This window comes from Delphinus delphis, chromosome 8 (assembly GCF_949987515.2).
Source record: "Delphinus delphis chromosome 8, mDelDel1.2, whole genome shotgun sequence".
Classification (NCBI taxonomy): Eukaryota; Metazoa; Chordata; class Mammalia; order Artiodactyla; family Delphinidae; genus Delphinus; species Delphinus delphis.
In genome coordinates this window covers 50,153,316-50,275,308 of record NC_082690.1, presented here as the reverse complement: position 1 = coordinate 50,275,308, position 121,993 = coordinate 50,153,316, and the positions used below count along the sequence as shown (strand labels likewise).

Below are 121,993 nucleotides of genomic sequence, written 5' to 3'. Positions count from 1 at the left end.
GGACCTAATTATTATATATATTAAAAATTTAATAAGTACTGTGTGATATCACTATATGTGGAATCTAAAAAATAAACTAGTGAATATAACAAAAAAGAAAACGACTCACAAATACAGAGAACTAGCAGTTACCAGAGTGAAGGGGGAGGGGCAAGATAGGAGTAGGGGATCAAGAGGTACAAACTGCTATGTAGAAAATAAATAAGCTACAAGGATATATTGTACAGCACAGGGAATCTAGCCCATATTTTATAATAACTATAAATGGATTATAGCCCTTAAAAATTGTGAATCACTGTGGTACACCTGAGACTTACATATATTTCACTATATTTCAATATTAAAAAAAGAAAAAAAAGATTCTCACAGAATAGTTTAACCTAAAATAAACAATTTTAGATTCTAGTTATATTTTCCTGGCTGTCTTTCTTTACAGCCTATTTAACATCTAACGAATGCTTCGAGGGGTTTATACAAAACATTCAGGAAGATATAAGGAGGCATCTAAGCATGTCTACAAATGGAAAGGTTTAGCTGACTAAAGAGGTAATCTGGAGGTAGAAATGGAAAATCAGACTAGTGTCAAGAAAGGCCTGAACTTCTACTGTAGGAGTAGGAAGTTTCCTCCTACTCTTATATGGGGTCAGCTCTCTGAAATAATGAACACTTTGCTGGGCAGGTGGGGAAGAGCAAGTTAAAGAATAAGAGCAAAAATGCACCCATGGGGTGCCCCAGTGAGGGATTAGAGGTGAGCACCAAAGGGAAAGAAAGAATGCTTGGGAAGTAAGAGGGTCTATAGGCAGAAAAGAGTAGAGACGGTTACCAAAATCCACTTAATTCTTGTCCTGGAGTTGGTCCTACTCCCTCCTCTAGAACTAGATGAAAGAGCTGGTTTACAGGGGATTAGAGGAACAACCTGACTTATCACCCCACTTTGGAAAAATTGAGGTAGAGATGGAGGACTAGCCAATTTTACTCATTGTAACCATAAGCTTCCTACTTAAAAGGGTTTTGAGTCTCTGGAATGCTGAGATGCCCACTTCAGTGTGTTCTGAAACCTGTTTCACTTGAGAAACTTCCTTCATAGTCAGTCCCTCACTTACCTTGAAATCCTGTGCAATCTGGTTTTTACATCTTGCCTATTTCATTAAAATTGCTCTCCTGAATATTATCAATGACTCCTTGCCAAAACCAGTGTGCTTTTCTTAGCCTCTTAATCGCTATTGGCCCACATAATTCTTTTTTTTTAATTGAATTTTTTTTTAATTTTATTTATTTATTTTTGGCTGGTTGGGTCTTTGTTGCTGCTCACGGGCTTTCTCTAGTTGCGGCGAGTGGGGGCTACTCTTCATTGTGGTGCACGAGCTTCTCATTGTGGCTTCTCTCATTGCGGAGCACGGGCTATAGGCGTGCAGGCTTCAGTAGTTGTGGCACACGGGCTCAGTAGTTGTGGCTCACAGGCTCTAGAGCACAGGATCAGTAGTTGTGATGCACGGGCTTAGTTGCTCCACGGCATGTGGGATCTTCGTGGCCCAGGGCTCAAACCCGTGTCCCCTGCATTGGCAGGTGGACTCTCAACCACTGCGCCACCAGGGAAGCCCGGCAGGCAGATTCTTAACCACTGCACCACCAGGGAAGCCCAGGCATTCTTTTATAATTATCAGTTTATTAACGTTTTCTAACTCTTCAGCCAATTTTTAAAAAATTTATATTTTCCTAAAAATTGTCCAAGTCTGGGCTTCCCTGGTGGCGCAGTGGTTGAGAGTCCGCCTGCCAATGCAGGGGACACGGGTTCGTGTCCTGGTCCGGGAGGATCCCACATGCCACAGAGCGGCTGGGCCTGTGAGCCATGGCCGCTGAGCCTGCGCGTCTGGAGCCTGTGCTCCGCAACGGGAGAGGCCACAGCAGTGAGAGGCCCGCGTACCGCAAAAAAAAAAAAAAAATGTCCAAGTCAATTTTTAAGATTATAAGGTTACACTAAATAATTCACTTGTTTTCAAAGTCCCTAATATCTGTAATGTGTTCCCTTTGCTTCTGATATTGTTTTCTCTCTTCTTCTTCCTCAGATTTGCTGTCTGTTTATTGTTCTTTTTGAACATCAGCTACTATTATGATCAATTTTATTTTCTATTTCTTTAACTTCTGCTTTTATTTTTAATTCCTTTCAAGTTTATTTTGGGAGATTTTACTTTTTCCGCTTCTCTATGTTTCTGTTTCCTTTTCTGATCCTTTCCACCAAGTGTGTATCCTTTAAGAGTGTGCTGCCTTATTCCCTCAGCCTCAGTGTGTTTATCCATACAACAGAGCAAAAAAGTAATGCCTTTACCATTATTATATAAGTGGCTACAAACACTGTATTAATTTGGAGTTCAGTCATAGTGGGTTCCAACTCCCCACCACCTAGTTATGGGATCTTGGCCAAATCTTGATTTCTTCACCTGTAAAAATAGAAATAATAATACAGATTAAGACTATTTGCAAATCATTTAGCATAAAAACTGGCCCATATTAATAACTCAATAGATGTCTGGTAAGACAATAGGCCTCAGTTGCCCCATTTCCAAAAATGAGGGCATTGGGCTGACTAATCCCAAATTCCTTTCCAACTGAAAAATTTTACTTTTCTTACTTTTCTTTTGGCCACGCCAAGCAGCATGCAGCATCTCAGTTCCCCAACCAGGGATCAAACCCATGCCCCCTGCAGTGGAAGTGCAGAGTCTTAACCATTGGACCACCAGCAAAGTCCCTGAAAAATTTTACTTTCAATCTATCAGTTCATCCACCAGACAATCAACCAACCATCAACCCACTTACCCACACAACAGTTAGTAATTCCTTCCCTTCAACTAAGTATTCTAAATGTTAGGAATGCCATGATGAATAATGATACAGTTTCCACCTTCCAGAAGGTCAGAGTCCCTGGGGGGTAGGGGTGAGAACCACCTGTTAAACAGGTAATTGTAATACAGTATGATAAGTGGTCTAATAAAGGATGTGGGAATTCAAGAGATTTCGAGGAGTATGCACAGCAAAATCAAAGATCTAGGTTGGAAACCTAATGCGAGGACTTAATACTTACTAGCTGTGTACCCTCAGGCAATTAACTTTGGTGCTGTACTTCTCTAACTGTAGAAAGGAACAGTAATACTATCCTGGTAGGTTAGGTGAAGGATTAAACAGAAAAACTAATATAAAGCGCTTAGTACAGTGCCAGATTCATCATAAGAACTCAACAAATGGAAGTTATTAATGTTACAAGAGGCCATGGAAGTTAAAGAAAGGCATTTACTGTATTTCAAGAGAGGAAAGGTAGGGTCGGGGGAATTTGCCAGCTGTGTTCACTAAACAAAACCTGTGGCAAAAGGATAGGAAAAAACAGGGTAAAAGGAGAATCAAGGTGGGTGATGCCCTTGGAGGGCAGAGAATTCTAATTTCTGTATTTTCAGCTGCTAGCACAAGACCTGACCCATATATTTGCTATAAATATGAATGGAAGAATACACGTTATGCAGTAGGCTTGCAGAAAAAGATCTGGGCCAAAATGTTGAAAGTAAACATTTTACAGTGAAAGGAACCTTGGAGTCAGGAGACCTGGTGCAGCCTTTTGACTGATGACCTGTTTTTATACTGGCTTCACAACTTACCTGCTGTTGGATCTTAGCAAATTACTGATACCTTGAATCTCCTCACCTGTAAAATGGGGATAACACCTACCTTACAAAATTAGTGTGAGAATTAGTACCAAGCGATTATCAAAGAGCCTGGCAGTAGTAACACGCAACAATGATAGCGCTGCAGCTGCTAACTCCTCCGTTAGGTCTTTTGTCCATACTTATGAAATGATAGGGTAAGAGTATATTTTCTCCAATGCTCCAACCAGCACTGAAAAATGACACTCGGTTTGCCGAGGATAAAAGGCCCTGCCCGGCCCGAGGCACACACGCAGGTCACCTACATCGACTGCAGTCCTGGAGTCTCCACGTGCGTCGCCGAGCCACGGCGGGCGCGACCTATGCCAGGCCGTTATAGAGGCGGGGCCTAGACAGGCTGAATGTGAGACCGAGCGGAACTTCATCGAAAACCGGTCCATTCCACAATCTCTAGAGGAGAAGCTTAGAGGTTAAAAAACAAAAAACAAAAAACAAACAAACAAAAATTTGCAGGGAAGCCGGAAGTGACGCACGACCGCGAGGGAGCGGAAATGACCGCAGCACGCCGGAAGTTTACTCATTTCCAAGGCGACGGCTCCACCATCGCTGCAACGGCTGGAGTCGGGACGCTGGAAAGCGACTTAGAGGAGAGGGTACTCGCCGACGGCGGCCGCCGCCACAGTGAATCGCGGGGAGTAGCAACCGAAGACGGCGGCCGCCGCACCAGCCATCGCGTGTGGAGGATAAACGGCCTGCACGGCCATCGCGGCGACCAATCCAGGGAAAGAGTTAGCGAAGGCCAGGGCTTTAGTCGTAGCGAAGACAGGGAAGGAATCCGTGAAGGCAGCGACCACCGCTGCAGGGTACCGACGGGAAGAGCAAGTGAAGACGTCCGCTTCTCCCGCAATGACTCAAGAAGGGTCAGTGAAGACCTGGGCCACCGTCGCAGTGTCTCTCAGGAGAGAGTCAGGGGAGACCGTGGCCACCGTCCCAGCAACTCTTGGGAGAGAGTAAGGGGAGACCGCAGCAGCGACGTGAGTTTAAGTGAAGTCGGAAGCCACCCCACTAGTGACTCCGGGGGAACGGTCAGAGAAGACCGCGGCCTCCATCTCAGTGGGACTTGGGAGGGAGTCAGGGAGCTCCGGGGTCCCCGAACCAGCGACTCTGGGGAGAGAGGCAGTGACGACCACAGCCGCCGCCTCAGTGGCTCTTGGGAGGGCGGAAGTGTGGATGGCGGCCGCAGCCTCAGCAGTTCCTGGGAGGAGGGGGTGAGTGAAGACCGCGGCTACGTGGCCAGCGACTCCTCCGTCGTGAGCGTCAGCGAAGACGCCAGCCGCCGCCGCTTCTGGGAGAGAGAAAGCGAAGACGAAGGTTCCCGCTGCCGGGGCTCCTGGGAGAGAACGACGGAGGACGGCGTCCCCGGGCCTAGCGACGACGAGGAAGACAGCCGCTGCTGCACTGGCTCGTGGGTGACAGCGAGCGAAGACCGCCGCAGCAGCAGGGGCCTGGACTCGACTCCTCCCCGGAGTCCGAGGGGTCGCACCATGCCCGGGGTGTCCGGTTCAGGCCCCTTCACCTTCTGCACGGAGACTGCGACCCCGTGTGAGTCAGATTACTTCACTGGCCCTCATCTCTGCCACACTCCTTTTCTCACTTCAGCTCACAGGAGCTTCGCCCCTTCTGGCAGTTCCCTTTCTCACCTGTCACTCCTCATTTCCCTTAATTGATCTGTTTTCAGTAGGTCACAGAGCTGCTCACCTGGCCCCCATCCTTCCTCATTTCAGCTTTACTTCCTTTTTTATTTTTCTATCTGCGCGCATTCCTGAGACTTCGTTCCCAGCTGACATCAACTCTTGTTAAAATGTATGGACCCTTTTAAGTTCTACCGTCTCTGCAGTATTTGACTCTGGAGATAATGTTAGACTTATCTCATTTTCTTCCTTCCACTCTGCTGACTCTATCTATCTATCTATCTACCTACCTACCTATCTATCTACTTATCTACCCTGAATTTTCTTCTATCCTCTTTTTAAAACGTTGCTTTTTCCCTTGGATAGTGCCATCATTAGTGCTTTTTTCCTTGTCATGTACTATGGCTTCAACCCTAGTGACGACCCCGGAATCTGTTATTCATTCAGTCATCCAGTAAATATTTATTGAGTGCCTATTATGTGCTTTGTCTTAAGGATACGTAAGCAAAGAAGACAGGCACATTCCTTCCTTCTAGTGGGGAAGATGAATACTCAACAAGTAATTACTGGTGTGATGAATGCTATAAAGAAGAATAGAGAGCCGTTGGCTCCAGTATAGGGTGAGGTTGGGGATCAGAAAAAGCTGCCTAATACTGAGACACAGCTAACACTGAGAACTCAACTCCAGGCCTCTCACTGGAGCTGTAGACTCATATGTACAACTCCTTTCTGGAACTCTTCCATGGGCACCTCAAGATCAACACATTCAGAATATAATTTTGTATTCATATGCCCTCTCTGTCCTTTCGTGTTCGCTGTCTCAGTGGCAGTACACCATTTATGTAACTAAGCCAGACACCTTCGAGTTGTCCCGTTACTTTTCCCTTATTTCACCCACTATATCCATCCAAGTTCAATTCATCCTGCTTCCTTAATACATGTTGAATCTGTCTCCTTTTCTGTTCCTACTGCCATTCACTTGGTTGAGGGTCTCAACCTCTCTGGTGTAGACTACTGTAGATATCTTCCTACATGGTCTCCTTGAGTCTATACTCTTGCGCTTTGCTCAATGAATTCGCCTTACTGCAGCCAGCCATATACAAAGCATTACAAATCTGATCATTCTTATTCTTCTGCTTAAAATCCCTCAATGACTCCCCACTCTGCTCAAGTTCAGCAAGTTCCAGCACAGCCTGCCTCTTGTCTAATTCTAGCCTCTTTTCCTTCCACTTTATGCTTCAACAATAGGGTGGGTATTTTTATAGTTTCTTGACCTGTCCAGGATGCCTTTCCCCACATCCATTTCACCTGGCAAATTCCTGCTAATCCTTGAAGATTCATCTTAGGTGTTACCTTCTCTAGGAATCTTTTTCTGCTCTCCTTCCCTCCTACCCTAGCTAAGTTAGAAGTCTTCTGTGCTTTCATAACTTCTTATGAATATTTCTGTCATTGCTCTTACTACATTGTTTTGTAATTGTGTTTGTATATCTCTGTGAGTCCCTTGAGGATAGAGATCATGTCTTATCTTTTTATCCTTATGGTAGATACCAGATTAATGTTGAGTGGATAGATGGGTGGATGAATGAATAAATTGGAACGGAATGTGGTGAGAAAAAAGGCTGTCAAATTAGATGGAGCCAAATTATGGGAGGGCATAGACTGTCATACTGAGGGCTTGGATTTGGTTCTCTAGACTAGCAGTGGATAACCAGAAGCAGTTCAGAGTGGAGGAATGAAGTGATCAGAATAGTGTCCTTGTATACGATGGATTGGAGCGTCCCTGTATAAAATGTATTAGGGTGGGTAGAACGTCATTTGCAGTACTAATTTAAAGGAGAATAATGGAAGGCCCTGGAGGTCCAGTGGTTAAGACTCCGTGCTTCCACTGCATGGGGCACGGGTTCGATCCCTGGTCGAGGAGCTAAGACCCCACATGCCTTACGGCATGGCCAAAATATAAAAAAACAAACATAAAGGAGAGTAATGAAGGTCTGACCTAGGGGATTAACATCATTAAACATTTACCAAGTGGTTTGGTTTTCTCGGGGTGCTTCCTTACTCTCTTTCCAGTATGCATAGATCTTAATTGTCCTTCAAAGACTTGCTCGAGTGTTTCCTCCTCCACCTTTATTTTACCTGTAATCTCTTAGGATGTTACTGTCAGGTTTTCGATTTCATCGAATTTATCCCAATAGATTTTAAAGTGTCAGTGGAAAGAAAATGTCTTAAATCCATGTCTATTCATTGTGTTATCATAGCGCCTGGCATATGGTACATGCTCAAAGGACTTTTGAGTAAAATGCATAGCATTTTGCTAAGGGTTGGTATAAGAAATGATTTCAGCTGTCAAGAAATTAACATGCTAATTGTGGAGAGAGGACATATACATAGATATAAATAGTAATACAAGGCTGCATAGATTATCTGCCAGAGGTGTTGGTGAGTTCTTTTCAAAACAATTTGAGTTCAGGAATTGTGCCTGTTTGTTTGGTTTAGGAAATGCTTTGATTGAACTATTTACTTCTTCCTTCTCCAACAACTGTCTGTTCGTGCTTAGATACTTTTATTACTTCTGGTTCACAATGCACATTAAAATATTTCACGGTACAGTAAGGCTGACAATCCAGTCTTGATGTTTGGAACATTATATTATAAAATATAAGACGCTAGAACGTATGAAGTAAAAATTGTGACCTGCCATTCCTTTCTTAGTGTAGGACATATGAGGAAGATATGAAAAATATTAGTAAAATATATCTGCCTATGTGAGATAAGGTTCTGGTAAAGTCTTTTTCACTGGAGAGTAGGCCTTTGTTACAGAGAATAGCTGGGCAGATTTCAAAATGGTTACCTCTCTCCCCCTTTACCAAAGACATGAAGTGATTTTTCTTGGTTTTTCACAGTGATAACCTGGTGGCGTTTTGAAGGTAAAATCTATGAAAATGAGGGGACCTCCTAAGACTATGGCCCCGAGGAGTTTCTCACTGTTAGGCTACTACATACCCAGTCCCCAGCAATTTGTCAAAATTACTATTTAAGTGCTTTTAGAAGCTTATGGTTCTAGTGACTTCTGCTCCAGGTAAGCTGAACTTGACTGTGTTTCTCTGTATTTGCCTGTCTCTCCAAATTCAGGGTGGCCGTTTGCCCCGAGACCTCAATTCTTTGATGAGTGCAAGAAAAGTTGTTGACTTTGTTTGTTCTGCTTTTTTCCTGTATGGATGGGGGTGACAACGTCCGTGCTCTTTACATATTAGAGCTGAAATTGAAGTCATATTAAGATGTTAATCACAAACATCTTTGTAGTAAATTATTTGGAAAGCCAAAGTGATTTTGTACTATCAGTTCAGTCGTTGCTTTAGTCTTTTTTTAGTTTTGTAATATATTTTAAGCAATTTTGTTTTTCAGTGGGTGCCAGGAAGAAAGTGCATTTTGGTAGCATACATGATGCAGTACGCGCTGGAGATGTAAAGCAGCTTTCAAAAATAGTAGAACGTGGTACCAGCATTAATGAAGTTGACGTTCTCCATAAACTTACCCCTTTACATTGGGCAGCACATTCTGGCAGTTTGGAGGTAAGAAACTATATAAGTTATTAAACTGAGGTAAGTTTAGCGCTGTTGACAGTTTTGTAAATTTAGCAAACAGGACTGAGGCCTTATGCTAGGCACTGAAAATATTTTTCTTTTCTTTTTTTAAAAAAATTTATTTTATTGAAGTATAGTTGATTTACAATGTTGTGTTAATTTCTGCTGTACAGCAGAGTGATTCAGTTATACATTTATATACAAATATTTTTCTTTTCAGTTCAGTCTAACATTTGGGTGTTCTGGTTACCTTAGTAATAAGTTATCCTAAAACTTGGTGGTATAAAATAACTATTTATTTATGCTCAGGAGTGAACCAGGAATTTGGATTTCAGGGACAGCTTGTCTCTACTCCATGATGTTTGGGGCTCCACCTAGAAGATTTAAAAGCCAGGGCTGGAATCTTCTGAAGGCTTGTTCATGCAGACATCTGGTAGTAGATGCTGGTTGTAGACTGTGCCCCTTGATCCCTCTCCACGGGGGTCTTTTTGTGAGGTCCCCACATGTGGGTTAGTCTGTGCTTCCTCACAGGGTGGCAGCTGGGTTCCTAAGGCAAGCATACAGGGTAACTTGCAGAGGATAACGTAATGCATACCTGGCTGTATGAAATCCTAATATTTTTGCTGTAGTTGCTTCAGATTTTTGGAAAAGAAATGGAGTATCACAGATACATTTGAAGTCCCTGAGCACCCCTCCCAGGTGTCATTTCTCTCCTTCCAACTCCAGAGATAACTATTACCCTGAATTTGGTGTTTATTATTACCATATATGTTTTATGCTGTTATTACATATGATTATATCACTGTTTTAAAGAACATGTTTTATATAAATGTCATCATATTATTTGTATCATTCTGCAGCTTGCTTTTTTTGTTCAACAATGTGTTTTTGAATTTTAACGACGTGGTTACATATATATACTCTAGTTCATTCCTTTCAGCCATGTTGTAATAGTCTATTCTTAGATGAATATCAGAATTTATCGATTTTTTTGATTGATGGATATTTCATTGGTTTCAATTTTTCACTAGTACAAGCAGTGTTTAGTGAATATTGTTATGCACAACTTCTTTTTTTATTAATTTATTTTATTGAAATATAGTTGATTTACAGTGTTGTCTTAATTTCCGCTGTATGGCAAAGTGATTCAGTTATACGTATGTATATATATTATTTTTCATATTCTTTTCCATTATAGTGTATCACAGGATATTGAATATAGTTCCCTGTGCTGTACAGTAGGACCTTGTTGTTTATCCATTCTGTATATAATAGTTTGCACCTGCTAATCCCAAACTCCCAGTCCACCCTCTCCCACCCCCCTCCCCCTTGGCAACCACAAGTCTGTTCTCTATGTCTGTGAGTCTGTTTGTGTTTCATAGATAAGTTCATTTGTATGCACAACTTCTTATCCTTGGGCTGTGTGCAAAGCCAACTGGAATTTTTCTCACAATTCATGGTTGTGTGTGGGGAGCTTATTTTAGCTATTACATTTCTCCAGTCTGTAGGCTGCAGTAGGTCTATTCACTATGCAACTCTCTTTTTTCCCTGCCACACAAACAGAGTCTGCTTTCCATGAATATGGCTCCTCTGTGTGATTTCTTTGTTTGGGCTTTTCTGCTTTTTGGAACCAAATCTGGTCCAAAGAATCTCTCTGCACCAGTTTGTGTGCCCCACTTGAACTGTAGGGGTTTTTGCTTTGGCCTTTTAGTGGCTTCCTCTCACCTGGGAGAAATGTGCCTTGACGGGTCTTTCTGTGCTTGCAGCCCTGCATGGGGATTTTCTCTGGTGTTTGCTCCCACATTCCTGTTTGATCTATATTTTGGCAGCTTTCCCATCTGTTTTGTGGTTTCAGATATCTCCTAGCTTCATCAAAGATGGAGTTTTCTTGCTCTTTTTTAAATTTTTTAAATGATTTTGAAGAGAGGAGGAAATACTGATTTTACTCTGCCATATTTGAAATAAGATAGGACTTGTTGCTATACCATTTATTTCATCTCTTTCCTGGGATCTTTTCAGCTTCTCTGATTAACCTACCCTGCCTTCTCTAAAATTAGTGGTTTTCTTTATGCTCTTGCCAATGGGTGTCTCTCTTCAACTTTACACTCTCTCTCCAGGCCATTTTTAGACTTCCTTGGCTTAATCACTTCTACATAATAATTCATTGATTCGCTTTCTCTCCAGAATTTGAATTCTGGTTTCTGCATCCGGCGCTTATCAACAGCTCATACATATCTGACTGGCATCTTAAATTTAGTTGGTCTAAAACTAAACTGTTATTCTTTTCCCTCCCTTTCTTAGTTTTCCAGGCTAATGTCCTTTGCATCATATTGAGTTGTGTCAGGATTTTACAGAAGCAAAACACAGTATCAGCATTTGTCTAGGTCAAGTGCTTCATGATGCACATTGATGTAGTGAGAACTGATCCCTAAGTCAGTTGATTCTGTTCCATCTTTGTCTCTCAAATTTGTCCTTTACACCTTCGTAGCCACTGCCTTAGAGCTACTTGATTTCCTTCTTTCCTCTCTTGTCTACTTCTAGTTCATAACGGGCATACAAAATTATTGCTCTAAAACAAAAATCTGCCATTACTTAAAACCTTCCTTAAGTCCCTGTAGTGACTCTCTATACCCTGTAGGATGAAGTTTAAGCTATTTAATATGGTAGACTTACCTCTCCAACCTCATCTCCCATCAGACTTGTTTCATGTTGCAGTACTGGTGACTACTCTCATTTCCCAAACTAGTCCACTGTTTCATATTATCATAGACTGTGTACATGCCGTTTCATCTGGCTGGTCTCACCTCTTCCCAGTGGTTAGCTTGTTGAAATCCAGGTCAGGTAGCACCCACTTGGCAGGGCCTTCTGTGTTTCCCCCCTCAGTATCCTCCAACTAGCAACTTTTCCCTCAATTTTATACACATTTAAAAAATTGTATTTATCACATTGAATTGCATTCTCTGTTAGATATTTTTTAATATTCTTTTATAAAAAAAATAGTTATTTATTTGTTTTTTATTTATTTGTCTGTGCCGGGTCTTAGTTGCAGCATGCGGGATATAGTTCCCTGACCAGGGATCGAACCCGGGCCCCCTGAATTGGGAGCACGGAGTCTTAACCACAGGACCACCAGGGCAGTCCCTCTCTGTTAGATTTTGAGCTCTTTGGGGCCTCCCTGGTGGCGCAGTGGTTGAGAGTCCGCCTGCCGATGCAGGGGACACGGGTTCGTGCCCCGGTCCGGGAGGATCCCACATGCTGCGGAGCGGCTCGTCCCGTGAGCCATGGCCGCTGAGTCTGCGCGTCCGGAGCCTGTGCTCCGCAACAGGAGAGGCCACAACAGTGAGAGGCCCGCGTACCGCAAAAAAACAAAAATAAAAACAATAGATTTTGAGCTCTTTGAAGGTACCGTTTGGATTTTATTTATCTTTTTCCCCACAGCATCTAGCATAGTGTCTGGCATATTAGAGTCACATTGCGGGTTCCCAATAAATGTTTGTTGTATTGATGAATTTGTTGAATTAAATTTATATTTTTACTGTATAGCATAGTGCATAGCAGCTGTTCAAGAAATGTTTGTTAAATTTTAACAAAAATAAATCTAAATCAAAAGGTTTTGGCGACTTTCTACTTTCCCATTTGAGGATCATCTCCTAATTCTCTACTTGAGTACTGCATTAATACCTTTACATTTTGTTATCCTTTCTGAAATTTCTTACGACTCATGGTACTATGTTGGTAGTATAAAATGATCACTAAATTAACAGCTGGTGAAAATTGTGCTTTGTTAGACTTCATTTTTTTTCTCCTGTCAGATGAAATCAGCTTTTGAGCCCCTGTAGTAAACTTTTATTTCAGATATACTTTGCACCTTCAGAATTTTCTTTTTTTTAAAATTCTGTCTCTTTATTTTCTATTTGATGAATCATTGTCATCATATTTTTGTTTGATTCATTAAACATAAATTTTAAAAAATTAATTTATTTGGCTGCATTGGGTCTTCATTGCTGCATGCGGGCTTTCTCTAGTTGCAGCGAGCGGGAGCTACTCTTTGTTGCAGTGCGCAGGCTTTTCATTGTGGTGGCTTCTCTTGTTGCGGAGCCCAGGCTCTAGGTGTGCGGGCTTCAGTAGTTGTGGCACGTGGGCTCAGTAGTTGTGGTGCACAGGCTTAGTTGCTCCACAGCATGTGGGATCTTCCTGGACCAGGGCTCCAACCGGTGCCCCCTGCATTGGCAGGGGGGTTTTTAACCACTGTGCTAACAGGGAAGTCCCAACATAAATTCTTTAAAAAATAATTTCTTTTAGTTCTCTAAAGCTATATGTAATAGCTGCTTTGAAGTCTTTCTGAGCTGAGCATCTGGGCCCTCTCAGAGATGGTTTCCTTTTTTTTTCTTTTTTGTCCACACCTCATGGCATGTGGGATCTTTGTTCCCTGACCAGGGATGGGACCTGTGCCCACTGCATTGGAAGTGTGGAGTCTTAACCACTGGACCGCCAGGGAAGTACCTCAGAGATGGTTTCTATCGATTCCTTTTTATTCCTGTGTATGTGTTATACATTCTTGTTTTCTTTGTATGTCTCATAATTTTTTAGTTTGGACATTTTGAAAACTGGACATTTTATTTTTATTTTTTGCAGTGCTTAGTATTTATTAGGTGCCTTGAGTTTTGGTATGTATTGACAAAGTATATTGTCTATTCCTCACAATAACTTTGATATTAGAATTCTTTTTTAAAAAATTTTATTGAAGTATAGTTGATCTACAATGTTGTGTTAATTTCTGCTGTACAGCAAAGTGACTCAGTTATACATATATATATATCCTTTTTATTTAATATTTATTTATTTATTCTAGGCTGTGTTGGGTCTTTGTTGCTGCGCACGGGCTTTCTCTGGTTGTGGCGAGTGGGGGCTATTCTTCGTTGCGGTGCGTGGGCTTCTCATTGCGGTGGCTTCTCTTGTTGCGGAGCATGGGCTCTAGGCATGGGGGCTTCAGTAGCTGTGGCACAGGGGCTTAGTTGCTCCACGGCATGTGGGATCTTCCCAGACCAGGGATCGAACCCTTGCCCCCTGCAGTGGGAGCGTGGCGTCCTAACCACTGGACTGCCAGGAAATTCCCCTCTTGTTTTTATTTTTAAGCCTGGCTTCATAGGGGTCACCCCTGGGTCAGCATAGCTTAGTGATCAGCCAGTGATTAATCAGAGGTTGTGCCTAAATACCTTGAGCCAGTAAGGAGTCCATCTTTTGCTGATAGATCTGTGTGTGGTTTGGGGAATGTTTCCAAAGTCCAAGCAGTTTACAAGTCAGCCTGGCTTTTTTTTTTTTTTTTTCCCCTGTGTTTTCAAGGCCTTATGTCTAGCCAAGAATGTCTAGCCAACTTGGGACCTCTTCAGTCTTTCCTGAGTATGAGTGACTTTGTACATGTACACAGCTTTTTATATCACAAGGGATAAGTGGAATCTTAGCAAGGCCCACTTTGGCTGTCTCATTTCTTGTATTTTTCTGTCAATTTTCTAGGTGGTTTTTAGTTTTGTTGTTTGCCCCAACAAGTATCATGACTTCAGGCTAGCTCTGATGTTGGCTTTCCTAAATTGTTGTCACTGAGGATTAGAATTGTTTTTGAAAATGTGCCTGGGCATGGACTTTTCAGTCCCTCCAGCAGGGCAGTGGAGCTGTCCACCTGGGTAGAACTTATGCATCATGACGCTACGGGTAAGGATCCTTGTAGTCCCAGGCTACTCTGCCACGGGCTCTCTCTGTTCTAACTGAGAATCAGTAGATTTTTCTTGAATAAATGCTTCTCATTTTGTTGTATGCCTTCCAGAGTCTTTAAATGGTTTTTTTTTGGCCACACCACGTAGCATGTGTGATCTTAGTTCCCCAACCAGGGATCAAACCCGTGCCCCCTGCAGTGGAAGCTTGGAGACCTAACCACTGGACTGCCAAGGAATTCCCTAAATGGTTGTTTTTGACAACTTTGTCTAGCTTTGTCATTGCTTCTTGGGGGAGGATTTACCAACCTCCTCACTTAGTCATTTCTGAAGACCTGCTGATTGGTCAGTTGATTTTTGACAAAGATGCAGAGGCAATCTAATGGAGAACAGATAGTATTTTTATTAAATGGTGCTGGCACAGTTGGACAGTCATACGTAAGAAAATGAGCCTCAACTCATACTTGGTACCATATGTAAAAATGTACTGAAAGCAGATGATAAACAAATGTAAAACTTAACCTTCTAAAACTTCTAGAAGAAAACATTGGAGAGAATCTTTGCAAATCATAAATATGACTAAGAACTTGTAGTCAGAATATATGAGACTCTTACAATTCAGTAGTAAGAAAACAACCCAATTAAAAATGGGCAAATGACTTCATTAGACACTTTCTCAAAGAGGACATGTGGATGATAATGAGCACATGAAAAAAGTGTTCAACATCATTAGCCATTAGGGAAATGCAAATTAAAACCACAATTAGGTGTCACTACACACTGGTTAGTATGGCAAAACAAAAACAAAAACATAACCCAGAGAAATGATAATACCAAGTATTGACAAGGATATGGAGCGACTAGAACTCTCATACACTGCTGGTAGAAATGTAAAATGGTACAGTCACTTTGGAAAACAGTTTGGCAGTTTCTTATAAAGTTAAACAACATATACTTACCTGTGTCCCAGAAATCTCACTTCTGCATATTTACCCCGGAGAGATAAATAACTTGTACACGAATGTTTACAGTGGTTTTATTCTCCAGTACCTGTACAGTGTTAGCATATAGTTGGTTCTCCATAAATATTTGTTGAGTAAATGAATGACTTACTGTGATTATTAGTGAGGTTCAACTCTACCCCTCCCCATATTTTATTGGCCATTAATCTCCATGACAGGCAAATGATACCTAAATGATTAGCCTTTTCAAAAAATGATATCACAATGATTGATGTGACAGTGTATCCCAATGATACAATCAAGTCTTTTATAAAGAAAGAAACTTCTTTAAGGTAGAATCTACAAACTTGAATATATAAAGAGAGTAACACTATATGTGGCACAGACCTCTAGTACTGAATTATATTGAGACTTAAGTTAATTAAAAAAAATCTTAAATGAAGATGTGTTTTACTCCCTCACTTTGTTTAATATGCCACTTATTTTCTTAGAAAGTATCATCAGAATTACAGTGTCTTCTCTGATACAGAAGTTTCTGGACCCATTTAAAGATCTATGGCAGAGATTGTAAATTGGCAGCTGTTGAGTGAATTTGACCACAGATGTGTTTTGTTTGGCTTGCAGAGTATTGGTCAAACGTAAGATATGGACCAGCATTTCACTCACTGCAAAAACTGGCTAGAATTGAGTAGTATTTCACCTTATGGACAGGGAATGTGGTCTCCAGTTTGCCATAGCTCCTACCACTCCATATTGTTTACCCAACAGTAAGGCCAAATGTGGGTTACCATATCATTGTGCTTGTGCTTTTGTTTTTCTTATACCTGGCCCCCTCATTCACTTATGATGCTTCTCAGGCTGTAGTATTTCATGATGATAGACTAACTTTAAAGACATAAAAATGTTAAAAATATCTGCTAACATGGTTAACATGGGTATTTTCTTAACGTAGTGTCTTCATTGGCTCCTCTGGCATGGAGCTGATCTCTCACGAGCAACCATGAGAGGTTGGACAGCAGCTCACATAGCTGCCATCAGGGGACAGGATGCTTGCATGCAGGTAATAATAACTTTGGTTACTTTTTTAAAAAATTCAATAAGTTTAATTACTTTAGCATAGTTCTGTTGGGCTATTGCCTTTATTCTAATAATTTGATCCCATAGACTTAGTAGTTCTGTGTTCTAAACAAAAACTTACTGGATTCCAGGACTCATATTTTGGTACCAACTGTCACTCAGACAGATTGTATAAGATCGGAAATTATATTATCTCTAAAGCAGTTGGCTATCTGTTTGGGTTGTTTTAAGGGATGTCATAGTCATGCCCAGATTATCTTCTTTATAGCTTGCCATGCCTAAAATTCCTCATTTAATGTATTTCCTGGCCAGAGTTATACATTAATATGTGGCAGGATCTAGTTTATTAGAGTAAATAGACTTAATCAATGTTGTGAAATGGACTGGAGCTTCGAGGAATACAAAATCATATAAGCAAACAGTCCCTGCCTATAAGAAACCTGAGATTCTATTGGGAATGACAGTAGCTTTACTCAGTGAGTTACAAAATAGTACAAATCACAGTCTCTGAGTAAGGTTCTCATGAAAAGTATAGATGAGAAAAACTGTAGAACTTAAGAGAAGATAAGGGAATCATAAATGGAGGAAATGAAACTTCAGCTAATCCTAAAAGAATGGGTCGATTTTAAAAAGATAAGTAGTGAAGAAGCATTGTCGGTAGGGACGGTGTCAGGAGCAAATAAAAATAATGATTTTAATTTATTGAGTACTTTTTATGTGTCAATCACCGTCTCCCATGCATCACTTCATTTAATACAATAATCTTATGAGTTTCCCTTCATGTAGATTAGGAAACAGATTCAGAGAGTTAAGTTTGTTGCTTAAGTTAGTGACAAAGCCAGGGTTTGAACCCAGACTTTGTCCCATTAACCTTTATGCCGTAATTCTATGTGAAATCTTTGAATTGGAAAAATGAAGTGTGTTCAAGGAATATACCATTATATGAGTTTGACTGAGTGTAGATGATTTGTTCTGAACTAAGTTTAGATAAAGCCAGACTTGTAAAATGTCTTAGGAATAGAATAAAGATTCATTTGTATAGGAAAGAGAATTTTATATGTATACTATACACATGTATATGTGTGTATATATATGTATATACACACACATACATACATACACACACATGCACATAGACATTAACAGGGGAATGTAGTAATGAAAACAATATTTCAGGAAATTATTCTAGCAAGATGTATCCAGGATTATGTAGGATGAAGAGGGTGTTTGGAAGCAAAATAATCAGAGACTTTTGATATTATCACTAACCATAGAGGGTGAGATTAGTTGGTGGCAGTGGGAAACAAAGAAAATTATTTAAAACATCTTGCATAGCAGGCATTGGCAAAGTGGTGAGACTGTAAGGTTTTGAGTCAGAACGACAGATAATTATGGCACTATAGATAGGGACATCTGAAAGGCAGGGGAGGTTCGGGAGGAAGGATGTTGAGTTCAACTTTGGCCCATGTTGAGTTTAAGGTGCCTATAGGTCATTCGGGTGCCGAAGGACAGGGCAGTTGAAAAGGACACTGGTGACAAAGATTTCAGGAGTAATAAAGCTTAGAGAAGAGTACTGAGGATTGAATGGTGAAAAATGTTACTAGTAGGGATGGGAGGAAGCAGCGAAATGAGTAAGGAGTTCAGAGGAGAAAGAGAGATAGAGAGTCAGGACCCATTAGCGCTGTGCAAATGAAGGAAGAAGTTGAAGTCAGGCAGAGTGTCACTTACAGAATAAAACTAAGGGGAATAGCACTTAAGGAAATGCCATTGAACTAGCGAACTCTCTATAGGGAGAGGTTGGCTATATTTCTATGCAGTGATAGGGACAGCACCCAATTTGCAGGTGGATTTGAAGTCGAGGCATTGAGGTATTTGAAAAGTAGGCAGTGAAAGAAAGGAGCAAATACAATAGTAACTTAAGGGGATATCAGGGTCAAATGAAGCTTTACTTGTTGCTTTCCTTCCTCTAAGCATTAGTTTAACCCACTCCCTCTCCCTTGATTGTCCTTCTGTTCCCCAAAGTGATCTCTTCATTCTTAGAGCTTTTGTGATGCTTTGGGGTACTATACTTTGTAGTTGTTACTTACCAAGGACTGCTTTGTATAGTTGATTGTCTTTGTCTCTACATGTGTCCTAATTCCCTAAGTTGATATATCTTCATATTCTTTGTAGTGACATAGTAAGCACTCAGTATATGGTTTGTGATGATTATTGACTAATTTGTTAATGGGAGTCAGGCAAAATCATGGATACTGTTCTTCCTAAAACTCTTGGTAGGAATTATGACTAAGTAAACTTTTGCTGAGATGCTGGTAAATATAGCCTGGTTAAAAGAAAAAAAGTCTGAGGGAGATAAAACTGAAAAATATTTGCTAATAATTTTTTAAACCAATTACTCTGTATATTATATAAAGGGGTGTGTTGTGTATATGACATAACCCATATACAGAAATTGGGCCAATTGTAAATTCAGATGGAATCTCCTCAGATGCCGTTAGAATTTTGATTTGGAGCTTAGAACTGGTTACTTTAGTAATGAAATCCTTTTATTGTATTCAAAACCCAGTTAATAAAAGATTCTGCTTTTGAAATAGAGGAAGTTTAAATTTCAATTTTATTAGCTTAGCATTAAATTATTTAACTTAGTGGTTGTTAATCTGTGCTCATGAAAAGTTTGTTTTATAAATTGTATGTACATGCTCAAATCAGAATGTGAAATTGGGTATACATGTCTCCTAGGCAATGTTAAAAAGGATCTCAAGCATTTTCTTAGGACTAGCTAAGAATTTCTCACACTTTGTGTGTAGCACACATGTAAGAATTTACATAATAGCTTAGCTATAGGTTAACAAATTCCTTGCCTTTAAATAATCTGCATCTGCATTTATGATTTAACATCTATCTTCATATAAACTCATTCTTATGTCTCTACTTTCAGACTCTTATAATTAATGGAGCTAATCTGGCAGCTCAAGATGATCGTGGATGCACTCCTTTACACCTTGCGACAACACACGGACATTCTTTCACTTTACAAATAATGCTCCGAAGTGGAGTGGTGAGGGATTCCTGTTAATAAGTGAGAATGTATAATGATATGGACTATAGTCCATACAGTCCATATCATATGGACTAACATTTGGTAGTCTGGTTATCTCTTCCTGACTTTGTAAATCCCTTATGTGACTTTGAGGAAGTAATTTGATCTCTCTCTTTAGCTTTTCTATCTTTAAACATGGGAGCAATAATTTAGATAAATCATCAACAACAACAACAAAAACAGCTTAATGGTACAAAATATTTCAGAGGCTATGAATTCTTCATGTTAGTTCAGAGTTTAACAGGGAAGATTCTGAAGCTTCCAGACACATCTTAACCAGGGATTGTAAATCTTTCTGACTTGCTGTGTGTTTACCTGTTTCTTTGGTAACTCTTATTTCATACACTAATTTAGAAAGTGATTTATATCTCCAGAAATTTCATTTATTGTGATATTTATTTTTAATATTACCCAGTGGCTGTAAAAAGTAACTTCTTATAAGAGTTAAATATTTTTTCATTAACTCTTTGGTTATGCTCCCAAGGATAATATTTGATCATTTGAATCCATCTCTTTCATTTTATTGGTCAGGAACTTGTGACCAGTAAAATGACTAGTTAAGTTCCTTTTTAAAAAGAACCGATTTTTATGTGGCTAGTTATGTTCTTTTTTAAAAGACTTTATAATTTCATTTGTATATTATTAGCTCATATGTTCAAATCAGTGGTTGCAGTAAATATTTCTATGATATTTAGTGTTTGCCTTATAGTTTTAAGGACAGCCTCCAATTCTCATTTGCAGAATTAAGCTGCTAGACTTAGTGTTTCCCCTACAAAACGTAAAAGAACTGAGTCCTTGTGAATGTTACCTCTAGGATCCCAGCGTGACTGATAAGAGAGAGTGGAAACCTGTGCATTATGCAGCTTTTCATGGGCGGCTTGGCTGTCTGCAACTTCTCATTAAATGGGGATGTAGCATAGAAGATGTGGACTACAATGGAAACCTTCCAGGTATTTGCAAAAGCAAATATTTTGTTTTTCTATTAATGTAAACTTTAACAATGTTTGATCATGTTTAAGAAATTTGAACTGTCATCATTCTGATATTTCCTAACAAAACTAAAGTAGTAAATATGTTGACATGAACATTTTTTATCTTATATTATGTCTATGTTATGTACCCATCATGTGACTGATTTTTTTTTCTGGAACCATATTAGCAAAAGAGAAATATCCAAAATTAAACTTGGATTTACTCTTCCCACCAGCTGTTTCCCTCATCTACTCTCTAGTGTTATTGTTTTTTAACTTCATATGTCTCTTCCCCACAGATTACTTAAAAAAGTAATAGTACAGATAGTGGGCACTAGTGTATTTGAGTTAATTTGCTAATTGCAGTTGTCTAGCCTGCGGTCAACTAGCCAGCTGAGACCTATACTCTTAAGTACCCTGTCTTCTTCTAAGAGGTGCTGTAGAAGTTCAGAAGAGAGTTAGACCACAGTGAGATTGGTTACTGAAACAATACTTGAACTATGTCTTAAAGGAATCTTAGGTAGCAAACAAATGAAGGGGAAGTCCAGGCAAAATAATCACTTTGATTATTAAAAACTCCCTAGATCCCAGTGGATCTCTGATTACTTAGCTTGGCATGCTGGGCCTTCATAATTTGGCTCTGACTTTCCTCCCTGCCCTCATCTTCCATCCCTTGACACTGCTATCTTGGATCATTTTGCTTCTTTCTGAAGGACATCCTTTAGTGTTCATTTAGTGAAGGTTTGTTGGTATGACCCTCTCGATTTTTGTATATCTGGAAGTAACTCTTTTACTCTCAGTCTTTTTAAAAAAAATTTTATTTTTGACATATACATACAGAAAAACGCCCAATTCAGATGCACAGCTCACTAAATTTTCACAAGTGAACACTTCTCTGTGACCATCAGCTAAATCAAGAAACGGGGTAGTCTCCTTTGTGTCCTCTTTCTAGTTACTGCCAACTTCCAAAGTTAATCACTACCTTGACTTCCAACATAAAAATTAGTATTGTTTTTTTTCTGAACTCCATGGAATAAAATAATACACTGGTGTCCGTTTGTGTGTGGCTTCTTTTGACTTTCCAAAGTGGTTGTTATCAATTTATACACCCACAGGCAGTGTTTAAGGCTTTCAGTTACTCCACTTTCTCATCAGCACTTGACACTATCAGTTTTTTTAGTTTTCGTCATTCTTTTGAGTGTATAGTAATATCTCATTGTGGTTGTAATTTGAATTTTCTCTGATGACTAGAGATGTAGAACATCATTTCATATGATTAATGGCTGTTTAGTTATTTTCTTCTGTGAAATACCAGTTTGAAGCTTCTGCACTTTTTTTTTTTTTTAACTATACGCGGGCCTGTCACTGTTGTGGCCTCTTCTGCTGTGGAGCACAGGCTCCGGACGCGCAGGCTCAGCGGCCATGGCTCATGGGCCCAGCCGCTCCGCGGCATGTGGGATCTTCCCTGACCAGGGCACGAACCCATGTCCCCTGCGTCGGCAGGCGGACTCTCAACCACTGCGCCACCAGGGAAGCCCTGCATTTTTTTTTTTTTTTTTTATTGAGTTGTTCCTCTTTTTTTCTAATTGAGTTGTAGGGGTTCTTTATATATTCTAACCACAAGCTCTTTGTCACTTACATGTGTTGCAAATATCTTTTCCTTTTAAGTATCCTTTCCATTCTATTGTCTTGCCTTTTCATTCTTTTAAGATATCTTTTGATGAACAGAAGTTTTCATTTTACTGTAGTCCAGTTTAATAAGCTCTTCCTTTATGGTTAGTACTTTCTGAATCCTGTGAAAAAAAAGTAAGGAAAGACTTTTTTTAACAGGATTCAGAAAGTCTTCATTTCATGAAGACATTCTTTTATATTATCTTCTAGGAATTTTATTTTCACATTTCCACCTGGAATTGACTTTTCTTCAATACAAGGTAGGGGGGAATTTCATTTTTATTTAGTTCTTTATTGAATTTGCCTGATCACTTTGTTAGTCTCTTGTTGCCCGCTCATTGAAAAAAAAATCAACTTTTATTTCCTTAAACATGTATAATTATTTTATAACTATGTGTAGTATATTTTTTAATAGTATAAGGTAGAGGTTAAGAATGTGGCCTCAGGACTAGACTGCTTATATTCAGACCTCTCTGTTAAAAACTATTAATTCAAAATTTATTAAGCATCTGTGTGTCAGTCCCTAGGTGCTGGGGATATCACTGCAAATAAAACAGACAAAAGTCTCTGCCTTTGTGTGTGGTGAGGTGGGAGACAGACAATAATAAAAATGAATTAACAGAATATATATTGTATTAAATAGGGATATGTGTTTAGATTAAATAGCAAAGGGGAGTAGAGTGTTACAGGGGATGAAGTTTGAAATAGGGTAGTCAGGGAAGCCTTCACTGAAGAGGTGACATTTGGGTGAAGACTTGGAGTTGAGGGAGCAAGTCTTGATATCCTGGGGGACGAACATTTTAGGAAGATGTAACAGCAATGTGTAAAGCTCCTGAGGCAGGGTCATGCCTTGCGTATTTGAGTAACAGCAAGTCAGTGTGGTTGGAACAGAAGTGAGGGTGTAATAGATGATGAGGTCAGAGAGGTAACAAGAGCCATTGAAGCATTTTGAGCGTGGGAGTGACATGATCTATGTTTAAAACCATCATTTTGGCTATTGTGTTTATAATACTAGATTGTAGTGAGGGTGTGGGCGTGAGTGGTTAGGAGCTTGATGCAATAATTTAGGTTACTGTTTGGTTGGACTAGATAATGAGAAGTAATTGGGGTCTGTGTATCTTTTACAGATAGAGCCAGTAAGATTTGCTGATTGATTAGATGTGGGGAGTGACAGAAATGGGAGTCAAGGATGGCTCCAGGGTTTTTGGCTTGACCTTCATGGAAAGGAGAGCATTTCCATTAACTGAGATGGAGAAAGCTGTGTAAGGAGTATGTATGCAAAAAGGATAAGGAGTTCAGTTTTTGACCTGTTAAGTTTGAAATGCCTATGATACATTTCATGTATATGATGAGTAAGCAGTTAGAGGAGTCTGAACTTTCAGAGGGAGTTTTTTAGTGGAAGGTTCAGCTGAGAAAGTGTACACTGTCATGTGCTAACTACTTGTGGACATTGTTACTTAATTGATTCTCCTGAGTTTTACTGGTGACTTGGGCACTGCCCTACTTCTCCAGAGCCAAGATTTGTATACAAATTGGAGTCTTTCCCAAATAGTCACTTCTCAAGAGGTGTAAAGGCTCTCTTGTTCTTTGTGATCATTGCCTCTAAGCTTGTAATACCCCAGAACCATTCCTGTTTTTTGCAGCTTTTGGGTTATGGCTGTCCCTCAATCTGATTCATTATATTGATATATTCTTTCAGGGATTCCTTAACATTTCTTGTCTGTTCGTGGTGTTCTTGTCTGTTTTTCTTGTCCTTTATGGCTTTAAAAAATATCTTTCTATTATTTTCAAGAATTTAAGAGAAGAAATGGTGAGATAGTGTGTGTGCTTAGTCTGCAGTTTTGATCTAGTCTTCTTGTTTATAATAAAAATAATGTTTATGAAAAAGTGACAAAATACATAGTGATAAAAATAACATCACCCCTATTTGCATAGTGACTATTTTGGTTTATTTCTTCCACTTTTTTCCAAAATATTAAGATAAATTTATCTATCTAGCACCTATATTACATAGAAGGCATTTTTTTCATATAATTATAAGCTGCGCAGTTGGGATTTCACTTTCCAAGAGAATTGTCTGAGACCTGCTCTTTGGTGACCCTCACTTGGCCTCTCTACATTCACAGTAAGTGTAGCTATTCAACCATTTAATCTACTGCTGTGGCTTGACTAGAAGGCTGACTGAGTAAGGACATGTAAGCTGGAAAAATGGTCTGTTATCCTTGCATCCAGAGTACATCTCTGTTATATAGGATAGGGATAGTTGTCTCCCTAGGAGGTTTAGAGTTAATGTGTTGTTTCTTTTCTCAAGATATTTTATTGTCAATTTAAAATTAAATTATTATTATTTTTTCTCTCACCTATAGTTCACTTAGCAGCCATGGAAGGCCACCTTCACTGTTTTAAATTCCTACTCAGTAGAATGAGCAGTGCCTCCCAAGCTTTGAAAGCCTTCAATGATAATGGAGAAAATGTATTGGACCTAGCCCAGAGGTTCTTTAAGCAGAACATTTTACAGTTTATCCAGGGGGCTGAGTATGAAGGAAATGATCCAAAAGATCAAGAAAGTAAGTAATAAACCTGAAGTGTTTTAACATTTAATAAGTAGAATAAATGGAGGAGGAAAAGAAAGGAGTTATAAGACATGTTATATTAAAATATGTTATGTATCATTGTCCACACATTCATCCAGATTCTCTTCTTTATATGAAATATTTTAAGCAGAAATATAGAGAGATTAATGTAATATAATGAACACTTCTTTTTTTTTAACATCTTTATTGGAGTATAATTGCTTTACAATGGTGTGTTAGTTTCTGCATTATAACAAATTGAATCAGCTATACATATACATATATCCCCATATCCCCTCCCTTTTGCGTCTCCCTCCCACCCTCCCTATCCCACCCCTGTAGGTGGACACAAAGCAGCGAGCTGATCTCCCTGTGCTATGCGGCTGATTCCCACTAGCTATCTGTTTTACATTTGGTAGTGTATATATGTCCATGCCACTCTCTTACTTCGTCCCAGCTTACCCTTACCCCTCCCCGTGTCCTCAAGGCTGTTCTCTATGTCTGTGTCTTTATTCCTGTCCTGCCCCTAGATTCTTCAGAACCATTTTTTTTTTTAGGTTACATATATATGTGTTAGCATACGCTATTTGTTTTTCTCTTTCTGACTTACTTCACTCTGTATGACAGTCTCTAGGTCCATCCACCTCACTACAAATAACTCAATTTCATTTCTTTTTATGGCTGAGTAATATTCCATTGTATATATGTGCCACATCTTCTTTATCCATTCATCTGTCGACGGGCACTTAGGTTGCTTCCATGTCCTGGCTATTGTAAATAGTGCTGCAATGAACATTGTGGTACATGACACATTTTGAATTACGGTTTTCTCAGGGTATATGCCCAGTAGTGGGATTGCTGGGTCGTGTGGTAGTTCTATTTTTCGTTTTATAAGGAACCTCCATACTGTTCTCCATAGTGGCTGTATCAATTTACATTCCCACCAGCAGTGCAAGAGGGTTCCCTTTTCTCCACACCCTCTCCAGCATTTATTGTTTGTAGATTTTTTGATGATGGCCATTCTGACTGGTGTGAGGTGATACCTCATTGCAGTTTTGATTTGCATTTCTCTAATGATTAGTGATGTTGAGCATCCTTTCATGTGTTCGTTGGCAATCTGTATATCTTCTTTGGAGAAATGTCTATTTAGGTCTTCTGCCCATTTTTGGATTGGGTTGTTTGGTTTTTTGATATTGAGCTGCATGAGCTGCTTATAAATTTTGGAGATTAATCCTTTGTCAGTTGCTTTGTTTGCAAATATTTTCTCCCACTCTGAGGGTTGTCTTTCGTCTTGTTTATGGTTTCCTTTGCTGTGCAAAAGCTTTTAAGTTTCATTAGGTCCCATTTGTTTAGTTTTGTTTTTATTTCCATTTCTCTAGGAGGTGAGTCAAAAAGGATCTTGCTGTGATTTACGTCATAGAGTATTCTGCCTATGTTTTCCTCTAAGAATTGTATAGTATCTGGCCTTACATTTAGGTCTTTAATCCATTTTGAGTTTATTTTTGTGTATGGTGTTAGGGAGTGTTCTAATATCATTCTTTTGCATGTAGCTGTTGAGTTTTCCCAGCACTACTTATTGAAGAGGCTGTCTTTTCTCCATTGTATATTCTTGCCGCCTTTATCAAAGATAAGGTGCCCATATGTGCGTGGGTTTATCTCTGGGCTTTCTATCCTGTTCCACTGATACATAGTTTTCTTTTTGTGCCAGTACCATGCTGTCTTGATTACTGTAGCTTTGTAGTATAGTCTGAAGTCCGGGAGCCTGATTCCTTCAGCTCCATTTTTCTTTCTCAAGATTGCTTTGGCTCTTTGGGGTCTTTTGTGTTTCCATACAAATTGTGAGATTTTTTGTTCTAGTTCTGTGAAAAATGCCATTGGTAGTTTGATAGGGATTGCATTGAATCTGTAGATTGCTTTGGGTAGTATAGTCATTTGACAATGTTGATTCTTCCAATCCAAGAACATGGTATATCTCTCCATCTGTTTGTGCCATCTTTAATTTCTTTCATCATTGCCTTATAGTTTTCTGCATACAGGTCTTTTATCTCGTTAGGTAGGTTTATTCCTAGGTATTTCATTCTTTTTGTTGTGGTAAATGGGAGTGTTTCCTTAGTTTCTCTTTAAGATTTTTTGTCATTACTGTATAGGAATGCAAGAGATTTCTGTGGTTTAATTTTGTATCCTGCTACTTTACCAAATTCATTGATTAGCTCTAGTAGTTTTCTGGTAGCATCTTTAGGATTCTCTACGTATAGTATCATGTCATCTGCAAACAGTGACAGTTTTACTTCTTTTCCAATTTGGATTCCTTTTATTTCTTTTTCTTCTCTGATTGCTGTGGCTAAAACTTCCAAAACTATGTTGAATAATAGTGGTGTGAGTGGGCAACCTTTTCTTGTTCCTGATCTTAGTGGAAATGTTTTCAGTTTTTCACCATTGAGGATGATGTTGGCTGTGGGTTTGTCATATATGACCTTTATTATGTTGAGGTAAGTTCTGTCTGTGCCTACTTTCTGGAGGGTTTTTATCATAAATGGGTGTTGAATTTTGTCGAAAGCTTTCTCTGCATCTACTGAGATGATCATATGGTTTATATCCTTCAGTTTGTTAATATGGTTTATCACATTGATTGATTTGCATATATTGAAGAATCCTGGCATTTCTGGGATAAACCCCACTTGATCATGGTGTATGATCCTTTTAATGTGTTGTTGGATTCTGTTGGCTAGTATTTTGTTGAGGATTTTTCCATCTATGTTCATCAGTGATATTGGCCTGTAGTTTTCTTTCTTTGTGACATCTTTGTCTGGTTTTGGTATGAGGGTGATGGTGGTCTCGTAGAATGAGTTTGGGAGTGTACCTCCCTGTGGTATATTTTGGAAGAGTTTGAGAAGGATAGGTGTTAGCTCTTCTCTAAATGTTTGATAGAATTCGCCTGTGAAGCCATCTGGTCCTGGGCTTTTGTTTGTTGGGAGATTTTTTTTTTTTTTTGGAGGTACGCAGGCCTCTCACTGTTGTGGCCTCTCCCATTGCGGAGCACAGGCTCCAGACGTGCAGGCTTAGCAGCCATGGCTCACGGGCCCAGCCACTCCGCGGCATGTGGGATCTTCCTGGACTGGGGCACGAACCCATGTCCCCTGCATCGGCAGGCGGACTCTCAACCACTGCGCCACCAGGGAAGCCCTGTTGGAAGATTTTTTATCATAGTTTCGATTTTAGTGCTTATGATTGGTCTGTTTGTTTTCTGTTTCTTCCTGGTTCAGTGTCAGAGGGTTGAGCTTTTCTTAGAATTTGTCCATTTCTTCCAGGTTGTCGATTTTACTGGCTTATAGTTGCTTGTAGTAATCTCTTATGGTCCTTTGTATTTCTGCAGTGTCAGTTGTTATTTCTCCTTTTCATTTCTAAGTATATTGATTTGAGTCTTCTCCCTATTTTTCTTTATGAGTCTGGCTAATGGTTTATCTATTTTGTTTATCTTCTCTAAGAACCAGCTTTTAATTTTATTGATCTTTGCTTTTGTTTCCTTCATTTCTTTTTCATTTATTTCTGATCTGATCTTTATGATTTCTTTCCTTCTGCTAACTGTGGGGTTTTTTTGTTCTTCTTTCTCTAATTGCTTTAGGTGTAAGGTTAGGTTGTTTATTTGAGATTTTTCTTGTTTCTTGAGGTAGGATTGTATTGCATAAACTTCCCTCTTAGAACTGCTTTTGCTACACCCCATAGGTTTTGGGTCATCATGTTTTCATTGTCATTTGTTTCTAAGTGTTTTTTGATTTCTTCTTTGATTTCTTCAGTGATCTCTTCGTTTTTAAGTAGTGTATTGTTTAGCCTCCATGTGTTTGTATTTTTTACAGATCTTTTCCTGTAATTGATATTTAGTCTCATAGCATTGTGGTTGGAAAAGATACTTGTTACAATTTCCGTTTACTTATATTTACCAAGGCTTGATTTGTGACCCAAGATATGACTTATCCTGGAGAATGTGCCATGAGCACTTGAGAAGAAAGTGTATTCTGTTATTTTTGGATGGAATGTCCTATAAATATCAATTAAGTCCATCTTGTTTAATGTATCATTTAAAGCTTGTGTTTCCTTATTTATTTTCATTTTGGTTGATCTGTCCATTGGTGAAAGTGGGGTGTTAAAGTCCCCTATTATGATTGTGTTACTGTCAATTTCCCCTTTTATGGCTGGTAGCATTTCCCTTATGTATTGAGGTGCCCCTATGGGTGCATAAATATTTACAGTTGTTATACCTTCTTGGATTGATTCCTTGATCATTATGAAGTGTCCTTCTTTGTCTCTTGTAATAGTCTTTATCTTAAAGTCTATTTTGTCTGATATGAGAGTTGCTACTCCAGCTTTCTTTTGATTTCCATTTGCATGGAATATCTTTTTACATCCCCTCACTTTCAGTCTGTATGTGTCCCTAGGTCTGAAGTGGGTCTCTTGTAGACACCATATATATGGGTCTTGTTTTTGTATCCATTCAGCCAGTCTATGTCTTTTGGTTGGAACATTTAATCCATTTACATTTATGGTAGTTATTGATATGTATGTTCCTGTTACCATTTTCTTAATTGTTTTGGGTTTGTTATTGTAAGTCTTTTCCTTCTTTTGTGTTTCCTGCCTAGAGAAGTTTCTTTAGCATTTGTTGTAAAGCTGGTTTGGTGGTACTGAATTCTTAGATTTTGCTTGTCTGTAAAGGTTTTAATTTCTCCGTTGAATCTGAATGAGATCCTTGCTGCGTATTTTTCCCTTTCATCACTTCAAGTATGTCCTGCCACTCCCTTCTGGCTTGCAGAGTGGCTGCTGAAAGATCAGCTGTTAACCTTCTGGGGATTCCCTTGTATGTTATTTGTTGCTTTTGCCTTGCTGCTTTTAATATTTTTTCTTTGTATTTAATTTCTGATAGTTTGATTAATATGTGTCTTGGGCATATGTGTCTTGGCATGTTTCTCCTTGGATTTATCCTGTATGGGACTCTGTGCTTCCTGGACTCCATTCACTCTTTCCTTTCCCATATTAGGGAAGTTTTCAACTATACAACTATAATCTCCTCAAATATTTTCGCAGTCCCTTTTTTTTTCTCTTCTTCTTCTGGGACCCCTGTAATTTGAATGTTGATGCGTTTAATGTTGTCCCGGAGGTCTCTGAGACTGTCCTCAATTCTTTTCATTCTTTTTTCTTTATTCTGCTCTGCGGTAGTCATTTCCACTATTTTATCTTCCAGGTCACTTATCTGTTCTTGTGCCTCAGTTATTCTGCTATTGATTCCTTCTAGAGAATTTTTAATTTCATTTATTGTGTTGTTCATCATTGTTTGTTTGCTCTTTAGTTCTTCTAGGTCCTTGTTAAACGTTTCTCATATTTTCTCCATTCTATTTCCAAGATTTTACATCATCTTTACTGTCATTACTCTGAATTCTTTTTCAGGTAGGCTACCTATTTCCTCTTCATTTGTTTGGTTTGGTGGGTTTTTACCTTGTTCCTTCATCTGCTGCATATTTCTCTGTCTTCTCATTTTATTTAGCTTACTGTGTTTGGGGTCTCCTTTTCACAGGCTGCAGGTTCGTAGTTCCTGTTGTTTTTGGTGTCTGCCCCTAGTGGGTGAGGTTGGTTCAGTGGGTTATGTAGGCTTCCTGGTGGAGGGGTCTGGTGCCTGTGTTCTAGTGGGTCGGACTGGATCTTGTCTTTCTGGTGGGCAGGACTGCTTCTGGTGGTGTGTTTTGGGGTGTCTATGACCTTATTATGATTTTAGGCAGCCTCTCTGCTAATGGGTGGGGTTGTGTTCCTGTCTTGCTAGTTTTTTGGCATAAGATGTCCACCACTGTAGCTTGCTGGTTGTTGAGTGGAGCTGGGTCTTAGCGTTGAGATGGAGATCTCTGGGAGAGCTTTTGCTGTTTGATATTACTTGGGGCCGGGAGGTCTCTGGTGGACCAGTGTCCTGAACTTGGCTCTCCCACCTCAGAGGCTCAGGCCTGACACCTGGCTGGAGCACCAAGACCCTGTGAACCACACAGCTCAGAAGAAAAGGGAGAAAAAGAAAGAAAAAAAAGAAAATAAATAAATTTATTTTAAAAAATATAAAATATTATTATTAATAAAAAATTAAGAAGTAAAATAAATAAATAAAAAGGAAAGGAAGAATGGAAAACAAAAAACGAAAGAAACGAAAAAACAAATCCACCAATGATAAGAAGCGCTAAAAACTATACCAAAAAAAAAAGGGACAGACAGAACCCTAGGACTAATGGCAGAAAGCTATACAGACAAAATCACATGAAGAAGCATACACATACACACTCACAAAAAGAGAAAAAGGGAAAATAAAATATATATATATATTAAAAAAAGAGAGCAATCAAATCAGTAAACAAATCTACCAGTAATAATAAGCTCTAAATACTAAACTAAGATAAACATAAAACCAGAAAGAAATTAGTTGCAGAAAGCACACCCCAAGTCTACAGTTGTTCCCAAAGTCCACCATCTCAATTTTGGGATAATTCGTTGTTTATTCAGGTATTCCACAGATGCAGGGTACATGACGTTGATTGTGGAGATTTAATCCACTGCTCCTGAGGCTGCTGGGAGAAATTTCGCTTTCTCTTTGTTGGCACAGCTCCTGGGGTTCAGCTTTGGATTTGGCCCTGCCTCTGTGTATAGGTCGCCTGAGGGCGTCTGTTCCCCACCCAGACAGGAGGGGGTTAAAGGTGCCACTGATTAGGGGGCTCTGGCTCACTCAGGCCAGGGAGAGGGAGGGGAATGCAGGGCGAGTCTGCTGCTGCAGAGGCTGGCGTGACGTTGCAGTGTGTTATCCCAGGGAAGTTGTCCCTGGATCAGAGGACCCTGGCAGTAGCGGGCTGCACAGGCTCCCGGGAGGGAAGCTGTGGATAGTGACCTGTGCTTGCACGCAGGCATCTTGGTGGCTGCAGCAGCAGCCTTAGCGTTTTATGCCCATCTCTGGTGTCTGCTCTGATAGACACGGCTTGCGCCCGTCTCTGGAGCTCGTTTTGGTGGTGCTCTGAATCCCCTCTCCTCGCGCACCCCAAAACAATGGTCTCTTGCCTCTTAGGCAAGTCCAGGCTTTTTCCTGGACTCCCTCCTGGCTAGCTGTGGAGCACTAGCCCCCTTCAGGCAGTGTTTACGCAGCCAACCCCAGTCCTCTCCCTGGGATCTGACCAAAGCCGGAGCCTCAGCTCCCAGCCCCCACCTGCCCCGGCGGGTGAGCAGACAAGCCTCTCGGGCTGGTGAGTGCTGGTCAGCACCGATCCTCTGTGCAGGAATCTCTCCACTTTGCCCTCCACACCCCTGTTGCTGTGCTCTCCTCCGTGGCTCCGAAGCTTCCTCCCCACCCACCCCCCGTCTCCGCCAGTGAAGGGGCCTCCTGGTGTGTGGAAACTTTTCCTCCTTCACAGCTCCCTCCCACTGGTGCAGGTCCCGTCCCTATTCTTTTGTCTCTGTTTTTTCTTTTACCCTACCCACGTACGTGGGGAGTGTCTTGCCTTTTAGGAAGTCTGAGGTCTTCTGCCAGAGTTCAGTAGGTGTTCTGTAGGAGCTGTTCCACATGTAGATGTATTTTTGATGTATTTGTGGGGAGGAAGGTGATCTCCACATCTTACTCCTCTGCCATCTTGAGAGTCTTCAGTGAACACTCTTTATACCACTAGATTTAAGAATAAAATATCATAGATAAGATACACTTGAAGCTTCCTGGTTCTCTCTCCCTAATACCATTCATTTCCTTTTCTCCCTCAGAGGTAACCATTATTTTGGATTTATAATTCCATTCTATGGTTTTATATTTAGTATATATATACTCACAAAAATTTGCAGTATCATTTTGTGTATTTTTAGTTTAACAGACTAAACTGTTGTATCTAATAAGAAATCCTAAAATTCAGCAGCTTAAATTATATAGAAGTTTATTTCTTTTATATAATAGCCCTGGTTGGAGAGTGCATCTGTTCTATGTAGTCATTCAGGGACCTGTTATCTTCCTAACTAGCTCTCTCTAGTTGTTGCTAATCCAGCAGGAGGTGGGGAGAGAACAAGAGTATAAGCTAGGATTTTTTTTTTTTTTTTTTTTGCGGTACGCAGGCCTCTCACTGTTGCGGCCTCTCCCCTTGCGGAGCACAGACTCCGGACGCGCAGGCTCAGCAGCCATGGCTCACGGGCCCAGCCACTCCGTGGCATGTGGGATCTTCCCGGACCGGGGCATGAACCTGTGTCCCCTGCATCGGCAGGTCTATTCTCAACCACTTCGCCACCAGGGAAGCCCTAAGCTAGGATTTTTAAGGTCTAATTTGCAGTCATCACTTTTGCTAACATTCTATTGGCAAGAGTTTAGTCACATGGCCACACCCAGCTGCAAGGAAGCCTGGATAATTTAGTACCCAGCTGAGAGGCCTCAGCTCAGATGCAGCTCTTGTTACTGTGGAAGGAAGGGGATTTTAGTGGACAACTAGAAGTCTTTGAAACTTCTTTTAAAACTTTATAAAAATGGCATGAAATAGTAATGTATACTTCTCTCTAACTTTCTTTTTTCACAAAATGTTATGATTTTTGAGGTTTATTAGACAGATAGATGTATTCTAGTTTATTCTTTTAAATTGTTTGTGGTATTGCATTTAATAAAACACTGTTTATCCATTCTCCGATTTGACGTTTAGATTGTTTACAGTTTTCAGAATTACAATCACGGTGGTAATTGATATTCTTGTGTGTGTCCTTGTTTACATGCACAGGATTTTTTTTTGTTTGTGTTTTTTTTGTTTTTTTTTGTGGTGCGTGGGCCTCACTATTGTGGCCTCTCCTGTTGCGGAGCACAGGCTCCAGACGCGCAGGCTCAGTGGCCATGGCTCACGGGCCCAGCCGCTCTGCGGCATGTGGGATCTTCCTGGACCGAGGCACGAACCCATGTCCCCTACATCGGCAGGCAGACTCTCAACCACTGCGCCACCAGGGAAGCCCCAGGATGTTCTTTAGAGAAGTGCTTCCCTACCCTTTTCACACTTTGCCCACATAGAAAATGATATTTGTGTGGCATACTGGTACTGTTGGATGAGGCTTCTTGAGGTACTGCCTATCTTCTCTGAAGATTGAGAGTTAAGAGCACTGCCTTGGTAAATAGTTGGGAAACTCTACTTTAGGTTTTGCTTGTTGGGATATGCCCATTTTCAGTATAAATAGTTATAAATGCTGCATTCTTTATCAGAGTGGTTGTAGTAATTTACACTCTCATCAGCAATGTTTGGTGAGAATTTAGAGAAACAATATTCAGTATTGTCAGACGTAAAAATTTTTGCCACTTAGTTGGGTATGAAGAGGTTTAACTTGTGTTTTTATTTGCATTTTTTTGATTACTAATGAGGCTGAACATTGTTTAGTAAAGTTATTGGCTACTCTAGTTTTCTATTGAATTGCCTGTAAAATTGTGTTCTTTGTCCTTTTCTAAATAATTTGAGCTGTTTTATATAGTTCTGATACCAATCATTTATTAATTTTATCTGATATAGATATTTTCTCTCACACTGTGGCTTGTTTTTTCACAAATGATACCCTTGTTTAAAAAAAGCAACTTTATTAAAGTATGATTTACATAAAATAAACTGTATTTATTTAAAGTATGCAGTTCATCTCAAATGTTTTTTCATACCCCCTTGTAGTTCATCCCTCTTTTCACCCTGGCCGCACACAGCCACTGATTTGTTTTCTGTCACTATAGATTAGTTTGGGTTTTCTAATGGAAATGGATTTCTAATGGGTTTCTCTAATCTTTTGAGATTCATTTGTGTTGTGTATATTAGAAGTTCGTTACTCTTTATTGCTGAATAGTATTCCATTGTATGGATGCATATTTTGTTTATGCATTCTGTCTTATTGGTAGGTCTCTTTGCCAGTACTACAAAGTGTTTTTTTTTTTTTGAAAGAGAGGAAGCAAGCTCTCGTGTCTCTCTTTTTTTTTTTAAATAAATTTATTTATTTTATTTTTGGTTGCATTGGGTCTTCGTTGCTGCACGGGGGCTTTCTCTGGTTGCGGTGAGTGGGGGCTACCCTACTGTTCGTTGCGGTGCGCGGGCTTCTCATTGCAGTGGCTTCTCTTGTTGCGGAGCACAGGCTCTAGGTGCACAGGCTTCAGTAGTTGTGGTTCGTGGGTTCTAGAGTACAGGCTCAGTAGTTGTGGTGCACTGGCTTAGTTGCTCTGCGGCGTGTGGAATCTTCCCAGACCAGGGCTCGAGCCCATGTCCCCTGCATTGGCAGGCAGATTCTTAACCACTGCACCACCAGGGAAGCCCAGTACTACACAGTTTTGATTACTGTAGCTTTATAGTAAGACTTACAGTCAGGTATTATAAGTCTCCAACTTTGTCCTTTTTAAAATACTCCTTGGGTATTCTAGGTTGTTTCCTTTCCATATGTAGAAATGAGAATAGCTACCTCAGGGTTGTTGAGGGGGTTAAATGAGGCAATCCTTACAAGTGCGTACTACCATGCTTAGCATTCAGTAAGGGCTCAGTATATCTCGTTGTTATCATTAAAAACATTTTATTAAGTATTTACTATGTGCTAGGCACTAGGTCAGGTGTATTCACACCTGTCTGTGTCTATGTTTATGTATAGATACACACATATACTTTATCTCCTTCCAGTTTCTTTTGCTTTCTTCACTTGTAAACGGGGAGGGAGTGGTCTATGCAAATGTAGGACTTGAGACCAAGTATGTCTTTATACAAAGGGTTGAAAATGACCATCTCCTTGTGTTTTGTGGTGGCCTGAGAGAAACAGGGAAGATGGCAAGAATAGTTCTGGTACCATATATTCCTGGCATGTTTGAGATCCTGAGGGATGGAAAGGCTACACAGTTAATAATAATCTTATTTTATGATTCTCTTTTTATTACTTGTCATTGCATCAACTGAACTAATTCCAATGTAACATTCTCATAGTTGAGTTAATACTGAAACCTGAAATGTGTGACTGATTAAGGCAGGGAAAAGGAACGAATTCCTATGTTTCCTGAAATGCTGAATTTTTAATTCATAGCTTTAGCATTTCCAGGTCATGTGGCTGCCTTTAAGGGTGATTTGGCAATGCTTAAGAAATTAATAGAAGATGGAGTAATCAATATTAATGAACGTGATAATAATGGATCAACTCTTATGCATAAAGGTAAGTTATGATTCCTGCTTCATCTTCAGTTCTGACACAATTGCTGTTGAGTTATTTAGCTTTTATTTTTTATTTATTTTTTTAAAAAATTATTTATTATTTATTTTTGGCTGTGTTGGGTCTTTGCTGCTGCGCACTGGCTTTCTCTAGTTGGGGCGAGCAGGGGCTACTCTTTGTTATGGTGCGCGGGCTTCTCATTGCAGTGGCTTCTCTTGTTGCGGAGCACAGGCTCTAAGCACACGGGCTTCAGTAGTTGTGGCACATGGGCTTAGTTGCTCCACGGCATGTGGGATCTTCCCGGACCAGGGCTCGGACCCATGTCCCCTGCATTGGCAGGCGGATTCTTAACCACTGCGCCACCAGGGAAGTCCCCCCTCAGGTTTCTTGACTGAGGTTACACAGCTAGTAAGAGCAAAGCTGAGGTTTCATTCATTTCTTTCCATTCATTTATTCATCAACTCTATAGACGTTTATTGAGTGTCTTTATATGCCAGCCACTTGCTAAGTTCTGTCCTGTCCTGCAATCTGTTGTTTAGTGGACCTAAACTCAGATCTTTTTAGACTGAGTTTCCCCCCAACAGTTTCCCTGCATTTTGAGATGGACCTAGAAGGAGGGGAGAAATTAGATGATCATATGATTGAGTGATGGGCACTAGGTGAGAAGACACATAAGCAGAGTTGTGGAGGTGAAAATTAATATTGAGTGCATGTGTTTTAAGGAAAGGTGGTGAACAGTTTAGGTAATCAATGGGGGCCCTGAACATTTTGAGTTACGAGGGTCAGAGGAATAAGCTACTTATACAAGATGGCAAAAGATTTTCAAAGTCTTTCACATTCACACAGATTGCACTTACATTTGGCCTGGTACAAGATTGGTCAGGAGCTATGAATACAGTAGATGAGCACTGGATAAGGATTAGAAAAAACCTAGATTATAGTTTCAAATCCATTACTTACTGGCTGTATGATGTTAAATAGCCTCTTTGAGCTTCAACATCTATATCTGTATGTAAAGCTCTCTGTATAGGGGCTGAGTACAGCAGATACTTTATTAAATATTTGTCTAATGAATGAATAAATGAACTAAAGAAAATAACATCTGGCCAACCTACTTCTGCTGGTTATTGTAAGGATTAGTATTTACAAAAATACTCTGCAGTGGTACTGTCCAAAATTTTAGAAAATTGTTCTAATAACAGTAACTTTTTTGTGTGTACATTTTGTTTTGTTTTTACAGCTGCTGGGCAAGGCCACATAGAGTGTTTGCAGTGGCTAATTAAAATGGGAGCAGACAGTAATATTACCAACAAAGCAAGGGAGAAACCCAGTGATGTGGCTAAGAGGTATCCCTATCTGCTTTGCTTCTTTCTTTTGTTTTTAAAGTTTTGTATTTACTCTTCTATACTCAGAAATCTCTGAAGATTTCTGGATTATAGGACTCGTCAAATGCTGATGGAATGATAATTTTCAAGCTGAATTGACATTTGACAACATATCAGCTCTTCTCTCTAAAGCAGTGATTCTCAGCTGGGAGGTAGTAGTCCCCCTTCTTGGGGGGTGTGCATTTGGAAATGTGGGGAGGGGTTGTCACAGTGATGGAGACCATCACTAATGTTTCATGAGGTCAGGTCCAGGAATGCCAGACATTCTACAGTGCTCAGAACAGTAGTGTACAACAAAGAATTGTCCCACCCAAATGCTGGTACCTGTTGAGAAATGCTGTGTGATAAAAAGGAGTAACCAAAAGGAGTCACATGGATTTTGAAACAAATTTTAATATTTATATTTGAATTAAATGTAACACCTATTATAGAACACCTCTAGCTCATTCAGGTCAGGCCCTCACAGAATATTTAGTTCATCCATTTGTTCATTTGATTGTTTTTTCATTCAACTTCCTGTATACTTACCATGCTCCACGTGCTATGGTTAGCATTAAGTTTACCAAGATGACAAAAAATAGTCCTTGCCCTCAAGAAACTTACAGTCTTGTGGAGAGACAAATGTACAAACATAACTTTTATTGATTATAATCAGTATGTCGTATTACATGTCATGTATAAGGTGCAGTAAGAGCACAGAAGAAAAAGTGCCCAAGTATTCCTGTTCTAAAGTTGTGGGGGAGAAATGTTAATACAGATGATGGTAAGAGTTATGAAGGCAACTGCGGGGGACAGAATTTATATAGAAGTCTGGGAAAACTTTTTTTTGGAGAAAGCAACATTTATGCTGACACTTGAAGGAGGAAGAGTTTTAAGATAACACCTTGTTTGTCTGAGGAACGCATGTGGTTCAGAACTGCTTGAATCTAAACTAGGAGTGTGGGCTAAAAGTTACACATGAGGCTTGACGGGATGCAAGGGCCTAATTATTCATTAAATTGCCATGCAATTTTTGTTTGTGAGTTCATGTTCCTTAAAATTTTGTCTGTGGGATCTCTTTGAAGCCATGGAATATGGTTTTGTTTTACCACATAGTAGCATCATTATCAACTCAGGCCCACTATTTTTTATTTTTTAAAATAGCTTTATCAAGGTATAATTGGCATATAGTAAAGTACACATATTTGTACAGCACAAACTGATGAATTCTGATATATGTATATACCTGTGAAATCATCACCACAATCAAGATAGTGAACATATCCATCACCTCCTAAAATCTCCTTGTGCACCTTTGTAATCTCTCCCTCCTACTGCTTTCCACTGCCCCATCCCCAAACAGACACTAATTTGCTTTCTGTCACTATAGATTAGTTTGCATTTGCTAGAATTTTATATAAATGGAATCATACGGTATGTACTCTTATATATTTGGCTTTTTCCACTCAGCATAATTATTTTGAAAATCATTCATGTGTATTAGTGGTTCATCTCTTATTGCTGAGTAGTATTCCATTGACTGTGGAATTCCATAGTATTCCATAGTTTGCTTATCCCCTAATCTGTTGAAGGATATCTTGTTTGTATCTACTTTTTGGTGATTATGAATAAAGCTGCTATAAACATTCAGATACAGATTTTTGTGTGAACATAAGTTTTCAGTTCACTTGAGTAATACGTAGGAGTAGGATTGCTGAGTCAGATGCTAAGAGGGTGTGTTTATCTTTATAAGAAACTGCCACAGTGCCTTCCAAAGTGACCACACCAATTTGCATTCCGTCAGCAGTGGATGAGTGTTTCTGTTGCTTCTTACCTTGCCAGCATTTGATATTGTCAGAGTTTTTGATTTTCGTAATTCCAGTAGGTGTGTAGTGGTGTCTCATTGTGTTTTTTGTTTTTTCCTAATGGAAAATAATTTGGGGCATCTTTTCATATACATATTTGCCATTTGTATGTTTTCCTTTGGTGAAGTGACTGTTCAGATCTTTTATCCACTTTTAAAACTTGGGTGGTTTTCTTATTGTTGAGTTTTAAGAACTCTTTCTATATTCTGGATACTAGTTCTTTCTCAGATTTTTGTTTTGTGAAGATTTTCTCCCAGTTGTGGTTTGTTTTTTCATTCTCTTAACAATGAAGAGCAAAATTTTTTTATCAATTTGCTCTTTTATGGGTTATGCTTTTGGTATCACATCTAAGAAATCTTTGATTTACACCAAGTCACAAAGATTTTCTTTTATGTTTTCTTTTAGACATTGTTATATATACAGTTTTAGGTTTTACATTAAGGTCTGTGATCCATTTTGAGTTAATTTTTGTATGTGGTATGAGGTATGTATCCAAGTTCTTTTTTTTGCATATGGATATCTAATTGTTCTAGCACCATTTGTTGAAAAAGCTGTCCTTTTTCTTCTATTGCCTTTGTGTCTTTGTCCACGTCAGGTGTCCATGTATGCGTGGGCTTATTTCCGTAGTCTGTATTTTATCCATTGATCTATTTGTCTGTCTTTATATCAGTATTACATGGGTGATTTAGTACTGTATCTGAATATATTCATAATTTCTGACCCACATTTCTTTGTCATTCATGCACCAAAGTGCTAGTGTGAGTGTAGTGTTATAGAAACAACCTTGAATCTGGCATAAAGCAAGTACTCAGTAAATGATAGCTGTGAAGTGACAATCTAGTAATAGAGATAACGAATTCTATTAACCGTACAACTTCCTATGTTTATTACTATATTGTTAATGATTTGCAGTACCTGGTGAAAGGTAAAGATATATGTGTGCATGTGCACATGGTTATGGAAGTGTGTGAACAAAATAAAATTTGAGGTTTTTATGTTTAGCGAGTAATTCTCCATGTCCTAAGAGAAAGCATTGAACATTTTTTTAAAAAAAATTAATTTATTTATTTTTGCTTAGGTTGGGTTTTTGTTGCTGTGCGCGGGCTTTCTCTAGTTGCAGTACGTGGGCTTCTCATTGCGGTGGCTTATTTTGCTGCAGAGCACGGCCTCTATGCGCACAGGCTTCAGCGGTTGTGGCACACGGGCTCAGTAGTTATGCCTTGCGGGCTCTAGAGCGCAGGCTCAGTTGCTGTGGCGCACAGACTTAGTTGCTCCGCGGCATGTGGGATCTTCCCAGACCGGGGCTCAAATCCGTGTCCCCTGCATTGGCAGGCGGACTCTCAACCACTGCACCACCAGGGAAGTCCCAGCATTGAACATTTTAATTAGCAAAACTGTGGGAAAAATAATGCAGATTACATACAATCACAACAACAACTTGAAAACCAAGGGTATATTATTAGAAGCTTCATAGAGATGTGGGAAAGATCAAAGAAAATAAGAAATGTGGATATGAAAGTCATTATTTTTCCATTAAATTTCAAAGCCATGCTCAGTGCTTTGAGGGTTGAGGAAGGATGAAGATTAAGGGGGCTAGAGCTATAGTTTTCCCTAAAACTGGAACCAGAACTAATTCTATGATCTAAATTAGGCCATCAGGAAAAGGTAGTAAATACAGGTAAATCAAGTAGGGTGGTTCCGGGCTTTCTACTCAGTTGAGCAGTTCCGTTTGGGGACACACCAAATATTCTTTTGATATTGGGTCACTTCTTTCAGTTGGATTTTTGCCACTAAAAAATGGAATCTGGGAATTCCCAGGCGGTCCAGTAGTTAGGACTCCTCGCTTTCACTGCCGAGGGCCCGGGTTCAGTCCCTGGTCGGGCAGCTAAGATCCCACAAGCCCCGCGGCGTGGCCAAAAAAAAAAATTCTGGAATCATTCTTTAATATGACTGCTTGTCCTTAGTTTCCACTAACTGTTTGAATTCCCCACATTGCTGGATATGCATCAAATTGTCACTGACCTTCAGACACAGTTTTCGTTCTTCATTGGTGCGTGAGTTGGTGGGATAATGTAGAGTGTAATTCCCTAAATTAAATGCAAACTGCTATTTCAATTTGAAAAAGATTGTGGATCTTGTAATTACTAATTCTTTTCTACAGGTTTGCCCATTTAGCAGCAGTAAAGCTATTGGAAGGACTACAGAAATATGATACAGATGATGAGAGTGAAATTGATGAAAATGATATTAAGTTTTTCATAAGACATGGTGTTGAGGGAAGCACTGATGCCAAAGATGATATAGGTCTCAGTGAGTCGGATAAAACAGATGCCAGAGGTAAGTGTGCCAACTCTTCCATGATTTTTCCTTTAAAAAATACCACAGATTTGAGAATTATTTTAAAGACAACTACCATCTACAAGGTAAAATACTTTGATATTTTTTGGGGAACCAGAACTAGTACAGATTTTTGTACTAGGGGTTGTTGAACATATAAAGAATGTGAGACATGATCTTTGTCCCTCAAAGAGGAAAGGGGTATTTTCCTGCCATATAACCCTGATTTCACTTCTCATGGTATTTGTCAGAGAGCCATGGTTCATATGAATGGATGAGAAGAACTGTTTCAATGGCACTCTTTCATAGAAGAAAGGTGAGAAGGATCTTTTTGAACGGAGGCTAACCAAAGCAAAGGCAGCTGTAGTAAAGTGAGCAGAGCTTGGCACTGGATTCAGACATCAGAGCTTCACCTCTTTCTAGCTGTGTTACTTTCTGAACCTTGGTTTCCTCATCTGTAAAAATGAGAATATTAACGTAATGTCATCCCACAGACTGCACTAGAGAATGGGAAGTGCCTAGAGGCTTAGTAAATGTCAATTCCCTTCCTCGTGATCTCTGGAAAGTATTTTCAGTTATTCTGGCAGGAAAAACTAGTACCAAAACTGTATTGTCTGAGAAAAACTTCTAATTCAGGTCTAAATTTAAAAAAAAAATTTTTTTTTAAGAGCTCCCAGAACATCGTCAGGCAGAACCTCACTCTCCAGGTGATGGTAGAAGCCTCTTTCCTGGTGAATGCAACCTAAAAGATGCTGATATTAGGGGCTCCCAACAAGCAGCCCACCACAGTGAGGCTCAGAGTCAGTGATCCCTTCAGAATTTCCTGACAGCTTTATTTTAAATAGCTTCACTGAGATATAATTCACATACCATTCAATTTACCCATTTAAGGTGTACAATTTAATGGTTTTTAGTATATTCAGATTTGTGCAACCATTATTACAATAAAATTTGTAACATTTCCATCACCCCCCAAAAGAAACCTCATACCCATTAGTAGTCAATCCCCCTAACCTCTACCTTCTTCTCCCTTCCCCTCAAACCACCCCCCAATTAGGCAACTGCTAATCTACTGTCTGTCTCTATAGGTTTGCCTATTTGGGGCATTTCATATGAATGGGATGATACCATATATGGTTTTTTGTGACTGGTTTCTTTCACTTAGCACAATGTCTTCAAGGTTTATGCACATTGTAACGTGGATCATTACTTCATACTTTATTCCTTTTTATTGCCAAATAATATTTTTGTATGGATATACCACATTTTATTTTATTTTTAATTTTTAATTTATTTTTTCCTAAATTTATTTGGCTGCACTGGGTCTTAGTTGTGGCATGCAGGATCTTTGTAGCGGCATGCAAGCTCTTAGTTGCAGCATGTGGGATCTAGTTCCCTGACCAGAGATCACACCCGGCCCCCCTGCATTGGGAATATGGAGTCTTAGCCACTGGACCACCAGGGAAGTCCCTATACCACATTTTATATATCTACTCATCAGTTGTTGGACATTTGAGTTGTTTCCACATTTTGGCTATTAAGAATAATGCTGCTGGGACTTCCCTGGTGGTCCAGTGGGTAAGAGTCCACGCTCCCAGTACAGGGGGCCCGGGTTCGATCCCTGGTTGGGGAACTAGATCCTGCATGCCGCAACTAAGAAGTCCGCATGTTACAACTAAAGATCCTGCATGCCTCAACGAAGATCCCACGTGCCACAGCTAAGACCCGGCACAGCCTAAATAAATAAATAAATAAATATGAAAAAAATAATGCTGCATGAACATTTGTATACATTCCTTTTTGAAAATGGAAATGTATTTTCATTGCTCTTGGATATACACCTAGCAGCTGGAATTGCTGCATCATCTGGTAAAAATATGTCTGACATTTTGAGGAACTTTCAAGCTGTTATGCAAAATAGCTGCACCATTTTATATTTCCACCAACAATGCCTGAGGGTTCCAGTTTCTCCCCTTCCTTGCCAATGCTCGTTATTGTTTGTCTTGTTAATAACTAAAACTGTTATAGTGAGTGTGTAGTGGTATCTCAGTGTAGATTTGATTGGTGTTTCCCTAATGAATAATGATGTTGAGTATCTTTTCATGTGCCCATTGATCATTTGTATATCTTTTGGAGAAATGTCTATTCAAATCCTTTGCCTATTTTTCAACTGAGTTGTTTATCTTTTTACTATTGAGTTTTAAGAGTACTTGCAGATATAAGTCCCTTATATCAGCAAGTATAAGTATTTGCAGATACTTTCTCCTATTCTGTGGGTTGTCTTTTAACTTTTTTTTTTTAACATCTTTATTGGAGTATAATTGCTTTACTATGGTGTGTTAGTTTATGCTTTATAACAAAGTGAATCAGTTATACATATACATATGTCCCCATATATCTTCCCTCTTGCGTCTCCCTCCCACCCTCCCTATCCCACCCCTCTAGGTGGTCACAAACCACCGAGCTGATCTCCCTGTGCTATGCGGCTGCTTCCCACTAGCTATCTATTTTACGTTTGGTAGCGTATATATGTCCATGCCACTCTCTCACTTTGTCACAGCTTACCCTTCCCCCTCCCCATATCCTCAATTCCATTCTCTAGTAGGTCTGTGTGTTTATTCCTGTCTTACCCCTAGGTTCTTCATGACCTTGTTTTTTTTTTTTCCTTAGATTCCATATATATGTGTTAGCATACGGTATTTGTTTTTCTCTTTCTGACTTACATCACTCTGTAAAACAGACTCTAGGTCCATCCACCTCACTACAAATATCTCAATTTCGTTTCTTTTTATGGCTGAGTAATATTCCATTGTATATATGTGCCACATCTTCTTTATCCATTCATCTGATGATGGACACTTAGGTTGCTTCCATGTCCTGGCTATTGTAAATAGAGCTGCAATGAACATTTTAGTCATGACTCTTTTTGAATTATGGTTTTCTCAGGGTATATGCCCAGTAGTGGGATTGCTGGGTCATACGGTAGTTCTAATTTTAGATTTTTAAGGAACCTCCATACTGTTCTCCATAGTGGCTGTATCAATTTACATTCCCACCAACAGTGCAAGAGGGTTCCCTTTTCTCCACACCCTCTCCAGCATTTATTGTTTCTAGATTTTTTTGATGATGGCCATTCTGACTGGTGTGAGATGATATCTCATTGCAGTTTTGATTTGCATTTCTCTAATGATTAGTGATGTTGAGCATTCTTTCATGTGTTTGTTGGCAATCTGTATATCTTCTTTGGAGAAATGTCTATTTAGGTCTTCTGCCCATTTTTGGATTGGGTTGTTTGTTTTTCTGTTATTGAGCTGCATGAGCTGCTTGTAAATCTTGGAGATTAGTCCTTTGTCAGTTGCTTTGTTTGCAAATATTTTCTCCCACTCTGAGGGTTGTCTTTTCGTCTTGTTTATGGTTTCCTTTGCTGTGCAAAAGCTTTTAAGTTTCATTAGGTCCCATTTGTTTATTTTTGGTTTTATTTCCATTTCTCTAGGAGGTGGGTCAAAAAGGATCTTGCTGTGATTTATGTCATAGAGTGTTCTGCCTATGTTTTCCTCTAAGAGTTTGATAGTGTCTGGCCTTACATTTAGGTCTTTAATCCATTTTGAGTTTATTTTTGTGTATGGTGTTAGGGAGTGTTCTAATTTCATACTTTTACATGTACCTGTCCAGTTTTCCCAGCACCACTTATTGAGGAGGCTGTCTTTTATCCTAACTTTCTTAATGATGTCCTTGCCAGTGCAAGTTTTTAATTTTGATGCAATCCATTTTATCTATTTTAAAATTTTGTTTGTGCTTAAATTTCTTTTTTGTTGATTGTACTGAGAATTAGCAAGGACTTATTAGCACTGCAGAAGATGAACAGTTGATTTGTAGAATTTCAGTGTCTTCTGAAATTAGTTGATTAGGAGATTTTTGTGAAGTGATCATTGTCAGTGAATCACAAAAATTTTAAAAGATGTTTAAGGAAAGACCAAGAACGAAGCTAGAACAGTTTCCTTCTGTGGTGTGTTTGACACAAATGCACTCTTACACCCTTGCCATATAGTGAGGCTCTGGCTGGTGCCCAGCTGGGGTGCTTGCAGCTAGTGAAGGTACTATATATGAAGTCATATGCTATTTGACATAACTATTTAATTTTATTCCAGGGCAAAATCCAAAGGACTGGCCAGTCTCTTGGAATACTAGGTTTTGCCAGAGTGCCTACGGGGGACTGAATGGATTTCTTGTCATCACAGACTTCTTGGAACTGAGCCTCAATTCAGAGCATTCTTTAGTGAATTAGGTTTAGGGTCATGGCATCATAGAACCCCATTTGAGGTTTGATTCCTGGCTCAACATTCCTGTCACATGTCATCCAGCATCCAATCACCTTCAGTGACAAGGCCCCCACTATCACCCATGTGGCCCATTTCTACCTTTTGACAGGGGCAAATGTATAAGGCACTTATCGTAGTGTCCTTCCCATCACAGGCACTCCACAAATACATGATAGCTCTTAACTGTTTTTTTTTTTAACATCTTTATTGGAGTATAATTGCTTTACAGTGGTGTGTTAGTTTCTGCTTTATAACAAAGTGAATCAGTTATATATATACATATGTTCCCATATCTCTTCCCTCTTGCGTCTCCCTCCCTCCCACCCTCTTAACTGTTTTTGTTGAAAAGTTTCGCCTTTGTTAAGATCTTTCTTCCTGGAACTAATCCCTATTAATCCTAGCTCTTACCTCCGATGATCCCATAGAACAGCCCTTTCAAAACATAGCCTTCAAATGTTAAAGAATTAAATAAACCATCACAATTCTTTCCATTTTATGTAACATTAAAAAAAAATCCCCTCTACTTGTTTGCTATTAGTTATGGTGGATCCCAAACCTGTCTGCCCGTCAGAATTGTCTGAGGAGCTTTTACTAACTACTGATACCTGAATTTGTAGGACTGCTATGGGGCTCAAACATATACATTTTTAAAAAGTACCCCAGTTGATTCTGATGTATGTAGTTTGGAACCTGCAGCTCTAACCTATTGAGAGATAAATCAGAGTGGTGAGTGTCAGGGAGAAGAGGCTGTGATTTGCTAACCTGGTTGTAAAGCAGAGTTTCTCAGCTTCTGTGTTATTGACATTTTGGGCCAGATACTTATTTGTTGAGGGGGGCCCACCTGTGCATTTTAAGGTATTTAGTAGCATCCTGAGCCTCTACATGCCAATAGTCTGTTTCCCTCCATGCCCCGAGGTTTAACAAGTAAAAGGTCTCCAGATATTGCCAAGTGTTCCTTGGAGGAGAAGATCACCCCAGGTTGAGAACCTGTACCACAAAGGATAGAAAAAATCATGGTTTTGATAGCTGGAGAATAGCTCAAGGTAGCTCTTAACACACTTCCTTCTCAATATCCTCTTGCCTAGATATTACAAGTGACTAATCATAAAATTGGGGGGCTGAATTAGTTCTGATTTATCATAAATCAATCAAGCATATTTCAGTTTTTCTAATTTTCTGACATAAATAGATTGTGCATGGTCCTGTAATGTACAACTAGTCCTAAAACACTGCTAGCCAGCCTCCCTCCCCTCCCCTCCCCTCCCCTCCCTTCCCTTCCTTTCCCTGGTATTAATAGTCATAACAGTGATATATCCTCCAACAGCAGGAACAGAATCCTCCATTTAGATATTTCACTGCTTGTTCACCCTAATACTCTGCTACTGATATGTGTCCTTCTATATAGACACCACCCTCCCTCCATCTCCTTCCCCGAACCATACAGACACTGACCATGCAGACACTGGCTTTAGAGGAAGAGTATGCTCCAGGACCAGCATCCTGTGAGCTCATGAGCTGTTATCTGTCTAAACTAGGTTCCTGTTCAACTTTGTCTTGCAGTGAGAGCTTATAAGAAAATTGTAGAATTGAGACACCTCCTGGAAATTGCAGAGAGCAACTATAAACACTTGGGAGGCATAACAGAAGAAGATCTAAAGCAGAAGAAAGAACAGCTTGAGTCTGAAAAGTAATGTCCTCAAAACTTTGATGGTTTGTTTTTACTTACCTTTCTAAATGCCACGTGAGGGTTTGTTGATTAACAACTTATTTTTTCATCCCCACCAAAGGGTGTGAGTTTCCAACCTGTTTTCTCCTAAGCCCCCAGATGGAGAAGGTGTTAAGATTTTTAAAAAATTGTGGTACGGGACTTTCCTGGTGGCACAGTGGTTAAGAATCCACCTGCTAGTGCAGGGGACATGGGTTCGAGCCCTGGGATGGGAAGATCCCACATGCCGCGGAGTAACTAAGCCCGTGCACCACAACTGCTGAAGCCCGCGTGCCTAGAGCCTGTGCTCTGCAACAAGAGAAGCCACCGCAGTGAGAAGCCTGTGCTCCGCAACAAAGAGTAGCCTCCACTTGCTGCAACTAGGGAAAGCCTGCGCGCAGCAACAAAGACCCAACACAGGTCTTCGTTGTGGTGCCAAAAACTTGTGCACCAATTTAAAAAAATTTTAATTTTTTAAAAATTAAAAAAAATTTGTGGTAAAATACACATAAGCATAAAATATATCTTAACTACTTTTAAGGCAGAATTCAGTAGTGTTAACTACATTCCACATTTTTGTATAACCATCCTCCAGAACTTTTTGTCTCGCAAAACTAAAACGCTAAGAAGAGTTCCTGTTTTCGTTTTTTTGTCTGTTTTTTTTTTTTTTTTTTGCGGTACACGGGCCTCTCACTGCTGTGGCCTCTCCCGTTACGGAGCACAGGCTCCGGACGCGCAGGCTCAGCTGCCATGGCCCGCGGGCCCAGCTGCACCGCGGCACGTGGGATCCTCCCGGACCGGGGCACGAACCCGTGTCCCCTGCATTGGCAGGCGGACTCCCAACCACTGCGCCACCAGGGAAGACCCTTTGTTTTTTTTTTGCGGTACGCGGGCCTCTCACTGCTGCGGCCCCTCCCGTTGCGGAGCACAGGCTCCAGACGCGCAGACTCAGTGGCCATGGCTCACGGGCCCAGCCGCTCCGCGGCACGTGGGATCTTCCCGGACCGGGGCACGAACCTGCGTCCCCTGCATTGGCAGGCAGACTCTCAACCACTGCGCCACCAGGGAAGGCCGACCCTTTGCTTTTTTGAGACCACAGCTACTTTGAGCTTTTCAATCAACACAGTCTCTAGCCATCCCTATCGAATTGGACTGCTTGCTCACAAGTCACCAACCTAGTCCTATGTTCACGGACAGTGGCACCCCTCAGAACGCTTGCATATTCCCTCACCTTTCACTTCCTGCACCTGAAATTGGCTCTCGGTACATATGGTACCTCTCTAGTTAACTAATGGCTGCTGGGATAGAGGATGCAAAGTGCTTATTTCCTCCCACTGCCTCTTTTCTTGTCTCTGCTTTCCACAGTGGACAGGGAACACAGGGAGACAGGAGGGGAGACTTGTAGTTTAATCAAAACACGGGTCTGTAAAGAGCAGTGCACATGGATTCTCCACTTCCCCTGCCCTTTCCTTTGGTTGGGTCTCTTTCCCTCATACTCCTAGAACCTCCTGTTTCTCTTGCATTCACCCTCTTCTGAATTTAATCTCAGTAAGAGGTCTGGTAAATGTATTCAGAGTAACATCTAAATCTTTGATAAGATGGGTACTTGGGAGTTTGAACAGAAGACAAAATCTTAAGCCAAAATACTCTGTCTCTTAATGGGATTTTAGGCACCAGGAAGTTGTGGTAGACCAAAAAGAAATTTTCTTTTTTTTAATCAGGGGCCTTCTTGGTATCTCATAAATCACATCACATAAGTAGCTGTCCACTGCCTGCCTCTCTCTCTCTCTCTCTCTCTCTCTCTCTCTCTCTCTCTCTCTCTCTCTCTCTCTCTCTCTCTCTCTCTATATATATATATATATATATGTATGTATGTATGTAGGTATGTATATTTTGGCTGCATTGCACAGCATGCAGGATCTTAGTTCCTTGACCAGGGATTGAACCCGTGCCCCCTGCAATGGAAGCGTGGAGTCCTAACCACTGGACCACCAGGGAATTCCTGACTGCCTCTGTATTGATTAAAGTGTTTGAGATGTAGAATATTTTTAGTATTGGCCTCTGCCTAAGAACCTAGCCGAAAGTTCTTAGCTCCCTTGTAGTCTAGAAAAGTACTTCACAGTAGAGCAATTATTTCCTAGATAATGAGCTTTAAATTTTGTTCCCTTTACCTCTCTTCCAAGACATATTACTGTACTACTGCTAGGGATGCTTGTAGTACTTCTGAGCACTACTGTATGGTAGGCACTATATAAGCCTCTTGTATATATTGTTTCATGCAGTCTTCACAGCTCCATTAGCTATTATCTCAGTACGTGGATTAGGAAACCAAGACTGAATTTACAAGTAACTCGCATGAAGTCACAAAGGGAGGACTAAGCGTGGGGGATGGAGCCAGGATTTGTGTCTGAGTCTATATGACTCCAAACCTATTATCCAAGGTCATTACAATTTTAATAATAGTCTTTAATGGAACGTTTAATTCTAATGTTCACATTTCAGTGTGAAATGGTTATTATATTGATGTAAGTCATTTGAGCAGGATTTTTTTTTTTTATAAAAATTGCTTTAGCCTTTGTGCCAGATTGTAGTTTCCTATTAGCTGAGACTGCAGTGTTTCCTCTGAGTAAGCTTTACTTCTTCTCTAGTATGTGTTTCTCACTTTGTGTTGAGTACATCTGAAGACATTTATTCTTTGGGTACAAACTCCTGATCTTATATCTAATTGTAAAGGAAACCTGGATAAGTATTAGTTTGAGAGATGTCCTTTTGCCTTTGTCATTATTGATTGGTTAGATGAAACTCAGAATACAGCAAAACGTGGTTGTGTTATTCTGTCCTGGGGCTGATTTTCTCTTCTCATTTGCTGAATTCTAGGTTTCCACAGTTAATGTTCTTCTTTCCTATCTCTAACCTCAACCCCACTCACTTCCATACCAGGGCTACTACTGTATACTCTTAGATTGCCCTCCTTCAGACCTGACATCCAACTCAACATGCCTTGGGAGTTCTGGTGCCCTCACCATCCAGCAATAAGGCAGAAAGAAACCCTGGTTCCAGTCCTGGCATCGCTTGTCTGGGTATATTCTAACATCTTCCTGATATGTCTCCCAACTTCCTGTCCCTGCTCCCTCACGCCCCACCCTCATCCCCTGCAGTCTGTTCATCATGCTAAAACCTAAGTCAGATAAATCTCACATATTATTGACTGAAAGAATCCAGGCACACAAATGAATATAATGTACAATTTCATTTACAAGCAGAGACAAAACTAATCTAACACGATAGGTATTCAGAAGTGTGGTTACCTCTGCGAAGTGAGGGTTGCCTGGGAAGGGCATGAAGGAACTTTCTGAGATGATGGAAGTATTTTGTGTCTTGGTAGTCATGGTGGATGCATTAGTGGAAACTCATTGAATTGTTTAGTTGATATTTGTGTAATTCACTCAAAGTAAATTTTACATCATTAAAAAAAAACAAAGCTAAACAAAGCAAAAGACATTTAAGTTAGAGCATGCCGTTTCTCTGTTGAGATCCTCTAATGGCTTCCCATTTCACTCAGAGTAAAAGCCGAGTCCTTGTTGCGACTTACCAGGCCCTGCTTGTTCTGGCTCCCTTTTACCTCTCTGACTCTACTCCAGCCACATTGGCTTCTTTCTTCGAGTTCACCAGGTGTTCTTCTGCCTTAGGGCCTTTGCACTTGCTATTCTCTCTGTCTGGGATGCTCGTCCCCCAGATGTCTACTTGATTATCTCTTATTTCCTTTTGGACTTTGCTCACAAGCCCCCTTCTCAGTAAGGCCTTCCCTGGTCATTGTGTATGGGGTATTAACCCCCTCCTCAACAACATTTCTATTATTTTCTTGCTTTATTTTTTTCTCCCTTAACCATTTATCACCTTCCAGCATACTTATATTTACTTACTTATATTGAAATACATATATTTACTTATTTATTTTCTTTACTGTCTTCCACCACTGCTGCCAAGGTAGGCCCCACAAGGGTAGATTTGGCCTGTTTTGTTCACTGCTTTTATCTCCAGTATGTATAGATCAGTGCTGGCTCATAGTACACTCTCAGTATATATTTGTTGAAAAAATGCTTTCTTTGTTTTATTTGCCTTAAATATAATGTATATAATGTATGGATACTTTATTACCAAAAATAATTGCTAGTTGATATTGGAGATTGATTGAAACCAAATTTTTTTGACAGGACTATCAAAGAGCTGCAGGGCCACCTAGAGTATGAACGACTACGCAGAGAAAAATTAGAATGTCAGCTGGATGAGTATCGAGCAGAGGTAGATCAACTCAGGGAGATGCTGGAAAAAACTCAGGTTCCCAACTTTGCGGCTGTGGTTAGTATCCTTCTTAACACATTTATCTTTCTCAAGAAGTAGTATACAAGAGTAGCTAAGAGTACCAGCTTTGGAGGGGGCTATTTGGGTTTGAATCCTGGCTGCAGCCCTTTTTGGTTTGGACAAGTCATTTAACCTCTCTTTGCCTTATTTGTAAATTGGAGTTAATAACATATTTTCTAGGAGTAAGGAGTAAAGGAATATACATATACACATACATATATATATATATATATACACACACATACATTACTCTATAAAACTATATATACATACACATACATATGTGTCTATGTACCTACCTATCTCTCAGTTGGAATAGCAACCTGGTTCATATGTGTGCAGTAAGTTTTATTATTATTGTATCATGTAAGGAAAAAAATTTTATAAGCAGAGTAATCAATAAGAATTCTGAGACAGCTATGGAGTATGTATGTTTTAATTCTAAATATCCAAAATAAACTGCTCTAAAAAACTGACATGAGAAACATAACAAAGAACAAATGAAGAAAAGCAGGTGGAGTATAGAAAATAGAGTGAAAGTGACAGCAAGAAACCCCCAGTGGTGCTTGCCTTTCAGGCCATCCAGTCTCAGTAGAACAGGCAGAAAGCTCACCAGGGAAACTTTGACCCTCACTCTCCCCTGCTCTGAAGATGTGGCCTTTGTGGACAGTTCATGTGACATAGTGTAGGGATTCAGGTATGTTTCATATTTTCTTTCCATAGGGAATTTTTTTCTTCAGTCCTCGTGGGTAAGTTAATTTTGTTCAGATCTACATAACCTCAAATATGATATATAATAAAAACTTCCTGGCTTCTTTTTATTTTGTACAAACTAATCATTAGTCTCTTTAATAACCACTTAAAAAGTATTAATATATGTGCTTATTGTAAAATGTTAAAAACAGGGCAGACTCTCCTCCCCATATCAAGTTCCACTCTCCAGAGGAAGTCGCTATTAATGGTTTGGTCTCATATTAGACAACATTCTGTTCATCTGCATACGTGTGTATTTCTGTATACAAATTCACTTTCTCTGGGTTTTGGTATCCACCAGTGCTTAATTTTCCAAGGGATAGAAATAATCATCATAATCCATTATCTTCATTCTTGCAGTGACCATCTTATACCACGTTTAGCCTCTGGGAACACTTTAGTATGGAGAGGCTGCCTGGGGCAGTCATGTGGTGTTGGCTAGCGGACATACACCTTTTATAAACTACCACTGACACTCCAGATCCGCTCCCTCTCCACCTTGTGGCAGGAACTCTGCCTATTCTAGTCTCCTCAGAGGCAAGAACATACATTGTTCTTCGCTAGCTAGCTGCCTAGATCTTTTGGAGATCACCCGAGCTGCACGCCTTTTGAGTCAATCCAGATTGATGGTCTACATAGAAAATTTTTGGTTTTTAGCTATTTAAAATTATTCTTTTCCTGCCCAGAAATGTCTGTTCCCAGGGTGGTTTGATGTCATACACTAATAGAGCACATCCTTCCTAAGACCTTGCTCTCTACCAACAATGTGTAGCTTTCAGGAGCGCTGACTCGAGGTCCCTGTACTCTGGGCCCATCGTTTTTTGCGGTCCTGCTGTAGGTTACACGAGTTTTTGTAAATGAGCAAATGTCACTGACCTCTAATGGCAGCTGCTTATTTTCTGTTCTGCAAGAGCTTCTGGGTCTCATAACACCTACCTCATGGGATGGTATTGATGTTAGATGAAATACTGTGTAGAACTCCTGAGGTATTTTCTGTCTACTAGTATTCATGGTATTCTCCCTTCCTCATATCCTTTTCTTTTTTTTCCTTTCTTTCAATTTTCTACATTTGAGTTGTATAAACAGTCAGTGGATAAATGTGTGTAGCCCTATGCATCTGAAAGGAGGAGGAATTAGTTTATTGTGGAGTCTAAATATGTAAAGTATAAATAAAATGAACTTTTGATTCAGTGCTCATTTATATAGAGGCTTCAAGAAGCTCTGACTAAATCTCTCCTGCCACCTTCTGGTAAGGACCTATGATTGCATATGACTTTTTCCCCTATAAAAGAATCTGCAAGAGCATAATTTTTAGCCAGAAAAAAATTCCTAGGATAGTCTGACATAATGCACTTAAATAGGTTTTTTATAATAATAATAACTGGTTTTGATAATAATACATTTTTATAGTGCTTTCTCACATATTGTCTCAGCCTGCATTAACCCACTTCACAAGCCTTATTTTCTATTCTCCTACACGTCGCCTACCTTTTCTGAACTTGCCCCACACTTTCCCACCCCCAAGCCTTTGCTCGTTTTGTCCATATACCTTGAAGCCTTTCTGTCAACTCTGCCTCTCAAAATCCTCTTTAGGAACCATCTTGTTCATCAACCTTGTCCTAACCCCCCGGACCACAAATGATCTGTCCTCCTTTCAGCAAGCACTTTGTACTGCTCTGAGGGCCCCTCACCATTTGTATTATAGTTCAATTGGCTACTTTACACACAGCACTGAAAATTTAAATTCTGTGAGATCTAACTTGCCTTGATTAATAGCATCATCAACAGTTACTGAGTACTTGCTATGTGTTGCGCTCAGTGCCAGGAACTTTATATCTGGCAGATGTTATTTCTTCATTTTACAAATAACAAACCAAATCTCAGAGAAAATAAGGAATTCGCGTAAAGTCACACAGCTTGTTAGATGGGCAGCCATGATTTGAACCTAACTGCCTAACCCCCTTTTAGTGACACTTGTTACTGTCACTTGTGTAGCCCCTTTGCCCTTCCAGCTCACTCACTGTGCTTATGAGAAGATTTAGTTTGAAAAATTGGTCTTAAAAAATTTTTTTTAAAGAAGATGTTGGGGGGTAGGAGTTTATTAATTTTATTTATTTTTGCTGTGTTGGGTCTTCATTTCTGTGCGAGGGCTTTCTCCAGTTGTGGCAGGTGGGGGCCACTCTTCATCACAGTGCGCGGGCCTCTCACTATCGCGGCCTCTCTTGTTGCGGAGCACAGGCTCCAGACTCGCAGGCTCAGTAGTTGTGGCTCACGGGCCCAGTCGCTCCGTGGCATGTGGGATCCTCCCAGACCAGGGCTTGAACCCGTGTCCCCTGCATTAGCAGGCAGACTCTCAACCACTGTGCCACCAGGGAAGCCCGGTCTTTAAAATTTTTGATGTTAGGTCTTCAAATAAGTGAATTTATTTATGAAAATTTAAATATAAAATTTATAGTAATTTGATAAAATGTTACTTATACTGGAATTATACACAGTAATTCAAACATTTATTTCAAGATATGTCTTAAATACAAAGTTGAGGTGATGAAGCTTCCAAAAGATAACACAGTGGGATATCTTTGTGACCTTGGGGTAGAAAAAAAATTGATAGATTCGACTTTATTAAAATAAGACTTCACTTTATCAAGGACAACATTAATAAAGGCAAGCCAAAGAGTAGGAAAATATATCTCCTTCCTTATTTTCCTTCCTTCTATCCAAAAGCACAAAGAACTTACACAAACCAGTATGAAAAAGACAGACAACCCAGTAAAAAACTGGGCAAGACAGGATCAGGCGCTTCACAAAATAAGATATACAAGTGGCCAATAAACATGAAAATGTACTCAGAAGTGTTACCAGAATTATTAGTTATCACAAATATAAATTAACACCCAACAAGATGTCAATATACCACCAAAATGGCTAAAACAATACAAAACAGACATTACCAAGTATTGATGGGGATGTGGAGCAAGTGGAACTCTTATTCACCACTGTTGGAGTGTAAATTGATTTTTAATCACTTGGGACAATTGTTTGGCCACATTGAGTACAGCTGAACATATACACATCTGTGACTCAGTTCCCAGTGCAATGAGTACATGTCTCTTGATGTACACAGATGGGCATCAAAAGACATGAACAAGAATATTCATATTAGCATTATTATAAATATCCCCCAAACTGGATAAAAAATTCTACCAACAGTAAGAATAAATACATTTTAGTATAATCATACAATGGAATATTATAAAGCAATGGAAATGTATGAATTACTGCTCTACACATCACTATGGGTCAATTTCACAAACATAATGCTGAGCAAAAGAAAACTACAGTATGATACCATGCAGTCCCAAAATATGTAAAATAAATCAAGTTAATAGTGCCTGGGAGGAGGCAAATGGATGATTCTGGGATACAGGTAATGTTCAGTTTCTTGTTCAATTTCTTGATTTCAGTTGTGGTCACATTGGGTGTTTTCACTTTGTAAAAATTCATCACACTGTACACTTTTTGGGGTGCTCTTTGATAGGTGTATTGTACTTAAAAATGTTTACTTAAAAAACGTAAACTAGATGGGAACTATAATAGCTTTGGTAGAGATGTCTGTCTACAGATTGATGCAGGACTGAACTCGCTTCCATCTCCAAAACCAGTATCATTCGAGAAGGCGCTGGTCTAAAGCTTTGGGCCATGCTTGCTAATCAAGAACAGCCAACCTGGAACTGGTAATATTCTATGAATACTTCTGTGTTTAACTTACCCTTGTTTTCTATCTCTGCTGGGCTTCTCCCTGTCCTCTGACATCCTAGCCTGTGAGCCTGTAAGGGTCCTTGGAGCAATCTGAGGGCTTAAGTGAGTTTATCCAATCTGAGCTGTTAGTCTAAGGAAGTTCTAGAAATTTGTGATTTCTCTCTATTGGTTACTGCTTTGACACTCTGATAAGAGACTGTTCTGGTAATCAAAGTGGGATTTATCTCCCTTTAGTTGTGTATGCTTCCCAAAACTTATCAGAGTGCATGAAATTGTTTTAAAAACAAGAATTCCATATACCCAGGCAATAATTTGTAGACACATAACCTGTCAACAGTTTCACGCAGTATTATTAATCTCTTCAACAAACCTGTAAATTCTTTCAGATGGAAACCGGTTAATATTTAAAATATATACATTTTCACATAGGGGTGGTGGTTTAATTTACACTTAGAATTGCTTTAGGTGTCTAAGCACCATGAATCATGTGTTTAATATCTCAGTATTGCAGTTCTCTTTTCCTGAGTTTGCGAGAAAACACATATTAGGGAGAAATATGTTTCTGTCTATAATTTATGATGAGGAAATGACTAATCTTGGTGAAGAATGTTCCCCAAATGCAGAAACTTCTGGAATTTGGAAGTTTGGAACTTTCAACGAACACTTACTGGAGGCCTATTGAGTGCCAAGCACATATTTTCTTTTGAACTAGTTTACAGTAAGGCTTGCTTGGTTTGATAGAACAACATACATATTTGATGTTAGTAGATGCTTTGGTATTTGACCACTATTTCTAGAGTATTTGGGATTGTTTAAACTCCTTCAGGAGTTAGCATATATGAAAAGTAAAGGAAAATAAATATTAACTGTTTCTGAAAGTCTGGTAACTATTAAGCACTAGAAAATTGGCTACCTCTGACAAGTAGCTTCCTCTCTTTTCCTACATTTTCTATATTCTTTCTCTAATTCTATCTAGTTGGATGAGGTTAATAAACTCCTGCCCTACCTCAGTGTTCTTTCATAGACATTTTTGCATTCATCCCCTAATGATCTTGAGGACCTCTTGAAAGCTGGGGAGTGAACTGAGCACCTCTTTTATATCTGCTATTCCACCACAGACTCCTGAGTGGGAACCAGATCTCATTCCTTTTTGTATACCTGTAGCATAGTATACACAGTATACAGTGTAGTTTTAGGAACTGAATGAGCAAATTTTTTGCTGGAAGACAGGATGGAGGAATGGTTACAACATGAACTTTGGTGTTGGACAAAATTTGGATTTGAATCCTGCCATTTACTTAGTTTTGTGACCTTGGGAAAAGTTGATTAATGTCTTTGACTTCTGTCCTTGTATCTATAAAATGTTGTTAATACAACCTATTTCACCTTGTTATATATGTAAAGTATGAAATACAGTGGGTACCATATGCTAAGCCCCAGTAAAAGGTTTGTTGTTACTGGTCTTCAGACTGGTTGGTAAGCTTTTTCAAGAGAAGGGACCATCATGTTGCCCTGTGCTTACCAGTGCCTGGCCACTATATGGGAGGGCCAGCAAATTCCCCATCTATTCCTCTCTCAAGGGGTAGGGAACGTGTGTGGTTCTGTTTTCCTGGGTGGTGTTGGAAAAACAGCAGTTTGCTTCTATGTTCACACACTTCTATGAGTTAAGCTGACTGACCTCATTAGCAAAGGTGTAGGTGGGAACACCTTGGGGAATCCTACCTCCAGCCAGGGGCTCTCCTGATGGACATGTGGCCTTGTGATGTTCCTGAAACTCCTGCATTCAGATCTGTCCTGCCCAACTGGGTGCAGAGCACTTTTCTGACTAGAAGAATTATTCAAAGATGACTGACATCTAGTGAGTATCCACTGTGTTTCTAGTCCTCTCTTACTCCTTCCCAGAGCATGTATTAAGAATCTTCTGTGCTAGGTACTGAGAGTACCACAACGGATGAGAAATATTCAGAAACGGTGTGTGGCAGGGCAAAGTGAAAGAGACAAGAGCAGTTGAGGGATGTTTTGTGAACAGAGAAGGAAATACAGGATCCAGGAAATGTGATTCCTAACAGAATGGGGCTTGCACAGAATCCAGAGGATGCCATGCTAATGCTTTGTGTTATTTTGTTTAGTAATATGTTGTAAAATGTTGGTCTAAAATAGAAACAGAAACAACAAGGTGTTCTGTGTGGGGGATGTATGAAGTAAAGGTAGGACTGGATGATTTCTCAAGGTGCCTCCCAGTCTGATGAATCAGCACAATATGAACTGGTGCTTCTGATGTAAGTATTTACACAAAATTCTAAAAGAAATGTAAATCAGAGTTGAAAATGTTGTCATTGTTAAATTTTTTCTTTTGGAACAGTAACGTAGAAAGACAAAAATGTGTCTAGCATAGAAATCTTATTTGGCTCTCTTTTCCTTTGTAGGAAGATGACCCTTCTTGTGAGTCAAGCAAAGAGAAGAGGCGAGTGAAGAAAAAGGTGTCTTCTGGGGGAGTTTTTGTGAAAAGGTACTAATCAGTGAAATAACTTTAAATAAACCTGCTTGATTTTTCTTTTCTTTTTAAATTGATATAAATGTAAATCTATAAATTCTTCTCAGAATTACTCAGACATGCTGTTATTCCAATTCTGAAGGCAGAAATGTATAATGTCAAACGGATTAAAATTACATGGACTCAGTTGTATTCCCCCTCCCAATATACTTTTTATATATTTATGTAGGCAAGTCAAAACTCTAGATTTATGAGCAGTTAATTTTGCAAGTATTGACATAAACTTTACAATATAAGATAACACAGTAATCAAAAGGTCTAGTTATAAAGATTATTAGAAGTTCTATTATGGCTTCATAATAGAATTATATTTCTTTTACTTTCTGTAGAGAGTACCCTTTTACTAGTGTAGGTATAGCTTTTCTCCCAACTTTTCAAATGACTTGATTTTTTTAAAAAAATTTATTTTATTGAAGTATAGATATATAATGTTAATTTCTGCTGTACAGCAAAGTGATTCAGCTATACACACACACACATTCTTCTCCATTATGGTTTATCACAGGATATTGAATATAGTTCCCTGTGCTATACACTAGTATCTTATTTGTTTATCCATTCTATATTTAATAGTTTGCATCCCAATCCATCCCTCCTCCACCTTTCTCCTCCCTTGGCAACCACAAGTTTGTTCTGTGTTAGTGAGTCTGTATTTGTTTGGTAAATAAGTTCATTTGTGTCATATTTTAGATACCACATATAAGTGGTATCATATATGTCTTTCTCTGATTTACTTCATTTAGTATGAAGTAAATGTTGCTGCGAATGGCATTATTTCATTCTTTTTATAGCTGAGTAGTATTCCATTGTGTATTTATACCACATCTTCTTTATCCATTAAGTTTTTTTTTTAACGGTATGCAGGCCTCTCACTGTTGTGGCCTCTCCTGTTGCAGAGCACAGGCTCCAGACGTGCAGGCTCAGCAGCCATGGCTCACGAGCCCAGCCGCTCTGCGGCATATGGGATCCTCACAAACCGGGGCACGAACCCGTGTCCCCTGCATCGGCAGGCAAACTCCCAACCACTGCGCCACCAGGGAAGCCCTATCCATTCAGTTCTTGATGGACACTTAGGTTGTTTCCATGTCTTGGCTATTGTGAATAGTGCTATGAACATAGGGGTACATGTATCTTTTTGAATTATAGTTTTGTCTGGGAATATGCCCAGGAGTGGGACTGCTGGATCATATGGTAGCTTTATTGGTAGTTTTTTGAAGGCACCTCCATACTGTTTACCACAGTGGCTGCACCAATTTACATTCCAACTAACAGTGTAGGACAGTTCACTTTTCTCCAGACCCTCTCCAGCATTTGTTATTTGTAGATTTTTTTTTATTTTGTCTACATTTTTTTAACATCTTTATTGGCGTATAATTGCTTTACAGTGAGTGTTGTGTTAGTTTCTGCTGTATAACAAAGTGAATCAGCTTTACATATACATACATCCCCATATCTCCTCCCTCTTGGGTCTCCCTCCCACCCTCCCTATCCCACCCTCCCACCCTCCCTATCCCACCCTCCCACCCTCCCTATCCCACCCCTCTAGGTGGTCACAAAGCACCGAGCTGATCTCCCTGTGCTATGTGGCTGCTTCCCACTAGCTATCTATTTTACATTTGGTAGCGTATATATGTCCATGCCACTCTCTCACTTTGTCACAGCTTACCCTTCCACCTCCCCGTGTCCTCAAGTCCCTTCTCTAGTAGGTCTGCGTCTTTATTCCTGTCCTGCCCCTAGGTTCTTCATGACCATTTTTTTTTTTTAGATTCCATATATATGTGTTAGCATATGGTTATTTGTTTTTCTCTTTCTGACTTACTTTACTCTATGACAGTCTCTAGGTGCATCCACCTCACTACAAATGTTGCCATTCTGACGGGTGTGAGGTGGTACCTCATTGCAGTGTTGATTTGCATTTCTCTAATGATTAGCGATGTTGAGCATCTTTTCATGTGCCTATTGGCCATGTGTATGTCAAATGACTTGAGTTTTAAAAAATCTGAACTTAGGAGACAAAGACAAGTAAGTTTTAGAAAAGGACAACTTTTTACAATAACAACCAAATATCTCCAGGGAAGTTTTCATAAAATGAAAATCAGCTTTCATAAAAAGAAAAAAAATCGTAACGCATGTTTGCCAAAAATATACATTTAAATAATCTGCTTTAGAATTCAACCAACCATTGTTTTGTCTTGCAAGCCTTATAAGAAAGGAATAACAGAGATGAGGTTGACTGGACAGGATGAAAAATATGTGGCTTTATTATTCTTTCTTCTCTTTTTTCTCTTTTCCCTTGACTTTGCTGACCAAAGAACCACCATGGCATTTCATTTCAGTTCTGACTTCAATTCCCTCACTTTTCCTACTCCACCCTTTTCTTCCTTGAGCTAGCAAAGACGTGTGACTCTCTTGGGGCACTTGTGTAGTTTCTGCCTCCCTCTGAAGATCTGATTGCTGGCTTTGAGCTTGCTTCACTGGCATCAGCCTTCCTACCATACCCCAGACTGCCCATCTCTAGGCCCTGGCAAGTACCTTACATGGACAGGCCATTTTGGCCCAGTATCATCAGGACCAGTTTGCCCTGACACAAGTGCATTTGATTGCTAAGACCAGTTTAGGCTGGTCAAAGGCCTGTAAGGAAGTGTTCAAAAATGGTTTACCTATCCTTTTCATAACCTTTATAGTCATTATTGTTAGTTTCTCTGTGGTTTCCAGTAGGCTTTCAATCTGTAGTAAAAACATTTGTCATCATTTATTGGGCACTTACTATGTGTGTGATCTGTACCAAGTCCTTTACATGTATTACTGCTTAATTCTCACCACAGCTGTATGAAAAGAGGTACAGCATTTCATACATGGAGATTAAGAAAGTCACCCAGTCACACAGCAATGTGAAGCTGGGATTCTAACCTTAGGAGGGGAATTTCAGAGTCTGCATTCTGGAATTCCCAAAGCCAACATTTCTCTCACTTTCTGGGACTACACACAGCCTTACCTTTTCCTTCTAGCCTGATGACTCTAAAGTAATCCCAACCCTGGAAATAGTTTGTTACACTTCCTCCTGTTTTCTCAAGGCCACATCTCTAGTCTCTGTACAAGTGAGGTAGGAAATACCAGAAGAGTGTTGTAATAGAAGCATGCACCCTTGTGGCAGAGGTTCCCTGGATGTCTCCCAATACCTCTTTCTCCCCTTTTTCTATAGTATTTATTAGGGTTTACCTGGGCTTGTGGCTGCTCAGGATAAGGACTGACTTCCCAGTCGTCTTTGCAGCTAAGATACCAAGTGTGGCCAATAGAGTGTGAGCGAAAATGGTGTGTAAAACCCTAGGGGTCATGTCCCTAAAGGGAAACGGCTTTCCCACACCTTCCCCTTTCTTCTTCTGGAATGTGGGGTGGTAGCGAGTCACTGAACTTTGCAAATGAGAGCACTACCAGGGGTGATGGAGCATAAGACAAAAAGGAGCCAGGACACATGGAAAGAAGAGCCTGGACAGTATTGCTAAGTATTAGCAAAATGCAAATCACAACTACAGTGAGTTCTCAGAGAACTCAACTTGGAGATTACTCTTACTATCGAGTAAGAACATAAAATCTTGAGTTAAAGTCTTGTGACTTATCTGCCATGTGATATTGGCAACTTCACCTGTGTGAAGTTACAACTGTGTGACCTTAACTTCACTTACCTGGTTTCTTTAGCTGTAAAATGAGGATAATACCACCTACCTAAGAGAACTGTGATGAAAAACAGGTGAGTTGATATATATCATTTAGTATATTCACTGTTATATATATAGTCAATGTAGCTATTCTACAAAATGACAATCACTAATTTTAGTGTTGGTGATGACCACAGTGCTTTCCACTGCCTCATTTTTTCCCCCTTTATAAGTAGAGGGATGTGGAGCTCACCTCCTCCCACAAATACATCAAAAAATCCAGCCACGTGTGGAATAGTTCTCACAGAACACCACTGAATGCTTTCAGATCTCATACAACCAACGCTTCAAGAAAGATCCCCATGTAACTGGGTAGGATGAAGGGAAAAGGGAGAAGAGGAGGAATTGGAATGGGACCTGCACCCCTGGGAGGGAGCTGTGAAGGAAGAATGCTAACCTCACCGTGGGAACCTCCTTCACCAGCTGGGAGGTATGCCAGGACAGATAGGGAACTTCAGAGGCTGAAGAGGAGGGTATGAGAGTTGGCCTGAGGCACTGCAGGGTATGGAGAGACCAACACAGAAGGTCCTGACCACATCATCACGCTTCCCAGCCCAAGATGTACGCCTGCTGGTGTGCAGAGCGACTGGGTGCTGAAACTCAGGCTTCAGCAGACAGACCCAAGGAGAGGACTCTGGTTGGTTGCATGGAGACAGACCAAAGGGTCTGGAGCATGGTCCAGACCATAACTGGGGGCGTGTGCATGTGGAGGTGGGGCTGAAAGCTGAACTGATAGCTGGCCATCCCACTGTGGTTGCTGGGATGCAGCTCTGGCAGGTTCCTGCTCTGGCGGACTTTTCATTGGAACCACACATGCGTGCCTGAGGGCACCCTGGGCTGACTGCGGGTTCAGGGAATGCAGCTCCAGTGGGTTTATGCGCTGGTGGCTTGGTGAGCGCGTATGCTCTGAACTTATTACCAGGAGGTGGGCCCAAAGGGCAGTGCCAGCAACACTGATCTTTGTGGGTGCACACACCAGGTGGCAGGCGGCATCACAGAATCCCACATCCTGGCAGGCAGCTCCTGGGGAGGAACATGCAGTGGCTCCTCTCCCAGAGGGAGCGCTCCAGTCCTGCCTACTTCACACCACAGCTGAGAACCAGATCTGGGGATCTGCACTACAACAACTGGGGAGCAGACCCTGCCCCTGACAGGGCTGTGACACCCAGAGAGCAAAGAGGAGGACTTGCTCAACATCCATTATGGGCTCTGGTCACCATGACACTAATCACACTTCCCTATCAAGGGGATAATGGCTGGCGCACACACAGGAAAGACGTGGCAAGCATCGATACCAAAAACAGCTCTTGCACCAAAGATATTGGACTCAGGCAGGCTACACTGGGATGCTCCCACATAAAAATAGCCCTTCCAGACCACAGTAGATAACTGCTTCTCCTAAATTCATAGAGAAAATATAAGAAAAAAGAAGCAAAGGAATTACTCCCAATTAAAAGAACAAGAGAAATCCCCTGAAAGGACAAACAGTGAAACAAACCTCTATAGTCTCGCAGACCCTGAGTTCAAAAAGGAGGTAATAAAAATGCTGAAGGAATTAAGAAATGCTATTGATAGAAATGTAGATCACTGTAACAAGGAACTAGAAACTGTAAAGAGGAGCCAATCAAAATTAGACAACTCAATTGCCGAGATGAAAACCGAAGCTAAAGGCAGTAAACAGCAAAGTAAATAATGCAGAAGAACACATAAGTGATCTGGAAGATAGAATAATGGAGATCACCCAGTCAAAACAGCAGACAGAACATATGCTATCTATGGGATAATATAAAGCACACTAATCTACTAGGTCTAATAGGGTTCCCAGAAGAAGAAAGAGAAAAGGGGATTGAAAATGTATTCAAATAAATTATGGCTGAAAAGTTCCCAAACCTAAAGAAGGTATTAGATATCCAGGTCCAGGAAGCACAGAGGGTCCCAAACAAGATGAACTCACACAGATCTACTCCAAGATATATCATAATTAAAATAGTAAAAGAGAGGATTCTAAAGGCAGCAAGAGAAAAACAGTTATAAAGGAACCCCATAAGGTTATCAGCTGATTTCTCTACAGAAACTTTGCTGGCCAGAAGGAAATGGCAAGACATATTCAAAGTCCTGGAGGGGAAAAACCTGCAACCTAGGATATTCTACCCAGCAAGATTATCATTTAGAATAGAAGGAGACAAAAAGAATTTCTCACACAAGCAATAACTAAGAGTAAACAGCAATATTAAACCTATCTTAAAAGAAATATTGAAAGCTCTTCTCTAAATTGAAAAGAAGCAACAATCTATAGGAAAGGGAAAAATCACGATAGAAAAGGTAAATATATAAAAGGATTGAAGATCATTTAAATAAGACAGTACACAGTTAAAAAACAATTCAAAAAATTCTGTGAAAATGATTGAACAGAAAAGGATAAACATGAAGATGTAAAATAGGACATGAAAATCACAAAATGTAGGGAAGGGGAGTAAGAAATGTAGATCTTTTAGAATGTGTTTGAGCTCATATGACTACCAGTCTAAAGCAAGTAGATATAGTGACAGTTAACATAGTTGAAAACCAGAGTAACCACAAATCAAAAAAACATACAATAGATTCCCAAAAACCCAAAAGAAAGGAACTCAGGCATAATACAAAAGAAAACTATCAAATCAAAAAAGGAAACACAAAAAGAAGAAAGGAACAAAGAAGAAATACAAAATCAACTGGAAAACAAGGTTTAAAATGGCAATAAATATATATTTATCAATAATTACTTTAAATGTCAATGCACTAAATGCTCTGATCAAAAGACACAGAATGGCAGACTGGATAATAAAACAAGAACCTACAATATACTGCCTACAGGAGATCCACTTTAGGGTGAAGGACACACACATAGATTGAAAATGAGGGGATGGAAAAAGATATTTCATGCAAATGGAAATGACAAGAAAGTGGGGGTAGCAATACTCATATAAGACAAAATAGACTTTAAAAAACAAAGGCCTTAAAGAAAGATAAAGAAGGACCCTGTATAATGATAAAAGGATCAATACAAGAAGAGGGTAGTACACTCATTAACATATATGCACTCAATATAGGAGTACCTAAATATATAAAACAAATGCTACCAAACATAAAGGGAGAAATTGACAGGAATACAATAAGAGTAGGACACTTTAACACTGCACTGTCATTAATGGACACAGATCTTCCAGACAGAAAATCAGTAAGGCAACAGAGATCCTAAATAGCACAATAGAACAGTTAGACTTAATTGATATCTTCAGGACATAACACCCCAAAAAACCAGTATACACATTCTTTTCAAGTGCACATGGGACATTCTCTAGTATAGACCACATACTAGGACACAAAACAAGCCTCAACAAATTTCAGAGGATAGACATTTCAAGAATCTTTTCTGACCACAACCCATGACATTTTTCACAGAACTAGAACAAATAATCCTAAAATTTATACGGAACCACAAAAGATCCAGAATTGCCAAAGCAATTCTGAGGAAAAAGAACAAAGCTAGAGGCATAACCTTCCCAGACTTCAGACAATACTACAAAGCTACAGTAATCAATACAGTGTTGTATTAGCACAAAAACAGTTATCTGGATCAGTGGGACAGAATAGAGAGCTGAGAAACTCACACACCTATGGCCAATTAATCTTCAGCAAAGGAGGCAAGAATATACCATGGAGAAAAGACAATCTCTTCAATAAGTGGTGTTGGGAAAACTGGACAGCTACATGTAAAAGAATGAAATGAGAACATTCTCTAACCCCATATACAAAAATAAACTCAAAAAAATGAACTGATATAAGGACCTAAATAATACCTTTATTTACTGATAAAACGGATATTGGAGAATGTGGTTAATATCTTCAGTCCAGTAAACTTATCACTGACCCCCGAATTGGACTTACCTTGTCCCAAGTATCACTGTACTAGAGCAGGCCTCACCCTGTAGAGGTGAACTTGATCCTACAGGAGCAGAACAGAATGAATGTTCTCTGTAGACAGGCTGGTCCCAAACAGGAATGGGGAGAAGTGGCTGGGCTACTTGGGCCTTGTTTCTCCTTTCACCTTACTTAATCACCTAGGGCAGGGTGGTTGAAGGAAGAGTGATTACAATATTATGCTATTGGAGCTTCCTTCACATGGAGGAAAGAAATACTCCCTCTCAGTATTTTAGCATATTTTAAATTGTAACAAATGAATAATTTACCTGTTTACTGTCTGTCTTCTCCAACTAAGATTGTCAGTTCCATGATAAGGAAGCCATGTTCAGCTCTGTGCACATGGGTACCAGCATGTTGTCTGGCCCATAGCAGGCATTCTTATTTACTGAGTGTGCAAATGTACTGTAGAGTTTATTACAATGGAACCTATATGGTCTTTATTTATTAATCCAACAGAAATTTATCTACAGTGTGCCAAGAATTTTCTTAGGCAAGAGGATTCTGAGATATTTTGAATCAAAATACAGAAAGTTTTGTTTTGAAAACAAGCCAACTGTTAGCTCTTTGAAAAAAACTTAGTTGGAGAGCCTCTGATTCTCACTCGCTGGACCATACAAGGTCAGTCTTTTGATTGCTCTATACTTTAGATTCCCTATTTATAACTAAACAAGTTTGCAACACATACCAAAGAAATCCTGTATGATTTACAGTTGTTCAAGCAAACAAGAAAACTCTGGTTCAGTTTCTATGAGCTATCAAAAGGATAAAGACAAAATGCCTGTCTATCTCAAATCAATCAGGTTTTGAATGGCATCTTTTCAACATAATGAAATAAAGACATATATAAAAAACAAAGACAAAATACACCTTCCCATTCTAAAACATTTCCTTTAGTCCATATGTACTTTAAATAATCTTGTATTAAGTTTCTACTGCAACTTTCAATGTTCAGAGTAAATCCATCCTGGCACAGTGTTTGTTCTAAGAAGTCAACAGCAGCAGGAGTAGGAGCATAATATAGTAGTTTCACTGTTATTTCCAGAGTCTATAAAATCCCAACGCTATTGCCAGGCAAGTAAACACTGAGGCTGTGAAAAGAAGAAAACATGTTATAGGTAATGCATTTGTGATTATCTTGCAGAGACAAAGAGAATAATGTCATCTTCAATTTAAATTGAAAGCAAAATCAGGAAATCCAACCAGTTTTCTTTTCTTTGCCTGCATTGAGCGGCATGTGGGATCTTAGTTTCCCAGCGAGGGATCAAACCCACGCCTCCTGCATTGGAAGCATGGAGTCTTAACCACTGGACCACCAAGGAATTCCCAATCCAACCAATTTTCTACTTTAGGTTTTTAATTCCCTAGAAAATTAAGCTAAGGATAAAGGGTATCCATTAGGGCTGGATTAATATCAATTCTTCTTAAAAGCTTCCTGTATTTTAAACCAGAATAAGGATGACAGTAATTTAAAAGTGTACATTATGTCAGTTAGAATCTATAAAGTGTTTAAAGTCATTATTAACATTAGCACTATTAACAATGACTACTTTAAATAATTACAAACTCTAATTTTAGAAATAATTTATAAGTGAAAAACCACCTTTCTTACATGTACTGAAAAATTACGTAGTTAAGCCAGTAAAACAGACATCCGTATCATCCAAAAGAAAATTTTAATTGCCTTTTCAGTACATTTAAAAATGATTTCGTGCCTGCTGAGCTCCCAGGCCAGTCCCCTGCCCTCCAAGGCTCCCTCTTCGCCACCCTCCCACCCAGCTGCATTGGTACTGGGGGCATAGGAAGGAGGCTGGGGAGATCAGGAGTGGCAGGCAGGAGGGGCACTCCCAGACCCCAGACTGGAGGAGCAGGAGAGGAGGGCGTTTGTCCTGCCCACTCGAGCCCAGGAAGCCTGCTGGGCTCCAAGGTGAGGTCCCCTGCCCTCTGAAACGAGGGGTGGGGGGCACACCTGGGTCCCTTCTGTTGCTTGAGCCTAAGCCCTACCCCCTGGAGCCCCCGGGGCCTTTTCCAGCCCTGTGGGTCCTGAGCATTGGCCCTGCCCATCGCCCAAACCTCACCCTTGCTAAGGTCCTGCTCTCCACAGCCAACGCCCTCCCCCCGATCTTTTTTCTTTTTCCTCCTCCTCCTCGTTTTTACTATTGTGGTACTGATGTCCCTTCCGGTTGTCGATTCATCTATATTTTTATTTTTACATTATTTCTAACATATCTGTTAGTTTCCTAGTCTAATTTTATTTTTTACTTTGTTATTTTTTTTTTGCCACCCCATGCAGCTTGCAGGATTTTGATTTGTGAGCCCAGGGTTAGGAGGAAGCTCCTGTGGGGGGAGCTCCAAGTCCAAACCACTGGACTAACAGAGAACCTCAGACCTCAGGGAATATTCATCAGAGTGAGGTCTCACAGAGTTCCTCATCTCAGCACCAAGACCCAGCTCTACCCAATAGCCTACAAACTCGTGTTGGAAGCCTCAAGCCAAACAACCAGTAAAACAGGAACACAATCCCACTCATAAGAGAAAAAAAAAAAGAGATGGCAAAAAAAATATGTCACAGATGAAGGAGCAAGGTAAAAACCTACAGGACCAAATAAACGAAGAGGAAATAGGCAATCAACCTGAAAAAGAATTCAGAGTAATGATATTAAAGATGATCCAGAATCTCAGAATGGAAGCATGGATTGAGAAAATACAAGAAATGTTTAACAAAGATCTAGAAGAACTAAAGAACAAACAAACAGAGATGAACAACACAATAACTGAAATGAAAAATACACCAGAAGGAATCAATAACAATAACAGAGGCAGAAGAACAAATAAGTGAGCTGGAAGACAGAATGGTGGAAATAACTGCTGAGGAGCAGAATGAAGAAAAAAGAATGAAAAGAATTGAAGACAATCTCAGAGATCTCTGGGACAATACTAAATGCACCAACGTTTGAATTACAGGGGTCCCAGAAGAGAAAAAGAAAGGGTCTGAGAAAATAATGTGAAGAGATTATAGTGGAAAACTTCCCTAATGTGGGAAAGGAAATAGTCACCCAAGTCCAGGAAGCACAGAGAGTCCCATACAGGATAAACCCTAGGAAAAACACACCAAGACACATATTAATCAAACTAACAAAAACTAAATTCAAAGGAAAAATATTAAAAGCAGCAGGGGAAAAACAAAAAATAACATACAAAGGAATCCCCATAAGGCTATCAGCTGATTTTTCAGTGGAAACTAGCAGGCCAGAAGGCAGTGGCAGGATATACTTAAAAGTGATGAAAGAGAAAAACCTACAACCAAGATTACTGTACCCAGCAAGGATCTCATTCAGATTCGATGGAGAAGTCAAAAGCTTTTCAGACAAACGAAAGCTAAGAGAATTCATTAACACCAAATGCTAAAGAAACTTCTCTAAGTGGGAAACACAAGACAAGAAAAAGACCCACAAAAACAAACCCAAAACAATTAAGAAAATGGTAATAGGAACATACATATCAATAATAACCTTGAATGTAAACGGATTAAATGCTCCAACCAAAAGACACAGACTGGCTGAATGGATACAAAAACAGGACCTATATATATGCTCTCTACAGGAGACCCACTTCAGACCTAGAAACATATACAGACTGAAAGTGAAGGGATGGAAAAACATATTCCATGCAAAAGGAAATCAAAAGAAAGCTGGAGTACCAATACTTATATCAGATAAAAGAGACTTTAAAATAAAGATTGTTACGAGAGAAAAGGAGGGACACTACATAATGATCAAAGGATCAGTCCAAGAAGATATAATAATTATAAATGTTTATGCACCCAACATAGGAGTGCCTCAATACATAAGGCAAATGCTAACAACCATGAAAGGAGAAATCGACAGTAACAATAATAGTAGGGGACTTTAACACCCCACTTACACCAAAGGACAGATCATCCAAACAGAAAATAAATAAGAAACACAAGCTTTAAATGACACAATAAACTAGATAGATCTAATTGATATTTACAGAACATTCTACCCAAAAGTGGCAGAATACACTTTCTCCTCAGGCGCCCATGGAACATTCTCCAGGATAGATCACATCTTGGGTTGCAAATCAAGTCTCGGAAAATTTAAGAAAATTGAAATCATATCAAGCATCTTTTCTGACCAAAATGCCGTGAGACTGGAAATCAATTAAGAGGAAAAAAACTGTGAAAAACACAAATACATGGAGGCTAAACAGTGCACTACAAAAAAACCAAGAGATCACTGAAGAAATCAAAGAAGAAATTAAAAAATACATAGAAACAAATGACAACAAAAACACAACGACCCAAAACCTATGGGATGCAGCAAAAGCAGTTCTAAAAGGGAAGTTTACAGCAATTCAATCTCACCTCAAGAAAAAAGAAAAATCTCAAATAAACAATCTAACCCTACGCTTAAAACAACTAGAGAACGATGACCAAAGAAAATCCAAATTCAGTAGAAGGAAAGAAATCATAAAGATCAAAGCAGAAATAAATGAAATAGAAACAAAGAAAACAATAGCAAAGATCAATAAAACTAAAAGCTGGTTCTTTGAGAAGATAAACAAAATTGATAAACCCTTAGCCAGACTCATCAAGATAAAAAGGGAGAGGGTGCAAATCAATAAAATTAGAAATGAAAAAGGAGAAATCACAAGGGACACTGCAGAAATACAAAGGATTATAAGAGACTACTACAAACAACTATATGCCAATAAAATGGACAACCATGAAGAAATGGACAAATTCTTGGAAAGGTACAATTTTACAAGACCGAAACAGGAAGAATTAGAAAATATAAACAGACGTATCACAAGTAATGAAACTGAAACCATAATTAAAAATCTTCCAAGAAACAGAAGTCCAGGACCAGATAGCTTCACAGGCGAATTCTATCAAACGTTTAGAAAAGAGCTAACACCAATCCTTCTCAAACTCTTCCAAAAAACTGCAGAGGGAGAAACACTCCCAAATTCATTCTACGAAGCCACCATCACCCTGATTCCAAAACCAGAAAAAGATATCACAAAAAAAGAAAATTGCAGACCAATATCACTGATGAAAATACATGCAAAAATCCTGAACAAAATACTAAAAAACAGGAATCCAACAGCACATTAAAAGGATCATACACCATGATCAAGTGAGATTTATCCCAGGGATGGAAGAATTCTTCAATATACGCAAATCAATCAATGTGATATACCACGTTAACAAATTAAGGAATAAAAACCATATGATCATCTCAATAGATGCAGAAAATGCTTTTGACAAAATTCAGCACCCATTTATGCTAAAAACTCTCCAGAAAATGGGCATAGAGGGAACCTACCTCAACATAATAAAGGCCATATTATGACAAACCCACAGCAAGCATCATATTCAATGCTGAAAAACTGAAAGCATTTCCTCTAAGATCAGGAACAAGACAAGGATGTCCACTCTCGCCACTGTTATTCAACAGTTTTGGAAGTCCTAGCCACAGCAATCAGAGAAGAAAAAGAAGTAAAAGGAATACAAATTGGAAAAGAAGAAGTAAAACTGTCACTATTTGCCAATGACATGATACTATACATAGAAAATCCTAAAGATGCCACCAGAAAACTACTAGAACTAATCAATGAATTTGGTAAGGTTGCAGGATACAAAATGCACAGAAATCTCTGGCACTCCTATACACCAACAAAGAAAAATAAGAAAGAGAAATTAAGGAAACACTCCCATTTACCACTGCAACAAAAAGAATAAAATACTTAGGCATAAATCTGCCTAAGGAGGTGAAACACTTGTACTCAGAAAACTATAAAACACTGATGAAAGAAATCAAAGATGACATAAACAGACGGAGAAATATACCATGTTCTCTGACTGGAAGAATCAATATTGTGAAAATGACTATACTACCCAAAGCAATCTACAGATTCAGTGCAATCCCTATCAAACTACCAATGGCATTCTTCACAAAATTAGAACAAAAAAATCTTACAATTCGTATGGAAACACAAAAGACCCTGAATAGCCAAAGCTATCATGAGAAAGAAAAACGAAGTTGGAGGAATCTGGCTCCCTGACTTCAAACTATACCACAAAGCTACAGTAATCAAGACAGTATGGTACTGGCACAAAAACAGAAATATAGATCAAGGGTACAGGTTAGAATGCCCAGAGATAAACCCACGCACATATGGGCACCTAATTTATGACAAAGGAGGCAAGAACATACAATGGAGAAAAGACAGCCTCTTCAATAAGTGGTGCTGGGAAAACTGGACAGCCTCATGTAAAAGAATGAAATTAGAACATTACGTAACACCGTACACAAAAATAAACTCCAAATGGATTAAGACTTAAATGTAAGACCAGACACTATAAAACTTTTAGAGGAAAACATAGGAAAAACACTCTTTGACATAAACCACAGCAAGATCTTTTTGAACCACCTCCTAGAGTAACAGAAATAAAAACAAACACATGGGACTTAATTAAACTTAAAAGCTTTTACACAGCAAAGGAAACCATAAACAAGACAAAAAGACAACCCTCAGAATGGGAGAAAACATTTGCAAATTAAACAACAGACCAAGGAATAGTCTCCAAACTATACCAACAGTTCATGGAGCTCAATATCAAAAAAACAAACAATCCAGTTAAAAAATGGGCGGAAGACCTAAACAGACATTTCACCAAGGAAGACATACAGATGGCCAAGAAGCACATGAAAAGATGCTCAACATCACTAATTATTAGAGAAATGAAAATCAAAACTACAGTGAGGTATATCACCTCATGCCAGTCAGAATGGCCAGTATCAAAAAAGTTAGAAACAATAAATGCTGGAAAGGGTGTGGTGAAAAGGGAACCCTCCTACACTGTTGGTGGGAATGTAAATTGATACAACCACTATGGAAAACAGTATGGAGGTTCCTTAAAAAACTAAAAATAGAACTACTGTACGACCCAGCAATCCCACTACTGGGCATATACCCTGAGAAGACAATAATTCAAAAAGAGACATGCACCACAATGTTCACTGCAGCACTATTTACAATAGCCAGGACATGGAACCAACCTAAATGTCCATCAACAGATGAATGGATAAAGATGATGTGGGACATATATACAATGGAGTATTATTCAGCCATAAAAAGAAATGAAACTGAGTTATTTGTAGTGAGGTGGATGGACCCAGAATCTGTCATACAGAGTAAGTCAGAAAGAGAAAAATACCGTTATACTAACGCATATATATGGAATCTAAAAAAAACAAAAAAAATGGTGCTGATGAACCTAGTTGCAGCACAGGAATAAAGAGGTAGGCATAGAGAATGGACTTGAGGACATGGGGTGGGAGGGCAAAGCTGGGAGAAAGTGAGAGGAGCATCGACATATATACACTACTGAATGTAAAATAGTTGGCTGGTGGCAAGCAGCAGCATAGCACGGGGAGATCGGCTTGGTGCTTTGCGATGACCTAGAGGGGTGGTAAAGGGAGGATGGAAGGGAGGCTCAAGAGGGAGGGGATATGGGTACATGTGTATGCATATGGCTGATTCGCTTTGTTGTGCAACAGAAACTAACACAGTATGGTGAGGCAATTATTTAAAAAAAATGGCAAAAAGAAAAAGTGATTTCATAATTATTAAAAATTTATAAATAAAAAATGAAATTTTAATGGAAGCCCTTTAAAAAAAAACTCAATGAGGTAGAAGAAAAGGCAGAGAAAGCATCAGCCTTTTTATTTTTTTTTAAATTTATTTATTTATTAATATGTTTGTGTTTGGCTCTGTTGGGTCTTCATTGCTGCCTGTGGGCTTTCTCTACTTGTGGCAAGCGGGGGGGATACTCTGTTGCGGTGCGTGGGCTTCTCATTGTGGTGGCTTCTCATTGCAGAGCATGGGCTCTAGGAGCACAGGCTTCAGTAGTTGTGGCACATGGGCTCAGTAGTTGTGGCTCGCGGGCTCTAGAGCGCAGGCTCAGTAGTTGTGGCGCCCCGGCTTAGCTGCTCCGCGGCATGTGGGATCTTCCTGGACCAGGGCTAGAACCCGTGTCTACTGCACTGGCAGGCGGATTCTTAACCACTGTGCCGCCAGGGAAGGCCTGCATCAGGCTTTTTAAACAGTTAATATACCACCTGTTCTCTATGTTACATCATACTGGATAGAAAACCTTTCTGTTCTCCTTAAGAAGGTGAATTTGGGTGAGGCTTTTAGGGACTCCCTAGATTCTAGTCTGTTTAAACACCCATGATTTTAAAATAGAGACTCTGAGATGAAGAGCAAACTTCTATGATTAAAGACACAAGAGGGACTTCCCTAGTGGCACAGTGGTTAAGAATCCGCCTGCCGATGCAGGGGACACGGGTTTGAGCCCTGGTCTGGCAAGATCCCACATGCCGCGGAGCAACTAAGCCCGTGCACCACAACTACTGAGCCTGTGCTCTAGAGCCCCTGTGCCACAACTACTGAGCCCATGCACCTAGAGCCCGTGCTCCGCAACAAGACAAGCTACTGCAATGAGAAGCCCGTGCACTGCAATGAAGAGTAGCCCCCGCGTGCCGCAACTAGAGAAAGCCTGCACGCAGCCAAACAACTAAAAAAAAAAAAAAAAAAGACATGAGAAACAGCCTTTCATAGTTAAGGCTATGCTATTTTTTTAATCTGTAAATCTAATTATACATTATCCCATTTGGTCACACTACTTACTGAAACTTGATTAATGACAAGATCATTTCCTTTAAGAAATGGGATTAGGTCTCTCTGAGACACAGGGGGAAGCTGGACAGTTGAGGAGAAAGAATAACACTTAAACAGTTTCTTGTCTTGTTGCCACTGGTCAATTATACATTCTCTCATTTGATCCTACTACTTACCATGCTACTACTTACCATGTTCCAGATAGTGTGCTAAAGAATTTCATGTATCACCGTATTTATCCATAATTAAAACCCTATGAGGTTGGTGATAGTATTCCCATCATACAGACGAGGCAACAAGCCCAAAGTTTTACTGCTAGCAAGTGGTGGAAGCAGGACTCAACACTATGTGTACCTGTCTCCAAGGTAGTTGCTGTTGCTCTTAAAAATAAAGGGTGGTGCCTTCAGAACTGTTAGTTGTAAATCCACAGTGAAAAAAGGAGAGGAAGATAACTCTTTAGGTAAATACATTAGAAGAAGCTGAGTGGAATACAAAGCTCTTCCTAACCTGGGGTGCTTTGAGGTCTATTTTGAAAGTGGGAATGAACACTGCAAACTGTGCTGATTTGGCATTTCCTGTTAGCATTCCTATTGGACAGATGATCTCTGGTTCCAGAGACTTTGCTAGAATAGGGGTTTTCAAATCTTGTTTTAGCCTTAGAACCCTTTCTTCAAATGGATCTTAGATGCTAAGTCATTCAAGTTGAAGAGAGGAAGGGGGAGTCGGGGTGTGCATCAGCTGAGGGCTAGGGGCTCCATCTCTACTCCTGCTGCCACTTCAACATAATTAGTGCCTACCCAGAAAATCACTGATGGTATAAAGCAGCAATTTTATTTTGGACAATTCAATAACATAAAAATTTTAAATGTGCCTATCTTTTTGACCCCAATTTTTAGATGTGCATAAGCAATTTATTATATAGAAATACTAGCATGATGGCATAAAGGGGTGTGTGTGTATTTACTCACACATATATAGGGCTATTTGGTCCAATATTTTTTAAAATAAATTTATTTTATTTATTTTTGGCTGCATTGGGTCTTCGTTGCTGCACGTGGGCTTTCTCTAGTTGTGGCGAGCAGGGGCTTCTCTTGTTGCGGAGCACAGGCTCTAGGCACATGGGCTTCATTGCTCCACGGCATGTGGGATCTTCCCGGACCAGGGCTTGAACCTGTGTCCCCTGTGTTCGCAGGTGGATTCTTAACCACTGGCACCACCAGGGAAGCCCGCAATATTGTTTTTAATAAAAACAGTTGGGAGCAGAATGTCTGTTAATAGAGGTTTGGATAAATAAATTATGGTATTTTCATACAATGGAATAGTATGTTTTCTAGTAAAAAAAAAAAAGTCTATATATGTATTCATGTGGAAAGATAATCAAAACATTTGGTTAAATTTTTAGAAGTTGTACTCTGTACAGTATCATCTAATTACTGTTTAAAAAATCTGCAATGTTCACATATAGAAAGAAAAGCCTAGAAAGATATATACTACTAATAGTAAATACACATGGGGAGGGAGAAGGCTTTCACTTTTACTATATTGCTTTTGAATTATATGAACAATTTAGGATGAAAATGTATTACTTTTTTATACAAAGAAAAATGTACTACTTGACTAGGGCATTCTTTCTAACTCCTTGGGGCTCTGTAAATTGGTCAGGTCACATGGTACTTGAGGAACTCAGTATGTGACAAATAATCTAATTTTGGGTAGTATCCCTGCTCTGTCAGTTGGATTCAAGATAGGAGGTAGTTTTTGCCCCTTTGCTTGCTGTGGTTTTTAATGGTCTGTATCTATCTTGGTGATCTTTATCTAAAAATTTTCGTTTTTTTCATTGTGGAATACCCAGTGTATCTTTGCATCGTTTTGTACTTGTGTTTATGTTTATCTTTGACATCCATATGCTTTTTCCCATTAGGAGGATGCAGAGTTGCCTGTTAAACTTATATCCTAAATTTACTGCCTGTTAAACTTACATTTTCCAAGTACTCCAGGGAACCAAACAATAAAGGAGATCTGTTACAGCTCCTCCTTTTTTCTTCTGTACCCCATGGCTACCTTGGGAGGTAGGAGCTAATAAGTCCGAAAATCAAATGACAGTAATTCCTTTCTCTGACAAACACAGCCTTACCTGCAAGGTAACGAATTGTCTCAAGCTTGTTAGACTCCATTAGGGTTTTTAAAGAAGCAATTTCAGTGTCAATTTTGTTACCGGTCTCTGAAATAATACCTCTGGTTTTGGTATCCTGTAGTAATTAAGAATAAGACAATTAAATTTTGTCCCTGTGTATCATGGAGAAAAATGTTTACTTTAGAAATCCTCACTTATGGGCTAATTTTGTGTAACAAAAGTTTTAAGTGGGGAAACAGTAAAAAAGCACAGTGATATTAAAAAGAAAAAATAACACTACATGAATATTACAAATTGACAAAAGTATTCCTTCCACTTTGATATTTGGAGACTATTTCTTAGGATTATCACATTCTGGGCACCTTCTACTAAAAACCTCACAGGAAGATACAGGCATACCTCATTTTATTGTGCTTCGAAGATGCTGCATGCTGTTTTTAAACAAATTGAAGCTTTGTGGCAACCCTGAGTCAAACAAGTGTATCGGCGCCATTTTTCCATGAGCATTTGCTCACTTCATGTCTCTGTGTCACATTTTGGTGATTCTTGCAGTACTTCAAACTTTTTCATTATTACTATATTTATTATGGTGATCTGTGACCAGTGATCTCTGATGTTACTATTGCAAAAGATTACCATGCACTGACAGCTCAGAAGATGGTTAGCATCTTTTTAGCAGTTATTTTTAAATTAAGGTATAGATATTGTTTATTTAGATATAGTGCTACTGCACACTTAATAAACTACAGTATATTGTAAACATAACTTTTATATGCACTGGGAAACCAAAAAATTTGTGTGACTCACTTTATTTCAGTATTTGCTTTATTGCTGTTGTCTGGAAATGGACCTGCAATACCTCTGAGGTATGCCTGTATTTGAGACCTAAATATATGAGGATAAACTAAGAAGCAAAAATGTTAGTCACAGAACTATCACCTTATTTGTATAAAGTCCTTAGGATATCATAGTTAAAACTTTAAATATATTTTGCAAAAGGAAAAACCAACTGGGTTTATAATATGAACTGGCACCAGTATTTAAAGGAGATGGCAGAAATGCTTGTTGGGTAACACTGAATGCTATATGCATAGGGACTAAGGGGTAGAAAGAGAAATGAGATGATATTTATAGCTCAGAAATTAGCTGGGAGAGAATTTGTTGATTTCCTTGTTTATCTCCTTTATCTGGCCAAGAAGTTAGAGAAGGGAATATAGGCTGCTTAGAACGGCAAATGGGACCTTCGCGTCTACTGAATTATGATCAAGAGTGATGTCTCTTATGTTAGACTGTAGACCGAGTGACTTCTTAACTTTTAAGAAAAGGACTAGGCTGAGTCAGAAAGCTAGGTTTTACTCAGCCACAGAGATTAATTAATGATCACAATTTAGGATTACTGAGAGGTAAACAGTAGTTATGAGTATGGAATTTAGAATCCAGGTTGACATCTGGCTCTACCACTTTTTAGTTGTGTGACCTTAACTTCCTTCTGCCTCACTTTCCAAATTGGTAGAATGGGAATAGAGTGCCTACCTCACACAGAGGCTGATATGAGGATTAAATAAATAGACAAAAAAGTTAAGTAAAACAGTATCTAACATAAAAATTTTTTATTTGACTGAACCTAGGCATTCCTTAAATACTAATTGTGAATCCTTGTCTTTTTAAAAAAATAGTTCTCTTCCATATAAAAATAATTTAGTTAAAAAAAAGTATGCTACCTGGAAAGCTTGATTCTGACTCAGAAGTCACAGCTCAAGTACTCCCCTCCACCTGGTAGCAGCTTCCCCCAAAGTACTGGTTAACTATAACAGTTATGAGGAAATCATGGAATCTATAGGGCTAGCTTGTTGAAGTCCAAACTTATAAAATGATACATATAAAGGCAGTTACATAAGGCATGAGAGCTATACAGAAGAGAAACTTTTACATGGCAGCTTACATTTTTGGTAAATTCTGTGGTTGCCTCCATAAGTTTCTTTTCTTGATCTGTAAACTAAACGATATGGTTTGTCAAGAGGTTAAAAAAAAGACTAAAAGGAATTAAAAAGGAGTAAGTGCAAAAAAGTACATTTAAAAGCACATTACCATATCTGTTACTCTGCTCCTTTCTAGGTTGATATCCAGTTTATTATCTGCTCTGATTCGACTGGTTTCATTCTTTAAAGAAAAAAAAAATTAAGAAAGTGATCTTGTAATGAATATTTGTTCTGAAATTAATGAACTATTCTGAAGTGGGGAAAAAAGTTTCACTTACTATCAGTTGTTGCTTAACTTGTTCTAATTCAATTTTCATTTTCTAGGTATAAAGAAAGATCACACACAATTGGTGTTAAATCGAAGTCCATATTATGATTTATTAAAAAAAATCTGAAACCTTGCATAAGCAAAAATTGGACATTCTGTGGATTTCTAATACATTATCTGATAAAGAATAAAGACAAAAAAAGAACTAACAGTTCATCGTATTCAGAAAATAATTATGAACATAACATTAGACAATGTATTTATGTTTCAATACAGTAGTCCCCCCTGATCCACTGGGGATATGTTCCAAGACCCCAAGTGGATGAAACCTCGAATAGTACTGAACCCTATATGTACTATGTTTTTTCTTATACTAATGGGTAGGTAGCATATACAGTGTGGATACACTGGACAAAGAGATGATTCATGTCCTGGGGGGAATGGAGTGGGACGGTGAAAGATTTCATCATGCTACTCAGATCAGTGTGACATAAACATATGAACTGTTTATTTCTGGAATTTTCCACTTAATATTTTCAGACTGCAGTTGACCACAAGTAACTAAAACTGTGGAAAGCGAAAATGCAGATAAGGGGGGACCAACTGTATTCTACTTAAAAATAAAAAAAGATTGATATTCTAAATTTTAAAATATTTTAAGCTAGTGGGTAACAACAAAGTTCTGACTGAATTACAGAAACATTTTTCTCTTAAGTGACAAAATAATTATTACAGAACCAAAAAAATGGAAAATGCTACATTACTGTCAGTTCTGAGAACATTATTCTGAACTACACTAGAAATTTAATAAAATATATGTAGATCAAAGATTTCCTTTTATGTGACCTGTTTAAGATACAACTGTCATTCTTTAGTATGCAAGAAACTATGATGTATACATAGATTAGGTATGGTTAAACATGTATACTTTTATCTAAAAACTTGCTAATAATTATTTAATAACCACATGAAATTGTTTTGGGGTCCTATTCTTCACCAAGTAGGATACTTATGAAATCAGTTATTTTATTAGTAATAAATTGAGACTTGTATCACCTGGTTCTCTGCTCGCAGATTTGCAAATTCACTTTTCTCTAGGATGACCATGTCTTTCCTGATGGAGTCCAAATGAGCCATTAACTGCTGTACTGTTATTTCCTAAAATGAAAAATTAAAATAACTGAGTGATGCCATCCCCTTGCATGGAGTTGTTCATGAAAATTAAAAAAAATTATTGTCTTGCTACAAGGTATAATGTTGCTTGGCTAAGTAAAAAACAAAACAAATGAAACCTATATATCTGAAATATCAAAATTAAAAGAAGTAGGAGATTCAAGGAAGAAAAAGTATTTCCCAGTGAAGAGAAACACATGTCTAGGTCTTTTCAATGAAAGAATCCCAATTAAATGCTTACTTAACCTCCAAGAGCTCCTCAGCAAATACTCTTTTTTTATTGTTTATTTATTTTAAAAATATCTACATGGGAAAGTTTTTATCTTTCATTGCTTTGCTTTTTTTTTTTTAGTTTTTATTTTTTGGCTGCGCGGCTTGCGGGATCTTGGTTCCCGACCAGGGATTGAACCTGCACCCCAGACAGTGGAAGCACGGAGTCTTAACCACTGGACCGCCAGGGAAGTTGATTTTGAAGGATCTTCTACCATCAGAAATTTCTAGGATACTGAATAAGACTTAGAAGTCAGGTAATAAAATAGAAGTATCGTTTAAATAATTGTCAGTATAACATAGTTTGGTTTAAATTCCTGAGTATCTTTCCTATATTTGGCACTACAAAGAATTTGTGAAAGAAAAGGTGGCCCCTATCTGATAGATTTATTTTTTTAAGTTTTTAGTTAACACCTCCATCACCACACAAGTTCTTTCTTTTTTTAAAATTTATTTTATTTAATTTTGGCTGTGTTGGGTCTTCATTGCTGCGTGTGGGCTTTCTCTAGTTGCAATGAGCGGGGGCTACTCTTTGTTGTGGAGCACGGGCTTCAGGAGTTAGCGGGCTCTAGAGCACAGGCTCAGTAGCTGTGGTGCACGGGCTTAGTTGCTCCGTGGCATGTGGGATCTTCCCAGACTAGGGATCGAACCTGGGTCCCCTGCATTGGCAGGCGGATTCTTAACCACTGCACCACCAGGGAAGCCCTATCTGATAGACTTATAAACTTTTACTTTGCTAGGGAGGGACATTTTTGTAGAAATGATTTAAAGCAGTCTTACAAGGCAAATGTAACGTTAACCACTAAACTTCTCAAAATCGTGTAGCTTGCTGACTCATCTTTTATCTCTTTTTAATCAAAAGAAAAAGTAGATGAAGGTGTAACCTTGAAAAAGACCCTCTATAACAGGGTTTATAAACAAAACAGAAAAACCCAAACAAGAACAGAATGACTAGTGGAACTCCCATTTTGTCATAGTTTGTGGCTAGGAGTGCATTGTTGGGGTTACAGTCCTCCACTGACCACAATATGGGTGAAAAAGGCTATTTCAAAACTGCCTTGACATTTAGAAAACAGAGGCTACAGTAGTTCCAGATGCATGGCTACGGAATGACTCAGTCTTCAAAGGGTCTGGAATGCACACATGTTCTCTAAGAACAGCGGTCAGATGGCACAGCCACATAGACTGGAGGTTAAAAATGTGAGGTCTGGAGTCAGGCTGCCTGGGTTTGAATCCAAACGCTGACATTTACTATGAGCCTTTGGGCCCGTTATTTAGCTTCTTTGACCTCCTCTTTGCTGAAATGGGAATAAAAACTACCTATATCTTATAGAGTTGTTTTGAGGACTAAATGATAATAATGCATGTAAAATGCTTACAGTAATACTTGGTGCACAGTTAGCATTCGATGAATGTGATGAGACAGGTGTCTAAATGGCTGAAGCAGGACAGTGTGACTCCAATGTTTTGATGTGGAGGGAGTTTTGCTTTAAATATTATTCCTATCATAAAATGAAAAAGTATTTTTTACTGTGTACAATAGACATCCCTGACTCTAATGCTTTCCCTATCCCTCATCTATATTATTGGGGAGGGAGGTTCATTTTCTTTTATGCAGTTCTGCTTGAAATATTCATGAGAATTACCTCAGAAATCATACAGAAGTGGCCTCTAGGGGTTGTCGGTCTTGTTCCCCCCAAATATCATTATGAAGGAGTTCGAAGACATTAACTATAATATTATTTTTGTTTAAGTCTTTAATAAAATGTTATTTTATTACCAGAACTACATACAGAAGAGTAGAAAATGTAACTACATACTTGTTATAGACTCTGAACCTGAGAATAAGGAATTACTGTACTGTGACTCTAAACTCTTTCTATCTCCCTTTCCACCTCTAAATAGTTTGGGACTCAAAAAGCCTATAAGATAGCACGTATGTGCATCTTCAAAAACTTTAAGTGGAAAAATTTAATACAGTCAAATCTATTAAAAGTGTGATCATTGTAACTATTGTGGCGCCACCAGAGAATATGAATGTTATTCAGACTAGAAGCAAATTCAGAATATAACCGAATTCTCAGACTGAGCACACTTGACTTAGCATGGCTCTTTCTGAAGTGATCAGGTATGAAGCTTGTTTGCCTCATGGCCTATGGCTCAAGGATGGAATGGGATTTTGATTTCATACACCAGTAATAAAAAACCCAAAAGTTCAGTAGTAGTGTTCCTACATCCAATCCTACATTTTGTGTGTGTGTGTGTGTGTGTGTGGTACACGGGCCTCTCACTGTTGTGGCCTCTCCCGTTGATGCGCAGGCTCAGCGGCCATGGCTCACGGGCCCAGCCGCTCCGCGTCATGTGGGATCCTCCCAGACCGGGGCACGAGCCCGTGTCCTCTGCATCGGCAGGCGGACTCTCAACCACTGCGCCACCAGGGAAGCCCCTAATCCTACATTTTAAATGTAAGATTAAATGGCCCTGGCAGCATAAAAATTCCTCAAAAAAGTTTTAATTCACTGATTATATTGCAGAGAAACTTAAAAATCTGATTTAAGAGTACCATTAGCTCTTTCAGGATAGCTCAAAGGTTTGGGGGGGATTAAATGAGTGGCTTTTTCTTTGGTGGATTTAATATTAATAGTCTGTTATGATCCTGAATAAATTTAGCTAAAATAATACACATACAAATTTAAAGTTAAGTTAAATCTAGGGGCTGAATGCTTTTAATTCTAAATACATAATTAATTGGATATTACAGAAAAAATCTTTTAAAAATTTCGCTCTTTCATGACCTTTGAAGTAATGACGTTTTATGCAAGAGCTCCTAATTTTATGTAAGAAAGAAATCCTAATATTTCTCTGCTGTGAAATATTTATCTGAAGAAGAAAGCCTAAATTTAAAAAATTAAAAAAATATAACCAAAGAAAATGGATTCTTCAACACAGTAATTAATTCATGATTGACAGATTATGAATTATTATTCTACAGTTAAATTCATTTAGCTTATTCTATCCTTCATATAAAATTATTGCTTTTTGTCCATAGCACCACAATGACAACTCTTGCAAATTACTGAACCTCTCTGATCCTTTCTTCAGTGGTAAAACAGAATAATTCTACCTACTTTTCAAGGTTGTTAGAGAGATTAAATAAGATCATATATGAGCAGTCCCCAGCACTGCCTCTCACTTCTTAAGTTCTTCGTAAATGGTATTACTTGGCGTTTAAGGATTCAGCTATCTGGTCAGATTAAAGCATCTTAGGTGATTTATGAACTCCTTCCCAGCCATGTATGTAAGTCCCTTCCAGCTTTCCAACTTTGTGAAAATTAACCAGAACATACACATGACTGCAGTAAACTGGTCAGCTCTTCTACTGTGGTGGGCTTTCTATGTGGAAAAAGTTGTTTCACTAACAATCTACCACCATCCCATGACTCAAATAATATAATTATCTTACACAATGAAAGATCTGACAAAATTTTACTCTTTGTGTTACCATAATTTTGTGATGACTATTCTAACTCCTCAGTCTCTCTGGATACTGACTTTGCTACACGTTTTTCGTTTTTGGTTCCTTTAGAGAGAATAATAAGGAAGATGCAGGTGTGTTTAGAAGGTGGGTGGCTAAACAGAGATGCAGTTATGAAAAAGATTGTCTAATGAAACTGTCAGAAGTGATAAAAATGAAAACATTACCTGTTGAGCTTGAGTGACCATCTCCTTATAGATAGTATCGAGGCTGACATTCGATAAAATGGTTAATGCTGATACAATTGTTTCTGCTTGTGCTTTGTCAAATCCTACAAGTGGCAAATAGGTATTTATATTTTTTAAAAAGTGCACATCCTTCTCAAAATAGACAGCTAGAATAACTTCTGTCATTTAAATTTTCATGCAGTTGACTCTTGAACACATGGATTTGAACTGAGTGGGTCCACTTAGATGCAGATTTTTCTCAATAGTAAATACTACCATACCACACAATCTGTGGTTGCTTGAAGCTGTGGATGTGCAATTGCGGATACAGAGGGCCACTATAAAGTTACATGCAGATTTTTGACTACACAGGCGGTCAGTGCCCCAACCCCTGTGTTGTTCAAGGGTCAACTGCAGTCTTTTAAAAAAATGGTTATAATTAAAAATCGACAGATTATGCTAAATTACTCTCTAAAAAGCACTCTCCAGTTTTAATTCCACTGATCCATTTCCCCACATTTACATCAACATGGGTATTACTAGTCTTTTTTGAGTGTATAATTGGCATTAAAATGGTATTGCATTATTATTTTTATACTTAAAATTTGCATTTCCTTGATTAAGCATCTTTACGTACATTTATTGGTAATTTATTTTTCTGTGAACTGTTTATGGCCTTTGTCCATTTTTCTATAAAACTGCTTAACTTTTCTTATTGATTCATATGAATTCTTTGTATATTAAAGCAATAGGCTCACTGTCATATGTGTTGCTAACATTTTTAACCTTACAGATCATATCCTTCGATACACAGATTTAAATAAATATTTCTGTAGTCACATCTGTCAGTCTTTACTTTTACTTTCATTGCTTTTGAGTTTTGTCTTGCTTCCTTACTCTATAAGTCAAAAAATATTTCTATATTATAATATTTTTCGTAGTCTTTCTTTTTTTTACATTTAGCTTTTCATCAATCTGGAATTTATTTTTCAGTAAGGGAATCTATTTTTTTCCAATGGCTAGTCATTTATCATAGCTCATTTATTAAACAGTCCTTCCTTTCCCTAATTTGTAATGCCTTCTTCATTGCTTTCTAAGACACACGTTTCTGAATACCATTCTATTCCATTAAATCAACTCTTCTATTCCTATAGTTTCATATACTTTATTTATTTATTTTTGCGGTACGTGGGCCTCTCACTGTTGTGGCCTCTCCCGTTGCGGAGCACAGGCTCCGGACGTGCAGGCTCAGTGGCCATGGCTCACGGGCCCAGCCGCTCCGCAGCACGTGGGATCTTCCCGGACTGGGGCACGAACCCCTGTCCCCTGCATCGGCAGGCGGACTCTCAACCACTGCGCCACCAGGGAAGCTCTTCATATACTTTAAATAACTGTTTTGACATCTGGTAATTTTTTGTGACATTCTTTGATTTTCTTTTTTTCTATTCTTAAACATTGTGCTTGTACTTCCACATAAACTTTAGTATCAGCCTAGAAACTACAGTTGTTTTTTTACATAATTGGAATCATTCTGCACATGTATCTTGAGCATTTCTCACATCAGTAAATACTCTTCAAACTATACCATTTTCGTGACTAAAATATTCTATTTTATGGATGGCTCATATTTAAATAGTGACTTTTTTTTAACATCTTTATTGGAGTATAATTGCTTTACAATGGTGTGTTAATTTCTGCTTTATAACAAAGTGAATCAGTTATACATATATCCCCATATCTCTTCCCTCTTGCATCTCCCTCCCTCCCACTCTCCCTATCCCACCCCTCTAGGTGGTCACAAAGCACGGAGCTGATCTCCCTGTGCTATGCGGCTGCTTCCCACTAGCTATCGGTTTTACATTTGTTAGTGTATATATGTCCATGCCACTCTCTCACTTTGCCCCAGCTTACCCTTCCCCCTCCCCATGTCCGTAAGTCCATTCTCTAGTAGGTCTACGTCTCTATTCCCGTCTTGCCCCTAGGTTCTTCATGACCATTCTTTTTTATAGATTCCATATACATGTGTTAGCATACGGTATGTTTTTCTCTTTCTGACTTACTTCACTCTGTATGACTGACTCCAGGTCCATCCACCTCACTACAAATAACTCAATTTCGTTTCTTTTTATGGTTGAGTAATATTCCATTGTATATATGTGCCACATCTTTATCCATTCATGCAGCTCAATATCAAAAACACAAACAACCCAATCCAAAAATGGGCAGAAGACCTAAACAGACATTTCTCCAAAGAAGATATACAGATTGCCAACAAACACATGAAAGAATGCTCAACATCATTAAATCATTAGAAAAATGCAAACCAAAACTGCAATGAGATATCATCTCACACCGGTCAGAATGGCCATCATCAACAAATCTACAATAAATGCTGGAGAGGGTGTGGAGAAAAGGGAACCCTCTTGCACTGTTGGTGGGAGTGTAAACTGATACAGCCACTATGGAGAACAGTATGGAGGTTCCTTAAAAAACTAAAAATAGAACTACCATACGACCCAGCAATCCCACTACTAGGCATATACTCTGAGAAAACCATAATTCAAAGAGTCATATACCACAATGTTCATTGCAGCTCTATTTACAATAGCCAGGACATGGAAGCAACCTAAACAGTGACTCTTAATTGTTCATAATGGTGATGTTGTCTTGACTAGGTAATTTGTTATGAGTGCTGCTGATATTCTTTCAAAAGGGACCCATGTTTCTCACCATGAGTTTCCAAGTCCTGAACCAATGCATGCGTATCAAACGTTAATTTCCTTTGTTCTAAAGGAGTTATGTCCACTGGCCTCATATCATATCCTTCCTTGGTTGCGGTGGTGAAGAAATCTGAAAAGAGAAGGCAGTTTTTTTTGTAGTAACTAATAGAAGCGTCACATTTTAGCTTCTAAAGCATTTCCCCCCATCTATTTGTAATACAGTTCCAGCTCTTCTACTTGGGAATTCTGTAATTTCAAGCAAGATAAAGGATTTATCTGAGCCCCTGATTCTTTTTTTTTTTTTCGCCACGCCGTGCAGCATGCAGGTTCTTAATTCCCTGACTAGGGATCGAACCCATACCCGCTGCATTGGGAGGGTAGTCTTAACCACTGGACTGCCAGGGAAGTCCTTGAGCCCCTGATTCTTTTATTTGAAAGTCTCTAACATTATTCTGTACGTAGTAAACATTCAGTAAATGTTTGCTGTCTTTTAGTATTCCAAAATTTTAAGAGTCAGTCTAACATCATAACATAATATACATCAAAAGCTTTGGGGGGGATTTCCTGGTGGCGCAGTGGTTAAGAATCCGCCTGCCAATGCAGGGGACATGGGTTCGAGCCCTGGTCTGGGATGATCCCACATGCCGCGGAACAACTAAGCCCATACGCCACAGCTACTGAGCCTGCGCTCTAGAGCCCGTGAGCCACAGATACTGAGCCCGCATGCCACAACTACTGAAGCCCACGCGCCTAGAGCCCGTGTTCCGCAACAAAGAGAAGCCACCACAATGAGAAGCCCGCACACTGCAACGAAGAGTAGACACCGCTCGCCTCAACTAGAGAAAGCCTGCGCACAGCAACAAAGACCCGAAGTAGCCCAAAGTAAATAAATAAATTTATTAAAAAAAAAAAAAAAAGCTTTGGGTATTGCTGGCACACCTCTAATTACTGGAGAGCAGAAACTGTCCAGCAACTCTCCTTCTTGCTCAGAAGTCTTTCATAGAGCTGTGATAATTTTTAGACATATACCCCCGTCTAAAGTAGCTTTCTGTCCTCCCACTCTTTATATATCCACAGTTTATTTCCTACACAGTTCTCAGTTCTAATCTGAAATTATCTTGTTTACTGCTTGTCTCTCTGAACCAGAATGTAAGTGCCATGAGGCCTGGACTGTGTCTTTCATCTGTATCTTTAGTACCTAAAACAGTGCTTGGCAAATAGTTGGCTCACAGTATTTTATTGTTGAATCAATCAGTGAATCGGATTTTAAATCCAGAAGTATTTAGTGGTATCAACACAAAAGACCTAGGACGTTGTTCGCATTTTTGAAATAAATGTCCTATTTCAATAAATTCCCAATTTTTAACCTAGACACAGAATGGTTCCTTTCTATCTACTGCTGATGAATTTATTAAAAAGTATTTTCTTTGGGGGAGAACTCTGTCTATATACAACTTTATTGCCATTACTATGTATTATGTGAAATAACTGCTAATTAGTATAAACTACTAATCAAACACAAGGTACTATACTAGATACTTTATATACTACTAAGGCATCGTGGTATTATTCACCTTTTTAGATAAGAAAATCAAGCCTAGGAAAGGTAAAGCCTAAGGTTTTGCGTAAGGTCTTGCCTAAGGTCATAGAGTCTCTGGCAGAATCAGGATTCAGATCCAGGTCTTCTGACTCCAAATCTCATGCTGTCTTATACCCCATGCTGTCTTTTTTATCCTAAGCCACTTAAGACATCTAGGTACTTAAAAGACAAAGCTGCAACCTCAGGTATTACTTTTCTGCTAGTATAGTGTAAGGCAAATGTGATTCCTTCCTATATAACTTTCTAGTCAAGAAACATCTGAGTGCCAGGCACTGTGTTAGGCACAGGGGATGATGAGCAAAACCAGACATAACAGATGTCTTCATTGACTTTATAGACTAATAAACAGGAAACAGATGTTTTTAAAAAAAATCTAAAGATAAACTCTAATTCAAATAATGAAAGAGTAATGTCTAGTCCTTTATATTAATTAATTCAAGTACTCAGATGAATTCTGGTTAACCAGAAATAAAAGGAAGCAGATGTAAAGGTGGATCAATTTTGAACACACACACACTCATTAGCACAGAGGTCGACAATCTTTTTGGCTTTGAGTGGCATCTAGAAGAGTTAAGCAGTGTGCCTGTGGGTCAATATTAAACCTAAGGAGGGAGAGAAAAAGAAAATTAGAGGAAAAAGAGGGGCAGATTTCTATAACAACTGCATTAGGAACAATGATTGGTACCCTTAGTTACCTATCCTTGATTAGAAGTTCATTCAGTTGATTAGAAGTTCAGTCTTTTATTTGGGGTTTAGGGGAAAAAATCAGTAATAATATTTATACAACATGTTACTATTTTCACACCTATTACTTTATCCTTAAAATTCTCATGTTGTGGATGAGGAAAACTGAGGCTCAGAGGAGCTAAGTAATTTGAGATCTTACGGTCTCAGAGCAAGGCATATTAGTACATAGTTCCTCTGACTTCAGTCAACAAACTCTGAATACCTTCCACAAGGAGAAGCTTCCTACTTGTTGACTGAAAAAAAAAAAAGTGCAACCTAAAAGTTGAGAATTATGTTTTATTCAGTGGATTTTCTGAGGACTTAAGCCTGGAGGACAGCCTCTCAGATTGTCTGAGAGACTGCTCCGAAGAGGTAAGGGAGGAGCCAAGATATACAGGAGTTTTGCAACAAAAACCAGGTAGTTGGAACATCAAAAGATTACTGTTAAAGAAAACCAGACATCTCAAGTTAATGAATTTAGCACTTTACTATGTATGGGAAGATGCAAGGGTCTGGGCTCACTGAAATCATTCCTTTGATATGCACCTTAACTATCTAGGACCGGTGTCCTGCTTTTCTCCACCCTGAATCCCCTCAGAGTGCATAGCTGAGGGTGGCTGCAGTGGCTGGTGGCTGCAGCATCCTTCGTTTACTGATATGGCAGGCAACATTTTTCATCCACGGTGCCTCGCCTTGCTCATAAATCCAACCATCATTTGGGAAGCATTTCATAACCAATTTTGTCCCATGGTGCTAGGAAGGCTCATTCCTAGATCAGGTGAAGATTCTGTTGATAGGCTATACTCAATGTGTTAATTTTTGGATTAGGCCCTGTTGATAATCTGAACTTCTCTGGATCACCTGTCTTACTAGTCTCTTTTGATCCAGGAAATGTTTTCCCTTGTTGCTTCTTCCCATAACTAGAGTTGTACTATTACAGTTATTTTATGTAGGTTATGTATATATAATCAACAGTCTGAAGACTTTTAGCCATCATTAATTTTGCTGGAGACCTGGTTACACATTGGGTAATGCAAAAGACAACAATTTTTTTTTTTTTCCTGGCCACGCTGTGCAGCTTGTGGGATCTTCCCCGACCAGGGATTGAACCTGCAACCTCAGCAGTAAAAGCTTGGAGTCCTAACCACTAGACCACCAGGGAATTCCCCAGTAGACAGTAATCTTATAAAACAGACAGGATGTAGGTAACACAACTAATACAGCTTTATACATTAATAAAGTCATAGTACAGCAGAGACAGAAAGTATAAACAAATTGAAAACAAGGAGAACAAATTAAAGCAATGATTAGTATAACTAGTTGTAATCTGGTTGCAATAAACCATCAAGTTCACAGGGGAGCCAGCTGGAGAAGCCAAATTCTGGAAGGATCAGGCAGAGAGAAAATGATATATATTTCATCTTTGTTTACAAAGGTATACTTTATCAACTTGTTGTAGGTCATAGCATAAGAGGAAAGCTTTTCCTGTTTTCCTGGAAAACAAGGATTAAAATCCAGTATATTTCAGAAAAAGTGATAAAATTATAAATCATATTCATCAGTTCATTTAGTCTCATGTAATTAATTCCTGAAGATCTGAATGCAGTCATCAGGTCTCCATCCGAATTCTGTAATATCTTACCCAGTTCAGTGGTATGATCTGAAAATTATCAGAAACTTATATTTGTCAAAAAGTCATTTTTACGAATCTTCTTTAAGATCTTCATTTTATAAAAGCATCAGAGTAAAACAATGATTGTTTATGAACGACAAGACTTAAAATGGCACGGTTAAAGATCTGATTACAATGCAATTGACAAGAAACTTGGATATTTATGTGATGCACATTTTAAGATAATTAGACTTATGACTGATAACTTATACCAGGGCACATCAGATTTTTAGGTATTCCATATAAATTTTGGAATATCTGTATTAATGACATTTATCTATACACTATAACCTATGGTTCATCTCCAATCACTTGATGATGCTTCTCAAGTAATTTAAAATACCAAATAAGCCTAATTAGTTTAATATTCTTCTCTGAGATGTCTCAGGGTTCCTTCAAAGCATCCCAGAGTCAGCTGGAGGTCAAAAGAACTTTAGTTAGAATTTCATATTTGGGGGACTTCCCTGGTGGTGCAGTGGTGAGGAATCCACCTGCCAATGCAGGGGACACAGGATAGATCCCTGGTCTGGGAAGATCCCACGTGCCGTGGAGCAACTAAGCCCATGTGCCACCACTACTGAGCCTACACTCTACAGCCTGTGAGCCACAACTACTGAGCCCACATGCCACAACTACTGAAGCCCATGTGCCTACAGCCCTGCTCCACAAGAGAACCCACCTCAATGAGAAGCCCGCACACCACAACGAAGAGTAGCCCCCACTTTCTCAACTAGAGAAGCCCGCGCACAGCAACGGAGACCCAACATGGCCAAAAAAAAAAAAAAAAGATGTTAGCGGAACTATTAAAAAAAAAAGAATTTCATATTTGGGAAGTTTGTCAAAAACATCAAAAAGGTTTCAAAACACTTGGTCAAATAGGATCATAGGTTATTGTGAAACAGTACTTCAAAAAACAAATACAGATCACTTAAAGGCAAAGAAACTCACACAATCTGTTTCCAATAGCAATACTCCAAGAAAACTTTGTTCTCTTAACAAAGAGAGGAACCAAATCCAGTTTTGCACCAGCCTACTTTTAATAACAAAATCTATTTACCTAATTAGGTAATTAGGTAATTTACCTAATTAGGTAAATTTACCTAAATTTAATTAAATTTAATCTAATCCCAGCCTGACTATGTACAAAACTCCTTTTTCAGGGCTCCCTTTCTACATACCTTCTAAGACTTTTTGTATATGTATTAGTTTATCCCATATTTTTCCATCCAAAAATAACCAGTTCTAGGACAATCATTTTTTCCCTTTAACAAAATGTACTTTCATTCCTCACACCTTCTTTTGCTGAAAACACCCATCCTACTTTCCTTGCATATTGAAATGTTTCCCTTATTATTTTTAGTAATTTTAATTACATATTCCACCTTTAACCCTTAAAAACCTTACTCTCTACCAAAAATCGACAATCAGCAAGTAACTGTAAACTGTCATACCAGCATTTCCTTATTGGAATATCCTATAACCTCTAGAAACATATAACATAATTTCTTTCCTCAATGTGGTATAAGATATGGGTCTAATAAACCCAAACATCTTTAGTTTCCCTCTCGTAAGGAGACAAAAGTAGGTAAATTTAGATCTGTTTAGCAATTACTGTTCCAGTATTTTATCTTATTTGAAATGACCTGGATATTCAGTGAACTGCCATCATTTAATTTAACTTAGCAAAACTCAACTTACCAAAAATCTGGAGAAACTATTTTAAATAAACATACCCCAAACATAATTATTCCTAAAGGGTTCACCTAAAAACTCTCATTCCATTCCCCTTTATTTTATAACTTATGAAAATACTACCATACCAAGTTAAAAAAAATTTTTTTTTTTTTTTTGCTGACAAACTCTAACAGAAATAACATGAACATGTTGACCTTTGGTAAACTTACTTTTATTATAAAAGTAAGATATGTCTACATTGATTAAACCAGCAAACTTAAACTAGCTTTAATACCAGACGTTAATTTAATATTGAATATTTCCTAGATCATGTGACCCTGAAATTCCTTCCGGCCAGTTTCTTTCATATTTAGAAATATTTAATTTGTAAGCACTTACTTTTAAGTCAATTAAATAGAGCTCTTTATAAATTTAATTTTGATAATATTTCCCAGAGGTAGAGATATTTCATACATATAATGTCTACACAGACACATAAACAGACAAATTTAGAGATCTCATAGCTTCACTTTAAAAACTTAATTATGATTCTTGTACTACAATGTAAATTTACTAGTTATTTATAACAGTTGGAGTAAGTTAAATTTCTTTGCTCAGATGACAAAGGCTTTACTATTTGTGGAAAAGACTTTTAATATTTGTATTCGTCCTTGATAAACCCTTAAGGAGGCTATGAATTAGATTTTGGCTAAGGGAGCCTTTCCAGTGGTTTGAGTTTAAAACGGCCACTTTTTTCCTTTTTCCCGCGTTGGTTTCAGGTTCTGAAACCTGACTGAGCTAATTAGGTTCAGTCTCAGATCATTGTGGGCTGTATTTACATTTCTGATTTATAGAGATTTGCAAGACAAAGATGTTGCTTTTAATTCCACAAAGAACGGGTCTGTCACCTAAATGATATTAAAAGATGAATTTGCCCAACTATGTTTTCTTTAATTTCCTTTTTTATATCAGTGAGAAGATTTCCAACTAAACTGCAATTCGGGAGTTCTGTGTTCTAGGATTTCAGGGCTTAATTTATCATGCCTTCAAAAGCTTGCATAAGGCATTCAACAAAGGCCCTCTTTCTCAGTTTTACTTTATACTGTGTGGGCTCAGGTAATGCTACTGGTTTCCTTTAGCATGTTTAATTAATATTTCCTGAGGGGGCAAATTCATATGCCCTGCCTTATAATACCAAGCAGGGGAAGCATTCACCAGTAAAACATGTCTATTCCACGATATAATTAAGCAAAAGAGATGTAACCATCTTATATAAAGCCCACTTAAAATGGGTACATTTTTATAAATTTTCATCTCAATTCTATCAACTTTTATTCTTTTAACTTTAGTTTCCATGAGGACTCAATCGACAAGTGTAGGTCTTACAAGGAGTCCTAGAAGCCTTTCTTTTTATCCTGACCATTGTATCTATTTTTGTATAAAACGCTCTGGGATCCCCAGTGGGGAGTTGAGCCAAGGGTTTCAAGCCCTTTTCTCAATCTTTTAACTTTATTGGCCTGTTGCCCCAAGTAACTGTTGGTCAGGTATCTGAGTGTAATTTTCTTCCAGCCTTTTAAATATATAAATACATAAATACAAACAAATAAATAAAACACTGAGGTAAACAGAGTGGACTTGTCTGGGGCCCTGTAATGTTGGGGACAGCAAGGGATCCCTTTGGCCCATCCAACCTCAGGTAGTGCTGTATCAAACCTTTGATTTAATCCCATTAATTTCCATTTTATTTACTCCATTTAAAAAAAACCATCTAAAGATTTCTTTATTAATTTGGGACACTTCCCTTTAAAATTTCCACCTGGTTGGGAAAAAGTCTCTAGAATTTCCCTTCAGTTTTTTTCCCCCCTGTTAATCAACCTAGTTAACATGAATTATTCTAATGTTTTTAGTAGCATCTGTAAGACCCACTTAGGGGAAGTGGAGACCACAAACAAGGCTTCCCAAACCATTTGTATTTTTGGTTTGTTTTAAACTAAGGGAGTTTTTAGGTTAACCACTGCCAACTAAAAACTTGCATTTGCCATCTGCCTCTCTAAGGATTAAGTCACTAGCCACTGCAGTCACTGACCTTCAACACACCCTGAAAGGAGTTCAGGGCGGAGATCAGGAATGAGGCACTCTGTGCTCTGGGAAAAATTGACAGAACAGGCCTTCAGATAGTTAGATAGTTTCAGGAGAAGGTTTTATGAGCCCAAATTCTTGTATCTTTTCATATTTAGAAAAGCACTAAAATCATCAAGGGAGACATCTGCTTCTCATGACCAGGAGTAACCTTCTGCAAAAATGTGTGCTGGACTGCACATATCCCCCCCCCCCCCGCTTCACTAAAATCATATATATACTGACCTTTCCCTCTCCCTCTTTGGAGCAGTTCCTCAGAGCTATCTGAGAGGCTGTCTCCTGGGCTATAGTCCTCATTATGCCCCAAATAAAACTTAATTCACAGCTCTCATGTTGTGCATGTTTTTTTCAGTCAACACCATTATGTGTATTTCCCACCTTTTGTTTTCCCCCCCCATAGGTACCAATAAAACAGCTGTTTATAATGAGCTCTCTAAAAATTTACCAATTGAAGTTTCTCAAATTTGAAGGATCCATCATCTAGTCATTAATGAGATGTACCTTAATAGTGACTCAAACCAGTAAGATGCAAGAGGCTTCCCCGTAAGAGAGTGCAAAAGATGGAGCCTAAACAAGATCCAGAAAGTTTACTCCCCAAAACAGTTAAGAAAGTACAAGACTTCATTGTACAGGTTGACTCAACAAAGGTTAAGATGGCAAAAAGCCCCTGAGAGGTGGTACAGTCACACAAAAGACTGCTCAGAATCCCAGGCTATTCGATAGGTTGCCAAATGTATACCATATGTGCACCTTTTGGATGGCAGAGACCAAGTTCTCAAAACACGCGCGCGCGCGCGCGCGCTCGCGCAAAGATCAGGGAGTACATTTACATTTAAAAGACAAAGGAAGAGAAATGCAGGTTCCCCCTAGAAGGGCTTTTGTTTAAGGTCAGAATTCTGAAAAGACATTTTTATCAGGCTGGCTTTTTCTAACTTAACCGTGTACACAAAAAAAGAGCTCCATCTTGGGAGAGAGTGGCCAAGATGGTGGAGTAGAAAGACCCTGAGCTCATCTCTTCACACAAGCATAGAAAAATCACAACTGTCTGCAGAGCAACCATTGATGAAAAAGACTGGAACCTACCAGAAAAGATCTTCTACAACTAAAGTCATAAAGAAGGAACCACAACAAGATGGAGAGGAGGGGTGAACACATGATATAATCAAATCCCATCTCCACAAACTGGAGAATAATTGTGTTGCAGAGGTAATCTCACAGGAGTGAGATTTCTGAGCCCCACGTCAGGCTCTCCAGCCCAGCGGTCTGACACCTGTAAGATGAGCCCCCAGAGTGTTTGACTTTGAAGGCTAATGGGGCTTAACTGCAGGAGCCCCGCAGGACTTGAGGGAATAAGAGACTTCACTCTTAAAGGTCCACACAAAAATCTCACGCACTCCAGGACCCAGGGCAAAGCAGTCACTTGATAGGCGTGTGGGCCAGACCTGCCTGCTGGTCTTGGAGAGTCTCCTGGAGAGGCGGTGAGGCAGATGGCTGTGGCTCACCCTGGGGACATAGACACAGGTGGCAGAAACTGGGGAACATTCAGCTGTGTGAGCACTGCTGCTGCTGGCAGCTGCTATCTTGGCTCATTAGCCAAGACCTAGTACCACCCAACAGCCTGCAGGCACCAGGGCTGGGAAGCCTCAGGACAAACAACTAACTGGGCAGGGACACGGCTCCACCCATAAGCACTGAAGCTGCCTAAAGACTAAAAAGCCCACAGCCATCTCTGGACACACCCCTAGACAAAGCCCAGCCAACAGGAGGGCCAACTCCCAGCCCCAACCACTAGTGGGCAGACACCGGTCCCTCCTGCCAAGAAGCCTGCACAGGCCCTTAGACCAGCCTCACACACCAGGAGGCAGACACTAGAAGCAACAAACCTATGATCCTGCAGTGGAGGCCAGACCCTACCCTGGGGCCAGCTGGGTCCTGGCCCTACCCACTAGCAGGCCAATGCAAACTTTGGAACACCCTGGACCCCAGATCCAATGGTGTCAGGAGCTGGCCCCACACCAACAATCTGAAATGAACTCTGGGATCCCTGGGCCCTGCAGCCAGACTCCAGAACCAGCTCTGCCTGACAGTAGCCTGGCACTAACACCAGGATCTGGCTTCACTTGCCAGTGGGTGGGCAACAGCTCAGGAGACTTTGGGACCCTGACTCCACCTACCAGTGAGTGAGCACTAGCCTTGGGACCCCTTAGGATTCCACGACCATCCATGTCATGACCAGGCCCCACTAAATAGCAGCTAGCAGCATCCACACAAGGCAGGCTGTGGCAACCAACTAGATTAGGGGCCAACCAAACCTACCAGACTGCCCACACAGCCCTCTTAGGGGGAACCCCTAGAGCATACAGCTTGGGTGACAAGAGAGGAGTGCACCGCTGCGATGCACAGGATGCCGCCTACAGAGGGCCATTTCCAAGGTAACTAACCTGCCACATACATAAAAATACAAATAGCAAATCAGACAAAATGAGATAGCAGAGGAATACATGCCTGATGAAGGAACAAGATAAAACCACAGAAGAAGTAACTGATGTGGAAATAGGCAATCTACGCAAGAAAGAGTTCAGGGTAATGATTGTAAAGATAATCAAAGAACTCAGGAGGAGAATGGATAAACAGAGCGAGAAGTTAGAAGTTTTTAATGAAGAGGTAGAAAATACAAAGGACAACCAAGCAGAGATGAAGAATACAATAACTGAAATGAAAATTACACTAGAATGAATTAATAGTAGACTAAATGATTCAGAAGAACAGATCAGTGAGCTAGAAGACAGTGTAAATCACTATAGCTGAACAGAAAAAAGAATGAAAAGAAATGAGGACCGTTTAAGAGACCTCTGGAAAACATCAGCACAATAATATTGCATTATAGGGGTCCCAGAAGGAGAAGACAGAGAGGGCCTGAGAAAATATTTGAAGAGACAGTAGCTGAAAACCTCCCTAACCTGGGAAAGGAAACAGTCATCCAAGTCCAGGAAGTGCAGAGATTCCCATAGAGGATTAACCCAAAGAAGAACACACCAAGACATATTGTAATCATAATGACAAAGTTAAAAATAAAGAGAGAATACTAAAAGCAGCAAGGGAAAATCAACAAAAAACATACAAAGGAATTCCCATAAGGCTATCAGCTGATTTTTCAGCAGACCTCTGCAGGCCGGAAGGGAGTGGCACAATACATTTAAAGTGATGAAAGGGGAAAACTTACAACCAAGAAAACTCTACCCAGCAAGGCTCTCATTCAGACTCGATGGAGAAATCAAAAGCTTTACAGACAAGCAAAAGCTTAAAGAATTGAGTACCACCAAACCAGCTTTACAACAAATGATAAAGGAATTTCTCTAGATGATAAAGACCACCTAGAAGCTAGAAGCAAGAAAACAACTAGAAACAAAATTACAAAATGAAAAAGCTCACCAGTAAAGGCAAACATACAGTAAAGGTAGGAGATCACCCACACACAAAGCCAGTAGGGAGTTTAAAAGACAAAAGTGGTAAAATCATGTTTATCCACAACAAGCAGTTAAGGGATACACAAAACAATTAAATGTAAAATATGATATCAAAAACAGTAATTGTGGGGACTTCCCTGGCAGTCTAGCAGTTAAGACTCTGAGCTCCCAATGCAGGGGGCATGGGGTCGATCCCTGGTCAGGGAACTAAGATCCTGCATGCCGTGCAGTACGGCCAAAAAAAACCAAAAGCAAAACCAAAACAAACGAAAAATCTCCCAGTAATTGTGAGGGGAAGACAGTACAAATGAAGGGTATTTAAAATGCATTTGAAATTAAGAGAGCAGCAACTTAAAACAATTATCTATATACATAGACTGCTATACAAAACCCTCATGGTATCTGCCAACCAAAAACTTACAATGGATCTACACACAAGAAAGAAAAAGGGGACTTCCCTAGTGGCGCAGTGGTTAAAAATCTGCCGGCCAATGTAGGGGACACAGGTTCCAGCCCTGGTCCAGGAAGATCCCACATGCTGTGGAGCAACTAAACCCGTGTGCCACAACTACTGAGCCTGCATTCTAGAGCCCACAAGCCACAACTACTGAAGCCCATGCGCCTAGAGCCTGTGCTCCGCAACAAGACAAGCCACCGCAATGAGAAGCCCACATCCCAAGACAAAGAGCAGCCCGCACTAGCCACAACTAGAGAAAGGCCACACACAGCAACGAAGACCCAGTGCAGCCAAAAATAAATAAATAAATATATTTTTTAAAAAAAGAAAAGAAAAAGGAATCCAAACACAACACTAAATATAGTCATCAAATCACAAGAGAAGTGAACAAAAGAAGGGGGAAATAAAAGACTTACAAAAATCCAGAACAGTTAACAAAATGGCAATAAGAACATATATATAGTTAATTACCTTAAATGTAAATGGACTAAATGCTCCAACCAAAAGACACAGACTGGCTGAATGGATACAAAAACAAGACCCGCGTATGCTAACTACAAGAGACTCACTTTAGATCTAGAGAAACATACAGACTGAAAGTGATGGAAAAGGTATTCCATGCAAATGGTAATCAAAAGAAAGCCAGAGTAGCAATACTTATATCAGACAAAATAGACTTTAAAAATAATGACTGTCACAAGAGACAAAGAAAGACACTACAAAATGATCAAAGGATCAATCCAAGAGGAAGATATAACAACTGAAAGTATATATACACCCAACATAGGAGCACCTCAAAATATAAGACAAATATTAACAGACAAAAGAGAAACTGACAGTAACACAATAATAACAGGGGGACTTTAACTCTCATGTTACATCAATGGACAGATCATACAGACAGAAATACAGGCCTTAAATAACACATTGGATGAAATGGGCTTAATTGATATTTATTGAGCATTTCACCTGAAAGAAGTAGAATAAACATCCTTTTCTCATGCACATGGACCATTCTCCAGGATAGATCACATTCTAGGCCACAAAACAAGCCTCGATAAATTTAAAAAATTGAAATCATATCAAGCATTTTTTTCCGACCACAACACTATGAGACTAGAAATCAACTACAAGAAAAAAACTGCAAAACACACAAACACGTCAAGGCTAAACAATACGCTACTAAACAACCAATGAGTCACTGAAGAAATCAAAGAGGAAATAAAAAAATACCTGAAAAAAGGAAAATGACAACATGATGATCCAAAACCTATGGATGCAGCAAAAGCAATTCTAAGCGATACAAGTTTACCTCAGGAAACAAGAAAAATCTCAAATAACCTTATGTCGAAAGCAACTAGAGAAAGAATAAACAAAACTCAAAGTTAGTAGGAGGAAAGAAATCATAAAGATCAGAGGAGAAATAAATGAAATAGAGATGAAGAAAATAATAGAAAAGATCAATGAACCAGGTTCTTTGAAAATATAAGCAATATTGATAAATCTTTAGCCAGACTCATCAAGAAAAAAAAGGAGAGGGCCCAAATCAATAAAATCAGAAATGAATTAGAAAAAGTTACAACCAACACCACAGAGATACGAAGGACCATAAGAGACTACTACAGGGAACTATATGCCAATAAAGTGGACAACCTGAAAGAAATAGACAAATTCTTAGAAAGGTGCACACTCCCAAGACAAAACCAGGAATAGAAAATATGAGCAGACCAAGTACCAGTACTGAAAATACTTAATTAAAAAACTCCCGAGCTTCCCTGGTGGCGCAGTGGTTGAGAGTCCGCCTGCCGATGCAGGGAACACAGGTTCATGCACTGGTCCGGGAAGATCCCACGTGCTGCAGAACGGCTGGGCCCGTGAGCCATGGCCACTGAGGCTGCATGTCCGGAGCCTGTGCTCCGCAACGGGCGAGGCCACAGCAGTGAGAAGCCCACGTACTGCAAAAAAAACCAAAAAAAACTCCCAACAAACAAAAGTCCAGGACCAGATGGCTTTACAGGTGAAATCTACCAAACATTTGGAGAAGAGTTAACACCTACCCTTCTGAAACTATTTCAAAAAATTGCAGAGGAAGGAACACTTCTGACCTCCTTTTATGAGGCCACCATCACCCTGAAACCAAAATCAGACAAAGCTATCACAAAGACAAAAACCACATTCACAGAAAGATAAACAAGATGAAAAGGCAGAAGGCTATGTATCAGATGAAGGAACAAGATAAAACCTCAGAAAAACAACTAAATGAAGTGGAGATAGGCAACCTTCCAGAAAAATAATTCAGAATAATGATAGTGAAGATGATCCAGGACCTCGGAAAAAGAATGGAGGCAAAGATCGAGAAGATGCAAGAAATGCTTAACAAAGACCTAGAAGAATTTAAGAACAAAGACGAACAATACAATAACCAAAATGAAAAATACACTAGAAGGAATCAATAGCAGAATAACTGAGGCAGAAGAACAGATAAGTGACCTGGAAGACAGAATGGTGGAATTCACTGCTGCAGAAAAGAATAAAGAAAAGAGAATGAAAAGAAATGAAGACAGTCTAAGAGACCTCTGGGACATTAAACGCAACAACATTCTCAATATAGGAGTCTCAGAAGGAGAAGAGAGAAAGGACCCAAGAAAATATTTGAAGAGATTATAGTCGAAAACTTCCTAACGTGGGAAAGGAAATAGCCACCCAAGTGCAGGAAGCACAGAGAGTCCCAGGAAGGAGAAACCCAAGGAGAAACATGCCAAAACACACAGTAATCAAATTGGCAAAAATTAAAGACAAGGAAAAATTATTGAAAGCAGCAAGGGAAAAATGACAAATAACATACAAGGGAACTCCCATAAGGTTAACAGCTGATTTCTCAGCAGAAACTCTACAAGCCAGAAGGGAGTTGCATGATATACTTAAAGTGATGAAAGGGAAAAACCTACAACCAAGATTACTGTACCCAGCAAGGATCTCATTTCGATGGAGAAATCAAAAGCTTTATAGACAAGCAAAAGCTAAGAGAATTCAGCACCACCAACCAGCTCTACAAAAAATACTAAAGGAACTTCTCTAAGTGGGAAACACAAGAGAAGAAAAGGACCTACAAAAACAAACCCAAAACAATAAAGAAAATGGTCATAGGAACATACATATCGATAATTACCTTAAACGTGAATGGATTAAATGCTCCAACCAAAAGAAACAGGCTTGCTTAATGGACACAAAAACAAGACCCATATATATACTGTCTACAGGAGACCCACTTCAGACCTAGAGACATATACAGACTGAAAGTGAGGGGATGGAAAAAGATATTCCATGCAAATGGAAATCAAAAGAAAGCTGGAGTAGCAATACTCATATCAGATAAAATAGACTTTAAAATAAAGAACGTTACAAGAGACAAGGAAGGACACAACATAATGATCAAGGGATCAATCCAAGAAGAAGATATAACAATTATAAATATATATGCACCCACATAGGAGCACCTCAATACATAAGGCAACTGCTAACAGCTATAAAAGAGGAAATCAACAGTGACACAATAATAGCGGGGGACTTTAACACCTCACTTACACAAATGGACAGATCATCCAAACAGAAAATTAATAAAGAAACACAAGCTTTAAATGACACAATAGACCAAATAGATTTAATTGATATTTATACGACATTCCATCCAAAAACAGCAGATTACACTTTCTTCTCAAGTGTGCATGGAACATTCTCCAGGATAGATCACACCTTGGGTCATAAATCAAGCCTCAGTAAATTTAAGAAAATTGAAATCATATCAATCATCTTTTCTGACCACAACTCTATGAGATTAGAAATCAATTACAGGGAAAAAAACGTAAAAAACACAAACACATGGAGGCTAAACAATACGTTACTAAATAACCAAGCGATCACTGGAGAAATAAAGAGGAAATCAAAAAATACCTAGAGACAAATGACAATGAAAACACGACGATCCAAAACTTATGGAATGCAGCAAAAGCAATTCTAACAGGGAAGTTTATAGCTATACAAGCCTACCTCAAGAAACAAGAAAAATCTCAAGTAAACAATCTAAACTTACACCTAATGGAACTACAGAAAGAAGAAAAAACAAAGCCCAAAGTTAGCAGAAGGAAAGAAATCATAAAGATCAGAGCAGAAAGAAATGAAATAAAAACAAAGAAAACAATAGCAAAGAGTAATAAAACTAAAAGCTGGTTCTTTGAGAAGATAAACAAAATTGATAAGCCACTGGCCAGACTCATCAAGAAAAAGAGGGAGAGGACTCAAGTCAATAAAATTAGAAATGAAAAAGAAGTTACAACAGACACTGCAGAAATACAAAGCATCCTGAGACTACTACAAGAAACTCTATGCCAATAAAATGGACAACCTGGAAGAAATGGACAAATTCTCAGAAAGGTATAACCTCCTAAGACTGAACCAGGAAGAAATAGAAAATATGAACAGACCAATCACAAGTAATGAAATTGAAACTGTGATTAAAAATCTTCCAACAAACAAAAGTCAGGACCAGATGGCTTCACAGGTGAATTCTATCAAAAATTTAGAGAAGAGCTAACACCCATCCTTCTCAAACTTTTCCAAAAAATTGCAGAGGAAGGAACACTCCCAAACTCATCCTATGAGGCCACCATCACCCTGATACCAAAACCAGACAAAGATACTATATAAAAAAAGAAAATTACAGACCGATATCATTGATGAATATAGATGCAAAAATCCTCAACAAAATACTAGCAAACAGAATCCAACAACACATTAAAAGGATCATACACCATGATCAAGTGGGATTTATCCCAGGGATGCAAGGATTCTTCAATATACACAAATCAATCAATGTAATACACCATAATAACAAATTGAAGAATAAAAACCATATGATCATCTCAAGAGATGCAGAAAAAGCTTTTGACAAAATTCAACACCGATTTATGATAAAAACTCTCCAGAAAGTGGGCATAGAGGGAAGCTACCTCAACATAATAAAGGCTATATACGATAAACCCATAGCAAACATCATTCTCAATGGTGAAAAACTGAAAGCATTTCCTCTAAGATCAGGAACAATACAAGGATGTCCACTCTCACCACTATTATTCAACATAGTTTTGGAATTCCTAGCCATGGCAATCAAAAGAAAAGAAATAAAAGGAATACAAATTGGAAAAGAAGAAGTAAAATTATCACTGTTTTTAGATGACATGATACTATACATAGAGAATCCTAAAGATGTCACCAGAAAACTACTAGAGCTAATCAATGAATTTGGTAAAGGTGCAGGATACAAAATTAATGCACAGAAATCTCTTGCATTCCTATACACTAATGATGAAAAATCTGGAAGAGAAATTAAGGAAACACTCCCATTTACCATTGCAACAAAAAGAATAAAATAACTAGGAATAAACCTACCTAGGGAGACAAAAGACCTGTATGCAGAAAACTATAAGACATTGATGAAAGAAATTAAAGATGATACCAACAGATGGAGAGATATACCATGTTCTTGGATTGGAAGAATCAATACTGTGAAAATGACTATACTACCCAAAGCAATCTACAGATTCAATGCAATCCCTATCAATTTACCAATGGCATTTTTTACGGAACTAGAACAAAAAATCTTAAAATTTGTATGGAGAGTCAAAAGACCCTGAATAGCCAAAGTAGTCTTGAGGGGAAAAAACAGAGCTGGAGGAATTAGACTCCCTGATTCAGACTATACTACAAAGCTACAGTAATCAAGACAATATGGTACTGGCACAAGAACAGAAATATAGATCAATGGAACAGGATAGAAAGCCCAGAGATAAGCCCATGCACCTATGGTCAACTAATCTATGTCAAAGGAGGCAAGGATATACAATGGAGAAAAGACAGCCTCTTCAATAAGTGGTGCTGGGAAAACTGGACAGCTACATGTAAAGGAATGAAATTAAAACACTCCCTGACACCATACACAAAAATAAACTCAAAATGGATTAGAGACCTAAATGCAAGACTGGACCGTATAAAACTCTTAAAGGTAAACATAGGAAGAACACTCTTTGACATAAATCACAGCAAGATATTTTTTGATCCACCTCCTAGAGTAATGGAAATAAAAAGAAAAATAAACAAATGGAACCTAATGAAACTTCAAAGCTTTTGCACAGCAAAGGAAACCATAAACAAGATGAAAAAACAACCCTCAAAATGGGAGAAAATATTTGCAAACGAATCAACGGACAAAGGATTAATCTCCAAAATATATAAACAGCTCATGCAGCTCAATATTAAAGAAACAAACAACCCGATCCAAAAATGGGCAGAAGACCTAAATAGACATTTCTCCAAAGACATACTGATGGCCAAGAAGCACATGAAAAGCTGCTCAACATCACTAATTATTAGAGAAATGCAAATCAAAACTACAATGAGGTATCACCTCACACCAGTTAGAATGGGCATCATCAGAAAATCTACAAGCAACAAATGCTGGAGAGGGTGCGGAGAAAAGGGAACCCTCTTGCACTGTTGGTGGGAATGTAAATTGATACAGGCACTATGGAAAACAGTATGGAGGTTCCTTAAAAAACTAAAAATAGAATTACCATATGACCCAGCAATCCCACTACTGGGCATACACCCAGAGAAAACCATAATTCAAAAAGACACACACACCCCAATGTTCACTGCAGCACTATTTACAATCGCCAGGTCATGGAAGCAACCTAGATGCCCATTGACAGACGAATGGATAAAGAAGATGTGGTACATATATACAATGGAATATTACTCAGCCATAAAAAGGAACGAAATTGGGTCATTTGTAGACACGTGGATGGATTTAGAGACTGTCATACAGATACAGAGTGAAGTAAGTCAGAAAGAGAAAAACAAATGTCACATATTAATGCATATATGTGGAACCTAGAAAAATGGTACAGATAAACTGGTCTGCAGGACAGAAACTGAGAAACAGATGTAGAAAACAAACATGATACTATACATAGAAAATCCTAAAGACGCCAAAAGGAAACTATTAGAGCTCATCAATGAATTTGGTAAAGTTGCAGGATACAATATTAATATACAGAAATCTGTTGTAATTCTACACAATACAACGAAAATCAGAAAGAGAAATTTAAGGAAACAATCCCATTTACCATCACATCCAAAAGAATAAAATACCTAGGAATAAACCTGAGGAAGCAAGAAGACCTGTATGCTGAAAATTATAAGACACTGATTAAAGAAACTGAGGACGACACAATAGCCAAAACAATCTTGAGAAAAAAACAGAGCTGGAGGAATCATGCTCCCTGACTTCAGACTGTACTACAGAGCTATAACAATCAAAATAGTATGGTACCAGCACAAAAACAAACACATCGATCAATGAAACAGGATACAAAGCCCAGAAATAAACCCATGCACTTATGATCAATTAATCTATGACAAAGAAGGCAAGAATATACAATGGAGAAGGGACAGTCTCTTCAATAAGTGGTGCTGGGAAAACTGGACAGCTACACGTAAAAGAATTAAATTAGAACATTCTCTTACACCATACACAAGAATAAACTCAAAATGGATTAAAGACCTAAATATGAGACCAGATACTATAAAACTCCTAGAGGAAAACATAGAACACTCTTTGACATAAATCACAGCGATATCTTTACGGATCTGTCTCCTAGAGTAATAGAAATAAAAACAAAAATAAACAAATGAGACCTAATTAAACGTAAAAGCTTTTGCACAGCAAAGGCAACCATAAACAAAAACAAAAAGACAAACTATGGAATGGGAGAAAATATTTGCAAAGGATGCAACTGACAAGGGATTAATTTCCAAAATATACAGTTTACACAGCTAAATATCAAAAAATAATACAATCAAAATTTGGGCACAAGACCTAAATAAATTCTTGGCTTGACAGCTTTCTATCTTTTAGTAATTTATAGATGGTGCCTCAATGTTTTCTCAATTGCATTTTTTTCAAGAAGAAATCTGATGTGAGTCTTATCTTTGTTGCTCTGTATTTAGTATGCCTATTTCATTTTTTTTCCTGGATGTTTTTGTTATTTTTTGATCTTTGCTTTTTAAACAAATTTTATAATGATGTGCCTTGGTTGTTTTCTTCATGTTCCTTGTACTTGAGTGTTTGTTGAGCTTCGTCATTTTATAGTTTCTCTCAAATTTGAAAACTTTCACCCATCATTTCTTCAAAATTTTTTTGCTACCTTCTATTTTTGGGCCTCAAGTTACACATATATTAGGCCAACTGAAGATGTCTCCGAGCTCACTGGAACCTTTTTTCTAACTCCTCCTCCCACATTCTTTTACACTTTGGATAGGTTTTTATTGCTATATTTTCAAATTTTCCAATCTTCTCTTCTGCAAGACTAATTATTTTTTCTGAGCTCAGCAGAATTTTATTTACTTTTTAAAAATTTATTCATAGGAAAGGAACATTATTTTGTGACAACATCAAGACTACCAAACTCAGGAACAACCAGATGGAAGAGACACATAGGACAAGTTATATTGAAAGGCAAATTTGTTGGGAATTCTATCTAATGCAGTTTTCATATAAAACCTTCTAGTTTTGATATCTAGAAACTCAACTTAGAAGATAGGAAAGGTAAATCTATCAAGTTTTTAAACATGTTTATGTCTGATAATTCTTACATCTGTCAGTTCTAGCTTGGTTTCAAATTATTGATTTTTTCTCTTCATTATAGGTTGTGTGTTCCTGATTTTTTCATGCTTGGTGATTTTTGATTGGATGCTAAATAATAAGTTTGTTATTTTGTTTGGTGGTGGATATATTTATAAGTATTCTTGAGCTTCATTCTGGAATGCACTGAAATTACTCAGAAACGGTTTGATTTTTTTAGGTCTGGATTTTAATATACATTATTCAGGCCCAGAGTAGTGGTCAGTCTAGGGTTATTTATCCCCAACTAATGAGGTAAAACCCTTAAATGTATCCTACCCAATGTCCCATGAATCATGAGTTTTTTCCCATCTGGCTGATGGAAACAGACATTGTTCCTGGTCCTGTAGGTGTGTGGGCTACTGTTCTCCTTAAATACATGTAACTATACATATATGTGCGTGTGTACATACATGGTATATATATATATATATATATATATATATATATATGGTGGTTCTTTCTCTAGTCTCAGGCAGTCTTCTCATATGTACACACTGTTCACTACTCCATTAAGTACTCTAAGTGGATCCTTTGCTAATCTCTGAAGTTCTCTCTCTGTGCACATTCTCCTCTATGGTATCTGTTCTGTGAACTCAAGTCATTTTAGTCTCCCATACTGTCAGTTCCACCTCTTCAACTCTAAGAATGTGCCAGGCATAATAACCAATCATCTTACTTGGCCTGGAACTGAGGGATGGATAGTCCAGGGCAAATCAGACTATATTTGTCACCCTATCACTAGGTTTTCTCTGAGTTCCCCCTCCCTGAACCACAGCCAGAAACTAAAGGTAACAAGCGAGGGTAATAATAGTTTCCTTAGAAGATAAATATGGTGCCTGATAATCCGTCTTAGAAGGAAGCCAAAAACTAGGTAGCCTTCCTTATACAGATACTTCTTCAGCACTCTTCACAGTACCCAACTCTTAACAAGGATATTTATGCTTCATACCTTTAAAATTAATCAATAAAAATCACTTCATGAGTTGTAAAATAGTTGGATTTGCGATTTTAGCAATAGGTTGGGGATTTCTGTAAATTCATGGGGTCTCAAACAAGATTTATTCTAAATGAGTAACACTGGAAATGGAGATGATAAGGGAAATGTAAACCTGCTGCATAAAAAAAAAAAAAGTTCATGTAACGTATATCCTGGTTGGACTTCCTAAAGAGAAGCAGAGTAAAACAACCAGGCTAGTTTTTATACCGTGTCCCAAAAGAAGAAATACAAGTCAGATTCTGCTAAAAACAAACAAACAAATGAAACATTCAGGAAGATTAAAAAAAAATCTGGTGTCTGGAGAATGGCAAGTTCTATAATACTGCTACAAAGGTAGGAGAGTAGATACAGGGAATAGGGAGAATGGACTAGAAAGATAGACTGGCCCAGACTGTGAAGATCATGGCTTGCAATGCAATGGTATTTAAAGTTTATCCTGTAGGCCAGTGGTTCTCAACCCTATCTGTATATCAGACTCAACCGTAAGGATTTTGAAGAATAAATATACCTAAACATAACTGTTAGAGTTATTTGTGTAGTAGTTCTGAGGTACAGTCCAAGCCTATAATGCTTTAAAATCTTAACAGGTAGCCCTGATGCACAGTCAGATTTCTAAGTCAAAGCAGCCACTATAGGCCAAAGTTCTATGAAAACAATAACGATAATAAATATATTCTTCAACATTTGTACTCTGTACCTTTTTTGGCTCTTCAAAGAATCCAAGTTGAGAAAAAATGTAAAACTGAAGCAAACTATAGAGTCCACACATAGCTGCTGCTCTTCATCCCTCACCTCCCTCACTCTGACAGTGGTCTGCTTTCTTTCCTGAGTAGGAGAACTGCAGAGGCAGCTGGTAATACTTTGTGTAGGCATGTGATTTTTATGTAAATCACATGCAAAGAAACTAAGAATCATTTCTCAGACGGCCCAAGTGAAGAATATTTGTCTCAGGGGAGAGATCAAGATGGCAAAATAGAAGGGCGTGGAGCTCACCTCCTCCCACAAATACATCAAAAATCCATCTACATGTGGAACAATTCTCACAGAATACCCAGTGAACACTGGCAGATCTGATACAATCAAAGCTTCAAGAAAGATCACCACGTAATGCAGTAGACCTAAAGGAAAAAAAAAAAAAAAAGAATTGGGACAGGACCTATGTGCCTGGGAGAAAGCTGTGAAAGAAAAAAGCTTCTGTCACTCTGGGAACCCCCTTCACTGGCTGGGAGATCAGCTGGAATAGATAGGGCGCTTCAGAGACTTAGGGAATAGTGCAGCAACTGGCTTGCAGCATGCAGAACAGAGACCAGCATAGCCAGTGCTGGCCACTTCACTGCACTCCCCATCCTGAGATGCGCATCTGCTAGTGCCCCTGGGGGCTGGGGGCTGAAACTCGAGCTTCAGCAGACAGACCCGGGGAGAGGACTGATGTTGTCCGAGAAGAGACAGCACAAAGTGGCTGGAGTGTGGTCCAGGCTGCAACTGGGAGTGTGTGCAGAACGGAGCCTGGGTCTGCCACAGAAGCCCCACTGTTAATGCATGTGTGAAGGGAGAGGCGATACCCCACCATAGCAGCCTGATTATCAGCATGCTCACAGCTGGTATGGCTCTGACTCTATTAGCTCTGGGAACGTGCAAGTGCCAGTGGCTTGCCCATACCCAGAGGTGGGGCTGAAACCTGAGCAATATCTCCAAGGATGTGAGAGTTTGGCAGATTTATGATGCTGGTGCCTTTGTAAGCTCAGCGCCTGTGGGTCATCTGAGCTGTTTACTGGTGTTCCCATGGCTGGGGCAGGTCTGGCATTAGCATGCACACAGAGATGGGGCTGGGGTCTGGGCTAATTCTGTGGCTCCCACAGCAGTACTGGTGCCTGTGTGATTGCAATGGAAATGCACTAGGGACCCGTGCTGGTGGCTTTGTGAGCATAGCACCTGAGGGACATTTGGGCTGATTGCTGCATTCCAACAGCTGAGGTGGGGCCAAGCGCAGTGCCAACAACAGTGTACTCTGTGAGCACACAGGGGTGACAGGCAACATGACAGAGTGACAACAACATTGTACTCTGTGAGCACACATGGATGACAGGCAACATGACGGAGTGCACTTCCTGGTGGACAGCTCCTGCGGAGGCATATTCAGTGGCTCCTTTACCAGAAGAAGTGCTCCAGTCCTGCCTACCTTACACCACAGCTCAGACATGGATCTAGGGGCTTCTACTCCAACAACTGGGGAGCAAACAAACCCTGCCCCTGACAGGGCTGTGACAACCAGACCAAAGGTGAGACGATGCTCAACATCCAGTGCAGGCTCTGGTTACCACAACACCAATCACACCCCCCTATCAAGAGGATAACGACCAGAACACACTGAGGGGATATGTGGCAGGCATCCATACTAAAAAGTGTCCTCACAGCAAAAATATTAGACTCATGGAAGCTATGCAGGGACACACCAACATAAAAACAGCCCTTCAAGACCACAGTAGATAACTGTTTCTCCTAAATTCAGTCAGAGAAATATAAGTAAAATTAAGCAGCAGAAGAACCACCCCAAATTAGAGGATCAAGAGAACTAGCTTGAAAGAAGAAACAATGAGTTCAAAAAGGAGGTAATAAAAATACTTAAGGAATTAAGAATAGCTATTGATAGAAATACAGATCATTTTAACAAGGAACTAGAAACTATAAAGGGGAGCCAATTAAACTAGAAAACTCATTTGCTGAGATGAAAACCAAACTAAAGGCAATAAACAGGAAATTAATAATGAGAATAAAGAAGTGATCTGGAAGACAGAGTAATGGAAATCACCCAATCAGAACAGCAGACAGAAAGACAAATGAAAAAAAAAAGATGAAAGCAACATAAAAGACCTATGGGATAATATAAAGTGTGCCAATCTATGCGTAATAGGGATCCCAGAAGGAGAAAAAACAGAAAAGGGGATTGAAAATGTATTTGAAAAAATTATGGTTGAAAACTTCCCAAGCCTAAAGAAGGAAACAGATATCCAGGTACAGGAAACAAGAGGGTCCCAAACAAGATAAACCAAAACAGACCTACACCAAGATATTTTATAGTTAAAATGGCAAAAGTTAAAAAGAGAGAATTCTAAAGGCAGCAAGAGAAAAATAAAGAATTAGTTACAAGGGAACCCCCATAAGGCTATCAGCTGATTTCTCTATAGAAACGTTACAGGCCTGGAGTGGCAAGATATATTCAAAGTAAGGGAAAACCCTGCAACCTAGGATACTCTACCCAGCAATATTACCATTTAGAATAGAAGGAGAGATAAAAAATTTCTCAGACAAGCAAAAACTAAAAGAATACAGTAATACTAGACTTATCCTAAAAGAAATATTGTAAAGTGTTCTCTAAATAGAGAAGCAAGAATCTATAGGAAAGACAAAATCACAATAGGAAAGTAAATCACTTAAATAAACCACTACAGAGATTAAGAAAAAAATTTTATGAAACTGATTATAACTACAATGCACAGAAAAGGATAAACATGAAAATGTAAAATAGGACATCAAAATCACAAAATGTGGGCAAAGGGAGTACGAAAATGTTGATCTTTTAGACTGCGTTTGAGCTTATATAACTACCAGTCTAAAGCAAGTAGACATAGTAATGGGTTAACATATTTGGAAACCAGGTAACCACAAATCAAAAACATACAGTAAATTCACAGACACCAAAAAGAAAGGTACTCAAGCATAATACAAAAGAAAACCATCAAGCCACAAAAAGAAATACAAAAAGCAAAAGAAACAAAGAAGAAATACAAAATGAACTGGAAAACAAGGTTTAAAATCGCAATAAATACATATTTATTTATTCAATAATTACCTTAAATGTCAATGAACTAAATGCTCCAACCACGAGTGGTAGACTGGGTAATAAAAGAAGAACCTACATTATGCTGCCTACAAGAAACCCACTTTAGGGCAAAGACACACACAGACTGAAAGTGAGGGGAAAAAGACACTTCATACAAATGGAAATGAAAAGACAGCAGGGGTAGCAATACTCATATCAGACAATATAGACTGTAAAACAAAGCTCATAAAGGAAAATAAAGAAGGACACTGTATAATGATAAAAGGATCAATACAAGAAAAGGATATTACACTCGTTAACATATACACACCCAATATAGGAGCACCTAAATACATAAAACAAATACTAACAGTCATAAAGGGAGAAACTGATGGAAATACAATAATAGTGGGAGACTTTAACAGTGCACTGACATCAATGGACAGATCATCCAGACAGAAGATCAGTGAGGCAACAGAGATCCTAAAGGACACAATAGAACAATTAGACTTAACTGATATCTTTAGGACATTACATCAAAAAAAACCCCAGAATACACATTCTTTTCAAGCACACATGGAATATACTCTAGGACAGACAATATACTAGGACATGAAACAAACCTCCCAAAATTTAAGAGGATAGAAATTATTTCAAGCATCTTTTTTTTTTTTTTTTGCGGTACGTGGGCCTCTCACTGTTGTGGCCTCTCCTGTTGCGGAGCACAGGCTCCGGACGCGCAGGCTCAGCGGCCATGGCTCACGGGCCTAGCTGCTCTGCGGCATGTGGGATCTTCCTGGACCGGGACACGAACCCGCGTCCCCTGCATCAGCAGGCGGACTCTCAACCACTGCGCCACCAGGGAAGCCCCAAGCATCTTTTTTGACTACAATGGCAAGAAATTAGAAATCAACCACAGAAAAAGAAACACTACATGGTGGGTAAACAATGTGCTACTAAAAAACCAATGGGTCATGACAAAATCAAAGAGGAAATTTTAAAATACCTTGAGACAAATGACAATGAAAACACAACCATAAAAAATCTATAGATACAGCAAAAGCAGTTCTAACACGGAAATTAATAGCGATACAGGCCTTCCTCAAAAAAAAACAAGAAAAATCTCAAATAATCTAACCTACCAGCTAAAAGTATTAGAAAAAGAACAAAACTTGAAGTCAGCAGAGAAAGCAAATAATAAAGATTAAAGAGAAAATAAGGAGTTCCCTGGTGGTGCAGTGGTTAGGACTTGGCACTTTCACTGCTTTGGCCTGGGTTCAATCCCTGGTCGGAGAACTAAGATCCCACAAGTCACAGCATGGCCAAAATAAATAAGTAAACAAAATAAAGAATTAATTTTAAAAAAAGGGATTCCCTGTTGATCCAGTGGTTAGGACTCTGTGCTTTCACTACCGAGGGCCTGGGTTTGATCCCCGGTTGGGGAGCTAAGATCCCACAAGCCATGTGGCATGGTGCAAAAAAAAAAAAAAAAAAAAAAAAAAAGAGGGAGAAAGAGAGAGAAAATAAACAGATTAAAAGAAAGTAGGGGGCTTCCCTCGTGGCGCAGTGGTCGAGAGTCCGCCTGCCGATGCAGGGGACACGGGTTCGTGCCCTGGTCCGGGAAGGTCCCACATGCCGCGGAGCGGCTGGGCCCATGAGCCATGGCCGCTGAGCCTGCGCGTCTGGAGCCTGTGCTCCACAACGGGAGAGGCCACAACGGTGAGAGGCCCGTGTACTGCAAAAAACAAACAAACAAATAAAAGAAAGTAGGAAAAAAAATCAATAAAACCAAGAGCTGGGGAATTCCCTGATGGTCCAATGGTTAGGGCTCCACGCTTCCACTGCAGAGGGCAAGGGTTCAATCCCTGGTCGGGGAACTAAGATCTTGCAAGCTGCGTGGTGTGGCCAAAACAAAACAAAAAGAATAATCTTAAAAACAAACAAAAAACCAAGAGCTGGTTTTTTGAAAGGATAAACAATATCTATAAATCTGGCCAGGCTCACCAAGAAGAAAAGGGAGAGGACCCAGATAAACAAAATAAGAAATGAAAGAGGAGAAATAACAACTGAAACTGCAGAAATACAAAAAACTGTAAGAGAATACTATGAATAATTATATGCCAATAAATTCGTCAACCTAGAAGAAAAGGACAAGTTTCTAGAAACATAGAGCCCACCAAAACTGAATCAAGAAGAGAGAATACGAACAAACCAATTGCTAGAAGTGAATTAGAATGTATAATTTAAAAACTCCCTGCAAACAAAAGTCCTGGACTGGGATGGCTTCACTGGAGAATTCTACCAAACGTACAAAGAAGAACTTATACTGATCCTTCTCAAACTCTTCCAAAAGATTGAAGAGGAGGGAACACTTCCAAAGTCATCCTCTGAAGCCACCATCACCCTGATACCAAAACGACACAAAGACACTACCAAAAAAGAAAATTATAGGCCAAATATCTTTGATGAATATAGATGAAAAAATTCTCAACAAAATAACAGCAAACCGAATCCAACAACACATAAAAAGGATCATACACCACAATCAAGTTGGATTCATCCCAGGATCATAAAGGTGGTTCAACGTATGCATATTAATCAATGTGATAAACCACACCAACAAAAGAAAATACAAAAAAAACCACGATTGTGTCAACAGATGCAGAAAATGCACTTGATAAAATTCAACATCCATTCATGATAAAAACTCTTGCCACAGTGGCTATAAAGGGAACATATCTCAACATAATAAAAGCTATTTATGACAATCCCACAACCGACATAACTCAATGGTGAAAAGCTAAAAGCCTTCCCGATAAAATCTGGAATAAGACAAGGATGCCCACTCTCACCACTTCTATGCAACATAGTATTAGAAGTCCCAGCCACAGCAATCAGACAAGAAAAAGAAAAGGTATCCAAATTAGAAGAGATAAAGTTGTCATTATGTGCAAATGACATGACACTATATACATAAAACCCTAAAGACTCCACACAATAACTACCAGAACTGATAAACGAATTCAGCAAGGTAGCAGGATACAAGATTAATGTACAGAAATTGGTTGCACTTCTTTACACTAACAATGAAATATCAGAAAGGGAAAGTAAGACAACAATCCCTTTTAAAACTGCATCAAAACAAAACAAAACAAAACAAAAACTTAGGAATAAACCTGACCAAGGAGGTGAAACACTTATATGCTGAGAACTATAAAACACTGATAAAGGAAACTGAAGGTGATTCAAAGAAATGGAAAGATATCCCATGCTCTTGGATCGGAAGAATTAATATTGTTAAAATGGCCATACTACCCAAAGCAATGTACAGATTTAATGCGATCCCTATCAAATTACCCATGACATTTTTCAAAGAACTAGAACAAACAATCCTAAAATTTATATGGAACGACAAAAAAAACACACCCACAACTGCCAAAGTAATCCTGAGGGAAAAGAACAAAGCTGGAGGCATAACCCTCCAAGACTTCAGACAATACTATAAAGTTTAAAGTAATCCTAACAGCATGGTATTGCACAAAAAGAGACATATGGATCAATGGAACAGAACAGAGAGCCCAGAAATAAACCCACACACCTATGATGAATTAATCTTTGACAACTGAAGCAAGAATACACAACAGAGAAAAGACAGTCTCTTTAGCAAGTGGTGCTGGGAAAGCTGGACAGCTGCAGGTAATCAATGAAGTTAGGGCACTCCCAGGACTTCCCTGGTGGTCCAATGGTTAAGACTCTGTGCTTCCACTGCAGGGGGCATGGGTTCCATCCCTGGTTGGGGAACTAAGGACCCCGCATGTCGTGTGGCGCAACCAAAAAAAAACCCCCCAAAACAAAAAAACCCCACTCCCTCACACCATACACAAAAATAAATTCAAAATGGCTTAAAGACTTAAATGTAAGACGTGACACAATAAAACTCCTAGAAGAGAACATAGACAAAACATTCTCTGCCATAAATCATATCAATGTTTTCTTTGGTCAGTCTCCCAAGGCAACAGAAGTAAAAGCAAAAATAAACAAGTGGGACCTAATTAAACTTAAAAGCTTCTGCACAGCAAAGGAAACCATAAACAAAACGAAGACCACCCTTAGAACTGGAGAAAATATTTGCAAATGAAGTGACTGACAAGGGATTAATCTCCAAAATATACAAACAGCTCATGCAGCTCAATATCAAAAAAACAAACAATCCAATCAAAAAATGGGTGGAAGATCTAAATAGACATTTCTCCAAAGAAGACATACAGATGGCCAAAAGCACATGAAAAGATGCTCAACATCACTAATTATTAGAGAAATGCAAATCAAAACTACAATGAGGTATCACCTCACACCAGTCAGAATGGCCATCATGAAAAAATCTACACACAATAAATGCTGGAGAGGGTGTGGAGAGAAGGGAAACTTCCTACACTGTTGGTGGGAATATCAATTGGTACAGCCACTGTGGAGAACAGTATGAAGGTTCCTTAAAAAAATAAAAAGGCGGCTTCCCAGGTGGCACAGTGGTTGAGAGTCTGCCTGCTGATGCAGGGGACACGGGATCGTGCCCCGGTCTGGGAAGATCCCACATGCCGTGGAGCGGCTGGGCCCGTGAGCCATGGCCGCTGAGCCTGCGCATCCGGAGCCTGTGCTCCACAACGGGAGAGGCCACAATAGTGAGAGGCCCGTGTACTAAAACAAAAACAAAAACAAAAACAAAAACAAATAAAATAAAATAAAAACAGAGCTGCCACATCATCCATCAATCCTACTCCTGAGCATATATCCAGAGAAAGCCATAATTTGAAAAGATACATGCACCCCAATGTTCACTGTGGCACTATTTACAATAGCCAGGACATGGAAGCAACATAAATGTCCACTGATGGATGAATGGATAAAGAAGATGTGGTACAACGGAATATTACTCAGCCATAAAAAAGAACGAAATAATGCTGTTTGCGCAACATGGATGGACCTAGAGACTATCATACTAAATAAAGTCAGAGAGAGAATGACAAATATCATATGATATCACTTACATGTGGCATCTAATATAATACAAATGAACTTATTTACAAAACAGAAACAGGCTCACAGACATAGAAAACAAACTTATGGTTACCAAAGGGGAAAGGGTGGGAGGAGGGATAAATTAGCGGTTTGGGTTTAGCAAACTAAACCCAAACCAGATACAAACTACTACAAACCAGATACAAACTACTATATATATCAATAAAATAGATTAAAAAAACAAGGTCCTACTATATAGCACAGGGAACTATATTTAATATCTTGTAATAAAGTATAATGGATATACTCAATATCTTGTAATAACCTATAATGGAAGATAATGTAAAAAAAGAATATATATATGTATAACTGAATCACTCTCCTATACATTTGGAACTAACACAACATTGTAAATCAACTATATTTCAATAAAAACTTTTTAAAAAGACAAAAATAAAGTATGGAAAAGAATCTGAAAAATATATATATGTGTGTGTGTATATATATATATATATAAAACTGAGTCACTCTGCTGAAACTAACACAACATTGTAAATCAACTATACTTAAAGAATTTTAAAAATTTACTGCTAACTTCAGAGGTGCAACACTTCAGTGACGTGGGTGATCATTAATATATATTTTTGCATGCTGGTCTGTAGACGTATGCTTTGCTAGATGCATGAGAATTATCAGGATTAATATATTAAATAATAAACTAACACAGAGATCTATGGGCTCCACCTCTCCAGACTGACTCAGTAGTTCTGCGGGAGGGCCAAAAAACCTGTGTTTTTTAAAGCACCCCCAGTGTTTTTGATGTTCTGCTAAGTTTGGGAAGTTGTAATGAACTAGGAATCCAGCACTATTGGTCACAAAACTTAGACAAACCTTCCTGTGCCTTCCTTTATCTTTAAATAGGGAATGGGACTAGATGATAGTTAACTAAGACCCTTCCCTTGGTCAGAGGTCAAGGTTTTCAAATTCCTTGATTACTGACATTATGAGGCAAGCTTAAACTACTTGTACAGTAAACATTCAATAAATATTTGTTTAATGAAGAGGGACACAAATCATATTAGCTCTAAAACTTTACAAAGGATTGAGGCTGCGGCGATTTTCCAGGGTTCAAAAAAATGCTACGTCCATTTTGTAAAGCCCATCATGATGTGCGTGTATACTAAACACCTAAATATGTAAAAATACCTTGCCAAGGACCCTGGGAACTAAACAGCGGTCTTATAGATGGGGGATCTACAACTGCAGTCTTGCTTGGGTGAGTAAAACGAAACAATGAGCAAAACAGCACAAAGTAGTGGTACTGGGCGACTCAGTTCACCCGGCACTGAAGATTTAAGGTGAATAGACAATGGTTATTACGAAGTGCCTACTCTGCGGACAACCTTAAAGAGTTTTAAAATTAGGGGAAAAAAGATTCTGGAAACGTCTCTCAAAGTCAGACGTCCAGGACACACTGCTAACAGCTGCGCCTCCCAGTCAACCCTTGTAGTTACGGCATTCCCGTTTTCTTTTCCTTTTTTTTTTTGAAAGGCTACTAGGTGATTACAGAGTACTGAAAATCAGCGAAAATAAAGCGGACCTGACCTGAAATGTACTCTGTAGTTTACCAGAGACCTGGGTTCGAGGACTGCACCTAAGCAACACAGTCTAAGTCTGAACAGGCCGCGAAAAATATACGGCCTCTCCGAACACAGATTACCTTACGGTTTCTCCCGACACACCTACGAGAGGGCGGGGATTATCAGCCCCATTTGATAATAATAAGGAGAAGGGTTCAGAAAGACGCCTGGCGGGGCTCTAGTGGCGGAGCCAGGCGGAAAGCCAGGCCTTCAGAGGCAAGCCCATCTAAGAGGAAGGCGGTCCTCTTCTCCGTCCTCGACCCTCCCGCCTCTATCCCTCGGGGCGAGGCCCGGAAGCAGGGTCGCCAGGACCCGGGGCGGGCTGGAAGGCGTGGCACCCTCGCCTCACGCTCGCCCAAGCATGCACGAACCACGGGCACCGTCTTTCTACAGAGCACGCAGGCATCGGTGATGCGGTGCCTTTTCTCACCTCTCCTCAGGGCCGGGGAAAAACGCCCGCGGGGAGTTGCAACCCGGCAGGCCCCGCTGCCTTCAGAACGCAGTAGCCGCCCTAACCAGCGACCCCACATGTCTTCGGCTTTCCAGCTGGCGGGGGAGGGCGAAAGGCTGGATAAATCGCGCTCAGGCTTTTGGGTAAGGTAGTTCTGGTACCGCGAGGATGCTGGGAAGTGTAGTTTTCGGCCTGTCACACGAACGTCTCTCGGCGCAGGCTCACACCAATGTCCCGCAAAGCTGGGCCTCTTCACAGAGGGACCCACAGTTCCATAGCATGGTTCAGAGCGGCTCCGCTTTTCCCACCGCCCGTCCCTAACCCGTGCACGCTGTTATCGCCCTAAGAAAGCGGAATCTTGTTTGAGAACCTTCCGGCTCCCGTTTCCAGGCAATGAGATGTACAGCTCAACAGCCAACTCCCACCGAAGAACCAGTGCCCATTTTCAGTTTGGCTCAGTGGGAGACACAGTCACGTCTAGCCCCACGGCAACCTGGGAAGTGCAGTCCTCGGCCGCTGAGCATCCCGGGGGATCGCGCAGAGACCTTCTGGGAAGTGTAGTCCCGCGGGCCCCTCATTCTTGCTCCTTCATATACTGCTGCTTCGCCCTCTCGTGCACAGGAGGACGAAATGTATTTGGTTTAGTCGCTTTCTTCAGGGAAGCTGAATTCCTTCGTTTCTACGGTAGACAAGATTTTAAATCTTTATCCCTCTCAGACCTCAGTACTCCAGACTTTTCCCCACATGGTAAAATGTTGAAAATAACAACACACAGTAGTTGTGGGGTTCAAATGTGCCAATATATTCTGTGTAAATTCTAAAATGGTAAACAATTGTTAGGTTTTAGTGGCTTAATTATTCTTACAAGGATGTAAAACAGTTACCACTGGGTTGGCCAATCTATGAGTTTGCTTTTAAAGCTTTGTGAGCGTCAGCTTCTTGACAAGCACTATTCTAAGCACTGAGGCACATTAAAAGAACGTTGATTCCTGCCAGGGCTTTAACAGAAAAATAAATAGAGAGGAAATATAAATGCCTTAAAAAAAAAAAAGTTTAATCTCACCAGTTAAAAAAAAAGTAAAACCTAAATATAGACCATTCTTACCTGTTAAAGATTTTCTGAAAAATAATGATCAATTCTACCAAATAAGCCATCAGATAGGGTCACTCAAGCTGCTGGCAGGAATTTATGTTAGTATAACATATTTGGAAAACAATTTTAATAATATACATAAAACTCGAAAAATTGAATATATACATATATATCCCCAATGTGACTATAATTCTGTTAAACGATATGAGTAAAGTCAACAGGCATTGTTAATAAAAACAGCTGCAGCTGCTCACAGCCTGGGAGATACAGATCAGTAAGTGGGAACACAAATTACCTTAAATTCAGTAATGATTATGAAAAAAAGTGTACCTCTTTTATACCTCTTGTTATTTATATTACTGTAAAATTCTCTCCCCAACACAAATAAACAGTGTTCATGATGGGCCAATCATATTCTTTGGAATTGAATATGGAATTGGCGATTGGATTCAGGGATTCTTAATCATCTTCTGAAGTTCGCTGGCACTACAGCAAGTGAATTTGGGAGCTGGCACAGTCACAATTTTGCCAGAGAAGTACAGAAAGGCAGAAGCAGAGATAGCGGATGGAGTGAGAGTCCAGGTGGTATTCAGCTAATAGATTTAGCCACTTCCTGAGACCTTCCTAAGGCTCCTGTGTTTCCAAATTCTCCATTGTTGCTATCATTTGTATGCTGAAAGTCTTAATTGA

At 39.2% G+C, this 121,993-nt stretch overlaps 2 protein-coding genes across 5 annotated transcripts; one reads left to right on the top strand and one right to left on the bottom strand.

The window, feature by feature from the left end:
* The first annotated feature begins 4,201 nt into the window (after positions 1 to 4,201).
* On the top strand, positions 4,202 to 66,602 carry ANKRD42 (ankyrin repeat domain 42). Its single transcript, XM_060019656.1, has 13 exons — positions 4,202 to 5,252; positions 8,747 to 8,913; positions 16,548 to 16,655; positions 19,611 to 19,730; positions 20,587 to 20,722; positions 24,781 to 24,981; positions 36,037 to 36,162; positions 37,400 to 37,505; positions 41,550 to 41,725; positions 47,605 to 47,731; positions 51,964 to 52,108; positions 59,050 to 59,132; positions 61,490 to 66,602. The coding sequence occupies exons 1-13, from the start codon at positions 4,202 to 4,204 to the stop codon at positions 61,566 to 61,568; spliced, it is 2,625 nt and encodes an 874-aa protein (XP_059875639.1). The 3' UTR covers positions 61,569 to 66,602.
* Positions 66,603 to 66,714: 112 nt separating this feature from the next.
* CCDC90B (coiled-coil domain containing 90B) lies at positions 66,715 to 120,637 on the bottom strand. 4 transcript variants are annotated; one of them, XR_009520379.1, is made up of 10 exons: positions 120,190 to 120,637; positions 87,822 to 87,941; positions 85,092 to 85,195; positions 81,003 to 81,104; positions 79,957 to 79,998; positions 79,788 to 79,859; positions 79,642 to 79,695; positions 77,700 to 77,814; positions 67,123 to 67,944; positions 66,715 to 66,993 (listed from the first exon to the last, which is right to left on the bottom strand). XR_009520379.1 is itself a non-coding variant. In XM_060018185.1 (9 exons), exons 1-9 carry the CDS (start codon positions 120,287 to 120,289, stop codon positions 67,889 to 67,891), a joined length of 765 nt encoding a protein of 254 aa, XP_059874168.1. In that variant the 5' UTR covers positions 120,290 to 120,637; the 3' UTR covers positions 66,715 to 67,888. The 4 variants fall into 4 exon arrangements, 3 of the variants coding, with proteins under 3 accessions (XP_059874168.1, XP_059874169.1, XP_059874170.1); XM_060018185.1 differs by having other exon boundaries at positions 66,715 to 67,944; XM_060018186.1 differs by lacking the exon at positions 120,190 to 120,637 and adding an exon at positions 119,840 to 120,179 and having other exon boundaries at positions 66,715 to 67,944.
* Positions 120,638 to 121,993: the final 1,356 nt, after the last annotated feature.

What these genes read in the sequence shown, in the direction of transcription:
- ANKRD42 (XM_060019656.1), top strand. Translation starts at nt 4,202, where the DNA reads ATGACCGCAGCACGCCGGAAGTTTACTCATTTCCAAGGCGACGGCTCC. An exon ending in GACAGGATGCTTGCATGCAG is followed by an intron (nt 16,656 to 19,610) that starts GTAATAATAACT and finishes CTCTACTTTCAG; the next exon opens with ACTCTTATAATTAATGGAGC. An exon ending in GGGGGAGTTTTTGTGAAAAG is followed by an intron (nt 59,133 to 61,489) that starts GTACTAATCAGT and finishes TGCTGACCAAAG; the next exon opens with AACCACCATGGCATTTCATT.
- CCDC90B (XM_060018185.1), bottom strand. Translation starts at nt 120,289, where the DNA reads ATGTGGGGTCGCTGGTTAGGGCGGCTACTGCGTTCTGAAGGCAGCGGG. An exon ending in ATCTGCGAGCAGAGAACCAG is followed by an intron (nt 79,999 to 81,002) that starts GTGATACAAGTC and finishes CTTTATACCTAG; the next exon opens with AAAATGAAAATTGAATTAGA. An exon ending in GACAATTCGTTACCTTGCAG is followed by an intron (nt 67,945 to 77,699) that starts GTAAGGCTGTGT and finishes TTCTTTTCACAG; the next exon opens with CCTCAGTGTTTACTTGCCTG.